The sequence below is a fragment of the Mytilus trossulus genome, chromosome 8 (assembly GCF_036588685.1).
Source record: "Mytilus trossulus isolate FHL-02 chromosome 8, PNRI_Mtr1.1.1.hap1, whole genome shotgun sequence".
NCBI classification, from domain to species: Eukaryota; Metazoa; Mollusca; class Bivalvia; order Mytilida; family Mytilidae; genus Mytilus; species Mytilus trossulus.
The window spans coordinates 45,059,978-45,204,156 of NC_086380.1; the positions used below are offsets into that span (position 1 = coordinate 45,059,978).

A 144,179-nucleotide genomic window follows, 5' to 3' on the forward strand; every position below is an offset into this window, starting at 1 on the left:
AAAGCAGCATTATTTAATTTGCACTTATTATGTAACATGAAGCAGGTCAGTTACCATAAAGGGGGTTATTTTCGCAATTTTCATTAAATAAGATATACGAAATATTTTGGCGGATATTAAACTCATATGAATACCTGTGCATTTTTAAATTGCGGGAATTTATTATGGCGATTTTGTTCTATCAGCGAAAATTAACACAGAGAGACAATAACCTGCTATATGGTATACAGTATATTCATTAAACCTGGTACAGTTTTCTGTCCATACAAAATGTAAACAAGCTTTTATTTAGCAACCATAGTTTACAATATTCATAAGAAGAAAACACACTCATGTTTTTTCGATTAAAATTAAATAAAGAAAGGTTAACGAAAAGTTTAAAAAAATGTTCACTACGGACAATAGAAGATTGACATTAAGACCAATAAATGAAGGCATAAACTCACATGGCAGTTAAGGGTGAGGTGAGCTAAAAACAATATATACAGCTGTATTCTCAACAGAAAAGCTCAAGTAAAATGTAAAATAGATTTGAGTTTTCTGTTATAAATTTCCATTTATTGAATTTTAGTTCTTTGGCCCCTAATACATGTAATAGTAATAATATGGAATTCTGAAATCTATATCAAATGTAAATTGAGAAAATATATTATGATTTCAATTTGACCATTCAGAAAAAAAAATGGAAAACATTTAAGATAATATCAATAAACACATAAGAACAAAAAAACAGCACAATAGCATGTTTCTTTGTCCAATAAATTTATTTGGAATAAGAAAAATGTTAGGAGATCCAAATCAAATTTGGACAAAACGACAATAGAATCATATATGATAGATCATAAAAAAAATAATATAATATTGTGTGACGTGTATAGTGTCTCATAGCATCATAAAGGTCTTCAATGGTTTGTAGAATTACATTCCTGAAAATAAAAAAAAAGGTAAAAATAGTTTGAATTCTTATATACATATAATACATGAGGCTCTCAGAGGGACATCTAAATGAGTAACAAGAAAAGCTAAAACTGTGAAAATTGAACTCCACCTTCATTTACTCACAGGAAACAACATATAGTTATGTGCCGCTTATCAAACATTTTATTTTCTTGGGCCAAAATAAGGCTTAATGCTCCTACTCCTTTTGTATTTACGCCAGACTCTACGTCTACAAAAGACTCATCAATTAATGGGGCAAGAATCCAAAAAAAGTGGCATCGACCCAGTGGTTGTAAATAAACTCGTTGTATGTACCATAAATTTAATTTTGTATTAAACATCAGACGTGCGTTTCGTCTACAAAAGACTCATCAGTGAGGCTCGATGCAAAAAATGCTAAATAAAGTACGAAGTTAAAGAGCATTGAGGACCAAAATTCCTAAAAGATTTGCCAAATATAGCTAAGGTAAAATATTCCTGAGGAAGAAATTCTTAGTATTTAAAAAATCAAAAGTTTTGTAAACAATTAATTTATAAATTTGACCATATCAATGATATTTCATGTCAGCACAGTTGACTGGGCTGGTGATACCCTCAGGGAACTAAAACTCCACCAGCAGTGGCATCGACCCAGTGGTTGTAAATAAACTCACTATAGTTACCAGGGGCCTGTTTATCGAAACTGTCCTAAGATCGGTCCTAAGAATTTCTTAGGACAGAAGTTGGGATAAAGTTAGGACCGACTTACGACACGTCTCAGCATGCACATCGAAGCTATCTTAGGAATATCTTAGCTAGGACGTCCTAACTGATGCCCTAAGTATTAGCGAAAAAGAAAATACAAACCGAATATGAAAAAAAAAGAATTATGATATCATATTTTATCAATAATTTTATTTCAAATATGGTTAATTAGTATCTAATAACTAATATGTAGTTTTGAATTAAAGGTAATAAATATTTTTTGTAAAATAATGGTATATATATATATACATTTAAACTGTATGAAACAAAGCACGACACACAAAAAAATTAACAAACTAACTGTAAAGAAGCTATATAATACCAGAGACATATTATATGTCTCTGATAATACGTAAAAATCACAACATGTTTTTGAGTGAGTTGAATTCGAAGTGTCACATTTTCATTCTTTAACAATGCAAATCTCGTGCATTATTCATATCATTACGGAGAATTCCAACTATTTTTACTGACTGCTTTAAAAATAATACGCATGAAAATGAACAAAAGACGAAATTCGAATGTATCCTAAAGTTAGGATCATCCTAAGACCATCTTAAGACACCTAAATTGGTATCCTAAAGTTGGGACAATTCCTAGAATTTTCCTAAGTTGTGACATGTTTGATAAACACATTTAGGACTAAGATGTGTCCTAAGTTGGTCTTAGGACACGTCCTAATCATAAGAGAGCTTCGATAAACAGGCCCCAGGATTTTTTTTTTTAAAACATCAACGATGGTTTTATTACGTTTTCGAGTTTATAACTAAACTGTTGAACCGATATTGTTTTGAGAAAAAAACGCTCCCGTTGTCCATTGAGTACAAGTCCATATTTAACGATTTATTGTCCCGTTGCATCAAAAAACGAATAGTGGATTACTAAACTAGGAACATATGTATATATATATATCATGGAAAAAAGTATTGCAACACGACGATTTTTTAAATTTTGAAAAATCAGCCTATTATTCTGGATAGATTTTGATAAATATTTCCAAAATAATATTGAAACATAGTTAAAGATAACATTGGCATTAAAACGAATAAAAAAAGGTATGAAAAAAATGTTTTATCTATTCACAATTTTGATAACAAAATGAAGTATTTTTTGTACGAAAAAAATGCATTTTTCAACTTTTACTTAAGTCGAACTTTACTGTTTTTCCTACCATTTCTTGTTTTCAGTCACTCTGGCTTCCGTACTGGACTTACAGTTTTAAGGATTTTTAAAATATATATATACCAGTTTAATTTACAGGGCTCCATTCATTTGAGATGGATGTACAAGTTCGCAGCCACCTTCAATTATGAAATTTTTACTTATTTTCTAATCATTATTAAACCACTATTTATTTCGGAGGCTTAAATACGCAGTATCTGTTGCCGTTGTCAAATTTGATATATTATACGAACTTAGATCGGTTAGGGCGTGTGTTTTTTTACTCGTTCCACGCAGTTGTTGTAACATCTTAACTGTCTTCGCCTTTGGAATTTTAGAGTTGTACCAGTTCATATTGCAAATTATTTTTTTTATTATTATTTTTATTAATTATTTTTATTATTGTCTCTGATGTTCGCTTAAACTGTTTTTTTTTGTGTATAAATTTCAAGATTGTGATAGTTTTATAATTAGAATAAATAGACATGATTCATTTTACATCGTGATCATACTGATGAAGGATATCTGTTATACGAAATATCCAACATTTTTTTATCATTTTATTGTTATTTTCTGGTGATGTTGACTATTTGACTTGTTATATACATTGTATATATATAGTCAAGTCTAGTGTTAGATGAGGGGATAAGGTCTCTGCGCACTTCTGGAAGGTCTTGAAGCTGTCAATCATTTTATTTATATTACAAATTTTATATACCATGTGTCTTACTCATTAACATATTTAAACAAACTCATCCTTCGGATTCGTTGGTTTAAATATGTTAACTCGTAAAAACCATGGTATATATAGTACATATAATGTTCATGACAACAACGGGCTACATTTGAGAAAAATGACTGAACAGATTTTATCAATTTCTACCGACTCCATATTGGAATCGTAATTCCAGTTACGAGTATCATATTAACACCAGTGATACATGTAAATATATCTCACTTTCTAGCCGTCCTTTGAAGTGTACACACCAAAATGGAATTCAAGTTCCAAATATTTTGACGGTAAATCAATTTGACATGATAAACTTAATGAAGTCAATCATTTCCAACGAAACGGGAAGATGCATGTGTAACAGAAACATAATGCAGAAACACTGGTTTCGAAGATATAACCCTTGACTTTACGGTTTGGTCCAAATTTAAGAAAAAAATAGGGAATAAAAACGTAAAGGTGCTGAGCAAAATAAAAGAATTAGACAATTAATTAGACCCAACTATCAAACACCAGACACTCTATGTGTGCAAAGCCAAACAAAGTTATCGGAAGATGAATTTAAAAAACTATAGGCAAACGTTTATTTAGATTGCTGATTCATCCGAGCTCGGATAGCGAGTGTGCACGAATAAGAAACCAATCCACTTGCAAAGGTAATGGACGATGAAAGGAAATTGAAAATAGAGCACAAAGAATGGTGAAGGCTGAAAGACCCAGAAAGCTAGACGAGTCCACCGCTAAGTCCAATGCAAGAAAACAAGGCTGATGTTTCAATAGTGGTATGAAAGGGTACAGCATGGAAAAAGGAATTTCCTGAGTTTAAACAGCAAAGAAAAATGATACGATACTTTAAGAAAGTGTAATTAAGAAGTATGAGAACGCAAAGTGAAAGGTTCCAACCCTACATTGAGATGCATTAGGACAATGGCACTTGAAACTTATAAAATTTCATACTATTTTGGGTCCTTTATTTTAACAAAATTTACTTCGAACTAAACACACTAAATATTCTTTTAGATACAGTATCATTTTGGAAATAACACAAGTAAGAACTACCTCATATGGGAAGAAATCTTTTTTGCTTTGATGCTGCATGCTTCTCTGTGGAATAGTTTACCAGACCATTCCAAGACTGTTAATAGCTTCTCATATTTTAGAAGTCTTAGAGTCTGCAATTCAGTGGTTGTAGTTTGTTAATGCGTTACACATTTGTTTTACGTTAATTCAGTTTTTGTACATATATTAGGCCGTTAGTTTTTCTCGTTTGCATTGTATTACATTTGTCAATTTGGGGCCTTTTATAGCTGACTATGCGGTATGGAATTTTGCTCATTGTTGAAGGCCGTACAGTGACATACAGTTGTTAATTTCTGTGTCATTGTGGTTTCTTGTGGAGAGTCGTCTCATAAGCAATCATACCACATCTTCTTTTTTATATTGTTCAGTCCTGAAGTGTAACAGATTGTTTTTGCTTCGTAATTTGTGATGCACTATTAATGCTTTTTTAATGTTGCATTTACAGCTTGCATTGCAACTGATTTTTTTGTTTTTAAGTTTCAATAATTACAGAGATAAAGTTTTTCAAACTATTCCTGTAAATTTGTGCTTTATATATATGTTTTTGTATATCGTTACGCAAGATACAATTATAGTAAGTGTGGTGCTGTTTTGTTTCTCTTTATTGTGGGAGGATAGGACCTTTATCGGGACTCCGGGATCGGCTGTTTTTAAGCTCGGGATTTCAGGATTGACCCTGGATTTTTTTTTTCACTCACTCACTCACTCTAAGATATCTCTATAAGTTAATAAGATATCTCTATTAATTAATAAGATATCTTATAAAGTATATAAGATATCTTATAAAGTATATAAGATATCTTATAAAGTATATAAGATATCTTATAAAGTATATAAGATATCTTATTTATTAATAGAGATATCTTATTTATTAATAGAGATATATCTTATAAACTAATAGATATGTCTTATAAACTAATAGATATGTCTTATTAACTTATGGAGATATCTTATATATTAAATAAGATATCTTTATAACCAATTAAATAAGATATCTCTATAAGTTAATAAGATATCTCTAAAAGTTTATAAGATATCTCTATAAGTTTATAAGATATCTCTATAAGTTTATAAAACATCTCTATAAGTTAATAAGATATCTCTATAAGTTTATAAGATATCTCTATAAGTTAATAAGATATCTCTATTAATTAACAAGATATCTTATTAAGTATTAAGATATCTTTAATTTTTATAAGATATCTTATTTAATTTGAAAGTAAATAAGATATCTCTATTATTTTTTAAGATATCTTATTAAGTAAATAAGATATCTCTATTATTAACTATATAAAAGATATCTTATATAGTTAATAAGATATCTTATAAATTAACAGAGATATCTTATTTAATAAATCAGATATCTCAATTAATATATAAGATATCTCATTTTGTTATTAAGATATCTCAATTAGTTTTTAAGATATCTTATTTAACTAAATAAGATATCTCGAAATTGCCATACATAACTACTCATCTTACGTGAGACATAGTATTTTAAGTCTTTATGGACTTAGTTCACTGTTATAGTCCCAAACAGCCTAACAGATACACCTCTTTAAAATGACAAAAGTCAAGGCTTAATCGTGTTTCTATACCCGACACAACCATTTAGATTCGACACAACCATTTAGATTGCCTTTTTGGAATTGTGTTTCAAACTAGAAAGCAATAGCACCGTCATTAGTTGTGTAATAAAAATGCTAGTATCAAATTACTTTCTAACCGAATTGTTATATGGATCACTTTTCACAAACGGAAAAAAAATCAATAAAATACTACCAAATAATAAAATTTCCAAATCCTTTATCAATTCGAATATTGAGAGTATTACATAACCTTTTTTTAAAAATCTTGATTAACATTTCGAATGTTTATTAAGTTCATTTAGGTAATAGGTGGATTTAAATTTTTTAATGTTTACTCAAGTTTCGGTCTAGTGAAATTTATTATTATACCCATTGAACAGAATAATGAATTCAACCGGTTCTGAATAATTTATTTTTCATCTACGGTTCAGTATTTTTCATATACAGCAATTGAATGCAAACAAATAACTTGCGATTTAAAAGGGTAGATAGTTTTTTTTTGGTGGTATGGTAGTTTGTATATGTTGATTTCAATAATATAATTAAATGGAAATAAATACACAAGAATGTAAACACAATGTGGTACGCGAAATACTGAAGTGATTTAACAGCGAAAATATGATGGATTCAAAACGCATAATTTCATGAAAACAGTAAACTTTTTTGACGAGATACATATTGACCGCCATTACAGAATAATACGCTTACTTAGTTTGCAATAAGTAAAAGTGAAAACAACATGGAAGAACCTGTTATGGCTTTAGTTAAACGTCGAGTTTTGTATATTGGAACGTCTGTTTCCTTAGAAACATCCGATGGACTGGAAGCAGTCCAGAAACCATTATGTGATCGGTACCCGGTAGGTGAAAATGAACAGCTAGTTGTCCAGGCTATAGAAACAAATCTTATTGTTCTGAATACTGGATTTCAAATTCAGTTTATCGAGGAACCAGATGCAGTTGTCTTTTTTCCGTTTTCTTCATTAACATTTTGCGCGGCGGTCAGACCGGTTACAGAGGTGAATGCCCCTTCAGGGGAGGTAACGACAAAATTTGTATCTTTAAATTCAGAACTGAATGCATCGAATACCAAAAATCCAGCAATTTTCACTGCAATAACAAGGCATGCCAATGGGAAGACATTAGAGTGTCATGGATTTATTTGCTCTTCTGACAAAGATGCATTAGATATTGTCAAGACAACTACAATGGCACACATTAGGATGAGGAGAAATACTACTATGCGTGATAAATAAACTTAGCTGGTTGAACTAAACATCTTCACGCTACTTACCAAGACAAACTCCGACAAATACTTATTGTAGCAGTATTGTTAATCTCTTATCTTAGTACTGTGAAATATTGTGTTATTGTGTTCAGTATATAGTATGTAATCAAGAGGAATTAAACGGTAAAATTATTCAACTGTCCGAATTTGTCTGTTACGCAAATGTGAACAGATTAAAAAAGAAAATTTAAGTAATAGGTACCGACTACTGAGCTTAGTTACTGTGGTCCTTGAGGAAAAGTAATTCCAACAGTAGCGGTTGTCGACCCAGTACCACAGGAAGTCAATTGATGGTGTCAGTCATATAATTGCCTTTGAAAGATTTGATGTTTTACGATCATAAATTGATAAAAAATAGTAACTAAATGGTTTGAAAGTGTTGACATTTTTGTACAATGTGTATTGCATTTTAGTTTATACCAGTTTGTGTCCGTCTATAATAGTTTTCATGTTAACTTAAGGTTTAAAAACGTAAAATAAAATCGAGTAAAAATTCGTCTCACAGGACAATTCTAGAGATGACATGCAAGTTATAATATCATTTTGTTTTATCATGTCCAGCATATAGATCTGTGCGAATATGAATTTTACCTAGTTTTTACTATTCATGGCCAAATCGGTACAAGTTACATAGATTTGTGTAATCTAATACAAGCTCGTTGTAAATCTCCGAAAGTAAAATTATTCAATTATCTAAATGCAGCTCCGAAAATTAGATAAAATACATTGTATATTATCACAACAGTATTATGAAATCTGTACCTACTGTTCTCTGTTGTCTATTGTTTGTCATTTTGTATATATTTTCCTTTGCCATAGCATGTACATGCTTCTTGCAAATAAAGTATTCATTCATTCATTCATTCATTCAATATATTCCATTTTTGCCATGATTGCCATGTTACTGAAATTGGTCATTGACCAATATGAATTTGAACAAACTATTAAAATCGCTCTAGGGATAAATCGTCAAATTTTATGTGGCTATAATCAATACAAAATAATAACTATATAAAACATAATGTCCAGCACACATCTTACTACGTATACGTTGGAGCCTCAGAGTCTGGCAAAACGGCAACTTTACCAACAAACAATTATCTTTAAAGCACTAATCATGCTAATTGTGATTGTGATCAAGTTTGATCCAGATCTACTTGAAGAACATATTAGGAGCATTATGAAGCATTAGTGCATAAGTCAAGTTGAAATCTTTTGTAGTTTAAAACACCCCTGATGTTTGTGTCTGTAGCAACGATGAACAATGTAAAGTTTGCTGACAATTTATGTCAAATAATGGATAACAAAAGATTGCCAATAGTGTCTTTAAAAGTTTATTCATTTCTGCTATAACCTTGACCTTTAACCTAATTTCACTGTACGACCCATTACATATGCACTAAAGAAAGGTCAAGATCTTATAAAAAGCTAAATATATTGTCCCAACACAAAATTCCCTCCAGATCATTGCTCTTATTATAGGTATTTTGACCTGACAGTATCATAAAAGGTCTTTTTTGTATAAGGGGCATCCATGATTCAAGAGATAGCATGCTATTTCAGAACCAAACTATAAGTCTATCAGTTACTCTTACGACTTTGACCAATTGGTTTTACAATAAGTAGTAGTTTTATTTCACTACAAAGCATATTAGCCTACACAAATTGGTAAAGGTTCAGAACTTTGGTTAAAAAATGCTGATGATACATATTTTCTGCAAAGGAGTATGTTCGATAAGGTCCTAAAATGGCCCCCTTTTTTAGCGTAAATTTCAACTTCAGATTTATCGACCAATATCACGATAAATTATAGCTAATATATTGACTAGCTGGGATATAAACCATTTTGTTGATAATTTTACGTTTCTTTGTTTCATTATGACGTCACAAGTTGTATACTCGTATTGATTTTTCACGAAAAATCAATGAAAATGGGTGAATTTCCATAGATTATTGGACAGCAAACATAGAGCGCATACGTCGACAACAAAGTTCTTTTAAAATAATGTTTGTGAAGACATTTCACATGTCTTATTTGAATCTTAAGCTTGTCGTCGCCTGCGCTCTTTGTTTCCTGGTCCTTCATTTGGTTGAAATCTAGCTGATTTTGTCAAATTTCATCAAAATCCCTTATTTTGACCTTTTTTGGATATAAAAATCAACGTGTTAGAATTAAACTTTGACAAAAACAGTTCTGTTTAACTTTCTAACATGTCTTTAAGGCAACTTAAAACATTTATTGTCTTGAAACTATGAACTTTATAATTGGGGCCAAATATGGCACTTACCGAATTTACTCCTTTCCCAAAAAGTATTGTCATTCTGATTTAAGACCATCTGGTCTGATTTACAGCAAAGATATGGTAAAGGCTGGGAATATGACCAAAAGATATCCCTCATTTCTGTCTCTCAAAAGCTATGGACAACTTGACATTGAATTTAATAAAAGAGTTTTTTTCGGTGAGACATTATCAAACACAGTTAGGTAAATGTAAAAAAATACATACAGAAACCAACATTTTAAAACGAATATCAGTACACTAATAGCTACGGTGACCTTGTTTTTTTTTTTAACACAAAATCAATAGAGAGGTCTTGATCATTCTCTGCAAGTTTGGTTAAAGTTTGACATACGTCTCTTAAATCAAAATCCAGAAACCTTGCCAAATCTTTGACCATCAATAACTTGTGTGACCATGACCATTGACCCTACAATAATAAGATCTATCTTATTCTAAAAGGCATTACAAGAGTGCAAACGCTGAAATGTCTTGCCTGTCTAAATAATAATGGAGTTTTAATGCTGAAAGTCAGTAACATGAAGGTTTTACTTCAAATATCATGTAGACTTAACATTATCAATGTTCTATAATAATATAGGGCATGGTCAGATGAACAGACAATAAAGATAAGTACACCTTACAATCACTGCATACACAAAATTCAGATGACGTGTCGCTTATAGTATCTGATAAACTGACAAAACTACAAAAAACTTATAAACCAATGAACCATGAAAATGAGGCCAAGGTCAGATGACTGACATGAACACCTAACAATAAACATAGTTGACCTATTGCCTCTAGTACTTTAAATTAACCAATGAACCAGTGAAAATGAGGTCAAGGTCAGACGTAAACTGTCTGACTGACATGTACCCATTGCAATTAATCTTGTAGAACAGAAATATGAAAAAAATTACACAAGGACCTAAGAGCTAAGGTTCCACAGCTAAATAATGAGCTGTGCCATAAGTTATGATTCACCCATTTGCCCTTGAACCAAGGTGAGCGACACAGACTCTAAGAGCCTCTAGTTTTATTTTTGTTTTGGGAACTGTGCTCACAGTATTTCTAGTTTCATCAAAAACTACCTTGACCAAAAATTTTAACCTGTAACTCCCACTTTTTTGGACCGTGAAATTGGGGGTCAAAAGTCTAATTTGGCTTAAAAAATTAGAAAGATCATATCATAAGCAACAAGTGTACTAAGTTTCAAGTTGATTGGACTTCGGATTCATCAAAGACTACCTTCAACCTGAAGCAGGACTAACAAATGAACGAACAAAGCCACAGACCAGAAAACATAATGCCCTCTTCTATTGAAGGTGTAGGCATACATCAGCAAAAATGAAATGAGCAAACAAACAATTGAAATTAAAAGTTTATCTATAATAATATTCAAGATAATAACCAAAAGCTGCAAATTTTCTTAAAATTACAAATTCTGGGGCAGCAACCGAACAACAAGTTGCATAATTGGTCGGAAAATTTCAAGGCAGATAGATCTTGACCTAATGAACAATTTTATCCCCCTTCAGATTTGCTCTTAATGCTTTGATTTCAGAAATATGAGCCAACAACGGCAATTTACCCTATGTTCTATTTAAGTCATGTCAACCATCTTGGTTCGTGGGCGGGGTCATCAGACACATTTTTTAAACTAGATACTGTAACAATGATTATGAATGTATGATTAAATTTGGCCCAGTAGTTTCAAAGGAGAAGTTTTTTGTAAAATTTAAGACGCCAGGTGATGAGAAAAGCTCACTTGACACTTCAGGCCAGGTGAGCTAAAAAAAAAGACATGAACACAGCGGTACTTATTGACGGTGACTCAAAATGAAGATTTTTCAACAATTTAAATTACACGACTCTGCAATCTCATATTAAAATACAAGAGTGCACACACAGAAATGTCTAGCCTTCTTTACAAATCATTGACCAATGAACCATGAAAATGAAGTCAAGGTCAGATGAACCATGTCAGGTAGGCATGTACAGCTAGCAATTGTTCCATACAACAAATATAGTTGACCTATAGCATACAGTACAAGAAAAAGAAACCAAAACACAAAAACTTACCACTGAGCAATGAACTGTGAAAATGAGGTCAAGGTCAAATAAAACCTGCAGGATTGACATTTAGATCATAAAATATTTCCATGCACCAAATATAGTTGACCTTTTGCAGTGTTAGAAAAAAATACCGAAAACTCAATCTTTACTTTGAACCATGAAAATGAGGTCAAGGTCAGATGACACCAGCTAGACATGCACACCTTGTAAGCATTCCATACACCAAATATGGTAGACCTATTGCATACAGTATAAGAACCAGATGCTCCACAGGGCGCAGCTTTATACGACCGCAGAGGTCGAACCCTGAACGGTTGGGGCTAGTATGGACACAACATTCAAATTGGATACAGCTCTGAATATGGATTGTGATTAAATAGTTGACACAGCATATGTTTCTGACACAGAATGAATGTGGTCTAATGAACTTTAAATGTTTGTTTTTTTTGCTTTGAGCAATTCAGTATGCTGTTGAATATTAATCCTTTGATATTTGAAGAAATTTTCTTTTTCATTTCTGAAATTTTGAAAAAGGAAAATTGAACCCCAACAATTTGTTCACCTCCCCCTTTCCCTTATTCCAAAAAGGATCTCAATTCAAAGGAGTAGGTCCGGTAAGCACTGATTTTGGCCTCAAATTTCATGTTCATCTGACAAAGGATTTTGACCACTTTTTAAACACTTAAGTGTCTATTTCATTTGAATCAATTAGTTTATGTGAAAGATTTGAACTGATTTAGTCATTTAAAACGATCCGATTCAAGCTCAAATATGAAAAATCAAACAAATGTGCCAAAAAATGTCACTTTTCGAATGGTTTTTGTCAAAAGTGAAAGTGGCTGCATCCGTGTTCATCCTCAACCTTTATATATGATATGTATTATCATAAAATACAACGTCCATTTCAATATTAAGGATGAACACGAATGGTCACTTTCGTTTTTCACGAAAACGGTCTAAAATTTAACTAAAATGCTAGAATTTTATAAATTTTTAACAAATTCAGTAATTTAGCATGACTTTAAGGTGCCAGTACCCGATATATGTTCATTGTATAGTAAAAAATAGCCCATATTTATGTAACAGAAGCACTCTACTGTCCAATAAATAACTAGAAGTTTACATTTTATCAATTTTGTAAAACTGCTATATTTTGAGGCCAAAAAGGGCTGTTACTGGACCTACTCCTTTCTAATGGAGTTTTAAACAATAACTACTCATTTAAATACATCATAAAACATAAAATGTCATACAGTCATGATTTAAGTTAATTTAACTACTATTCTGGACATAGAAAGATAACTCCAATGCAACATTTTATATTGGCCTAAAGTTTATACCAAATATCTAATGGAATTTATTAATAATAAAGTTTTTGGCAAATTTCCAATATACATAATTAATGAAAGAGCAGTTTAGGTGAGATATTAAAATGAGTTTCAATTACCAACCTTACACTGCATTTAAATTATGTTTTGTAATTGTCCATTAACCTGGAAACCCCTTTCCTCCTTTTTTGCATCTTTTTCCTTAACAGCCATAACTCACAAAGACAATACTTACCATCCCTATGTGGTAATCCAATATCCAAAATCAAAATACATGGTTAGATTCATCATATCAAAGAACTCAAAGCATTCAATTTTTGATGAAATCAAATTAAGGTCAATTTTGGACCCTTTAGACCTCAATGTGAACCAATTTGATAACCGGTCCTAAATATTAAAAATCTAAATGCATGGTTAGATTCAGCATATTAGAGAAACCGATTAATTGAATTTTTGTTGAAATCAAACAATTTTGGACCCAGATTTGGACCAACTTGAAAACTGGGCCCATAATCAAAAAACTAAATACATGTTTAGATTCAGCATATCAAAGAACCCCAAGAATTCATTTTTTGTTAAAATCAAACTAAGTTTAATTTTGGACCCTTTGGACCATAATGTAGACCAATATGAAAACGGGACCAAAAAATTAAGAATCTAAATACATGGTTAGATTTGGTATATTAGAGAATCCCAATAGTTCAATTTTTGATGAAATCATACAAAGTTTAATTTTGGCCCCTAATTAGTTGGGACCAAAACTCCCGAAATCAATCCCAACCTTCCTGTTATGGTCATAATCCTTGTGTGTGAATTCATAGATTTCTATTTACTTATACTAAAGTTATGGTGCGAAAACCAAGAAAATGCTTATTTGGGCCCCTTTTTCCTTTACTATTGGGACTTCAACTCCCATAATCAATCCCAACCTTCCTTTTCTGTTCATAAACCTTGTTTAAATTTCATTGATTTCAATTGACTTATACAAAAGTTATTGTGCGAAAACCAAGAATAATGCTTATTTGGGCCCTTTTTTGGTCACTTATTCCTAAACTGTTGGGAACAAGACTCTCAAAATCAATCCAAACCTTCCTTTTGTAGTCATAAACCTTGTGTCAAAATTTCATACTTTTCAATTGCCTTAAACTAAAGTTATAGTGTGAAAACCAGGCAATAATGCAGACGTGATACCAATATAAGATGAATTTTTTTTCAATTTTTGCGGTCATATAAAAACAGACGAAAACACAAAAACATAAATTTAACCACTGAACCATGAAAATGAGGTCAAGGTCAGATGAAACCTGCCAGGTGGACATGTACACCTTACAGTCATTCCATACACTGAATTTAAGAGACATATACTTATAGTATCTGAGATATGGACTTGACCATCAAAACTTAACCTTGTTCACTGATCCATGAAATGAGGTCAAGGTCGAGTGAAAACTGTCTAACTGGCATGAGGACCTTGCAAGGTATGCACATACCACTTATAGTTATCCTATTACTTATAATAAGAGAGAATTTAACATTACAAAAATCTTAATTTTTTTCAAGTAGTCACTGAACCAGGAAAATAAGGAAAAGGACATTGGACATGTGACTAACGGAAACTTTGTAACACGATGCATCCATATAAAAAGTATGAAGCATTCAGGTCTTCCAACTTCTAAAATATAAAGCTTTTTTAAATGAAGTTAGCTGCCGCCAAATCACTATCCCTATGTCCAGCAGACTGTGACAAAAGTTGCAGGCTTGACAAAAACCAAAAGGAAACTTACTTCAATTAAAACAATCAACCTAAGTTTCATAAAAACTGCTCATAGGATTTTTGAGTGATAGTCCGTTAAACTAGAAGCCCCCATGTTGTTTTTTTTATAAATAAAACTCCATTATTCAGAAAATTAAAATCTAAATTTTATAAATATCAAAAGGGAGCTTACATCAAACCCAGTGATCAATGTCGATTTTTTTGTTGTAAATGCTGAAAATTCAGGCAGTTATTTTTTTCATTTAAATTGTTTTCCATTTGTCATTTTGGGGCCTTCTATAACTTGCTATGTGGTATTGGATTTGCTCATTGTTGAAGGAGGCTGTGATGTACAGTTGCTAAAGGTCTGCATCATTTTGGTTTCAGGTAATCAAATCATATCTTCTTAATTTTACATTTGTTAACAAATAATGTATGTATATTTAAGGCAAAATAATGTTAATATGTTGTTAAAACCAACAAATTCAAAAATCCTGGCCTTAGTTCTAGACCACTAAAATGCTAGCTCACAATCATAGTCAGCAGGAGGACACATCACTTGACAACACTTTCTAATTTTTATCAGCAGACAAGGTTTATTCCTTCTCCTTTTTTGTGTATCCTTGAAAGACTAGAGAAGCAAGCAAACAATCCTTTGGAAGTCGTTGAATTGATTTAGCCATGTATCAAACAATTGTTCTAGCATTTGAGGTGAGCACCACAACTGAGGAAGTCTTGTGTGATTCATGCAAAACTATAATTTGTTGAAAACAAAATGGCAAGCTAAGCTGTCGAATTTAGAATGCTTTTAATATGCCTTGCAAACAATCTACAGAATTAAATTCCATGTAGTCTAATTCTCATACTTGCATCATAACCATACCTGAAACTGTCACTTTTTGTTGGGGATTTCTCTAAAGGAAATTTTAAAAGAGCAATTTAGGACACAATATTTAACTTTACAATGGCTAAAGGCTTTAAAAAAGTATGAAGAAGCCAAAAAACAACATTAAAATACATTTGAAGGTCAACACAATTTGATTATTTGCAGAAAAAAAGAACTCAAGATATTTTCAGCTTCATGCTTTATTTGTCTATTATAAGCTGTCAATGTTAATCAATTTAGAGCTGTAACAATATATTACATAATTTGAAAACTACAGTTTTATCTGTTATAAATTGTCTATACAGGCCATTACTTTACTACCTTGATAAAGCTACTTTTCTTGAACTTTTCTTTCTATCAATGGATTATTGCACATTCAATAATTTGTTGACAATAGTTAGAAACTCTATCATTATAAAGCACTTTGTACAAGAAGCAATTAACTTTTTCATGTACTGCTGAACATTAAATGTTCATAAACTAACAATAAAAATCAATTCAACAATCAAATAACTTAATTCCATAAAAATGTTAAATATTAACTTATTTATTGCATTTCAGTTGTTTTTATTTATATACAGAGCACTTAATTATGATATGTTGTTCATCTTCTTTCACAGTTTGGCAAACTTTTCCACCACTGCATCTACTGAATCCCTGAAAGATAGATAACATCACATTAAGGAAAAGAACAAAATGAACATTAAAGCATTTGGTATTTCATTCCTTTCTATTTTGTACATTAACAGGAATATATTTTTTAATGAAGATGCAGTACACTACTAAAATGTACAATTGCACTTATCATGACACAGTCCTATTAAAAAATTCAGTTCCATTTTGATTACATTTAACAAATACTTCCTTATACGTAGAAATGATCAAATCAATGTTTTGTTTTGAGGAATATTTAAAGTAAATGTAGTCTGATAAAAAAAAAAACCATAATAAGTGATAAGCTAGATTTGCTCTGATAAATTGTGTCACATTTTAATCTATTTATTAAGGTTAATTATATAAGAAAAATTTTAACATACATCAGCAAAAATGAAATGAAAAAAAAAACCAACTATTGAAATAAATGGCCTTCACTTTTACTTGTCACAGGCAATCAGAATTTTTTTAATGTCTTACAATGTTCCCTGGACAGGATTGGAAGGGGGAAGAAAAGCACTTTTTTTGGTAACCTGCTAAACAACAATTTTAATTTCTTTATTTCTGCTGTTTTCTCTCTTAAACTTCAACAAAGTTTTAAATTCTGGAAGAAAGCCTACTTCAAATTGTTATTCATTTAAATGTAACTAGTGGAAAATTAAAAAAGCTTCATGTCCCAACTTACTGTATTTCTGCCTTGAGAATTTTCTGTCCTGCATACATGATCTCTGCCACTTGTGCTGCCACTGGGTCTGTTCCTAGAGTGGCTACAGCTACAACTTCATCACCTCTGAAATGTTTTATAAATGATATTATAGATTATCCAACATACCCTGTAGGAAATTAGGAATAAGTTAAATTGTACAAATAGATATAAGTCACAATTTATAAAAGTAAACCATTATAGGTCAAAGTAAGGTCTTCAACACCAAGCCTTGACTCACACTGCACAGCAAGCTATAAAGGGTCCCAAGAATTAAGACTTTATAAAAAGATTGTTGTATATCTTATCTCCACATATATTCTTTAGCATTTTTATAAAACCTCTGACAAAAAGTCTTTACTCTTCCATTTTTATTTCTGATAAAAAGTCTCTTTTTTTTTGCTTATGTTTTGTATTGCAACTATTAAGTTGTCTAAATTCTCACTCAGACAATGAAAATTATATCTTCAATATATACTGGTATTAGCTATACACCTACGTTTATAACAAATGTGTTCCTTTGCATGAGGTAATTCATATGGCAAGTTACCATTTGACTTGAACATGACCTTCAATAACTTCTCAATAACTTTGCATAATTTTTGAATTGATAATAAAAATTATGAAAAATTTTAGTCAAAGGGAGATAACTGTAGAAAATATTGTAAGAAATTGTTGAATGACATTAAAGATTTTTGTTATGATAATTGTTTTGAATTGGACAGTTTCATATGAGCGAATACAATTTCATTTTAATCAAATGCATTCAAAATGAAGTTGCTATAAGGTAACATCAGTTTAAAATGTCTTCTGAAATATATAAAAGTACTTTTTAAAATAAGAAAATTTTACTGGAAAGGACAGATTTTATTTTTCAATTATCAAAATTTCTGAGAAAATTCCAGTACCATTGCTAAATGATGCAAACAAAACTAGATATTTCAAGGCAAAAATCAGCATCTCTGTAAAAGTATGTCATTCAGGGTCAGTTTTATATGTACAGCAGTAAAGGGAAGTAATCCAGATATTTTAGAATAACACTAAGAAGTAAGAACAGTTTGGAGGTGGTTGGTTAAATAAAACATTGTCTCACTATTTGCAGTATGCCTAAACACTAAACAGATATTGCAATACGTTTGTTGTCCACTTAACACCAGTTAATTATAAAGTGCTTACTTTGTGTAGAATGCTGTGAAGTTAGGAGCATCCAAATCACCATGGACTACAATGTCATCATAACCAAAACCATATCCTGAAAATACAATGATTTTTATCTTTTAATGCTCTATAAGGAAAGAGACTTATGTGATGAGGTAGCTAAGCTTTAACCTTTGTTATTCAAAAAATGTCAGTGACATTAATTAATAAACTAACAAATAGTTTTTTTGTACATTAATTGAATATATATCTTAGGCTTTTACACCAAATTTGACAAATAGTTATCAAAGGTACCAGCATTATAATTTAGTATGCCAGACGAGCATTTCCTCTACATATGACTCACATAATTTCAAATTTCATATCTTTATCAATTACCTGTGTATCTAATGCTCTTTTTGTACATCATAGTCCAGAAAAATGGCACACTCTTTACATCTTCATTTTTCTCTAGTATTCCCAATGCAGCTGCCTTTCCTATAACAAACAAAAGACAACAATTTGATACGGACTAAAACTTTTTCAATAAATCTTAAAATTGAGAATGGAAATGGGGAATGTGCCAAAGAGACAACAACCCGACCATAAAGCAGACAACAGCAGAAGGTCACAAACAGGTCTTCAATTTCAAACAAAATATAAAATGATGTCATGACTGATTTGAAGACTATCATAATATACAAATAAAAAAGCATTGAATATTTTAAGGTCTTAGACTACCCATTTCATAGTACATAGAGTTCTATGTAGATCTTGTTGTTATGCTATTCCAAATTTAATGTGTCTGTTGAAATAAACAAGAGGTTCTCAAGAGCCTGAATCGCTCACCTTAATTTTTTTGGTTAAATCTCTCATCAATGATTATTTTGGCTTTTCAATCTATTCAAATGTTCTTTGAATCGTCCTATTTTCTTCAAAAGCAAAAAAAAAAAAATCATTTTCTCCTATGTTCTATTTTAGCCATAGGAGCTATGATTCTTGACATACAATGAAATAAAATATAAAATTTATACTAGATACTCTGAAACTCATTTAGCATAAGTTTGATTGAAATTGATACAGCAGTTTCAAAGGAGAAGATTTTTTAAAGTAAGTCAACATGATAAACAAATTGTGAAAAAAAGTCTTTAAAGGGCAATTAACCTGAACAAACGGAAGCACAGACCAGAAAACACAGTAGGTGGGGCATAAAAACTTTACTGTTGTCACATAGAGGAAGTAAAATAATGTTGACCATTTAATGAATCATAAATGTTCATTAATGAGCCAGATTTAATATATATTTTCTCACCATGTGCATGGGCCATCTGCCAATGTTGTACATTAACTTGCTGGTCTCCTGCTGTGAATAAGGGAAATTCAACAATATCTCCTGCTGCGTAGATACCATCAACATTGGTTTTCATGTTCTGAAATAAATTTTCCAATATTTTAAAATATGTAAAACTTTGATTATGACAATTTTTTCTGTAATTTGTATATAGCTTTTGACTAACAAAATTGTTTCATCAACAGAACTTTGAATTTGATACTTCACAGGATACATGTCTCACCCATACAATAACTTTTCTATTCCCTAAAGTTTAAAAAAGGGCAGATAACTGTTTACCTTATCCACTGGAATGAATCCTCTGTTTGTCATAGTAATATCTGAATCTTTCAAAAAGTCGGTGGCTGGTACAACACCTATGTAATAGAAAAACATATTTGAAGTTTTAAAAAGAAAACTGTAATGTATTTAAGGTTTATGAGCCCTTCTGTAGCCATTTTTGTACGAATTTTTCATACTTCAATTGTATCAAAACTACAGATATAATGAATAATAGAGATAGGCCATTTAGTACATATACCCAGGGAAAACTTGATGGAAAGCATAATTTTTAACTGTTTATTTGCATTTAAAAGTAAAAGAGTACTTTGTGGCAAATAAACCAAGATTTTTTTTTAGAAAATACACAGCCTTTAATACAGAGATTTTAGTTATAAAATTTGAAACATAGATTACTCACTTGGTTTTCTATGATGTGCTAGTGTTCATTTTCTACAAAAAGTTCTAACTAACCTGTAAATTCCAAAACACCTCGTGCTGAGTCACTAAAGTTGAGCACACCCTTAAAGGTGTACTTGATTTGGTCAATATTTTTATTTGTTTTAACCAATAACTACATAAGAAAATTTGTTTTTTTGGAAATCAATGCTAGCACTGCATGCAATAATTCTATATATATCAGTCATCAAATTGCCAAATATGAGAGTAAAAGGATAAAGGCTGTGGATTTTATATAAAATTTCCATATGTTTAGCATTGAATCAACACAAGGGTACATAATCCTTAAAGGAAGGTTAATAAATTTGGCTAAGCTTTAAATTATAATAGTTTTATAATGTATACCTGAATGGTTGTGAATTTAAAAACATCCTATAAATCAAATTATTTCACAAAAGATAACATTAGCATCTCCCATTATTATGACCTTGTTTTGCCTGTTTGGATCCATCCAGAGACTATAAAATCAGTATTTGCTGCTTCTCCGCTAAGCATCAGTGGCACTTTTCACAAGACAAGATTACTTATCAGTTTAGCAATGGTGCCTTATATGGCAAGATCACATGACTTATAAGAACACTGGTACCTACCTACACCTAATATGGCAAGATCACATGACTGTTTAGTACATTGGTACCTACCTACACCTAATATGGCAAGATCACATGACTATTAAGAACACTGGTACCTACCTACACCTAATATGGCAAGATCACATGGCAGTTTTGTGTCATCTGACAATACAGCTTCTGTTGCTCTGTTGTCATTTCCAGTAAATTCTTTGATCCCTTTCTCAAAATAAAACTTCACACCTTGGTCCTCATGTAACTAAACAAAAAATATGGTTTTTCAATATACTGTCTTAATCTGTATCAAAGTCTCTATTTATGCAATTATTTATATTTTATACTTTACTTGATCTTAAACTTACAGTAATTAAAATCTATAAATAAATATCTGATACAAAAACTCACTTCATTAAAAAAAATTGCATGACTTAAACAAAGTAAAACTTCAAATTGAAAAACAAACTGGTATACAATTTATATTATTAAGCATATATAGACATTAAAAGCTGTAAATATGTAAAATATACAACAATTGAAACATTTTTATAAAGCATTGATATTACGAGACATTAAAGTATTTAAATAGGTACACACTGATGTTACTGTTTTTTACTTAAATAATACCTTTGTAATCATATTCCCTATTTTTATCCCTAGGATATTTTCAAATGGGGCTTTCCCTCTGACAAGAACAGAGACAGATTTAGCTACAGGTGTCATATATGCTGCAACCTCCATCCCTAATAGGAAGTAAATAACCAACTGTATAATGTTCTTGATTAATTATAAATTATTACTGATTCCTATAAACATCTGCATCTTTCTCCTGATATAGAATTTCACTAGCCCCTATTTTATTAGAATGTACAGTCCAAAATGAATTCAATGGTCACCCTCTAGACCAGAGATTTCACTTCTGGATTATCTAGACAATATGGACAATTTTTCATGGTCAAAATTCTATTTAAGCCTGAAATTAATCTACAGGTATTTTATTTCTTATTGATAAAAGTCTTGCAGAAGCTTTCCATCCAATATATAAATTTTAAAACATAAACATCCCAGTTTCCATTCTTTATTCTATGCTTTAATTTACAAATTCTAATAGAAGAAAGATGCAGATAAAAACGGAACATTTTCAAGATAATATGCTAAAATGTTCAAGTATGCCTTCTCTCTTCTGAGGAAATTATATGTTACTTGAGAAATTAATTTCATAAGAATTCATATAAAATGGCAGTAATATAAAGGTTATCTTTAACAATTCTCCAATGAGTGATTTAGGTGGAGCTTTTGATCAAAAGACGCATAACCCATCTCAAAACCATATTAAATATTTGTCAAACTTCATAAAAAAAATTCAACCCAATATATCAAAAATGGGTGTTGTTTTCTTCATTTTTTTTTTTACAGGTATAGGATGATTATTAATCCCTTTGTATTTACTTAACATGTCTTTGGGATTGTCCCCAAAATAGGGACAAAGAGACATACAAATTATCTGTCAAGTATTATCTTCAATGTCTTAGTAGCATTTTAGCATCTTATCATGAAATGTTCATTAACTTTTGATTGGTATATGTGCAAAGACTGGTAGTTAGGCAACTATTGGTTTGCATGCTTCGCTGAAACAGAACTAATATGGTTAGTATAAATAAAAGATGTTTTAGTAACTGTCCATGGTGTCTTTTAACATGATAAACATAACTTTTTGGAATGGGCAACTACTGATGGGTATCTACACTAAGTTTAAACTGCTGTCTACCAGCATGTGCAAAAAATAAATCTAATGCCGGTGATTTTGTGAGATTTCTAAACTAGCGGCACAAGTTCCAGTAAATTTTAATCTACATGCAATGCTATTATCTTCCGTGGGAAAGACAAGACAATTTCATACATCAATCAGGAAAGAGACAAGACAACATTATGTGTCAATCAGGAATAAGACGAGACAGACAAACATAAATACAAATTGAAATCTTTGGTACATAATTCAGCCCATTTCACCATCCTTTTTAAAATTTTGAACAATTTGTATTGATATTGTTTAACTATAAATTCATAATCAAAATTTGGCAAAACAATTAGTTTTTTTATTTATCTCCCACCAATGAGAAATTAATCAGATGAGGAAGTTAACTTGCCAACCAATTATGTACTAAAGAAGCCAGAAGCAAGCCACCAAGCAATGGTTAAGTGAGGGTAACATTGTACCTTTTGTAAGACTGATCCTACTTTATCACCCAGGACCATTTGGAATGGTACTTTTATAATGTCTACTACAGACACACTCTCTGCTTTGTCAGCCAAAAATGCTGCTACTTCCATACCTTAAATATCAGACACCACAATTTATGCTGCGGTTCCTTTTCAAAATTTCTATTTTCTTCAAAAAAATTACTTACTTAAAAAAAAATATATCCTTTTGTCCAATATAACAATTTCAGTGAAATCAATTTTTGTTTTTTTAAATATGAAAACATGTAGCTCACTTTTCTGTACACAGTAAAAGTCACAATAACACTTAAACACAGGTAAACCAATCAAAACGAAATAATTTACTAATCCAGGTTTGAAAATCAGCCCATTGTAAAAAGGATGCATGTCCAATATATACTATATAAAATTTAAATAAAAATATTGAGAGTTTTCAACTATATTTGAAATGACCAAATTGGGTTGCTGCCATAGTGAATTTTATCATCTTATTTATTTTTTTATTGGAGAGGGATCTTACAGTTTAGGAATAAACTTAGGATACAGATATCCATTTCGATTTTGAAGAGTAATTTTCAAAATTTCTCAGGAAAAATCTTTGACTAACAAAAATCCCTTTCTTTCCCTGATGAAATGACTTTGCCATTTTCACATGAAACAAAGAGAAATTTTAGTGCAGATATAAGCAAACATTCAGTTTGAAGCAGTTCATGCAAATACTACTGTATCAAAAACTTATTGCTAATTCTATAATGATAATTTCTTGTAATCCCTTTTATAAAAAAATCTATTTCTAAAAAATTTGTTTGTCTACAAAGCATGGAATGTGCTCAATTAACTTTATAAAACATGATATAAAAATAACTGGTGCCACATGTGGAGCAGGATCTCCTTGCCCTTCCAGAGCACCTGAGATCACCCCTAATTTTTGTTGGGGTTCATGTTGTTTATTTTTTTTTAGTTTTCTATGTTGTGTCACATGTACTATTGTTTGTCTGCTTGTCCTTTTCATTTTTAGCCATGGCGTTGTCAGTTTACTTTTGATTTAAGAGTTTGACTGTCCCTCTGGTATCTTTCGTCCCTCGTTTATCCAAAAATTAATTCATTCAATAAATTACAATTTAATACTTTCAACAAATATGTAAGTCCTCTGAAGTAGAAATATACATTAAAATGTTAATATGAATATAATAAAGTTAATAACAGTTTAGGATTCTTGGAAACAAATATGTTTTTTTTAGTCATATTTTGGTGTGATTTATTTGTATTAAGATGACTGGTCTCTTCTGATTCTATAAATATTCTTCAAAAAATTTAATATTCAATTTTTTTTCTCAGCTAGTTTAGCTGAATTATATCCATTTGTTTTGCTGATTCTTGTATATTTGATACAATATTTCCATAGTCATGTTAATATTTTCTATACAAAGTTAAATACCTACCAATGAAAGATGAACCAATAATAACCACATTTTTGCCTTTAGCAGCTTCAGCTATTTTATTTGCATCGTCGGGTGTCCTCAATATGCAGACATTCTCAAAATCAGCACCATTAATTGGTAACTGTCTGGGTCTATTAAAAATAACAATTCTGATAAAAATTCTGTAATATCTAAGCTTTAGATTATCTACATTGTCATTGATGCATGCTGAACAAGTGTATTTAGGTCTAAACAGAATGGCTGACCAAATTTTTTTTATTTTGTGTGAAATAATCATGACTTTTGTCTTATGACAATTTTCTTTGTTCGTTAAATTGCTAACCCCCACCTCAAGTCTTGCCATTTTGGTCTCTGGCATTGTTCAAAACACAAATGATGTTGCAATTAAAGAACCTTAGTGAGCACGCTCACATACCCCACGTCCCCACATTGTCATTGGAGAAATAAAATATGTGTAAGAAAAAAAAATTGCATTATAATTTCCTGTCAATATGAACATCTGCATAGTATGTCCTTATTATCTACAAAGTTTCATACAATTATGTTGTGTGGTTTCAGAGGAGTTGAGATGACAAACTGATGCAGTAGTACATTAAAGCAAATAAGTTCATGAAGTTCAAAGGGACGTAACTCCTAGAAAAAAAATTGCATCATAATTTCCCGTCAATATGCACAACTACATAGTATGTCCTTATTATCTGAAAAGGTTTCGTGAAATTCTGTTGTGTGGTTTGAGAGGAGTTGCGATGACAAACTGTTGCAGTAGTACATTAAAGTAAAAAAGTTCAAAGGGGCGTAACTCCTAGAAAAAAAATTGAATCACAATTTCCCGTCGATATGCACAACTACATAGTACGTCCTTATTATCTGAAAAGGATTTGTGAAATTCTGTTAAGTGGTTTGAGAGGAGTTGCGATGACAAACTGTTGCAGTAGTACATTAAAGGAAATAAGTTCAAAGGGGCGTAACTCCTAGAAAAAAAATTGAATCGCAATTTCCCGTCGATATGCACAACTACATAGTATGTTCTTATTAACTGAAAAGGTTTCGTGAAATTCTGTTGTGTGGTTTGAGAGGAGTTGCGATGACAAGAAACAGGACTGACGGACTGACGGACGAACGGACAGACGGACGGGTCAAAAACATTATACCCTCCGCAACCCGTTGCGTGGGGTATAATTAGAAAATGGCTTTGTTTCCAAAGCAAAAGGAGACAGTCATATTAGAATTGACTATATTTACTTACTTTCCTCCAGTGGCGATGACTAGTGATGTATAATTGAGAGATGATTCATCCTCAAACTTGACTATCTTAGCTTGACTGTCAACTGAAGTTGCCTGTAAATACATAATGTACCCAAGTTACACTCAAATATCATTTCAACTGACCGACCATATACATTTGTTTTATCAAAACCCAGAACAAACATATATTTTTTTAGGCCTTACTTGTTTAACAAAACCATTGGCCTTGCATGTTTTCAAATCACATAAATGTGTATGATTTTCGTCCGGATACACATTCCCATAAAAAATGTTGTTTTCTTTGTCCTACTTCAAAAAGTCTATGTTAGAGGCAAAATAACATCAATAGCTCAATGCACTGTCATCATTGCCCTAAAAGTTTAGTAACTGAAACTTGTGATATCAGTCTTCAACTAACAAATCTATCTAAAAACAACCTTGTAAAAGTGTGATGAAAAAGATACAACATATTTACCTTTTTATTATTGAGGATATCTATACCATTTGTTTTGTAGAAGTCAGCATTTCTGAGTGCAATAGCATCTGCTGAAGAATCCATGGCCTGAAAAATAATAATCTTTGGTAAAAATACATCTACTAAAAATTATTCCAAAAAAATAGACAGTTATCTCCCTTAGACTGTGACTGAATCAATTATTCAACCACAACTAATTTTCTAATTTTTTTTCAGAATTCTAACAAAACTATCTGTTGTATTCTTATAAGAATGTCCCAAACAAGGTGTCTAGTCTAGAGTTAATTTCTATTTTTGCTCTGTAGGTATAGAGTAGATTATTGGACTTCTTTTTAAAGGAGCACTAGCTACGATATATATAAAAAAATAAAGTATGATTTTTTTTAGATTAATCATTAACTAAATTGGAATAATGAAATAATAATTTGCTTTTAGCAATCAATTTGCTTTCATTTTGTTGAAATAAGCGATTATACATAATTTTTGACTGATTCACTTGCAAGTAAATACGTCATCATCATTCTAACCGGTATTCATGTGAACTTCAATTTAACCCCCTAGCTAGAGACTGACAACGCATGCATTGTACGTGAACTGGTTATTTAAAGAAAAAAATGTCAACAATGAAAGTGAAACTACGGTAAATCATTTGATTACTAATTCGATCCACATAAATCATTCTTATACGGTTGAAAACAATGAGAAACTTATATTTTAAATCTAAAAATTCAAATCAAACAGACCTATAAAGATCCAATTGCACGTGCTGGTTTAACCTATTCATATCTGTATTTGTGTTTACATCGCTTATATGGTCATCTGAGGTCAAATCGATAGTTAATTAGATGGCATCTGGATTTAAATACACACGAAACGAACCTAAATATCATCTACCCCATGCTCTGTAAACTGTTTATTTTAAACGTTTGATAGATTGGATAAATGTTTTACATTGTTATTAATCAAATATGAGAATTTGAGTCAAATTGGTGACCATGAATTTGACAGCTAGTGCCCCTTTAAGAGTCGACTGTCTCATCAAGAAAATCATTCAAATGGTTTTTATTAATATCAAAAATAAATTAGATTGGACCTTTTGGTACCAAAATTATACTTGATGTGTGCATACTAAAATTTAACCTGGACCACATAACCTGCAGTGGAGTATGATTTTTTTTCTATAGATGCTTTATTCCAGATTTGACATGGATAATAGCAAGTTAACACATTTTTCCTTATTGTTCTTAAGCATTTGTGAAGAAATGCCCACTGCCAATTATAAGAATTTACTAGTACATATTGATAAGTTTACTTCAATATCTATTTATTCAAATGAAAAATTTCCTTTACAACTAATAACAGCAATAATGTACAAACTTTGCTTAGTTTAATTCTGTCATATGGTAAATGTCTTTCTTGTGTTGCTATGGTTATTTTACCAGTAAATCCTTCTTTCCTTAATGTTTCAGCACACATGACAGATGCTGGGCCTACAATCATACATCATTGAAAAGTTTGATCAACTTATATACCTGAAACTTTAAATATCCTCCATATAATTGAAAGAACTAAAGCACTAAAGTTTCTTCTTCTAATTTTAATTTTCTTACTAAGAAATGAAATATAATATTAATACTCTTCATATGACGGTAAATAAACATTCTATCTATATAGAAGTCTGATCTGACCCTGAGATCAGGGTTGCAATCAATATCGTAGCAGCTAAATAATGCTACGTAGTGCTACATAGATTTATGACTATTGAATGTGTAGCCTTACTGCTACATAGATATTGATAGCAGCTAGGCTAGCTACATGTTCAATAGTCATAAATCTACGTAGCACTATATAGCATAATTTAGCTGCTACGATATTGAACGCAACCCTGTTAACCTCTTTATTGTCTTACCAATAAGATCACAAATGTGATAATGTTGAAATATATGAGTCTGTCATGAAGAGAAGAGAAGGACACATCTCATTGTAAGTAGATATCTTATTGTAATCTAAGAATGTGCCGTTCTACTGATATTTTCATCAGTATCTATATGATTTGTTATATTACTAACCTCCACCAATTATTACAACTGATTTCTGGTTGTCTGCTGAATGTTTGCACATTGACTTTTGAACTTTGCTTGAGGTCAGAAGTGCCTTGTCACCTTTAACCTTTACTTTGCCATCAGCAACTGTTACCTAAAACAAAAAATAAATCATTTCAATTTTATTCCATAAATCATTTTTTTTTGCAGTCAAAATTTAACACTATTCAAAGTAAAGTACATTGAAGCAAAGATTTTTTTAAAAGAGTTTTAACAACCACCATTAAGGTTACAGGCAATGACATTACAATTTTACTAATATTATTTTTCCATTTGTGTCTAAAATTGCCCTTATGTATTAGATATATAAGAATTTGTTTTTATTTTTGGGCGAGAATGGTATCTCATTGGAAATTTTCAACCAAATCTTTCCATTTTCTTTATTCTACACATCTATTTATTAATATATAGATTTCACCACTGCAACAAGTGTGTTACAATATTTCTCCACTCGAGAAAACTTAATTTTAATATTTAAAGAACGAGACTTGGTTTAAAAAATTCAAATTTAACTGTTGACAGTGGGGAAATATCTTAATACAGGAATTATAGGGGTTGAATCTGTTTCTCTGATGATTTTTATCATTCCTTTTCAAAGAAGTTGAGTTTTTTATGTGTGACATCATCAGGCATGTTCACCTTCTTTCATGATGTTACAATAGGAAAATTCAGAAGAAACCAAGAAAATTTGACATTATAATTAAATTTTGACCAATCATTTGCAGAGAACAAATGTTTCAATTTTAAGGAGCAATATTTTTCTCACACAGATCAAGAAATGTGAAAATAGCACAAAAATTAGAGAAAAAGAAATTCCTACTCATGGAGACTACTGTAAATTCATTAACACATTAGAAATTATTATCCTGGTACCTTTGATAACTATATAGAAACCTATTATTTTTTGGTGGGATTTTGCAGTTAGGTATAGGTTGATCAAAATTTAAAGTTCAACAAAGTGAGCATTTTCTATCAACTTATGTGCAATCTTTGGCATAATCACAAAATCAAATGTCCATGAAAAAATTTGTTATTTCTCAATAATATATGAAAATTGATACCCATGAAAGTAAAAGAGTCCACAGCTTATGAATATGAAACTGTGAATGACAAGAAAAAGTTAGAATATGAAGCTTACATCAAATTTTGGAAGACTGTCTAATCCTGGGAAATCTTCAATATCACCAGTCTTTACATTAAAACAAGCACCATGCCAAGGGCATCGAACTCTTCCATTGCTTAAAGCACCTGAAATATATAGTTATCATCTTTAATTACAAATTTTAAACTTTTGCTTTGAGCAAAACAATAGAGATGTAGATCTGACATGTAACAAATTTTTGCATTCATTTATCATTGCAATGGTTGAAAACTGTCAATGGATAAAAAAATAACTATTGCAATTTCCAGAAATGCTGCTAACTGAGATTTTGTTTCAAGCTAAAATAGGATAACCGATATATTGATATTCACTTGCATAAGGGTGATTTCTATCCGACGGATCCCAAATAATGCTATCAAAACGTAAAACACAAGTTTATTTTTGTGAAATTATTTCTTAAATCACTGATACGGCAAAAAATTAAATATCCAGCCTAAAGAACCATAAAACTGGCCATCCATTCTCTTTTCTCTTATTGATACAAACCTTTAGCTAGTGGAGCACCATAGTGAGTACATTTATTGCCTATAGCATAGAATTGACCATTCTCTTTAACCAGTAAAGCTTTTCCCTCTCCAACATCTACTTCTCTCATTCTGTAAAATAAGTATATAGAAAAATTAACATTTACATGTACATTGCAAAACTAACCTTGTGTCCAAGTAAAGTGAGAAAGACATCAAATTGAAGTCTTTGAGATTTTTACCTGCATTAGACACTACCCCTATATCATGTATAGATCCTGTTTTACAGTCTTTACTCATATTTACTCGTAGTTTGTTGACTGTTTTTTGTTTTTTTGTCTTTAAATTTTCTTATTTTCATTTTGACTTTTGTGTTAATTGTTTTTATTCAACTTATGATTTATTGTTCCTTATAATTGTAACTTTAACCTCTGTTTCGAGGTCATGCAGTAAGTATTTGAAATTTTAAACATTTGTAACTTTTGGGCCTTGTAAAGCTGATTATGTGGTATAGGCTTTGTTCATTGTTGAAGGTCATACAGCGATCAAAGTTGTTAATTTCTGTCATTTGGTCTCTTCAGGATAGTTGTCTCATACCACATCTTCTTATTTTATATTTAACATGTTTCTACCTCTTTTAAAAGGTCTTAACCCTAAGTCTAGTCTCATTTTGTTCAGATATGGATTTTGTGTTCATTGTGGTTTCTCAAAAACATGTGTTTGTTGCAATAAAATGCTGACTATGTCATATAATTTGATAAGTTTTCTTTCTGCAAAAAAAGGCAAATTAAAAGATAAAAAAAACCAATATAGTTTTAAACAGAAGAATCTTAGACAATAATATTCTTTTATCAGTTAATTCTTTTAAAACTAAAATGTTTGTTTTAACACAGAACATGACAAATATGTTAAATACTAGTTTGTACTTGACAACTAAGAATTCTTCAGGAAGTTTTAGCTATGTTTTTGTTTCTAAATGTCTCTTAATTTGTGTAATGTATTAAATCATCTGAGTAATTCTAAATAAATCAAGAAATTACTTATGTTTGTACATAGATGTTTGTTTAGGTAAAAAAGTGAAACAAAAAGAGCTGAGGTGCATATAGGCCAAATAAAAAAAATATGTGTATTTTCCTCTTGTCCAAAATTTTCCTTAATATTTCAAAATGTTATAGGGGGACAGAGATATAGATCAATGATTAGCACTGTATAAGCCTAGTTTACTGTTAAAATAAAAAACAATGCATGTGCAGTACGCATTAGAGAGCATGTCATATGCCTTAACAAAAATAAAGACATCTTGAGGTCAACATATGTTCATCACATATAGACAGGAAGTGTCTCAAAAATATGCAAAGATCTTAAGCCTCAAGTCTAAAACAAGTTGTTCATAAATCTAATAGAGATAAAATAAAAATAAAAATTTGCATATTAAAATTAAGTTGAGAGTATAGAAAAAAATCATTAAAAACCCACCATTTATTCCTTATATAAACCTATTGCCATAGAAAACATGTGTGGCCTATAAATAATGTTATGCTCATTTAAAAGTTTATTAGGTTTATTTGTTATATTTGTGTCTTTTTTTCAACTCCAGTCCTATGTATTCTGACAATGAAAAATCCTGGGTGAAGAAAGTTTGTAACCCGGATTTGTTTTTTTCACAATTGATTTATGAATTTTGCACAGTGGTATACTACTGTTGCCTTTATTTGGGATCATATTCATTATGAAATTCAGGAAATAATAAGTGAAAACTTAAAAACTTGAGAGACGATTAATCATCTTGATGGATAGTAAACAATAAAATCTTCTTATTTAAGAGATTTTTCATTTTTCCTCTAGCGAAAGTTATTATTCATTCACATATATGGTAATTAATGTATGGAATACCATTACTGAAATCTGAAACTGGAAAAATCCTCCACTTTTATACACAACAAATCAGCCAGTAAAACAAGGGAAATAAATTGGTATTTAAATTTCTCACAATTCTTTTCTTTTGAAATGTTGTCACAATTAGATGAATTAGGTGAAAATTAATTAAAGAGGTCATAAATCAACAAGGAAATATAAGGTTATATTTTTTCCCCCATATTTGTATAACTTTTACATATCTTGTTATATATCATCATTCTTGAACTAAAAAAAATCAGGACTTAGTCACCTTGTGTAACCACAATTATGTCCAAATTGAAACAATCACAAAGGAATCATTTTGTATAATATAAAAAAGACAATGTGGTATGATTGTCAATGAAACAACTCTCCACAAAAGACCAAAATGACACAGATGTGTCCATAATAAAATTGAGAATGGAAATTGGGAATGTGTCAAAGAGACAACAACCCAACCATAGAGAAGACAACAGTTTATTTGAAATTTGCATAAAAAGCTGACATTTGTTTATTTATATTGTTATTGTATTTATACCACTTTAAAACAAAGTCCAAAATTTAAAAAGCCCCCATTATTTGTTTCCTACCCACAATGCACTGTAACTTACTCTCCATCCTTGAGGTCATCCACCCCACATACAACAGCTTCAACAGATGACATGTCTATATCAGCTTCAGACGAGACTTGGACTACTATCTCCGACGACACTAATGATGCAGACTCGGGTAACGTGGGTTCCTCTACCGGAACAGCAGGGTCTGCAGGGGGTACAATATCCACTTGGGGTTCTATAAAATCTACTGCTCCCTCTCTTGTGTCTGCCTCCTGAGGGGATCTGTCAGATCCTGGTGGTGTGGTTTCTAGGCTGATAACAGTGTTAAACTGAATTGTTTCTGATTCTATGACAGGCTTATCCTCTGTGTTCTCAGATGTATCCTGACTAGTCTATAGAAAAATATCCATATTAAGACTTGCAATGCATGACAATTTTTACAAGAAGTATTCTTCTATTCATAAAGTACTGACTGATCTTTTTTGTACATAAACATCAATATTTGTGAACCCACTTAAATAAGCACCAGGATTTGAATGTTATTTCACAATTTATAATCAATTTATTTGAACCTGTTCCTATATATATTCAGTAAAATCTTTTAAACAAATGTCAACATTATTGATTTTTAAACAGTCTGATTAATTCTAAAAGGTTGTGTAACTAGATTGATAAGTTATAAATGTAAGCATGGTAAGAGGGAAAACTACACATGCAAAAATAATCTTTTTAATGCATGTACATATTAGCTTCAACTAAACTCCTCTTCTTATTTACATGTACATGTCTATAAAAAGTTCAACTTATAACATGACTAAAATTTTATCTATACTCCATGTTGCAATTTCCATTTCAAAACTTATATGATCAGCTGATTTTTGTGTATATTTAGATACAAATTTAAAATTGAAGCAGTATCATTATATGCAGTTTTTGTATTTTATATATATCTGAAATCTTGTTTGACAAAATACATTGTACAATCATGTCAATGTTTCACTTTAAGCAACATGAAAATTATATTAATATTATTTTTTTGTTGTGAGATAGGTCTGGTTATATCATGTTGTTTTATGTTTGGTTATTGCCATTTTTCCTAATACAATGTGCAATGTATACTGGCAACTATAAAATAAAAATATGTGTAAATCAATCTTATAAAACATTCATAATACCTACAGACTATACATTAATGTTTTTTTTCTCATTGTTGAAGGCAGTTTTGCTTACTTCCACTTCATTTAAACTCTGGTGCATATTCTCTTTGTCAATTTTTATATTATAGTGCAACTCTTTTTATTGTGTATCTCAAAAAGAAAGAATTATAAATGTCTTGAGTGTCAACAAACATTCTGAATTGTTTTACCTCAGTTTCAGTTTCTTGTTTCTCCTCTTCTTCCTCAACAGTTTCCTTCACCTCACTTTCCACTTGTTGATCTGTAGTAACAACAACTGTATGTACCTCCTCCTGAAATTCAGCCTCAGTTTGAATTATGTCTTCAGTCTCAGTTTTAATTACCTCTTCCTCCTGAAATTCAGTCTCAGTTTTAACTATGTCTTCCTCCTTATCACTATCCTCTCTAACTTCCGACTTAGTTTCACTATCTTCCTTTTGCTCCGCCTCTCTAATCTGATTATCCTCTTTTGATTCGGTATCCTCTTTCAGAACCTCCTCCTTTGATTCACTGAATTCTACTGTCACAGTTTGCACACTCTCCTCGACTACCTCCTCCTTTACATCAGATTCCTCTCTAATAATATCCTCCTTTTCCTTAATTTCTTCCCCTTTTTGTGCCTCAATATAGTCCTCTAAGGCTTTATCAATTTGATCACTTTCCTCTTTAGGATTATAGCTGTTAGACTCAGAGCTGTCTTTAGCACTATCAACTTTAACCTCCTCTGAAAGTTCTACCTTGGAATCTAAAGTTTCTACTTCCTTTTTACCATTTTCAATCACAACAGGAGGTTCTGGATCTTTTTGTTTTTCGTGAGATTCTAAATTTGAATTGTTGTCTGCTATTCCATTAATGCCAGATTTTTTATTTTCCACTGAATTATCTCCCCTATTATCTGGTTTGTGCTCAGTTGGTGATTTCTCTCCGTTTGGTTGGTTATTAAGCTGAGTATTATCCTCGATATTTGTACTATTCCTTGACAGAAGCAGTGACTCGCGCTGGTTTGAGGACTTTGGTCTTTTGTGAGAGGCCTTCTGTGGATTGGTACCTATATAAAATAAAACATGTAACAATTAGTAACTTAATTACATTTAAATTCAAAAATTTGTTTCTCCAATTTCTAAAAAAAATGTACAAAATCTTTTTACATTCAGTAAAATCACAGTATAAACCTTTTTCTAACCTTAAAGGATGATCTTTTAATACAATCACTCAAAAAAAGACAGAACTTTTAAAATACCTATTACACTTAGCAATACATCATTCTGTTTATAGGCTAAAAGCTGTGATAAAAAGCAAATTATATTTGAAATAAAATCAAAACTTTAAAATGTTTTGGTATAAAATACATGTACATACACACCTCAAATATATCTAAATAATGTTAGTGATAGAGATATCATTATGAATATTGACAACCATCCATAATGTTTATTACACTTTAACAAGACAACTGTCTGGAGGTGATCATTACATAATAAACTGTTGAAACAGAGATATGTCTTGCCTGTCGACAGAAAATTCTCAAAAGGACAATCTGATGAACAATCAATTTAAAGTTGGTGGACCTAACTCAAACTAGCATTTAAATTTATATGACCAACCAGGTAATAATAATGCAACTTTATAGAAAATAGCATTGACCTATCTAGATGATACTGATCTTAGTATAACAAGTTATTCCTATCAAAATGATTTGAGAAGAATACTTGACAATTTTTTACACATCCTGCATCATTGCCAGAAAAGCAACACCTATATCTATCTTGCTTTCTTCGCAGTAGAGACAAAAATTATAAGGCCAAACTTGAAAATATTTTTGTTTGTCCAAACCCTACAAAACCTATTTTCTGCAACAAAAATAATGTTAACAAATTTTGTTTGCATGTCTGTTCACAGTTGCATGGTGTATGTCTATATCTACATAATGAAATATATAATCAGATCTTAGTACCATTTTAAAGCCTTTTTTAAAAACAATGGCAGACAGACCACAAACACTCATGACATATATTTCGTTATCTGTCACTCACTAGAACTGTTTATACATGTATCAGGTTTAAATGTTCTACTCTCTTTTTAGAATTTTTACATTTTAATGCTGTTCAAAATAATTTATTTTGACCGTCTAAATTTTTATTAGTATGCAACTATTGAACCTTTAATATGCAGATGATTGAAAATTAACAACATTGAAATTTTTAATTATATAAACAAGATAAATTCTATTTCAACATTTTTGTCAATCTCAAGTTTCATTCCTCCTGGTTGAAAACATAACCTTGGAACATGTAATACAACCTTCCATTGTTGGGAGTCTGCTCTTTTTGTAATTTATTCATTTAAATATATGTCTTTTAACAGAAGCAAAACTTACAAAGGTGACCTTTAAGACAGAGTATATATATATATTATCTAATAAATAATACTATAATATATAAAAACATAAATATCAGCCTGTCAATATACATCAATGACTTATAACTGTCAATCATATGCATAAAGTATTCAAAATGTTTCTTATCAAGTATGGTATGTACATCACAAGGCCTATGGGTATGAATTAAGGTTTCTTAACCTTACTGCCCTTGAGATAATATATGGATGTTCTTCGACTGATCAAGGTCGTTGAATTTATTAGAAAAAAATAAAGACTTAAGACTTTAAGAAGTTACTAAAATGATAAAAAAATTGTAAGAGTAAAAGAAAATTCACCAGATTTTTAACTGATGTAAATTTCACCAAATCAATATGGTAAAGACATATAATCTGCAAAAATGGATAAAGTTTTCTTTTAAATTATTTTATAAATTGTTATAATTTGCAATATTGTGGATTCATTTGTATTCCTGAAACCTACTTTGACAAAATTTATGTCATGGGTTCAGGTATACCACAAATTTTAATTTTCTATAGGCTGATAAAGATTTTGACAAAACCAAAAAAATAAATACCCACAAAAAATGCAAATTTCTGTTAGCTTGCTTTTTAATGTTAAGATCAGTTTTCATAAATAATTGCTTACTAAAATAAGACAATTTTGAAACACAATATTCTAATCAAAGTCACAAATGGATTGCATGTTTCAAATCAGACTAAAAGCTAAAATACTAAGGAATAGCAACAATTAAAGTGATAAACAATAAAACTTTAATAAGAGTCAATTTAAACTGCTTAAATTCAATGGAAGAAAACAAATAATATATTTGGAACACAATCCATTGTAGGTTACATAAAGTGAGTCTAACTATATTTTTCCTATACAAGAAATGGGGAATGTTGGATTATTTTGCATTTATTCCAGGAAGAACCTGGAACCTTTTTTCGCTTTAAGCTTCAGGAATCAGAATTTCAATCTGTTTTTTTTTTCAAAAGTATCAAGAACTTGTAAAATCTGCAATATAAACTATAAGGCAAACCCTTTTGAGAAAGGGTATGGAGGGAATTTCAAAGTGAAAAAAAAACTCAAAAAAACAAATGAACTTGATGTAACCTTTACTTACCATATATACTGATTTCTTAAAGTCCTGTAAAAGACATCCACATAACTCAAGAGTTTTGTCAATTTAGAGATCAAAATCTGTTCTATATATATATACATATATAGCTCAAGTATTTTCATAAATACATCATCAATGTTTATGAAGAATTGAACAATACCTCTTCAAACCTGACAAATTTAAATAGCAATGTACACAACTTTCAATATTCGGACAGGTTCAACATAGTGATTCTTCAGTGAGGATTTATAGATAAATAAATAGGCCCAAGTACAAATGTGATTTCACAGCAAAGAACCTCTTTTTTAGGTCAATAGCCTAGGATTCTAAATCTCTTTTTTTGGTTTTGGTCGAAGAGTCAGGTCTGAAGCTCTTTTCCCACAAAATCTTACGAAATAAATCTTTTCCCAAGTTCTACTAAAATGTGCATTGGAATTGTGAAAAAAGTGTCTGTCCATCACTGCAAATATTGAACAATGCACACAATAAAAGTGAGATTAATTCTTACTCATTTTTGACACTTGGCATACAATTTCTACAGTGCTTTCAAAATTTAAAATTGAACATATTATTTTTGTAAAACTTAATTCACAATATTTTGCAGTTTTTTACATGCAGTAGGTTTTTCAGTATATATCAATAACAGTGACTCAAACAGTTTACCAAATTGCAGTTTGAATTCTTCTCGCACACACTGATAAACTGAGAAAATATTTTCAGTTTGAAAGAAGAATTCAAACAGCAATTTGGTAAACTGTTTGAGCCATTACAATTTTGATACCTCAAAAAGCACAGTAAACAAGAATGTGTCCAAAGTACAAGGATGCCTCACTCGCACTATCCTTTTCCATGTTCCATGGACCGTGAAATTAGGTTATAATCTAATTTAGCATTAAAATAAGAAAGATTATACTATAGGGAACATATGAACTAAGTTTCAAGTTGATTGGACTTCAATTTTATCAAAAACTACCTTAACCAAAAACTTTAACCTATCTGAAACTCTGACTTTCATTTTCTATGTTCAGTGGACCGTGAAATTGGGGTCAAAAGTCTAAATCAGAAAGATCATACCATAAGCAACAAGTGTACTATGTTTCAAGTTGAGTAAACTTCAGTTTCATCAAAAACTACCTTGACCAAGGACTTTAACCTGAATGGACGCACAGACGGACGAACGAACGGAGCCACAGACCAGAAAACATAATGCTCTTCTACTTTCGTAGGTGGGGCATAAAAATCAACTCAATTTCTGAATTTACAGTACAATACAACTAGCTCCAACTATTAGTTGAAAAAATGAATAGATTTTCTAATAAATTATACAATAAACTGTTATCACAGAGATATGTGTCGCCTTTTTGTAATTTTGATTATGAAAATGTTGAAATCAAAATAGCAATACCTTAACATCTTACACAAGTAACAAGTTATGCAAATATTCAAAGTCAATGAACCATGACTGAGTTACATGGTTAAACAATCTCCATGTAAATCAGATGTGTCAATGCTAATACAACTGCATACCACAAACCATTGACTTATTATAAAAATCACAAAGTAGTACATGTAAAGTAAGGAAACTATTCAAAGTCAATAGACCATGACTGAGGGGGCTGAGACAAAAAATCTCCATGGCAATGAGATGTGGCAATGGTAATACATCTGCATACCAATTATCATTGACATACCACTAGTGGTTCCCCATAAAACTGAGCTAATCACAAACTAATACATTGTTGACCCCGTCACCGACGCCGGAAACAGCATACCTATGTCTCGCTTTTTGACTCCGTCAAGGCGAGACAAAAACAGACAGTTTCAAATTCAATTCATATATTACACTCTCAAATCTTTTGGCTTGAATATATAAAATAATGAAATTGACAAAAGTTCTAAATTAGTTACATAAAAACACTTAAATTCAACATTTTTCTCATTTACTGACCATATTATTAAAAATATTTTTTGAAAATTAGAAAACTTACAAACTGCTCCCATTACAGTGGCTTCAAACTTTCCAGAGGAATATGTTATGAATTTTAATAAATTTATTATCTAGTTTTCCATGGTAAATATAAAGTTGTAAATGTTATATTTGGGGAGATAGTATTTACATATATATGTACAAGATTCTGGAGATAAACTACCATATTTTAGGGTACAATAAATAGAGTTGGATGGCTTTGTGCTGATAAGACAACTTTAAATCACTCATTAACAAGTATTGTTCCTTCCACTTTTGTTTACTTAATTATTGGACACTATTTTATCTTCATATTTTAAAATAAATACAGCTAGGGTATTTTAAATATGTTTGACCTAAACACCATGAATACCACTTAATGTACTTAATATATTTTTTGCATTAAGACTTTTGAAACAGGCTAGGTTGTCTCATGATAGCCTGCTCTCCTCAAATGCAGGAGGTTTAGGGTTCTATCACTGACGAGTTTAACTGAAGACTTTAAAAAAATTGGTAAGTGTTGCTTCTCTTCTAACCTTATGATGATATTAAACAGTAAGAGGAAAGACAGAACTGAGGTGGACCTAGGCAACAAAAATAAAAAAAAAATAGGGTGACATGTCTTCCTGCAGACTGTTATTTTATGAACAAGTAAGTTAAACATTCCTATCAACCTGTTGGTCTTAGTACAAAACAGGGTTCATATTCATATCAAATCAACATGTTCCCATTTCCATTTAATTTGCCACAGGATGTTAAACATCCATCCATCTTTGTTTAATAAGTTGGGTCATTTGGAATATTAAGTTTGACAGTTTAAAAGGAAGGTAAGTGATCTGGTCACTTTAGCAATTAAAGAGGTATTGCTCATTTTCATGCCATATGTATGCTTATAACATTCAGTATTTTTAATTTTAATAGTAAAACATGGAAGTCAAAATGTAAAAGTAAACACAAATCTTGCAATAAAATGTTACACATTGTTCAACATTTGAACAAGCAAATTCAATTTAAACTACTAGTATTCAATTTTACATTAATAACATGAAATTGAAGGATTTACAAGGAAGAAAGCAATTTACCTGATAAATTTACACCTTTACATACAAATAAACATAATGTAAAATGGGGATATTTGTTAAGTACTGTAATCAGTAGATTAACAACTCAGCTATTTAGAGAGGTCACTTGTAATCATATCATAGTATTTAAATGACTTTAATGATTATTATCTATAATAATCAGATTATGTCAACACGAATGTGACTTACTAACAAAAAGATACAATCACATGTATTATCTTGGTCATGTGAAACATCCCGGTTATCAGAAAACCAAATATGATTATATCTTCAATTATTTATATTTTTTCTTGTTTTGCATAAGAAATATATATTGTATAAGGAAGTTCAACAGACACCTATTTTTAAATTTTCATTATGATAAAATTTGACAATGACATTTAAACTTGGTAGGTATGAGTTATTAACCGACTATGTCTCCTTAACAAAAAAGAAGTAAAAGAAGACACTTGTAAGGTACATATCGGAAGACCTTGACTTCATAAGGAAATATTTGTGAAGTATTTGATTTGTTAAACTGTTTGTTTGGTATATGGTGCTGTCCCTCACATACTGACTGATATTTGATATCATTTCATTGTAAATTCAAATGTTATATAATTATATGACTGGACAACTTTTACATCAATCAAATTTTTCAAAAGGTTAAGCAAAATTATTTTGGATAAAACAGATATATAACAAAAATCGGTAGCTACAGAGAATTTCTTCTTCAAATCTGATTTGATTAAGAACCCCATGAGTTGACAAGAATAACAAAGTATGGCCATAATTTGACTCCATTCAAACCCTGGGGTGTCCAATTGGTTGTGTAGTCACTGATTAGAAAGTGGGCTTCAGTCCTATGCCTATGTATGGACAGTGTCAAGCTCTCTGCAAATTTAAGAAGCCTTAAGCTATACAGCCACTGGAAGTTGAGCAACCAACAATCAACCAATCAATTAAGCTTTACAGCAAATTAAATCCTTGAGGGGCCATTTCCCTTTTTTCTTCTTAACCTGTTTCAATACACATTTCCCTTTTCCTTTTCAGGATATGAATTCATGTACATGTATAAAACATAGAGTTGTCTTTCTTAGAACTGTCTCTGGTGAAGGTCTGTTATGGACAGTAACTGGTCAGGCTATGAAACATCCCCAGGTGCTGTTATGTGTTTTGGCATATAAACTATATTTTTAAACAGTTATATTTAAAAACTTCCGTGTTCATATTCTATACCTTACAGCATCATAATGGTTCAGAAAAATAAATCCCCCTAAAAAAGCAGGTCACATTAAGTTTGATATTCAATTACAATACATGAAATTTAGTTATGTCTGGAGGTATATCAAATGGTTCTTTGTTGCATCAGGATAAATATGAGTCTGCATTATTAAATTTTCTTATTTTATAGTCATATATAAAATATGTTGATAGTGATCTCGACTTTTTAAAATATATCTGATTCTTTTTTAAAACAAGTTTAGGAAGGTCATATATAACTTAAAGACACATTTTAAACCAGAAAACAGGTTTTACACTTTAGGAATATTTCAACCTTACTGTATCTGTATCATACACAACAATTATAAGCTATGGTTTTACCTGTACCATTAGATTTCATCAGTTCTTTTCAAATAAACAGTTTACACAGACATATGTCTTGTCTGTAATTTTGAAAGTGCAAATCTGAATTTACATATCTAAATGAAAAAAAAAGTCTGTTGCAGGATCAATGCCATAGGTAAAGACAAAATAAAATAACATTTACAGATTTCCTAGAACTGCTACCCATTTTGAATTTCAGATTGGCATAAAAACAAGAGGCTCCCAAGAGCCTGAATCGCTCACCTTAATTCTTTTGGTTAAATCTCTCATCAATGATTATTTTGGCTTTTCAATTTATCTAAATGTTCTTTGGATCCTCCTATTTTCTTCAAAAGCAAAAAAAACCATTTTCTCCTATGTTCTATTTTAGCAATAGGAGCTATGTTTCTTTACATACAAGGAAATAAAATTTATACTAGATACTCTGAAACTCATTTAGCCTAAGTTTAGCTGCAGTTTCAAAGGAGAAGATTTTTTAAAGTAAGTCAACATGATGAACAAATTGTGAAAAAAGTCTTTAAAGGGCAATAACTCCTTAAGGGGTCAATTGACAATTTTGGTCAAATTGACTTATTTGTAGATCTTACTTTGCTGAACATTATTGCTGTTTACAGTTTATCTCTATCAATAATAATATTCAAGATAATAACCAAAAACAGCAAAATTTCCTTAAAATTATCAATTCAGGGGCAGCAACCCAACAACAGAATGTCTGATTCATCTGAAAATTTCAGGGCAGATAGAATTTGACCTGATAAACAATATTACCCCTTGTCAGATTTGCTCTAAATGCTTTGGTTTTTGAGTTATAAGCCAAAAACTGCATTTGACCCCTATGTTCTATTTTTAGCAATGGCGACCATGTTTGTTGATAGATCAAAATTTCGGATACAATTTATAAACTAGATACCCTAAGAAACATTCAGTTAAAGTTTGGAAGTATTTGGCCCAGTAGTTATAGAGGAGAAGATTTTTGTAAAAGATTACTAAGATTTACGAAAAATGGTTAAAAATTGACTACAAAGGGCAATAACTACTAAAGGGGTCAACTGACCCTTTCGGTCACATTGACATATTTGTAAATCTTACTTTGCGAAACATTATTGCAGTTTACAGTTTATCTCTATCTATAATAATATTCATGATAATAACCAAAAACAGCAAAATTTCCTTAAAATTACCAATTCAGGGGCAGCAACCCAACAACAAAATGTCTGATTCATCTGAAAATTTCAGGGCAGATAGAATTTGACCTGATAAACAATAATAACCCTTGTCAGATTTGCTCTAAATGCTTTGGTTTTTGAGTTATAAGCCAAAAACTGCATTTGACCCTTATGTTCTATTTTTAGCAATGGCGGCCATGTTTGTTGATAGATCAAAACTTCGGATACAATTTATAAACTAGATACCCTAAGGAACATTCAGTTAAAGTTTGGAAGTATTTGGCCCAGTAGTTTCAGAGGAGAAGATTTTTGTAAAAGATTACTAAGATTTACGAAAAATGGTTAAAAATTGACTATAAAGGGCAATAACTCCTAAAGGGGTCAACTGACCATTTCGGTCAAGTTGACTTATTTGTAAATCTTACTTTGCTAAACATTATTGCTGTTTACAGTTTATCTCTATCTATAATAATATTCAAGATAATAACCAAAAACAGCAAAATTTCCTTAAAATTACCAATTCAGGGGCAGCAACCCAACAACGGGTTGTCTGATTCATCTGAAAATTTCAGGGCAGATAGATCTTGACCTAATAAACAATATTACCCCCTGTCAGATTTGCTCTAAATGCTTTGGTTTTTGTGTTATAAGCCAAAAACTGCATTTGACCCCTATGTTCTATTTTTAGCAATGGCGGCCATGTTTGTTGATAGATCAAAACTTCGGATACAACTTATAAACTAGATACCCTAAGGAACATTCAGATAAAGTTTTGAAGTATTTGGCCCAGTAGTTTCAGAGGAGAAGATTCTTGAAATAGTTAACGACGACAGACGACGGACGACGACGGACGCCAAGTGATGGCATAAGCTCACTTGGCCCTTCGGGCCAGGTGAGCTAAAAATCTGAAGCCATTCAAGCAGTTTACATTTTTGGGGTCTTTATAGACAAAGTATATTCTAATAATTTGTCATTATGGGCATAAGAATAAGACCACAAAATAATATTTACATCCATCTCGTCACATAATCTAACAAGACCAGCAACATAAATCTCATTGGTTTACGGTGGAGGACCTAACATATAGCAAATCTTTCATGTGATTGACAAACATGTTATTTTCATAAACAGTAATAATAAATACTATTTTGTCCATGTATATTTTTTTGGGTCTGCCCACAAATTTAAGACAAAACTATGACAAACTCTGTGACACATTATGCATTTATGTATTACAATGTAGGATGACTATAATTGATATATTCCCACAAATTAATGAGAAAAAATAGTAAGTGCAAAAATAGCAATAAACAATATTTCTTCTTTCACATGATAAACAATACAGACAAAATAATATGTACATAAAGATTTTTTTTCTTTCTAATAAAATCCAAACATTTTATCATGTGCTTGACTCATCCATCACATGTCGTAATTAAACCTGTTCTTCTGTAAACAATTGATTTATAAACAGTTTACTAATCACTTCAATGAATATTTAAATGAAAGATGATTGGATATTGCTCATTAGATAATGCAAATTGATTTTATATAAGTAAATTCTGGAACCCAGAATACCATTATTCAGAAGATAGAGAGAGATGCTCACACCTTTTCTTTATCATTTATATATATAATAGTTAAGTCTCATTCTAATATTTGTTCAATAGGTCTCATCGGCAATCATACATCTTCTTAATTTTATATTACAGGTTGCTCACATTTACTGTTTTAAGTGCATTGAACTTCGCAAACTCAAATGACTTTTGGAAAAAAATCTACTTAGACTGAAGTTCTCAAAAATTGGTTACACTGGTAGTTATGACCACAAAACTCTTTGCAACAGTAACACACAATGTTGGTATTTTGCAATAGTATATAAGAAATAATAGTGAAGACAAGCAGATAGAAATTATATTTTTCGAAACCTTGGAATTCTTCAACTTAGATTAAAGAATTGCAAATATAAGTCAAATACCTTAAATATATTTTCAATTTATTTTCAATTTTCTTATAAAACCATGCAATGGGTGTAATCTAGGTCTTATACAGACTCCCCCTAAAAAAAGGAGTTTTCACTATTCCTTTTAAAACATAATGAAAGTTTAACTGTGAAATTTATAATACTGTATAATATAACAGTAATACACATAAATAACCTGGAAAACATCCAGTAACTTTCAGCCTGTGGGTGAATTTTTTATTTCACAGAGACATTTACATAACAGATTAGTTCTTCCACATCTGCTACCAAACCATATCCCCTGGCAAACTTATCCATCAAAAATCATATTTTAATTTCTCAATATGTTTAATGCTCTATTTATTGTATGCAATTCAAAATGGAATCTGATTGCATCAGTTATTGTTAAATCTCAAAACAAAGTTCCTGATAATAATCAGGTTATTGAAGAAGCAGTTGTGAAATAATAATTATCCAGGTGAAAGTCATTTTGATATTATGAAATAATATGGAAAACATCCTATATATGTCACTTTAACTGATATATATATATTTCAGGTCTTAATGGTTACAAATTTTCACTGTCCTGCTGCTGAACAAACATGAAGTCATTCTGTTGAATAGTTTCTGATTAAAATTTGAATAAAGAATGAACAGAGTTCCAATGTTCCTCTCGTCTCACATATTGTACATTTCAAACTTAAAAATAGTCAAACATCCACCATTATCATTTATAGAATTTGCCCAAGATATTGCTGATATTAACCTATAGTATAAGCTTAATAAAAACCTGGCAAAGATTGTACCCATGAGAGGTTTAAGAGGTCATTTTTATGGAATTAAATTTTTCAAAGGGGCATCACTCTTTTAAAACAAGATTGTGTTCATAGAACATGGATGCCCCATTCCACTTATTATTAAAAGTTAGGGTACAAACCCTAATTTTGCATTGAAATTAGAAAGATCATATCATGGAGAACTTGTGTACTCAAGTTTAAAGTTAATTGGACTTCAACTTCATCAAAAACTACCTTGACCAAAAACATAAACCTGAAGCAGGACAGACAGACGGATAGACTGACAAACAGAAGAATAGACCAAAAAAACTCATGCCCATTGGTGGGGCATAAAAAAATTATCATCAACCATTATAAAATTTGTACAAGATATTGCTGATATTAACATATATATATATATAGGGTAAGTTTTATATAATCTGGCAAGAATTGTACTCATGAGAGCGCTATCAAGGCCATTTTCTTTTTACTGTAATATATTATTTCCACTGGGCATAACTCATTTCTTAAAACTGTAAATTGGCCACCACAAAAGATCCTGTCCAAAATATTAATGATATTAACTTTAGTATAAGTTTTTTTTTTTTAAATATGGCAAGAATCATACATGTGAAAGCGCTAGAACAAGATAGGAAATAATTTGATGAACAGACAAAAATTATGACTGCAAAATCACCTCCTACAGGCTAGGGGAGGTATGAATCAAGAGTCTCATAGAGAACATCTTCTCTGCCTATCAGATCCATTTAATTTATTTTGTACCAAGGTCAAGGTTGGGGAGAGAGGAATTCTAACATCTTTTTAGCCATTAAAACTCAATTTTAACTTCTATTTAGTCACTTGACAGATATAATACATCATAAAAAGAAGAGTTTGTTATTTTCATAATAAAAATTGTCTCCTAACTTTTCTTTTAAATAACCTAGCTATTTATAAAATAAAAGGTTTCCTCTTAAATATTCTATCTACTTATAAAATATGGTCTCCTCTTAAATAACCTTGCTATATATCTAAAGGACTGTTTCATCTTACATGTCTTAACAAGATGGTTATAAGTGATCACCAATTACAAAATGTATATATTTTTCTATAAGCTAAAAATGATATTTGGCATGTAATACAATAATTTAAAATAATATTGCTGTTTTTTAATTCGACATGTAACATGATTATATTAGTGGTAAATTCAGAACTACAGTAGTCCCTAAAACCTTTTTGTTGAATTCAACAGCATCGTGAGACTTTTTTTACTGCCTGTTGGACATGAAGCGTACTTACTAATATCATATGACTTCGACTGTCCTTTCCCCATGATGCTTCTTGTATAAGTTCTCTCCCTTGTATACAACTATTGTAACATCCTTTTCCAATTACAATAATACCTTGTGGTCATGAGACATATCCTGAAAAACAGATCGGTAAAATTCACTAATAATGAAGTTTCACTGTTCGTAACATAACTACCACTAACAATACTTGTAATGACCTTGCGAAAAGTATAATTTATGGGTTACATGTACATTAAAATGAATATACATAATTACCGAGTGATGTAATCAAAGACCTGTGGGACAATTTCCTTGTTATGAGTGTAAAACCTAATTGATCCTTTAAGTAGGCCTACCTCAGGTAAACAGATGTACAAATTATGAGAAACATATCACTTAAATCTTATATTTAATGTACAACCAGATACAGTGCTGAATTTGTAAACTTTACATATTCAGGTCATTTTTTAAAAAGAAACATGATGCTAATTACAGTAATTTGAATTTCTGTTTTTTTTTTGTGCAGACATTCAACACATGTACATGTATACAGGAGCTGAACATAATGTTGCATTATGGTCAGCTGCTTAAAAAGAAAAAAAGTAGATCTAGAATGTTGACAATATTTTTTACTTTGTCAAAAAGTATACATGAGAAAACATTTTTAATTATCACTCATATACATGTTGGTGCTGTAATACCTTAATTGAGTTTCTAATTTCAAGAAATCAGATTTGAGTGATAAAAAGCACTAGTTTCTTAACATTTTGTGAGCTATTTGTTGCTGTGCATGTTATAATTTTATGTCATGGATGGATAACCCATAACCTATGTTTTTCCATTACAAATTCTAAACTGAATTTACAAAATTTGCAGAACAAATTGCTTGAGGAAGTAAAATATTACATGAAAACATTTTTCACAACAATTCATATATAGACATGAAAGGTGAGAATGTCACAGAACACAATACATACAAACTTGTCAAATTATTGACAAACTCCAAACAATATCAACTGCATCTGTATTATTCTCAGCCATGATATCTACTTATTGAAATATCCCTGTTCATTTTAGTGTTAATTTTAACTTAAGTCCTAGAGAAAAAGATTTTGAAGTACACTCACTCCTGATGTTTCAAGATTGCCAACAAATTAAATTCAGGCTCAATATAGAAGCCAACAAAATTAATTCAATTTCAAAAGATTGGGTTTTTTTTCTTTCGCCAGAACAGAAAGCCTGATGTAGAAGTCAAAAATTGTTGCAGTCAAAGTTGAAACTTTTTCTAAACATAAACCTTGAACAGTCCATAATCCTTCAACCTCAAGCACTGCTGCATTCTAACTTCTTTAATGACTAAGCTTACAAAAATAGCAACATTATTTCCAAAATCCTTTCATCTATGCTCCAAAAGTGAACTATAACTAAATTTTCCATACCATCAATCAACAATAAACTTTAAATAGAATATAATTATGTAATAATAACTTTTTTTCTTGACTTTCATAGAACACCTGTAATCTACTTAATTAAGAATCACTATAAAAGACTGAATTAATCATTAAACTCATCAATTCATTATTTAAGCTTCAAAGTTAAATGCATTTCCCTTGAGATAAACATTTCAAAAGTTTTCATTTATGTGTGATTGAAATACATGTACTGCATGTACTTAATGGTAGATAACGTTCGATCATGATGTGCATGAAACCATGTAATAATTACATCAAACTGTAGGATGCATAGGTAAATTACAATGATTTTTTACCACACCTCTTCTCCTTTTTATTCTAAATTTGCAGACTACCCAGGGTCCCTTGCTCAAATCTGACATATATGTGATAGAAATGGGCTCAAGGCTAATCATGTACAGGAAATTACAAAAGATTGAATATAAGTACCACTCTCAATTTGATTTAACCAGCTGCCTTTCACAAGCTTAAGACTAAGGCCACTATATTGTTTGGGAAATTAACTCTTCATCAATAATTACAAATTCACATTTACTGTCATGGGTATACTTCTGCTTTAACATGTTTAAAATGCTTTTTTCTAAATACTTATCATTAAGGTCATATACAATGTAACCATATTAAGCAGATCAAAAGTAGACGTTTTTTTATATTGTCTTCAAGTGGATTCAGTGTTCCCAAAGGAAAATATACATGTATTTCAAAAAGAGACAAGACTGAATTTGACAGGAAAAGAAACAGAACCTGTTGACACAGAATTGTGTTTCATAGAATGCAATTTTGATATTATAATTGTCAGTGTAAATGTGTTCTGTCTAACAAAAATTGTCCTGAAAACTTTGTTATAAACAATACCTAAATATCTGTTTCTATTGAAACAAATATTCTTTACTCTGAAAGGAACATATATGGTTTTATTTGTTTGAGTTGAAAAAAAATTTTTGGAATATTTCATCCATTCATTTTATATGTTGAAACTCACATGGCCACACTTAAACATGCAGGAACTTTTGTTTATATGTTGAAACTCACATGGCCACACTTAAACATGCAGGTACACAAAAGTCAATGGACCATCCCAAGGGGACAGGACCAAACAATCTTCATACTAAAATGAGATGTGTCGATACTACTACTGCATACCAAATATAATTGACTAACCATTAATGGTTCTTGAACCTTAAACTGGCCTGAACAAAATCTTTTGACATGTAAACTTAACAATGCATAAGTTTGAATCTACGGATATTGACTGAGGGGGCAGGATCTATTAATCTCAATATCGAAATGAGATGTGTCAAGGCTACAACTGCATACCAAATATCATTGAACTACCATAGAAAACATATTAAAATTAAAATAAAGTGACAAAAAAACTTTTTAAGTAGTTCATTATTGTGGATTAAATTTTAAAATATTTACCAACTGACCTTATGACACCCAAATAACTTTCTGTAAAAGTTGTTAACACAATGAGGAAACAAACATTTCATTTCCGTCTTTGAAAGATTAAATTCACAATGTGGCATTTAAAAAAAGTTCAAACAAAACCTGTTTTTGTTCATTTGAAAATGACTTCAGTGTTGACTAATGCTCATAAATAGAAGCATTTCATTTCATTTATCCTTTTTAAAAGGATCACTTAATGAATTGAAAGAAGTGAAATGGACCCCACAATGTATTAATGCCTGATTGAAGTAACCTTCCCACCCAAAACTGACATAATTGATTCATGATCTATCTGCTAAATCTTTCCCTCAAGCAGATTCAAATATGAAAATTAAAAACTTATAATTCTAATCACTTAAACAACTATTTTAACTTTCGATTCTTTAGAATTTTACAAGTCCTTACCTTTGTACTGAAAAAATATGTGATCACAATGCGCTAAATTCTAAAATTAATAAAATATTTTCACATTTGAACCATATGACTGATTTTGAATAAAACCTCTATCCTTTTTATCGTTTTCTTTTCATGCAGACTTCCTTGTTATTAAGTATATACCATTATGTACACACGGTAGCAATATCATACAGCTTGAAGGGAAATCTACTGTATTGAATTTTCATCATGATGTAATACACACTGAAAATTCTGATTTCTTTTTTTTTACAACACAGCAACTTAACAGCGCTTACTTTTACTTCCTACATTGATGATCATCTTTTCTTAAATGTTTGCCCTCATTAATAAGTTAAGACTTTATAAAAAAAAAAATTCCTATGTCCTCAAAACTGTACCATTAAATTCGGTCACATTAACTCAGCCCATGATCTTAGTGCTTTAGCGGTTTTTTAATGGACATTCATGCTTTTTATCAATGGACAATTTAGCTTATAATTCTAAAGGAGCTTCAAAACATAAAATGTTATCATAGTCATGATAGTTAAAAGTTTCAAAATCATCTAATATCTCAAACACAGACAATTCATATATATATATCTATCATACACATGTATTTATATACAGCTTAAAGCTGTCTTTCTTCTTTTTTACTGCTAATGTTGCTATGTTAGAAATTTATTTCAATAAATCTATGAGAAATTTGAAAATAACAAGTTATTCAGAAAGGGACAAGAAAAAGTGGCAGACTGTACAACTACACAAACAAAAATCAGGATACAACTGCTAGTCAAAAGAGATTAATTTGAAGTACAAAGATAAAATATTTTTCTTTTTAATAGAGATAAATGGTAATGTAATTCCATATATTGACACCTACAAAGTCTGAATTACTATACATGTATATATTTCACCAACAAGCTTTTATCATATGAATATGACAACACTTTAAGAGGGCGGATTGAATAAAAATTTTGCAATTTTGTGGTAGGTGTAGATTAACTTTAAAGAGATTTGTGAATATCATCCATTGACTTATAAATTCCATCAATAAGGTGGAATCAAAAGTTTTATATGTCCTGTTTTGGCCCTAACTTACAACAAATATGTTACAAAAACATTAATTTGGTCCCTTACTTGTTTAAGATATCAATTTATAATTTTGTGTAAAAACTGGTCCTATCACTCACTCTTACTTTAACATTTAAATATCTTAAATGAATTATGCATGTACAACCTATCCTAACATATATAAAACAAAAAGGTTTAGTGAACTGTTCAACAGTTTCACAGGTACTGTCTCAATGTTAATTTATTGAAGTAAGATTTTTTTTATTGTCAAGTTTTATATTTATGTCATGAAATCTAAGCAGTTCATTTCAATAAAACACACATAAAATTGATTTTTTAAAGGCAATTTACAGAATAATGCAAAGTTGTAAATTTTTAAAACGCTTTTTGCTTTTATAGGTTTCTTAAACAAATTTTGATAAATTACAGGAAGCTGAAACAACAGGCAAATTTGACTAGTTTTTAGTAACAGCTTTAACTAGAACATTCAGCAAGTTGTCATATAGTAAAAATGGTGTATGACAAATTATTAATTTTATTAGAGTTTATTTAGTCATGTTGCCATGACAATTAAAATAAACAGCTGCGCCATGAGCGCATGATACGCCCGACGTCTTGTGTAGAAGTTTTATGCAATAATCAATAAATAGTTTCATGTACAACCTATCCTAACATATATAAAACAAAAAGGTTTAGTGAACTGTTCAACAGTTTCACAGGTACTGTCTCAATGTTAATTTATTGAAGTAAAAGATTTTTTTTATTGTCAAGTTTTATATTTATGACATGAAATCTAAGCAGTTCATTTCAATAAAACAGACATAAAATTGATTTTTTAATACTATCCCTTTTACTTTCCTTTCTAAAGGCAATTTACAGAATAAGGCAAAGTTGTAAATGTTTAACACGCTTTTTGCTTTAGGTTTCTTAAACAAATTTTGATAAATTACAGGAAGCTGAAACAACAGGCAAATTTGACTAGTTTTTAGTAACAGCTTTAACTAGAACTTTCAGCCATTTATCTTAGTATAAATGGTCTATGACAAATTATTAATTTTATTAGAGTTTACTTAGTCATGTTGCCATGACAATAAAAAAAAAAGAGCAATATTTCAAAAGTCCATGAGTCACAAAGCAAATTACCTTTGATATTTTAATATGTAAGAATTGAATGCTTCTTTTTGTACTTCATTGGTGGTAAAAGCATTGACCAAAGTACATTTTGTATGAAGCGCTTTTTCAAATGTGCGCTCGGTCAACGCTTTTACAAACCTATGAAGTTACGAAAAGAAGCATTCAATACTTAATTATAATCATATTTTTCAGCTAGGATTATGCAAACAGGAATTTTATCATTTTTTTTTTTATCTAATTCACCTGTGCACTTTAATGTCTTTATTGTGGGACCTCATGTTATCATGAATGATAAGTTTTTTATTGTGTAATGCAATTGCTTAAGGAATAACATGTGATGTGCATTTAGCCAATCAGAATAACGTATTATAATGAAACATACATTTAATGTAATTATGAATGTATGGCCATATGGTTATAGTTTCAGTGTTCAAAACCAAAGTTTTTGAATAACCTTTATAATCTAAAGTGGGATCATAATGATGGAGACCAAAAGTTTACTAAGTTTACTAAGTCAAAATATGTTATTAATCAATACATGTAAAATGTATAAAGGCAAATATTTTAAAAATTGGGAAGAAGCAAATTACATCAGCTTTTTTCTCCCATGATCAGCTTTTATCGTGTACCTCTGGTAAAACTCAACACAATGAAACCAGCATGATAATGTCAGAACTTAAGTTTCTGTTCAACTGTTATAACTGAGCCAAACATTTTCAAGGCAACTAAGCCAGTTTAAGGATTTTTTTGTGTGTGGAACTTGCTTATAAATGATAGCTTATTAAAATCAGACTTCTCACTTGCTTTTTGTTTATTGATTTGCTACACATGCATTTGACATAGAAACAATTTTTCATCTAGCATAAGCTGTATTAAAGTGTTGTATTTTTTTCAGGCTAGATGATAAAACAAGGTTTTTTGGCTGACATTGTAGTTAATCAGAAATTCAGAATTCAAAAGTTCTAAGTTTCCTTACCATTCTATGCAACATTACTTTTCATAATAAAGAAAAAGTGAAACATTTCTGGTGACTAACTAGTTTTATCAGTTTTTTAAAGTTTTCCCCCCTAACACTGTCAACAAGATTTTTTGATACCATGTAAGTATGTAATGAACCATTGTTAGGATTGACAATATCCCTACTACAATCCTATAACATTAGAAATATGTTAACATCACTAGGACACGAAAACATTTTCAGACAAGAGCCAACAATTACCTTCTGATTAGATTGTTTATAAAACATGCTAGTGTATTACCAACAAACGCTTGTGACTTATCTTCTCTAAAGTACACCTTGTCAAGAAGTCTGTTACAGAAATCTCAATCCAATTCTAAATATGTGCATATCAGGTTTTATCTTGTCATGTTATTATAATGAATACTTATGTACAAAAAATAATCTTCATTTCAAAATTTCTTCCTGAGGCTATTTGAACAAACTGCATAAAGTTATCTACATGTAACTTGTTTTGCAAAATATTTCAAAATTACATCTTTTTTTCTCAACACTTGAGTGCATTTCATGATTTGAAAAGAGTTGCTTACAAACGGAAGTTAACTTTATCACAGATCAAGGATAAATATTAAAGATGAGTTCTTTTCAAATCTTCTATTCAACTTTAAAGCTTTAGACACAGATTTTTAAAAAAGGAATTATACTGTGACATAATAAGCTTTATAAGAGATACATATGAATACATAAAACTATAAAAGATTAGACTACTGTAAAGTCAGAAATCATTGCATGCATTTATTATTGCAATTTTAAGAAAAACTACAAATAGATCTATATCTGTATTTGATATCAGAATGTGAGTTCTTACTATTGTGCTACTCAAGTAGATGCATTGTTTGAATTAATAAAAATCTTACAATAACTTCTGAATTTGGTTAGTTTCTAGATTTCTATGTTGTGATTTGTGTACTATTGTTTGTCTTTTTATTTTTTAGCCATGGTGTGGTCAGTCTATTTCTGAATCTATGACTTTAAAATTAAATGTCCCTCTGGTATTTCCCCCCTTTTTTATCTATTGATGTAACTATAAGTCTTGAAATTCTGGTATAAATACCATGTTTTACAGAACAAAAAAATCACAAAATAATAAATTACACATAAAGCAACATTTATAAAAAACTAAGCTGGTGCATTCAAAAATTCAGGCTTTAAATAAAAAGGACACTTTGAAATCTATATAAATGTGTTAGTTAATAGGTCTATGCATTAAAATCCTTTAACCATTAAGTTTACATACTGTTATGTAACATGTTTCACACTTGTTAAATATAATTTGGAAAGCATGTAGTCCAAGTAATAACTAAAATAATAGAAAATGATGTTAAATGAGCCTTTGAAGGTCAATATTGAAAAAAGGTGCCTTCATATTCAGGTAAACAAAGGTAATAAGCATGATAATATATGTTATTTAGGATCTTCAAAAGGGAAATATAAGCTCATACCCCCCCCTTTTAATAATGTTAATGTTTTATCTCCTTAACTGTTAGGCAAATAGGATACAGAGCACTGACAGATATTATTAGCCGATGTTCCCTGTGAAGATCCAGAATTACAATTGTGATTGAGTGTCCCTCACTAAATACAAACCAGCAAGATTGTCTTAAGATCGATGACCCTTCTGTTGAAGATGTACAACAATTCACATACCTTGGAAGTTTTGTCAGTACATCAGGAGGCACAGACGAAGACATATCAGCAAGAAAAAAGAAAGCACAACAGGTATTTTCCATGCTTAAACTTGTTTGGAGAATAAATGCTTTAAGAACTAGCACAAAGTTAAGGATATTTACCACCAATGTCAAATCTGTACTCTTATACGAATCAAAAACCTTGAGAGAAACAGCAGCATCTATCAAATCTATCCAAAATTTTGTCAATAAGTGTTTGAGGAATATCCTCAACATCAGATGGCCCGACAAAATATCCAACAACGAGTTATGGAGAAGAACTAAACAAAAGCCAACAACCCAGACAAAAGAGCAAGAAATGGAAGTGGATCGGGCATACAGGGTACCCTCAGAAAAAACACACACATAACCAAGCAAGCCCTAGAATGGAACCCCCAAGGACAGCAAAAAAGGGGGAGGCCAAAAAACACCTGGCACAGGGGACTAACAACAGAGCTGAGTAAAATTGGGAAGACCTGGAAAGAAACAAAAAGAACAGCTACGGACAGGAAGAAATGGAGAGAAACTGTAGTCACCCAATGTCCCCCTTGGGTCGAAGTGGATAAAGTCAAGTAAGTCAAGTTGAGTGTCTTGATTTAACATTCTTTACCATTCTTATCTTTCATTGTTCACAGCCATGGGACTGTCAAGAAGTCATCAAAAACTTATAACACTGAGCATTTTAGATAAAGCATTTCACTTAAACCTTCTTGCTTCCATGGTCCTCTTCCATAATTTTTCAAAATCAACATATTGTCTTAAAACTACTACTTTGCCATGAATTGATATATTAATTACAGCTGGCAATGGTATATTTTTAAAGCATAAACATTATCATATTTTTTTATTGTCTGCTTACATCAATTTTCAAAGTTCTAAGGACATTAGTGCAAATGACCATTTCCTATCTAATATCTAATTGAAGTTCTATATTTTATCAATCAAATGAGATGTATTCTGGTGGTTTTTTTTGTATAGAAAAGTGCTTCATAACCAATTATCGTTTAAAAGTATCAGTGAGTAAAATCCTGCTGTATAGTATACATAGTACAATGTATACATGTTCATATCTAGAACTCCATCATTATAACATCCTTTAATTAATGCCCAAGAAATCTTTTATCGGATTACAAACGTTTGACATCAAAGACAAAATTTTAATGACTTCCTTTAGATTCAATTAATCATTCTATCCACTTATCAAAATAATGCAATTTTGCAATGCATAGGTTTTTTTCTTTCTAATCATTCCTTCAAAAAACTAATTTCAAACATGGCAAAACATTATTAAATATTGAAAAAATTGAAAAAAAAACGGAAAACAATTTTTCTTATTGTTTTTAACATGATTTAAAAAGGCTCACCTGTAGTATTTTGTCTTGTTTTTGAGATAAAATTCCAGGTGAACCGATAATTTAATCACGACTGAATACACAGAAGATGTACAAGATAATGATTCAGGTTTCAGCCCACATCTAATTGTCAGATTTTTGTGGTCGGACAATTATGACAACTTGTACCAATACATGTAAAACAAAATAGCTTGATTACAGTCATTTAACTGTCTGACTGACATTTAATTGACAATTTTAGCACTGTTTGATAGGACTCGATGTGTAATATACATTTAAATTACTACTTTTTGTTCACAATTGAAAGTGTTTAGGATTATATTACCTATCAAGTTTTAGCTTGAATTTAATTTGCAAGATTTATTTTTGATATGGTGCAATCAAGGTCATCTACGTACAATAAAATTGGTATATAAATTCAAAAGAGTGTCCTTTAAAACTTTAAAGATTAAGCTTCAGTGACATTTGAATCGTCCTCTTTTTTGCACCTTTTATTTAATGTTTTCAGGGATAAAGTAACTAGAGTGATTAAATTATGAAGATCGCTGAGTCTACACAATAAGCAACTTGTCCGATGCCCCAGATTAGTAACATTTTTTTCTGACTAGACTAGTAACTATTTCCAAATATTTGTTTAGAGAGGTATTAAAATTGTGAAATATTAGTCTGTGGACTAGTCGATGGAAAAGATTTTGGTGCAGACTGAGACCTATAAAAAAATAATTCTATTCCTTTCTCAAGAATTAAAATGTATCCATTCTGACTGTAAGGAGGAGTTGAGCTTTCAAATTATGCACACAGACAGATGATTACAAATATAACCCCTAAAAAAGTTTAAAACGAGAACAAAATTTGTGTGTTCTTGAAATTTTTCAAAAAGTTTCAGATACATTTAGACATTACAAAAGAGGGACGGATGATATCAAAGGGACAGTCAAACTAATAAATCTAAAACAAACTGACAACGCCATGGCTATAATCTGCTTTCTGAACCTAACACTAACTTTTTACTCTTGATTTTTCATATTAATAATTACAAAATTTAAGTGAAAACATTACAATATGAGGGGTCTATAAGAAATTAAAACACTGAATCACCAGCATGTCAAAACTGAGGTTGAGATTTTGAAACCTGCATGTGGCTGGTGCGGTCAACTCCAATCTTAATTGACTAGGATTGTCAGTATTCCTCCCTGAGGGTGACCAGGTTCTCTCTGAACAAAGATCTCACAAAGCACATTATACATGAATATATACTTTTTTTTATATACACCAGTCATATATATATATATATGTAGGTGTAAAAAATAATTTTCACATGTGCAGATATATATATATATATATATGCATTAAATAAAATAGTAAAATAAGTAAAAAGTTAACAGTTCCTGCCTTATAAATCATGTACTGTAGTACAACGCCAGATTAAAACTGATGTGGAAAGGTAACACCCGGCCACCGAAAGCTTCATTTTTATGAAGCCCAGGTGATTATGTGGTCTAGCGGGACGATAATTCAGTAGCATGGGTTCAAATCCCTGCGAGGGAAGAAAACAAATTTTCAGATCTAACATTGTTGGGGTGATGTTAAGACAAATTGTATATATATTTAGCGGGACGGCTATAGCTACAGTGCAGCCAATTTGGTGTCACAATATCCCAGTAGCATGGGTTCGAACCACATTATTCATTTGCATGTCCCAAGTCGGTTTGCCTGTAGTTCTGTGTTTGTCATCAGGTTTGTTAAAGTCTTTTAAATTTGTTTTTCATAGTAAGTTTTACTATAAATAATTGTGCTTGTAGTTTTCTCTATTGAATTGTTTCACATAATTTTTCGTTCGATTATATTGGGAATCACTGAATAGATATAGGAAGATGTGGTGTGAGTGCCAATGAGACAACTCTCCATCCAAATAACAATTTAAAAATTAAACCATTATAGGTTAAAGTACGGCCTTCAACACGGAGCCTTGGCTCACACGAACAACAAGCTATAAAGGGCCCCAAAATTACTAGTGTAAAACCATTCAAACGGGAAAACCAACGGTCTAATCTAAAGAAACAAAACGAGAAACGAGAAACACGTATAAATTACATAAACAAACGACAACTACTGTACATCAGATTCCTGACTTAGGACAGGTGCAAACATTTGAAGCATGACTGGAGAGCCCTCCCCTTTCCAAATCCCCTCAAGAAAATTTCTGGATGCGCCACTGGTTGAATTCCAGCAGTTGCAAAACTGGATCTAGACACATCTTTCAAAAATTTTGCAAATGTGTGAAAAATACACTTTACTTTCACTTGTCAAAACAGATAAAAACTGTTCATCTTTTTATTTTGTTAATATGTTTGAGCCTAGATTTACGTTAAACACTATTTTAGCATATCTATCTATTCAGAAATGTCCTGAAATGATTTAATAACTAGTAAACAGAACTGAAGATTAATGCCCTGTACATGGTGTTTCACTTCAGAAGAATATTGCCAGGTCAACTTCAGGTCATATCTCAAAATAAGACTAAAAAACAAAAGCATTGGTCGTTATGACACTACATTCTTATTTCTAATGCTATTTTTGGTCAAAAACACATTAAGTGTCATAATTAATTGCAGGTAGACAGCAAGTGATATATTGACATGTTTACAGGTGAAAAAATCCTCAGTTAACAAGTGACAACATAGGGTGGAGCAAAACGTCAAAATATAATTACATTGCTAAAATCATGAACATGGAATTCAGGTGTAAAAAAACATTAGTTTTACTTTGCTTTGACTAAAAATAAAGTATTGCTCTCTATAATCTGGTATTTTATCCAAAACAGAGGAAGGATGATAAGATAAAGGGCCAGATTTTGTGTCCATGAAATTGCTTATATATATATAAAAAAAAATGCCACAAAAAATTACATGTATTTCCGCCTGCCTACCCTTATATTTAGTGCCTACACCAACGCTTTTTATGCCATTATTGACAGAACTGTTAAAGTCAGACCTACCTACCTATCCTATTTTTTTGCATTAATTTTTTTGGCCAAATCAAATAAAAATTGTGTTTCAAGTGATAAATAAAATGTTGACAAATTTGCATTTTGTTGTGTAATTGCCCTGTAGTTCTTAAGGCTTTCCCCAGCCTGTCCAGGGTACTGAAGTGATTTTTTTTAGCGTGACATGTGAAAGTCAAATTATTGTGTCATGAAAATGGGAAATGAAGTCTAGCAGGACAGTTAGCGGGATCCTGGATCAGAACCCCCCCCCCCCCCAATGACACAATGATAACAGTTGGGTACTTTTAGCTTTTACTTTAAGTACATCCCTCTCACTGTGACACGAGCAATACACCTTATCGCTATTTGTCCGCCATTACTAGACATCACACAAGTTCCCGTAAAATTTTGACGTCATAAAAGAAAATATCTGACGCCACAATGGAAAAGAGATTGTTGCATGACGTCAAAAGTTCAAGCGGGACAGATTCTCGGGTCAAGCGGGAATAGCGATAAGGTGTATTAAGACACAAGTTTGTATGAGCCCCAGGGGTAACCATTATAGTGCCCAGTGAGACAGACCAAATAGCACTTTATTTTCTTTTATAATTACTCCATGTTGGGAATAGTATCTCATTTGGTGGGTAGCCCAACCTGTTGGACGTCAGAGAAATCCCAGACTTACTAAACCAGTCTTGCAGATTTGTCTGCCAAAAAAATTTGGTTTATCTTTTTCAATTTTGTGTAGGATCAATGCATTTCTATTTTCTTTTTTAAATACGTATATAATCTGTCATGCCTTATGCCTGGGGATGTACTTTTCTAGACTTGTGGGCTATTCTATTCTATTTGTTCTGTTTTTCTGTTGTTACTCTACTTTGTATTCAATCTTCATCTGTCTTTAATTAAAAAGGCGCGGAACTGATTATTTCCCCTTGTACACAAATCGCACTAATAAAAAATATTATCTCCCTTAGACTGCATAAGGGAAAATAAAGAACTTGTAAAAAAGAAAGTTTGTTTCAGATATGGGAACAGAATATCTAAGCAGGAACATATATATTAACGTCCCCATATCTAAGTTAATATATATTTTCCTTTTCAGATATACATTGTATACGAGAAATTAACTTCAATAACATATTTAGATATTTTTAAAGTTTAGGAAAAAATAAACATTGGTTAGATATTCGGGGCCTTCAACCTCATAGACCTCATAGGGGGTTAATCAATAAACTTAAAATTAGTTTTAACAGGGACTTTTGATAGTAAATTATACTATACTAGTCAGTACAGAAAGTCCCACAGGCCTGGTTTTAAATAATATTTCAAATTCAAGTAGAACATGATGAGCTTGGATTTTTATATATCTGTAACTATATATTTTGTGCAATGTTTCTCAAAAAGAAAACGAAACTATGGCAAGCCGTTGTGGAATTTATTCCCTATTTATTAATATTAATAAATCATTTATTAATATTATTTTTTAATATTAATAAATCGAATTTTTAATATTAATAAATATTTTTTAATATTAAAAAATCGTCATTTTTTAATTTTAATAAATAGGTTTTATTTTTTAATATTTAGAAATCATTTTTTTAATATTAAATCAGAGACATATAATATATAATATAATATAATGTATTATATGTCTCTGATTTAATTAAACACCTTATTTCATCTATTTTGTTTCAATTATTCACAATTTTATTGAAAAGTGAGACATGCGGTTTCTGTCCAAATATCGGCGCCATCAGCAATTCAGTCTATAAAGGCAAATTTCTCCTATTTCGATTTAGTATTGACACACTAAACATACTTTTAATGTTAATTTGTCAGTAGGCGCAGGCCGCTGTGATCATCGGGTCAAGTTCTCATATCGCGCCGGTTACTCGCCATTATTCCGACAGCCCATTAGTCCGACAGCCCATTGATCCGACAAGCCATTAGTCCGACAACCCAATAGTCCGACAACCCATTGCTCCGACAACCCAATACTCCGACAACCCATTAGTCCGACACTTATCAAGTCAAGTATCAGTGTATCAGGGTAACTAAAATAAAATGTGTCTGTCTGTATTATTACGTTTAGATATGTAATAACATATTTTAAGAAATAACTCCGTACATAAGGCTAAGGTAGTTCGAATACTTTTTATATACTCAATTCGAAATCTGTATATAGAATATAACAGAAAAGAATATTTCATTTTCCAAATTAAAGATCTTTTTAAAGAGCATATGAATCAAGAAAAACCATTGATGGTACGAGCTACTGATGATACCCCCGCCCAAACATTTCGGTAGACAGGAAGTTTTTGAGTTGTGAATCTGAAAAAGCATCGCACAGTATAACTGACTTATTCAAACTTTGAAACCAAATTTCGGAAATCATTGTATAGTTCCTGAGAAAAATGTGACGAAAATTTTCAACTTGGCGGTCATGTAATGAGTGATGATTTTGAAAACGCATCACACGATATAGCCGACTTCAATCAACCTTTCAAAAATCCTTGTAATGTAGTTCATGAAAATGATGCAACGAAAATATTTATGGGACGGACGGACGTATGGACAGACAGAGGTAAAACAGTATACCCCCACTTTTTCGATGCGGCGCTCTAATGATTGGGTCAACATTAAGACATTACAATACTAATATGATATAATTATCTTTATTGCACTATAAGCCTCAGTCACAATCGGAGCCAAAACAAAATAGAAAAAAAACAACTAACAAATTGATATCAAATAACAGTCAGTATCAAGACATGTACTACATAATTTAAAAGAACTAACAAATAAATGTAAATAAATTATCATTCCCCCCCCCCATAATAGTAAAGTTTTCTTGTGTTAACATAGAAAAATTATCATATTTACAATGTATCTAACTTTTTAAAGTTCTTGCATGTGCTAGAAATATGGTGAAAGAGTTTCTCCCTCAAATTATTATGAAGTGAGCATTCGATTGAAAAATGACGCTCATCCTCATGTTTATCAGCTGTACAATACGATGTTTTGAGTATCTAGCATTTTCAATTCTTAATGTAATGGAAGAGCACTGATTCTGAATTAACATATGAACTACCTTTCTTAAAATCATTGATATCTAAATATTTTTTTTCTTCTTGAAAACAAACTTTGAATGAAAAATAAGTGTCAAGTTTCCAACAAAACACATAAATTAATGTACTAAGTTTTTAAAATTAAAAAAAATTGACAAAGACACAAGCGGGACAATAATGTGACACATTGTCTTATTAGATTTTTTACTAGTTTGTTATTGGCTTTTATACTGCACTCGTTCAATTTGAGCAGTACAAATGCGTTGACTGTATATTTCTATGACACATACAGTCACTGACCCGATATCACTTTTCCTTATGCATATTTAGATAGAAGTTGCCGAAATATTAATGTCCGTCATATTTGTTTTTCGTAATAAGTTTTGTTGTAAATCATCATTCCTGCATCTCCACCAACCATAATAAAAGAGACATATTTTTCTAGATTTTAAAATAAGCTCAGGATATAAAATCGGTATCCCTACAAACATATTGAGTTTCATCTCTCAGACTATGTCTGATCGATCGCTATTGGAAGTGCTGTGTACTGTCTCCGTATTTCGTGGATTCACATTCCCGAACATGATACCGTGTTCATAATTGGAATTGCTCATCTTTTCTGAGCACATATTTTGTCATATTTGTCTTCTTATTTTTAAGGATCTGGGTATGTATTTCATTTTGTCTCTTTGTTTTTCTCATGTTGACTGACGCTGCATTAGCCCATAATTTCTGCAACAACATTTAAATAAAACTCAGATGAGGATACAAGTAAGAGAGTGTTGCGACCAAAGAGGGCGGGTAGTGTTATCCAACTCCGATATATTTATTTATGTAGTTAATAGTGGGAAAACCTCACTCCCCTGATACACGAAAAGGGGGAACCGAAGATCTAGTGAAAGAAGGTAGAGCAAGACACACATGCAAAAAATAGCGAACTAGAACAGCACAGACTGATAGTGGACACTCAAACAACGCAATATAAAGATAAATCAAGTACCTAGACACGTAAAACGAAAGTGGAACGAGGGTAAGGACTGAGCAGTTGCTATAAGCATGTGTATCAACTCCAATATACTGAGAGAAATATCCCACATGGAAAGAATAATTGTAATCAAAACGGACAACCACAAATATCATAGAGAACGGAAATGGTCTTTTTAGAGAAAATTTACCCATACACATAAGAAAAACGCATTGTCGGAATAATGGGCTGTCGGAGTAATGGGTTGTCGGAATAATGGGCTGTCGGAGAAATGGGCTGTCGGAATAATGGTTGTCGGACTAATGGGATGTCACCATCGCACGTCAGGGCTAAATGAATCTTGAAATCGCCCCGAACTCTTTACAAATCATCTGCTTTTCTTTCGTATGTCTCTTTACTTGGTGGTGCTAATGGGATTGAAGTCAGTCTATTTGGATGTTTTGAATCTGCAGCTTTCTTTCCATTTCTTCTCTTTCCTTGTGGTATCTCGGCCAATTTAGTAGACTGAAGTGTTCTGTTATTTCCTGTTTTCTTTATTCCATGTTTACTATTTAAAAAAGTCTTTTTTTTTTTTTTTATCTTTTTTAAAGTCGCATGGTCTTTAACTAAATTTTTGACAAATTGACTTTGGAAAATATCATTGGAATTTGTAAACACCGGGTAAACGTTTATTCTTATGATAATAATTTTTGCTTTTACTCATTTCATTCTAATATAGAAATAAGAAGATGCATGTGGTATGAGTGCCATTTTAACAACTTTCCATCCAAGTCCCAACGTGTAAAAGCCTTGGGTAAGCAATTATAGGTCAAAGTACTGTCTTCAATACGGAACTGCATGCACTGTTAGTGTAGTAGAATGTCAGAAAGGACTAGTGTAAAACAATTCGAACAGGAAAACCAACGAACTAATTTATATATATAAAACGAGAAAAGAGAAACACTTATAAACCATATCAACAAATGACAATCACAAAACATCATGTTCCTGTCCGACTTATGGATCATAGTAATGCAGCTGGTATAAACGTTTTAACAGGCACCAACCTTCACCCTAACCTGATATAGTAGTGTAACATTTCAACATATATAGAAAGAAACACTATAAAATATCAATTGACAATTAAACAAATATAAGGCAACTGGAAGCTAAATTGAAAGGAACTTCATTCCAACTTTCACCTTAACGAATACTAGTATTTCAAATAAAAATGTCTGTAAACTTAATATTTTCTTCATTATTTTTATTAATATAAACTTTATTCATATAAGTTAACCATATAGTGTCGTAAATCCCGTCTTTTTCTTACGCTAGCTATAAAATATGCTACTCATCGGTACACATGTGTTCTGACTATGTCGAGCAGTGTTTGCTCAGCATCTTTAATTTGCCTGCTTGGTGGAGAGCATTGGCTGTAATTAAGACAGACAAATGTTCCTCGTTTTGTTTAGGTGGAAAGAATAACAGACACACCAGAAAAGCCACTTTGTTTGCATGTCGAAACCTTTCCATATACCTCAATTGACTTTCACTTAAAAGTATTTCTTCTGGTGTACGTTTCATTCCCGAGTGTATCTCCACCAGCCCAGTAGTCAGCACTTCGATGTTGACATGAATATCAATTATATGGTCATTTTTATAAATTTCCTGTTTACAAAATTATGAATTTTTCGAAATACTAAAGATTTTCTTATCCTAGGCATTAATAAACTTAGCCGTATTTGGCATCACTTTTTTGGAATTTTGTGTCCTTAATGCTCTTCAACTTTGTACTTGTTTGGTTTTATACCTATTTTGATCTGAACGTCACTGATGAGTTTTGTGTAGACGAAACGTGCGTCAAGCGCATTAGATTACTAGCCTGGTACCTTTGATAACTATTTAAATCACTGGCTGGATGCCACTGTTGGTGGACGTTTCGTCCCCGATGGTATCACCAGCCCAGTAGTCAGCACTTCGGTGTTGACATGAATATCAATTATATGGTCATTTTTATAAATTTCCTGTTTACAAAATTATGATTTTCTTGAAGTACTAAGGATTTTTTTTTATCCCAGGCATTAATAACCTTAGCCGTTTTTGGCATCACTTTTTGGAATTTTGTGTTCTTAATGCTCTTCAACTTTGTACTTGTTTGGTTTTATACCTATTTTGATCTGAACGTCACTGATGAGTCTTATGTAGACACTTCGGTGTTGACATGAATATCAATTATATGGTCATTTTTATAAATTTCCTGTTTACAAAATTAAGATTTTTTCGAAATACTAAGGATTTTCTTATCCCAGGCATTAATAACCTTAGCCTTAGTTGGCATCACTTTTTGGAATTTTGTGTTCTTAATGCTCTTCAACTTTGTACTTGTTTGGTTTTATACCTATTTTGATCTGAACGTCACTGATGAGTCTTATGTAGACGAAATGTGCGCCAAGCGCATTAGATTATAAGCCTGGTACCTTTGATAACTATTTACATCACTGGTTGGTGGACGTTTCGTCCCCGATGGTATCATCAGCCCAGTAGTCAGCACTTCGGTGTAGACATGAATATCAATTATATGATCATTTTTATAAATTTCCTGTTTATGAAATTATGAATTTTTCGAAATACTAAGGATTTTCTTGTGAGGCATAGATACCTTAGCATATTTGGCATATTTTTGTTGGATTTTTTGGTCCTCAATGCTCCTCAACTTTAATTGTACTTGTTCTTTTTACTGCTGAGTCTTATGTAGACGAGACGCGCGTCTGGCGAATTACATAATATAAGCCTGATACCTTTGATAACTATATTATATGTCATGAAATCTGGAGTACAAGGAGACGTAGAACTATTTCAAATTCACATGACTTTCTTCATAAGTACAGAGATTAAAACTGTGTGAGATATCATATCTGAAGAAACATATTGATAATCATCAGTAGAAAGTAGGTCAGAACAATATTCCAAACCATGTTAGTACCACTGCTTTTATTCTCATTAGGTATTTTAGTTTCAAATGGGTTTCTTTTGGACAATGGTCATTCAACAGGAAACAGAGGGACACAAAGGGATATCAATGCGCTGTTAACGGAGGAGAGACAATCTAGACAACGCTTAGAAAGCTATGTTACAGAACTGTACCATGAATTATCAATGACGAAGCAAATGGTATCGAATCTTACAAAAGAGTATCAGACTTTAAAGAAAGCTTTACAGACCGGTAAACATATTTATTATAAATGAAATTGAAATGTTTTAATGAAAAATTGACGCCATATACCATTGTAATGTTCTTAATAATAACATGATATAGAATGACTTTAGACAATATAACTAAAACTAAATCCGTGAATTGCTCCCGTTCTGATATGCACGATAATAATTCTATTTCGATTGCAATGGACTATAGCCAACTTTGTACAATTTCATGATCTCTATACATTTTTGAAACAATCATAATGATTATAAGAATAATGCTGGGATATATAAGAACAATCATGCATTTATTTTACAAAATAGATTCTATAACTTTGAATGCCATACTCTTGAATTTGTTTCAAGATCTTTTTGTGATCGTTCGAATCTTTTTTACTCTCAGATTGGAAAAATATGTCAAGGTGCAATTCGGCTAAATTGACCGCCGAGAGTAGTGCTGACGAATGCTGTATTGAAACACAATATCTAATAAATAATGTATTAACGATTCAAGACAATATTGATGGATTGTTGCGCCAATCAATTACAGGTAAGATTTATGACTATTAATGTCTATTAACAAGAGTAGATCAACATCCGAGCAATGTCAGATAGAAATCGACCTCATGCAAGTGCACGTATTCTTGTACATGTGTAAGACTTAGATGACTGATTTTGAACATTTTGATACGAAGTAAAAGATTAGTTTTTGGTCTGTTTCGTAGGGTTTTCATATATCAACGCAATCTACAAACAGTTACAGACTTTTTCTAAAGTTTTTTCAACCTGAATAAGTTAACAGATGTACGGATATTCATATGCATAAGTGCAATAGTTTAAACATCCGCAATACATCACATACGCGCGCCTCTCGCCGGGTCCAATGTTTGTATACGTCAAGGGTTGTCATTAGCTACATATGTTATTGTTTTTTGTCAAAGAATACGGCGCTGATAACTTTTGAGTAAAATTCTCTTATTCAATTATTTTTTATGATGTATAAGTACAATTGTGTTTTTAGAAACTCTTTATGACCGATTCAAGGGTCATTCATACCATAGGCAATTTACAATTATATAAGCAACTTCTCACTGTTCATCATGTTAGTTACCCAGACCATAAATTTATAGTACATAGGAGTATAAACGCATGGTCCAAATACTCATATGGGCCTGCACATATTGATTTCAGATCTTCAGTTACACATGTACAGTTTTCGAAGAATTGAATGACATTTTACTACTCAGTATTGATAGAAACATGCTAAACAATGAGATCAACATAGCTTTAGTATAAGACAATTACTTTTTATCCTCATTCAATCTGCTTTTCAGATATGGAAGACACAAAATGCCAAATTAGTTCTTCAAGTAAGTGAAATTTTCTAAGTCTCATAGCTAATTGATCGATCATATAAGGTAACCAGATTCAAAAGGAACGATATTATACAAAGGACAATGGAAATAGGCAGAGTTGATCTAAAGAGGTTAGTTGAAAAAAATAACATTTTTATTACAGGATTGAACTGCATAATAAATACTTTTAACAATAAGTATTCACGCTTTTTTTTCTAGTCAGAATTATGAATATCAAGTGATTTATATTAAGACTCGTTTTTTTTAGAATTAGTCAAAAGCAAAACAGTGAAAAATTATTTTAATTGAATAAAGACACCGGCCAAAGAAAAACAATGACGAACAGTCACAAGACTTGTCAAAACTTTTAGGAATATTTGGTCATCAATGCTCTTCAACTTCTTATTTATTTGGCCCGACTTGTTACAAAAGAAAAAATGAATTAAAGCTTTTGTAATACTGTATTTTGTATACAAAGCAAATAAACACTGATATACCCTCGGGGAATAAAAAATTTTGAGTGCACGTGCTACTCGAATAAAAAAAGTTAAAAAAGGCAAAATTTTCCTGAAAGTTTTGCCTTATGTATACATCTTAAGTAAATCTATTCCTGAGGTAGGAAAGCCTTCGTATTTCAAAAATTTAAAGTTTCGTAAACGTAATTTATAATTTTGACCATATCAATGATAATTCATGCCAACACTGATATACCCTCGGGGAATAAAAACTCCGCCAGCAGTAGCATCTATCCAGTGGTTGTATATAAACTCATCATAGATACTAGGATTGAAATTTTGTAAATGCGACAGGAGCGCGTTTCGTCCAAAAAAGACTCTTCAGTGACATTCGAATAAGAAAAGTTATAAGACCAAATGAAGAACGAAGTTAATGATCATTTAGAACAATTTCTAAAATATTAACCAAGTACAGTTTAAGGTTCTCTATTTATAACGTAGAAAAGTCTTAGTATTACAAAAAATCAAAGGTTTGTAAACTTTTAATGTAATTTATAAGTATGATTATATTAATGATATTTCTTCTGTGCTGACAACTGAGCTGGTTATGACCTCTGGGAATAAAATCTCCATAAGCAGTGGCATCAACCCTGTGGTTATAAAAAAAAACCTCATCATAGATACCAGGATGCGAATTTGTATTTGCATCAGACGCGCATTTCGTGTAGGAAATACTCATCACTGCGACGTTCGAATAATACATAACAAAAATTATTAAAGGTTTACCAAATACAGCTATTTTAGAGGTAGAAAAGCCTAAGTATTTCAAAAAATCAAAGTTTTGTTAACAGTTTAAGTATAAGAGGTAAAACCACGAAGACCGATAGAAAGGCATATCAGTTGCAATAACAACCAACGCATATGTGTTTCATATCATATAATATTCTCCGGAATCTTTGTTATAACAAAGCCATAATAGCGGTTCCTTTCTGTTCTGAAATATGTGTCCATTGGAAAACAAATATTATCAATTTTCCCGTTTTGAACTTATTTTATGAAAGAGATTATATATCTAGACAGCAATAATGTCTACACATTTTATTGGTGGTTTTGTTTTATTCCAGCATGGACAACAGTCTTTCTTGCCTGTGCAAATAATGGTCAGGCTGTAAAAGATTCATGGAATGCATCGTCTTCCACATCAACAACAATCAATGGTGCTGTTACATCGGATGCATCAGCTTGTAAACTGAAGCACGTCAGGAGCTCGCTCATAGATAACTGGAGCAAGCATAATATTGACCAAGTACCTAATATAACTCAGAAGTCATAAGACGCCATGCCGGCCATTATTATTTCCAAACAAAAAAATCCAAAATAAATCAATGAATACTTTATGTCCTAGATACATCTTCTCTAACCAAGGATTGAACGGTTACGTTCTACTCATCCTGTATTGTGACCCTTGACTTAACGTAAACGTCTTTACAAGTCTTGAACTATATTTTCTAATAGAAAAAAAACTAGGCACTGCTTTTCCCTTGGACAATTGTTATGAATCGGTATCAGGAAAAGCTTTAACCGAAGAGCACGTAGGTCATCCTCATTATAATCTTCACACTCAGACGTCTCATTTTTAAAAGCAATTATCCCTTTTAAGACAAGGTGGCAATTCAAAATGAATAATAACTGAATAGATAAAAGCGCGAGGCCACGAATCAAGGGAAAAAACTTACGAAAACGGTGGAAGCTGGGATGCGTCGATACAGTAAGGGGATAACCGCTATATTTTGAGAGACGTAGAGCGGTTTGCTTTCACATTTGATTTCATTTAATTAACACTTGCAACTTCAAAACTTGTTTGTATTAACAGTGCCTACGTCATGGGAGCAATTTGAAGGTTCAAGTTAATTCATTATTTTATGTCCAGCTTAAGCAGTTCTTAGCCATGTGCCTCAAAATGTTGTAAAGGAACTTGCCCATCAAATTGTGCTGTACAATACATTTTTGAAAAAAAACCCACTGCAATATGTATATAACAGCAGAAGGTCATTCTAATTGACAAACCTCCTAAAATATTTATTCAATATGTTTTTTTAATTGATTTTGATCACTTCATATGCATATGTTAGCGGCCGTAAGTGAAATTAGGCATAACACTTAAATCCTAGGCAATAAGCTAACGCATAGGCAGTAAGTCTATTGTCTAAATGATGTTAGAAATAAGTCTTAAATCCTAGAATTTAAGCTTAAATCCTGAAAAATGTGTGCAGGCATTAAGTTTAATGCCTAAAATATAAGTGCGAGTAGATAAAAGAACTGGGGCCTTTTTATCGAAACTATCCTTAGATCGGTCCTACAAGATATTCTAAGGACATAAATTAGCATAAAGTTGGGACTGACTTACGACAGGTCCCTCAGCATGCACACCGAGAAGCATAAGAGGAGACATATTTTGCCAGGATGTCCTAACTGCTGTCATAAGTATTGACGTAAAAGAAAATAGAAAATGAAAAAGTGAAATATTGTATCCAACTTAACCAACAACTTTAATTCAAAAATGGATTCATTTTTAGAAAATAATAATAAGTTTTAAATTTAAGGGTAATAAATAATTTCAATATAATTATATTTGTACATTTAAACTCTTTGAAACGAAAAAATAGTCAAAAAAATATACTAACTTTTTTTTATATTAGAATTGAACAAGCTAATCGTAAATAGTTAAAATTAAATATATAATCATGCATCTTTCACATAAATACTGAGTACTTCAAATATTTTATTTTATTACTGCAATTAACATACGTTTGAATATGAGCAAAAGAAAAAAAATCTAGTTTTACTGATACAAAACTACAGGGCCTAGTGTCATCCTAAATATATATAAAAAGAAGATGTGGTACGAATGCCAATGAGACAACTGTCTACAGGAGACCGGAAGAAATCACTAATAGTTCATGTTATTTATATTAAAACGCATCAATTGATATTTAAAAAATATGAAAACTTGATAGAAATTTTGTTCAAATCATTTTGTTATTACAAGTTTTGGAACTGTTATCAAAGAAAATTTACTTATCCAAAATGGTGTAAGCTGCAAATCATATCTTAATTTTGTCTACTTTTGACCAGCTCAAACCAGCTCGACTAGTAATAAGAAAAAAATTTCAAATTAATATTATAATTATTCTATAGAATCTCCCCCATATTACTTTTTGAAATACCTCAAAAACATGAAAAAAGTATGAGTTAATTCAGTTTTTTAACTGGGTCTTTTAAAATAACTAATTAAACTTACTTTTGAAGATCTGTCAAGTGAATATATATATTTATACATGCTTTATTAGAAATATAATCAAGAAACCACTTTAAATCAAGTATAAGCTAATAAACATGCATAAATTCCATAGTTTACTTATTGCCTAAAATTGTGTTCGACAATAATCATCATCAGATTTCAGGAAATAACCTTAATGTCTGAAAATTTCAGGCAATAATTTAATGCCTAGGCGTTAGCTTATTGTCTAAGATTTAAGCTTAATGCCTTGTTACACTTAATGCCACTAACATATATATCGATTATACATGTTATATGAAATTAAGGTAATACATAGATATTACTCGACCATGGCTGTTAGACTGTCGAACATTTTTGGCGAACTCTGACTCTATACGAACTAACAATACTTTTCGTATGTTAGAAAAATACATGTATCTCTTTATTTAAAGTTTATGTACCAGAAGTGCTTTTTATAGTATTGTCCATTTGTTTGATGTATTTGAGCTTTTTATTTTGCCATTTGATTGTGGACTTTCCGTTTTGAATTTTCCTCGGAATACAGTATTTCAGTGATTTTACTTTTTACTTGATATAACTATCGTATGTACATTTGGTAAATGTTGAACATTTTTAATACTTTGATGCAAAGTAGATGTTCATTCTGCCAAGTTTTTATGTATTCCTGAAATCTGCCAGCCCCGTCAGAATCAAATTATCGTCAGTTATTACTGCCTTCTTCATCTGAGGTTAAATCTACAATAAATAATGTCAGCTAAAAAAGTGACAAGCATCTTTTAATTAACAATCTTTGTTTGTTTACTGCAACAGGTTAAAGTTGAAATCTACAAGAATGGATCTGTCATTGCTGCGTTTTACTTTAATGGTCTTGGTACGAACCACCTTAACTGGTTCTCGAAGGTCAACTTGTTAGGAACAACTTACACTGATTTGACACGAAGTTCAACGGTTAACTATTTTTCAGTTGAAGGGTTAGTATTTTATTATGTATTTAATGTTTCTTCAGATAAAATTTCGTTTAGAAATGTCAGTTTATGATTTTATACACACTTATGTACACACTGATTTTCTTGTATAGTTCTTATAAATTTGGCATAGCTTTTGGTATAGCATTGCATTCTTCTTTAACAGTATAGAGGAGCGCCATTTCTATATAAATGCACATTTTGGAGGATGTCCTGCTGATGAAGGATGGTTATTAGTTCGTGATGTAGCAGGACAGATTGCGCCGTGTCATTTTGATCATTTGACCAAACCACCATATTTCATTGTTAGTCCTGGAAACAAGAAAGGCCGATTTGAAAGTGGTAAGTACCTTATAATGTGGTTCTTACCAAATGACACATTTTGGGTCATGGAGGCTTTTGTTGTTTAAAAACAATGACACTGCGGAAGAAGTAAATATGATTATATTATTAGATTATTGTTCTCTATTCGTTCATATTCCCAATTTTATCGTTAGCCATTTTTGTAATTCCTTAGCACGATTATTTCTTGATTATGAATTAATTACATTCGATTTGTTTGAATTATTGACTTAAAACAGAAAATTCGCCCTTTCAAAACATTAAATGTTTCCAAAACAATACGTTACTACAAAGTAAAATCATTTCTCCAAACAATGCAATTTGTTTTTATTTCGATTGGTATAAAAGTATTGTCATAAAGTGCGTTGAAATGAACAGTGGTATAGCAAACATCGAATTCCCTCACCAAAATTTTGTTAGGCACTATAATTTAAATGTGTAAGTTCTAGTTGTATGCTATGTTAATAAGAAAGTAAATGAAGATGGCGGAAGAGATTTTACATCTAAAATATATAATAGGTAAAAGTGATTTTATTTTCTGCTGCCCTTTAACGTGTTTTGTGCTGGTATTCATACCTATAGTTGTTGAAAAATATTACCTTTTTATAATGAAAACGCAAAACGCGAACGCAAAGCTTACAATCAAATATTTTCTGTAAAGTTTTAATTTAAAGTGAATAGCATTCAAGTCATTTATTTTCATTTCAGGGCAGTATATTTTGGCTGATGCTATGGAGATTTCTGTGCATACCAATACATGTAAATGTCCATCACCAATCTCAAAGGGAACTGAACAGATAATTGGATGATTGATAAATGTATAGATCATATTAAAAATACACATATTAGATGGAACTTTTGTTTATTATTTTATGTACGAAAATGAGTCCAATATCATATTCTTATGACCTCGACAATAATGAAATCTAATTCATTACTTTTTTTTAACATACCAAAAATATTTCATAACTTTTTTATCACTGAGTATACCGATTACCCTTGGAATAAAGTAAAACACACAGTATATATAGTGCAATATAAATTGCCAGTGATGGTAAGTCGAGCACTAAACTGAATTTTTCCAAATATAATCTTAATTTCAAGTAGTAAAATAGCGTATGCGGAGTTATAAAAATGATGTAAAATGGTTGTCTGAAGATATTAGCAACTTTCTGTGTTTACTCAACGCCCAAAATCGTCATTGAAAAAAAATTGATAGTTGACGATAACTCATTCTGGACTAGTACGTTATTTTATACACAAAGGCAAAATGCATTGACCGTATTGTGAAATCAGATCAATAAGTACTAAAATCTGAACATACCCGGTAATTCAAATGCAGAGGCACTGAAATTTCCATTCAGGTATCCTGATTTATTTTTAATAAGTTTATAATAACGTTGTTCAAACAGATAGTTTACGTAGACATTTGTCCATTATCGTAGACTGTTTTATACACACTAAACGGATTTGTTTGTTATTTGCTTGCTGCCACAAGGACAGAATTATTTTGTTCAAGACTATATCTGGCGTTTTGGATAATTGTTTGCACTGATTACGTGAAACGGATATTCCATTACGGCCAACCAACTCGTGAAATTTACAAAGCGATGATTTCAACTTCACCATTTCGAATTATCTTTACATTTGGTATGTAGACTGGTGGCCTATAAGTGTTCAAGTCTTCAATACTGTTAGCATTAAGAAAAAACGCCGTGGTGTAGTGGTTAGTGCATCGGACTACTAACACAAAGGTTCCTGGTTCGATTCCCGTTTGGGATGAAAATTTCAGGAACTCAATTTTCGGCTCTCCCTTGACACCATTTGCGATTATGGTCTTGAGGAAACGATGATAGTCCGTCGGACGGGGACGATAAATGGCTGACCCGTGTTAAGAGAGAGCCACATCTCTTGCACGTTAAAGACACCCTTGTAGATTTCGAAAAAGAGTAGGCTTATGCCGCTACAAGGCAGCACTCGCTTCCGAAAAGTGGAGAGGGATTAATATAAGTTGCAAAACTTGTTTCCCAATCCACTATAAATAAATATGTTTAAACTAAAAAACGTCCATTGGTCTATACAAAAACAAATGCCAACAATAACAACTTGCTACTTTTGGATAATGTGTTTTATGAATTTATTTCCGTCGTATATCCTCAATTATATCGTCTCTTTAAAACATTTAATGTGTATCATCAACATTGTGCTGTTTTAATGAAGGGAAATAACACCACTACTAACCGTGTACTGAAATGAGCCCCGCCTACAACCTAATATGGAATATACACGGTCTACACGTGGGTGCTTTTAATAAACCATATTCCTACACATGTATATGAGGTAATATAAAAATAATTATAAGAAGATGTGGTATGAGTTTCAATGAGACAACTCTCAACCCAAGTCAAAACTTGTAAAAGTTAACCATTATAGGTCAAAGTAACATCAAGCTATAAAACTATTCAAACAGAAAAACCAACAGTCAGTTAATCTATATAAAAACAAGAAAAACTGAGTAACACGATCCTAAAAATGTTAAAAAGGATTTTATATGTTGTAAATATTTTTATGATGGCACTCTATACGATATACAATAATCAAGTATTCATACAGTTTTGAGGAGTCAGATCTTCATCAAGGTCGTCTGATTTAATTAAAAAAACCCAGAACAAAACAAAAAGCAATTATATGACATTTTGTAAAATGTGGGATATACCGTCGTGGACGAAATGCAACTGAAATATCGACTAATATTATATCAAAACGACAATTTTGAGGCAAGGCTACTTTCGTTCAGTGAATGTATTTTTAATTTTGTTGGTTTAAACATATTTTATCGTTCAAATAGGACAATTGGATTAAACACAGATTTTTTTCTATTTTGTTACAACTTCCTTTTTATAAAAGAGACATGCTTGAAAAATATCTTACAACAATTCTTCGATGAATCAGAAAAATATGATATTTGAATCAAGTGGACAATGATATTCTTATCTTTTTAAAAACAACTTAAATCCTTTTTAAATAATTTTGAGATCGTGTTACTCAGTCAATAATTTTGCAGCGATTTTTATCTTTGTTTCTTTTTGTGGTTTTCGTTTTTGCAACGATGTTTGTTATCTGAAATTCCTCAATTTGTGATTTTGATTTTCCTTCTGATATATGCTGGTAAATAGACAGTTATTAAGTATTCAGACAGTTTTGAGGAGTCATATCTTCATCAAAGTAGAAGAAGATATGACTCCCAAAACTAAGGATTTTCTTATCCAAGTAATGGATTACTTTAGCCGTATTTGTTACCACTTTTTTGGAATTTTAGGTCCTCAATGCTCTTCAAGTTTGTAATTGTTTGGCTTTATAACTATTGTTGTGAGCGTCACCGATGAGTCTTATGTAGAAGAAACATGCGTCTGGATTTAATTTTAATCCTCGTACCTTTGATAACTGTATTGTGACTCCAAGCAAGCATTTCATCGACTTTACATTATTGATGGATGTAAAATGATTAAACCACCATTTTCATTGGTAACTAATTTGCATATATATATATAATCCGTTCATTCGTTTGTCCGACAAATATTTCCTTCACTGTTTTATCCCATGTTTCATTTTTCTCGCGATTTACTGACCAGAATAAGTTTATGGTTAGTCAGTAGCTAAAAAGTGCATTTGTGAGTACATTTTGGAGACACATACAATCTGTTGTCTGATACTTTGAGTTACAAATGGGTTGTGCTAAGGATAGCAACGCGTACATTTGTTTCATCATTTAAGTTTATTAAAACACAAACTCTTGGATAATTTTGTTAAAAAATAATGTTTCTTAAAATCATCTGTAGGTATAATTAGCAACGGCTAAATAAATGAGAATCTGTCTACTGTTCTTCCTATTCAACCAATGATTTCTCCACTGTCAACCATGCTTCTAAAACAAAAAATACAAATATCTTATTATTCTTACATAGTCATAGTACTTAAGAACATAGACGTTTATTTTATCCAATATAGGAGTTTTCAGATTTGAATCCAATCTGTGAATGTTAACTATTTATTCATCATTTTAAAAATTATTGCAGTTCTACCTTCAATAAAGATGTTATTCCGACTATGACTTTTTATCATAATGTTAAAATATTTTGTGAAAATCGGCATTTCACAAGTCTGATTAAATTGTTAAAATTAGGTCAGGATGAAATTAAAACACAACTGAATATAACTAACCTGAATAAACGATGCATCTAACACGAATAAGTGAACGCAGGCTTTATAAAATAGTTAAATCTGTTTTTATTAAAATGTTGACGAACGGACGTTTACACCATATAACATGTATAGCGCTCATTCATGATAGAAGTATAAAAAGAATACAAAACTTACCCCTTCTCACAAATAAAATACAAACTAGTATCTTTGCAAAAGTAATCGCCCCAATCGAACTGAAAAGGAGTCCATAAAACCCCACAATTTTGATGAGTATGACCCTCCGGTTGTCCTGGATACCAGCTTACATATGTTGCAGTCTTATCTGATGAAACCCATCTGAAATCATCTGGTACTTCTATATCATTCAATCCCATCCAATATCCACTCGGTGGACTAGAATCTAAAGATAGAAATGATATTAAATACAAATTTGACATATTCTCTTGCACGATATGGAGCATAAGAAAATGTAAGCAGTGTTTTGGAGGGAAAAATCGTCTGGAAGATAATATAAGAAGAACAGAAACGGGAGATATTGAAATGCAACTACTCGTTTAGGAGTAAATTCGGATCTAAAAGAAAGGCAAAAGACACCAAAGGTATTATTATGTCTGAACGGTCAACCAAGTCATGGTTGCGTCCGTAAAATTCAAATTTATAAGTAGAAAGTAAACTGACAACGCTATGGCTAATAAAGAAGAGAACAACAGACAAACAAGACTACAAAAGACACAACATAGAAAACTAAAAACTGAGAAACACAAACCCAACCAGAAACAAAGGTGATATCAGTTTCCCCGGAAGAGTAAAAAGATCATGCTCTTTATATATCACCCATCATAATGCTCATGTTAGTACAAACCCGGATATAAGTCAAATGTTGGTAGATTTGATTTGAGGAAAAGGGAACGGAGTTGTAGTTACAACATTTGGAGCATATTCGCTAGCATCTGTGTTTCGGATACATATATTCCATAACGGTCACCCACTACAAGTAAAATTAACGAAAGGATGACTTCAACTTAATCATATTCAACTGTTGGTTTAATAGCTTCCTTGTGATCAGTAACCCTCTATCTAGTAAATTATGGTAGGAAATACAAGCCCTGGAATATTGAAACTACATTGAGATATAATCCGTATGCAGGCGATGCTGGAATAGTGCTACATAGAATGGAAAGTTCAAAATTGAGAAGCTTAAACCTTTTCTATTGTCCTAAAATTTTGTATTCAACCAACCCTCATTGTTACTTTCTAGGTGTTATTCGATGGGATTGATTGACTGATCAAAGATACAAGTATTGAAATATAATTGCACCAGACGCGCGTTACGTCTACAAAAACTCATCAGTGACGCTTGAATAAGAAAATGTTAAAAAGGACAAATAAAAGTATAGTATTGTTACGGTTTAAGGGGTAAGCTGACGGTTTTGTACGTATAACTTTTTGGGCTACTCAGTAATCCATCACTTCTATTTTTGCGTTCGTGGTTTACTATTAGCCAACGCGTATGCAAGGACATAATGATATAGAGCTCGTCTTCACTGTTTGATCAGGGTGTTTTCTGACTGCCCGATTGTTCCCACCTCGGTTTACCCTTATTTCACATGTTCCCGCTTTATAACCTTGTTATTTTATTATTGGAGGGTCTGGATATTGTAACCGGGCCCAATAAATACTGAGAGTAAGCTTAGTTAATAAAGTCCCGTTTGGTCATTTCCCGACTTGACATAATGTCAACATTCCGATCGCCGACATTTGCATCGATTTGTTTATTGACGTCGGTGGCATACTGACGTTACGATCAGCATCCAACTAGCATTACGTAGTATGTCAACCATCTCCATAGGGGCACGATACGTTGGTGGGATAGATGTATAAAAGCAAGTGCACAACTAACTCGAATAACAGTCTTCCAGGAGACTGCGGCCCGCTACCAGGACGTTCACTCCTGATACCAAAGAAATTACCAGAGCAAAAAACAAATTAGCTGCAGTCAATGGAACCCGCAAACGACATGTTACATGTATGCATCCCCGTTGGATTAATGGACCAAGCCACGATAGACCTAGATGTTTCACTACGTTTACTACGATGTTGACAAACGATTAATGTATCAAAAGGGGGGATGTCTCTGAATAGTTTACGCTAAAGTTCTCTGGTGGGTTTTAAGTGATTTATACTTATAAAAGTCTTGAAATTGGTGTATATAATACATTGTAAAGCTTCAATGCATATTGTTATCTACTGAGCATGTTATAAGTAAGTAAGTGCGTTTCTGAGCTACTATATTTAGACTAGTACCGTAGCTATTTCGCCTGCTACACTACATAGTGCCTTGATGATTGTGCCAGCTACGCTACCAGTATTTACATAGTTTGTAACTAGACACCAGAGTTGACAGATCTATATTAGTATCGACCCATAACCTAGTCACCAGTGTATAGTTAACCTTGTAGAATACTTTTATTAGGGGACACTCCTATCCCGTAACAGTATGAAGTTAAAGAGCATTTAGGACCAAAAATTCCGAAAAGTTTTGCCAAATACAGCTAAGGTAATCTGTTCTTGGAGTAGAAAAGCCTTAATATTCATAACTTCAAAGTTTTTTAAACTGTTAATTTATAATTATGACGATATCAAATGATAAGGAATTTCTTATCCTAGCTTTAGATTACGTTAGCCGGATTTAGCACAACTTTTTTGAATTTTGGATCCTCAGTGCTCTTTACTCATTAATTTTTTACTTGTTTGGCTTTATACTTATTTTGATATGAGCGTCACTGATGAGTCTTGTGTAGACGAAACGCGCGTCTGGCGTACTAATTTATGATCCTGGTACCTTTGATAATTATTAATGGACATATGCCTATAAAACATTATAATTTAGGTGAAGTTATTCATTTATTTTGTAAACTCATTATTATGAAACTGTATAAAAGAAAAGACAAGATGTACAGAAATGAAGAGAAAACAAAATAACCGTTAAAAAACACCAAAAACTGGCTTGAGTAACACAAACCCTATAAATAAAACAATAAGGGTGAACTTATATATATATAGATATATATAAGCTGAAAAATCAGACTGTTCTTTGTTAAATAAGTGGTTATAGACGCAATCGATAGTAGACATTAATGACGAGATACCATTTGCAAAATGTTACCGCGATATAAGTTATTAGTTCATGTCTAATGTCTAATTGAAATAGCTTTTGTTCTCAAGCATAACATATATATTATTTTTTTTTGTTTTTTTAACTTAACAAAATTAAGTTAACTAACCATGGTCATGAAGGCTTCGAAGATGATTTTTGATAAACGTGTCTTCATGTGCTGTTTCTATTTCTAATAGTTGTGACTTGAAAGCTGCACATATTGCCTGTAATGAATATTGGTGATATGTTAATAGAAAGTGGCGCAAATTACCTGTAATAAATAAAGTGTATATGTAACATGAAAGCTGTACAAATTGCATGTACTGAACTTTGTAATAGTGTAACATGACATCTGTACATATAACCTACTATGAATGTTTTATATACAGGTATGTTACATGAAAGAGAGACGACAGGTATTAAAATGCATATTCGAACTTACAAGTGGACAAAACAAACTTACAACGCCGTAACAAAAAGCTGAACCAACAAATAAACAACACAAGAGATAAAATTTTTAACTGTGCAATGCGACCTCACCCCAAACACCCCAACCAAACTGGGGGTGATTACATGTGCTCCAAAGGGATTGAAAGATACAGTTCCGTCTGTGGCACCGATCATGTTGCTCATGGAAGAAACAATGCGGTGATAAGCCTTTTCGGTAGGTGACATTTGAGGAAAAGATGCCGGAATTGTAGAAATACGTTTTGAACATATCATTCGTCAGCTTTTAATAAGATCGTCCATACCGGTAAAACAAATCGTTAAGGCGTCAGTATGATTTGCGAAAGGAAGGGTTCAACTTCAATACTTGGAAATCTGGATAAAATAGTTTCTTTTGAAGCAAGAACCGTCAATCATGTAAATCATGATATGAAAAAAGTAAAATCACAAAAATACTGAACTTAGGAAAATCTAATCGGAAAGTCCATAATCAAATGGCAAAATCAAATAACAAAACACATAAAAAACGAGTGGACAAGAACTGTCATACTCCTGACTTGGTACAGGCATTTTCAAATGTAGAATATGGTGGATTAAACCTGGTTTTATAGCGCTACCCCTTTCACTTTGATTACAGTCTCATCAAATTCCGTTATATTTACACTGATGCTTGAATTAAACAGCCTTAATTTATTCGTTCATAGTGTATTAATTTACGTTTTTTTTTATTGAGTTAAGCCTGCCAATTGATATTTTATCGTGTGGTTTCTATGTTGTGATGTTATGCTATTGTTTCAGAAAAGGAAGAAGGGTTTGATCCATTAAACCATTTAATCCGGCTGCCCCTTTGGTATCGTTAGTTCCTCTTTTAAAAAGTTCGCTACGATTTATATAACATTAATTTTTCTACTCGCGAAAGTGACGAAAATAAATCGCTCGCGAAAATTAGTTGGTTAAAGTATACTTCATATGAATGTGCTCCTGAAATTTTGCAAAATTGAAATGAAAGTTTGTAACTGGTAAGCTGTGTATTTGACCTGAAATTAATATTATATATACATGTATGTCACTAGAAAGATGCACATATTACTTATAATAGTAATCAAAAGTACCAGGATTATAATTTTATACGCCAGACGCGCGTTTCGTCTACATAAGACTCATCAGTGACGCTCAGATCAAAATAGTTAAAAAGCCAAATAAATACAAAGTTGAAGAGCATTGAGGATCCAAAATTCCAAAAAGTTGTGCCAAATACGGCTAAGGTAATCTACTCCTGTGGTAAGAAAATCCGTAGTTTTTCGAAAAAATCAAAGTTTTGTAAACAGAAAATTTATGAAAATGACCATATAACTTATACTCAAGTCAACACCGAAGTGCTTGTGATCTTCAACAATGAGTAAAACCCATACTATATATCAAGGTAATAAAGGTCACGAAATAGCAAATAAAAAACAATATGTCTAGATAAAATAAGTACGATTTGAGACTGAAAAATATACGAGCTCTGTTTTGCTCTCTCTCACGTCACTTGAACTTTAAACTTACAAGTGCATCAGCCCAATCTACTGGCGTTTTACTAAAAAGATAGCAAGATTCGTTATATCTGAGCCATCCATTACGACAGACGTCAGCGCCGTAAACAACTGAAAAAGATAAAGCATGGTAAATATATAAAATTGAGAATGGAAATGAGAAATGTGTAAAAGAGACAACAACCCGACTATATGCATACTTTTGAAATGACAACAACGATTCAGGAACTCAATTTTCGGCTCTCCCTTGACACCATTTGAGAGAATGGTCTTAAGGAAACGATGATAGTCCGTCGGAAGGGGACGATAAATGGCTTACCCGTGTTAAGAGAGAGCCATATCTCTTGCACGTTAAAGACACCCTTGTAGATTTCGGAAAAGAGTAGACTAATGCCGCTACAAGGCAGCACTCGCACCCACAAAGTGGAAAGGGATTAATATAAGTTGCAAAACTTGTTTCCAAATCCACTTTAAATAAATATGTTTAAACTAAACTAACGATTTAAAAATACACTTGCTATGAAAAACCAAGTATGTCAAAGTTGATTAAATACAAAAATGAAAAACGTCGATACTTTGCTGTCACATTCAAGTTTATTGAATACGAATTTCTTATCAATTTGTAAAGAAATAAGACATGACTGTCCAATACATGATGAATCAACTTTATCCTTTCCCGGCGTACTCCCAAATTTGAAGAAATAATGTCCATGTCAACATTTTATAAAAACTGACAAACATTAATTATTGACAGTAATATGAATTTACAATAGTTATGACTGTGCTTACCAGAAAAAAGGAATACAAAATAAAATGTTCCAAGTAAATTCATTACTCAATGCCTGTTAAACTTTATCTATAAAGATAATATTAGTGACGTATGCACCTAATTACTTCTTGTGATCATTTTACTTTATTTCTGTTCGTTTAGAAAATTACGAAAACAAACATTAGCGAAATTTACTTAAAAGTGGTTTCGACTCTATTGTATGTTAGGGTTGTCCATAAGCACAATATGTAGAATATAGAACCATGTATAATATATATTGTTGAAAACGGAAAACCGTGAAATTATGAAAGAGTTGTTTTAAGAAAGGCTTAACCTTTTTAATTGTTTGGCTTTATAAATATTTTGATATGAGCGTCACTGATGAGTCTTATGTAGACGAAAAGCGCGTCTGGCGTACTGAATTATAGTCCTGGTACCTTTGATAACTATTAAATTAGTCCAAAGATTTTCGAGATTTTCATCAGGACAATACGCTACAACTTTCATATGCAAGTTTTTGTGATATTACTTCAAGAACTAAAAACTTCTTTTTTGCATCTTAAATTAAGAATACGAAGTTTTTGTCCCCTATGGTGCAGTATTTGAGTTGGCACAGTTACCAATAATTAATACAGAGTTGAGCATGATTTAGTGTTGCAGTATTCCACAATTCAGATTTCTTTCGTGTGTCTTGGGAATCAATTTAAATATTGTTGGTAGACATAAATTTTTAGTTCGTAGCTATAGGTTGTTGCCAAACCTCGGAACAATGCACAAAATCATTGTATTTTAACAAGATCGTCAAAATGAGCAGTCTTTCAAGAGCAATTAGTATAATGAAAATATATATGTTTTTTTTTACTAAGCTTAACTTCAGACTTTTGAAATAGATCAATTTTAGATTTTTTTTCTCTTATTTCTTGACAAAGTTGAAATTTGGGGCAATATTTTGCCATAAGTGAACCCTGCGATATAATGAAGACTCCCTGTCAGGTTCATTGAATTTTTAATCTTAATTATCGTTAGTGCAATTTTGCAATTTTATTTATTTCTTACTGTATTTCAAGGTTTTTGTTAATCCCATATCTTCACCGGATGTACAACAAATGCAGTATGCTATGTTATATAATACCTTATTACCGAGTATCACCACAGAAAAATAACCATAACTAGATAAAGCATAAATATTTTGCTAAGAATCCTGAACCAAAATAAATCAAAATGGCAAGATTAGCAAAGCTCTACAGTTAAATTACGGATTTTAGTGAAACATTCATGTTATGGTATTTTGGGGAACTTTGATAGTGTGTACAGCAGAACTTTATCTGCAGTTCCGATTTCTATTGGAAAACAATGAATTTTGATACCGCATTTATCAGATTTTGTTTTTATTACTTATTACACCTGTCTCCCATATTGCCGGTAAAATTATTATCACATGTTACAATAAGTGTAAGACTCGGACCCGACTTCTAATACGAATAAGAAAAAAAATGGAAAATAAATGGATGTGATCATAAAATAATATAAACATGGCACATTTATTATTAGTTTTTGTATCTAATTTTTTGATATTCAACAATGATGAAACAAACGTCAGCTGTCTTTCAGTCTGTAACATAAATGACTTGCAATTATTACTATGACTGTAGGGTATTCAAGTTTTATTAATGCAAATGAACTCAGTATCACACTGATATTCTCCGGAAGTATCACCAGCCCATTAGGCAGTGCTTCGGTACTGTCACAGTTTTTTTTAAATTCACTCGTGCAAAGCTCTGATTCCTTGGCCAGTTTTGGCTATAATTTTTGGTTCTAGTTTGTTTATAGCTCTTCATAATTCAATCAGAGAAGCTTTGGATTTCCGAATATTTTGGCCTCGAGCATCATTGAAGAGAAATTAATTGGCAAAATGCGCAGCTGGGGCAGAAAAACTGTAAATAACTAAAAATTTTGAAAGCTATGTATGTTCACAGTTTTATGAATTCTTAAACAATAAAAAATGTACTATATCGCTCAGTCAGATTTCATACAAGGTCATTTGTGTCAAACAGCGATGACTTAACTTATTGATAAATGGTTAAAATATTTAGATAATGGAGAAATAGTTGGTGTTTTTAGATTTCAGTAAGACTTTTGACCTTATTAACCATGTCATACTTTTAGAAAAGATTTTTTTTATCATATCAGAGAACACATGAAAGATTGGATAAAAGCATATTTGTCCGAAAGACACCAAGAATTTCAATACGCTAACATGAAATCTGATAAATCGTTTGTAAAATATGGAGTGCCTCAAATATTCTATTTTAGGTCCTCTGTTAATCGTATATATGTGTTTTGTTTGGTGTTTGTCTTTTCCTTTTCGGCCATTCTATTGTCGGTATCTTGTATTATTTTTTACACTTTTGTTTCTCATCCTTTTGTTCTATGTCATAAGTTCAAATCTTTATTCCCTGCTTGTGTGTAATGTATCTATAATATCTTAGTTGATTCCACACAATTTCATTAATTAAATACCTTAAGATTTGTATTACCCCTAGTTGAAAAAGAAATGTACTGGTCTATTTACATTGCTGCAGGTTTTCCTATTATCTAACTATGAAGTCCGTCTTAGTCAAGAATGCTAAATGTCTTCTTGTTGTATATTGTCATTTAACTGTCACTGACAACGATTTTCTCAATGTAAAGACTAAATTGCACGCATATACAATTTTAATATTTTTATGTACAAAAGTGAACAATTCGTTTTTTTTTCATTTCAGGACAGTACATTTAGGCTGGTGCTATGAAGATTTCTATGCATACCAATACATGTAAATGTCAATCACCAATCTTAAAGGGAACTGAACAGATAGTAGGATGATTGATAAATGTATAGATCATGTTTGAAATACACGTATGTTGAATTCGTGTTATATCTTCAAAGTATGAAAATATGACAAAATTTTACGAAAACCTCATTTGACTATTACCCCGAAAATAATGTTATCAATTAATATAGATAAAGATATATTTTTGATTTTATCTTTAATAAAATGAAACAATATGTTACATACATTTCAGGACTGATTATATCGGTTACCTCTGGAAGAAGGGTATATATAAAATCACACACTATATCAAGTAGGATAAGTATTGACAGTGTTGCTAAGTCAAGTACTTCACTTTTTTTCTTCCATTAAAAACTTGATTTTCAAAATATCAACATTCCAACTGCATCGTCATATGAGGTAAAAATCTCAGATCTGATACTGTATTCTAGGATTTGCCTTTCTTATCTGAATATCATTGAAACAGGGCGACTACAAGAATGAATGTTTTAACATAGGAGATGCAGTATGATTGCCAATGAGACTACTGTAAACCAACTTATAATCGCGGTTAATTGTTTTGCAGGTTAAACCCTTTTAGCCAACATTACGAATGAGTTTTTTCTAACTTTCTTTGTGTATTTATTTACGGGTACTGTTTTGTATTTGTGGAATTCGAGTTGTCTTACTACCCAAGGCAGTCGCGAAAACTAGTTGGTTTGCAGTAACCCCTTTACAAAATCATGTAAATTCAAGCATCATAATGTCATCACACAGCCTTCATCAATGCATATATCTAATAATCAGCTTTAAAAGGTCCTGACAAGAGAAAATGTAGGATTTCAAACAAATAAACAAAAGGCATGTTTTTTGACATTTAACCTTTTTATTTTTAAAATTGAAGTGATCCGTATTCAAAGTTTGACTTTCTACAATACTAATGTCACATATAACGAGATGAACACATGATGACACATATTGATATAATTTAGACTTCTATTTCCGTTATAATTGTCGATTTCCCAATTGTATTAAGTAACATATTCTCCATCCCATTGCATAGAGTTTACCAAGCAATCAAATAAATTCAATTTTCGGAAAAATATTCCTCTTATGACATCACCGAATTAAACTTACCACCGAGTGTGCTTGCTTGTCGATTAACACGGCATATGGAACATGTATAGCAGGATTTTTCTTTCCTTCAACACCGCCTATCCATCTGGTTTTTGATTGTTTTCATGTTTCTCGGTCTTTAGCTTTATATGTTGTGTTGTTTATACGGTTGTTTGTCTTTTGGTGGTGTTCCTTTTTCGTCATTGAGTTTGTTTACGACTTAAAAGTTTGAATATTCCTTTGGTATCTTTCGCGCCTCATTTTTTTTTATTTATTTAGAAAATATTCAGTGTTATTTCATCTTGTTTGGTTTAAACCCACTTGATGGCTATATTAGTCCTTAAAACTACATGTTCAAACTACAAACTTAATATTTCTGTCTGTGCGGCGGACTAGTTTTTCGGGTCTATGACTTTTTAAGCTCTGAATTGTTTATTGGATCATGTAATTGTCTAGTTTTGTTTTACATTGATTTATATGTTTTGAATGAATTTATAGAAATTGAACAGCGGTAAAGTTTTGTTGACATCACAGATAACAACTTGTCATGGGCAACCCATCCTGTTCTTTTAATTGGTTCTTCATAGCCCTCTGGGTGCTCTGGATAGGACATTCGTTTTCATTCTTTAAGTTTATTCAACACGTTTAAAGATATTTTGTTTAATCTCGGGCGGTAAAAGTGTGACTTGTCGACATATGGTTTTTGTTTGCCTTCTTGGTACATTATTCCTGCTTTCAGGAAATAATAATGCGTACATAGATCGTTTTGAGTGAAAAACACCCCGTTTATAGTACATGATGTTGTTTTGCAAAGGGTTACCTTGAAACATAATAGGTAAACAATCCCTGAAGGTTTTTTTTATACTTTTTCAAACACTGGTACTAATAAAGAGAGAAGAAAAAAAAATATTATGAGCTGAACATATAATTTAAGATAAATAGGTTAAAAAAGGATAATAATTGAATTGAGAATAGAGACGGGAATGCCTATATAAAAGGACATATCATTGGATACTTTATTGAAGAGAAATAATAATGGAAAAGAAATATAAGTTATAAGGATGTGATACGAAATATAAGCTATGCCAATTCTTATAACGAACAGATGATCAAAACAATATAACCAAGGATAATAAGGCACTGTTTTATTTCCATCAGTCCTGGTTTAACCAATTAATTTACCACCGTCAACAACACTTCTGAAACAAAAACATGCAAATTCATTTCCAGAAAATCAAAGACACACAGATAGTTCAGCAACTTTGTACGATGCATCATAAAATTAACTCCTTCCATACATGCCATACAACTATCAGTTTAAACATATTTATGCACTTTAACCTTTTTGTTTATTAATGTTTATTTGTGTAATTTGTGTTAGCTAGTACATTTTGAAATGATTAACTTTTTTCAGTTTTTACAAATGTTTCTTTTCATTCAAAATTCTCTGTTATCTTCGCTCTTGCTGGTTTGATCACAGTTAATTACTTGTATCCTTTTCATAATTCGTAAAACTGCTGAATATATATGCAAACATTATCAAATTAAAGTGTTTTCTTATAAATAAATGATTAATTTAAAAGAGTTTCGGTGCTTGCGAATATCTTTAATGCATTCGACACAGACTTAAAAACATCGATATTTTTCGACATTTCAGACAACTCTTTACAATTCTTGTGTTTTTGGTGGGATTCTTTACTCACACATTTAGATTTCTTTGTTGTGTTTTATAAATTGTTGTTTGTCTATTGGTCTTTTACTCTTTTCCATGGCGTTGTAGGTATAGTATTGACTTATGAGTTTGAATGTTCTTTGATATGTTTTGAATCTCTGTTTTTAAAACTTAATACTCTTAGGATGATTGTGGAGAAGTTTGGTTACACTTTGATTACAAAAATTTAAGAAAAATTGGTAAAATTGACTATAAAGGGCAATAACTCATGAAGGCGTCAACTGACCATTTTGTTCATTTGACTTAATATTCAAGATAATAACCCAAATCGGCAAAATTTCCTTAAAATGACCAATTTAGGGGCAGCAATCCAACAACAGGTTATCTGATTCCTCTGAAAATTTCAGAGCAGATAGATAAACACTTTTACGCCTGTCAGATTTACTCTAAATGCTTTTGTTTCAGAGATATTAGCCAAAATCTACAATGTACCCCTATGTTCTCTTTTTTTGCCATTGCGGCCATTTTGGTTGGTTGGCCGAGTCACCAGACCCATTTTTTAAACTAGATACCCCAATGATGATTGTGGCCAAGTTTAGTTTAATTTGGCCCAGTAATTTCAGAGGAGAAGATTTTTGTAAAAGTTAACGACGGACGACGATGACGACGATGACGATGACGGACGACGAACACAAAGTGATGAGAAAGGCTCACTTAGCCCTTCTGACCAGGTGAGCTAAAAAAATTAATCGAAACACTTACCCTTTTTCGCAGATAAAAAATAAATTTGCATCTTTACAGACATCATCGCCCCATTCAAATTGAAAAGCAGCCCATAATCCGCAACAGTTTTGAGTAGGGTGACCATTCGGCTGTCCCGGATACCAACTTGTATATGTTGCAGTCTTATCTGAAGAAACCCATCTGAAATCATCTGGTACTTCTATATCATTCAATCCCATCAAATATCCTCTAGGTGGACTAGAATCTGAAGACAAAAAATGGTATTTGATAAAATATGACATATATTCTGCAGCAATAGGTAGAATAAGAAAACATATATAAAGCAGTGTTTAGCCGGGGACAAATCATCTAGAAAATAATCAAGAGAAGAACAGAAACAGGCGATACACAAATGCTACTATTCGAATACACATTTTTAAAGAAATGAAGAAAAAAAAACACGCTAAGACTATTCTATATCCTGCTTTTGAAAGCACCCACAATTACATATTAAAAAAAAACAAAGTTGCGAAAAATTTCATTCAATGATCTGATAATCAACCTTATAGTTTCATATAAAAATTAGTTTAGAGAAAGGTTTGATACTAGCTCTTGAACAGGTCTTTATGGCTGTTATTTGTTCTTAATGAACGTTTGGTAAAAAATTTATTAAAATTTACATTTGTCAGATGTCGGATTGTTTTCTACGAAACCAAACTTAAATTCACCACATTGACTGTCTATGATTTTTGTTATTCAAAATTGCATAAGAGACAATTCAAACTAAGACCTCAAACATTATTATACTTAAAAACAAGTTGGTAATATTTGTTATCGCTATTTTGTGCATTTTTCTTTTGATCTTTTTTTGTGATAATTTTTCATATACTTCTACTCGCTTGAGATGGAAATTTATCGCTCGAAACTTAGCAGGCACGTGACGTTACTAATGAAATTAACATGAAATTGCCAACGTCGTCATATGTAAAATAGCGATAAACAGATTATCATTGGTCATCTCAACTCGATTGCCTTTCTCACTATCGCCGTCCCGGCTCAAGTGAGAATATCAATCTCGTTGAGATGATCAACTATAATCTATAATTCTCTTTTCCAAAAAAAACTGTTTGATGAAATTTCTAATGGACTTTTTATATCGACCATGTTCTATGGGTTTTTTCTCATTTAAAAAGCCGTACATTTACCCATAATTGCCATAATTGTCCACTTTATTTGAACTTTTGTGTATAGTTGTTCCAGTGGCAATCAAATCACATCTTCTTTGTTATACTTAGATATGTAAATACTCATATGGCATTATTCCTTACACGAAGTAATTGATTTGTTTTGTGAATTTGTTCTTCAAAAAATCAGTCATAAACTTTTTTTTCATTCATATTCCAAAAACTAGAAAGCATACAAGCACCAATTACAAAACAGCGTTTGTAAAATTTTACTATGCATCTGTTATCCGTTTATGGCTACAAGAAGTTTGTGGTTAAAGTCTTAATATTACATTAATCGTTTTGCAATGCATTTTCAAATTATGAACCCTAAAAGTAATATGTATGAAATATTTCAAAAGCGGGAAATCACATTAAAGTGTTTGGTGTACTCATCCTCTTTCTTCAGTATGTGTTTTGAAGCAGACAGGTTTAATAACATCGACTTACTTATCGCCATGATGCTTGATGCCAATCTATATATCTTTACACAAACGTTAATGAACTGATTATTAAAAGACATTAAGTATAGCCACATTTGGACAAGGAATCATAGCTTTGTATGAGGGAGATAAACATGTATGTTTTAACCATTAGTAATTTCCAAAATTTTACTAAAATCAATAGCAAATCCTGATACCTTTGATAACTATATACACTAACCATGGGCATGAATGCCTCGAAGATGATTTTTGATAAACATATCTTCCTGCGCTGTTTCTATTTCCAGAAGTTTTGATTTGAAAGCTGAACATATTGCCTGAAATGAATTTTGTATTTACATTACGTGAATGCTGCGTACTTTATTTGTAATGAATATTTCTTATTTTGTACGTTACATAAAAGCTGTCTATATAACATGTGACACATATAGTGTATATGTTACAATAAAGATGCGCATATTGCCTGTAATTAATCTCATGTATCTGGTTCTAGAAGAATGCACAATTTGTCTGAAATGAAATTTATGTATATGTTACCTGAAATCTGCTCAATTGCCGCTCCTGTATCTGGTTCAAGAAAATATACATATTGCCTGTCATGAATGTTTCATATACGTTACTTGAAAGCAGCACACTTTGCCTCCGATGACTGTTATATGTAGTACGATAGCTGTACATATCGCTCTTGACGAGTGAAGTACACTGCGCATACTTAACGGATCTTGTATATACATGTTACATAAAAAGTAAAATCACAAAAATACTAAATTCAGAGGAAAATTAAATTGGAAAGTCCCTAATCACATGGCAAAATCAAGTAACAAAACACGTAAAAAAACCAATGGACAACAACTGTCAGCTGTATTATTGCCCCTTTATGAATGTTGCGTATATGTGACATGGATGCTACTTACATTTAAATATATGCTACATGGAAGCTGTTCATAGTTTACATATGTCACATAGAAGCTCGTTAGATTTAGATTGGAATGTATGTAACTTAGAAGCATCATATTTTTTGAATAAATGTTTCTTGAAAATTGCAATCTTGGTATCTATGATGAGTTTTTTTTTGCATATGCAACCTGTAGGTAATGATATATATTAATTATGCAAATTTGTCCATTATCAATAAAATATACATATATTAGTTTTTTGGGTATACATTTTCGCATATTTAGACTTAGTTCTATCTATATTTGATGGAAACATGATTTCGCTGTTTTGACAGTTTTATCAGACAAGTCGACAATAAATATAGTGTATTAAACACTTAATTTCTTGGATCACGTATACCCAATTAAACTTGGACAATAAGTTTTCAACTTCATTATGATCAATCCACAGTGTAAAAAATGTTACATGACAGAAATTTAATTGGACGGAAAACACCAAAAGATAAATATACTAGAAAATCACAAATTTCACAATGCAGTGCAATGTATATGAAACAAAAGGGAAAAAAACTGCTAAACACTAACATTGATTTATTTCATGTTTTTTTTTTCTAATATGTTTTGATGAGATAATGTACCTATGGCAGACATAATAAAAAAACGGAACACTGAACACTTTGAGGAGTCGAAATAACCGATACATGTTTTTAGATAATGTCATATAAAAATCAGAAGATATGGTATGACTGTTTGAATGAGAAAACTCTCAAGTGAGACCAAAAGACGTAAAAGCTTAGCAGCTATACGTCACCTGTTACCTTTATCAATGAGCAAAACAAATACCGCATAACAAGCTATCAAAGACTACCCTGAAATAAATACGATTTCAGATTGAAAACCATTACCATTTTGCTATCTTCTCCAATCGCATGAACTTTAAACTTACAAGTGCATCAGCCTAATCTACTGGAGTAGTGCTGAAGAGGTAACAGGATTCGTTATATCTGATCCATCCATTACGACAGGCGTCATAACCGTTAACAACTAAAAATACAAAGCATAATAATGCTTGCGTAATATTGAAATGAAACAAGCAATTTAAAAATACTGTTGCTTGATTAAATGCAAATATGAAAAACGTTGCTACTTTTTGTGTCACATTGGTGTTTATTGAAAAAGGGGTTCTAATGAATTTTATGTATCATTGTCATTTTGGTTAGTTTCTTTTGTTACCTATTCTGACAACGCACTGGAACTTTTTTTTATTTTCTATTCGTGTACAAAGTATGAAGTATTCTAAATACTAATGATTTTCTTATCCTAGGCAGATAACCATAGCCGTAATTTGCACATTTCTTTTGGAATTTTGGGTCATCAATGATTTCCATCTTTGTTTTAATTTCTCTACTGTTTTGACCATAGCGTCACTGATGAGTCTTATGTAGACTAAACACGCGTCTAGTGTATTATATTATACACCTTGTACATTAAATAACTATTAGCATGTCGTAATGTTCTATTGTATTGTTAATTTGCGTATTTGTCTGTCCTGAATATTCTGCCATTATTTGTATTGTAGTCCTGTCATGCAATGTTGTCATTTTAGTGTTATATTTGATATTGCCATAAAAGCTTTAGGTTCAACCCACTATTTTTTTTTTAAAACGTCCTGAACAAAGTCAGGAAAATGGCGAATGTTATCTTATAGTTTGTTTCTGAGTGTGTTGCATTGTCGTTTTTTTTGTGCGCACTTTAGTGTTTCTGTTGTTTCGTTGTTTCATTTGTAGTTCATTTATATGCTTTGGATTTTAGTATGACGTCCATTTTCCCTTAACTACTTCACACTTTTTTTGGGGGGAAGCCGAGCCTTGAAGACGCATAGGTGGCCTTTAGCTGTTGTCTGCTCTTTGGTGTTTTTTTTTGTCTCTTTTACATTATACCCCCAATTCAATTCTCAATTTAAAGTAGAAAAAAGAGATGTTTGTCTCATATAAATTGTATAACGAATCAACTTTATCATTGACCGGTGGCAATTCTTTTTAGAACAAACTTTGAATAGATAGTGTCTAGGTCAACATTTGTTGTAACACATTTTTTTTACTGACAGTAACATGTATTTAAAAGAAAGTAAGAAAAAAAGAGAAAAAAAGTACCGAACTCGAAGAAGGAAAATTCTAAACAAAAAGCCCTTATCAATATTTTTTTCCTATGCTTACCAGAAAAAAGGAATACAAAACAACATGCTCCAAGTAAATGCATTACTCAATGCAGTTAAACCTTATCTATACAGATATTATCAGTGACGTATTCATCTCAATACTTCTGAAGATCAATCTGGTGTATAACTGTTCCCTTTGAAAACAACTACATTAGTATTTATCATTGTGACCAGAAGTACTGATGTGTTTGTGTGAAAAGTGGAATAGAAATAAGTGAAGTATGGGTTATAAAAAAACCAAAATGGTATATAAATGCCAATGAGGCAACTGTTAGTTTGAAGGGAATGTAAGCAATCATTATTACATTATCAAAAATTTCTGATTCAATAATGAGAAAAACTTTATAGTCCTTTATAAGGATCATAAAAGGCAGCACATGAAAAATGTGAAACAGTTAAAGCAGAAAACTAATGTCCTCATTTATCATAAAATAAAAAAGACAGACGATAGCCACTGACCTACATGCTTCTAACTTAGGGACAGGCACGTACAGAATGTGGCTGGGTTGAAGATGTTTGTGAACACTCCCCTAACATGCGACAGTGTATTGATTTTATTTTACAAGACAGGATTTGTAACACGACACATCTATCTCCGCCATCCTTCTTAATATTTTATTTTTTTAGTTATATATACATATATATATATAAACTGTTTTTACACCCTTCTACAACGAAATTGGTTGTACATGCACACGTATAAAAATTGCGGTTTTTATCCAACGCAATCATAATTTGAACGTAGTTTTCAATTTAGACTCGTTTATATATAAAAATGAGAATGAAAATGGGGAATGTGTCAAAGAGACAACAACCCGACCAAATAAAAAACACAACAGCAGAAGGTCAATGTAGCGAGAAATTCCCGCACCCGGAGGCGTCCTTCAGCTGACCCCTTAACAAATATATACTAGTTCAGTGATACTAATTTCCAAATTGTACACACGAAACTTAAATTAAAATAATACAAGACTAACAAAGACCAGAGGGTCCTGACTTGGGACAGGCGCAAAAATGCGGCGGGGTTAAACATGTCTGTGAGATCTCAACCCTCCCCCTATACCTCTAACCAATGTAGAAAAGTAAACGCATAACAATACGCACATTAAAATTCAGTTCAAGAGAAGTCGGAGTCTGATGTCAGAAGATGTAACCAAAGAAAATAAACAAAATGACAATATATATATATATATAAAAGAATTTTAGTTATGATGTTGTTCTATACTGATTAGCTCATTACTTAATGAAGAAGTTTCATTCCAGCTATACGTGTGGTTATTTATCGAGACATGCTTCTATATAAATGATACATCTATATGGGAATATGATACCTTGTTATAATCCCAAGCTATATACAGTCATTTTTTTTTCAATGTGCCATTTTCCCTAATTAATAAGGAAATATGTGTTGATTTAAAGTTCAATGACATAATAATCAGGTATATATTGGCACATGTAATATTACACAAACAGTCATCGTTTTTATTGAACTTCCATAAGGAAGCGGAAATTCATTTCTTCCATAAACAAGTAAGACGAAAATATTTAGCCGATTTTGTATTTCTTATCAGTGTTTTCATGATTATGCTTCTAACTGGGGTTTTATTCATGACTTCATCAGCATTAATCATAGTTTAAAGCATACTAAACCATGCGCAGTTTTGGTTATTCGCAACTAGAATAGTTAGGGGTAGTTCCATATGTAGTAACATGTGACCTAAAACTATTTAAACAAGCAACGGTATTTATTTATTGGGTAGACCTAAAACCATAATAGTTATGACACAGTAAAAATGACAAATACGGAATTAAAGAATGTTTGTTAACTCAAGGGTATATCTTAATAAATAAAAATAAAAATATCTAAATTAAGTTGAAAGAAATCCACAGAAAATGTATAAATAGTCCGAAAAAGGTGTTACAATATTATATGATATCCGAGAAGTATGGCAGTATTTTACAAGTGCATTCTAATATTGTTATCAATATTCCTATTAACAAATGCGAAGAAACGATGTGCAAATGTAAATGATTCAATAAAGAAGTTTCACAGATATACACAGATGGCATCAGATCTAACAACGTATACTGAGAACAACTTCGTCTCATCTAGATCATGTTTTGACAATGTGAATAACTACAATAAATCAATATTTACATCGCACTATTATGGAGAAAAGAGATGTGATGTCGTTGCAAAAGAAGATTCAAGTCATGTTAGTTCTAGCACAATTTGTCCCTGGTACTACGATATAACATTTGATCGTAACAGAAATCCAGCTATTATGCTAGACGCCAAATGCCGCTGTCCAAGAAAACCGAAATTTCTTAAAGATGAAGACGATTTCTGTAACTGTGAAAGACTTAAAATTGCGTATCCAGTATTAAGACGTCGTGATTCAACTTCAAATGAATGGAAGCCAGTCAAGGAAAATATTGGAGTCGGGTGTGTATGTAAAAAACCTATAAAGACATAAAACAACGCGACGAAAGGTTCGATTGAACTTAATCCATGGATCGAGAAACTATCTATGGAGAAACTTCTTAATTAAACCATGTTAACATTAATACTATAGGGACGTTCGAATGTTTTGTATTTGGAGCACGTTAAATGTTTTATATTGATATTTTGTTAATTTTGTAACAGGGGCATTACATTATTGTTTTACACAAAAAGTTCTAGTCAATCGTTTATTCATTTCCCGTTTAAGGGAAACAGTAAAACATATAGCAATAGCTGATTTTCTACATAGTTTCCTGTTTTAAATATGATAACATGTATCTAAATAGACATAGTTTTCGTTCATTGATACAGCTGGTTTTATGTAATGCTTGTTTGAATATAAACCATCCAGATTGATTTAAAAAAAGATAATAAATGCTATTGTAAAGCATAATTTGTATTGACAATCTTGGATAGAAAAGTAATCGAATGATTTTTTAGAAATAAGGACAATTTTAGATATGAATACAATCTTTTGAATAGAAGTACTCATCTTTAATTTAGTTTTTGGAAATTACATTCTCAACAATACAGATAAACCATTAAGATAAGTAACAAAAAAATAATCACATATGAACGGTAGATTTGATTTAATTCAAAAATAGTTGAACTGTAAAATGTTGCTGTCGAAAAGCAATGAACAATTTCTAAGACAAAAGTCTTTTAAAAAATGTAAAGCTGTAAAAAGACTTATTTTTAAACGCTTAATAAAAAAGGAAGATAGTTTTTGTTCAAGAATATAGAAAAAAATTAGTTATAAACACAACAGGCAACTTGGATTAAAACATCGCAGATTTCAAATTATTTGCGATTTGATATATGATTCAAACGGTCAGTCGCTCCATTTTATCATTAAGGTTCCACTAAAGTCAAAATATAGGACACTTCATATACATCTAAACTTTGCCTGTATTTTTCAACCTATAAGGAATAAAGTCATAAACTATGAGAACATATGTTCATTTAAACATACTTTACATATACACACTGTATAAATTGTAAATAAACTTGAAATTGTTATGTTGTGGCCAAACCGGTTCTTGGGGTGAACAATACATTTTCAAAAAAATCTGGAGGCCTGCAAGACGACTTTATTTGCTTAAAATTGGTATGAACGAATACTATTACATTTAATACAGGGTAAGCGCATGTTAATTTTTTATAAAATGTATTGATTTTCGAGTTTCAGTTAATTTCATGTATCTAAGTAAACGAATATCGAAGGTACAATACAGAAATTAGACAAATATGCCATTAAAACATATGTATGTGACAAATCAGCATCCGCTTGCCCTGCATTACATGTAACAGTATTCGTCCATACCAATTTTAAGCAAATTAAGTCGTCTTGCAGGCCTGCAGATTTTTTTGAAAATTTAGTGTTCACCCCAAGAACCGGTTTGGTCACAACATAACAATTTCAAGTTTATTTACAATTTACACAATGTGTATATATAAAGTATGTTTAAATGAACATATGTTCTCATAGTTTATGACTTTATTCATTATAGGTTGAAAAATACAGGCAAAGTTTAGATGTTTATGAAGTGTCCTATATTTTGACTTTAGTGGAACCTTAACATAGTTCATATAACATGTAAATAGCTATCATTATTATTTTTGAAAATGTACATCACATTGACAATAAAACTACACTTACCAGTTAGGTAATGATAATCATTGTACCACATATTGTGGATTTATCATTTTTATGTTTTTTTATACTTAATAAAATTGTTATTCTGTAATCAATGTTTTTTATTATTTCAAGAAGTACAATTGTGATCACTTCTTTTCAATATTTTGAAATGTTTCGACAAATTCCAGTTAAAAATGGAAGTCATAGTACCTGGGATATCATCAACAATTTTCACATTTTCAATTTTGTCAAATGACCAGAAACAGTTACAGAGGTCCTCTTTTCATCTAGCTTTGTGTATTTGATACCCTTTTGGTTATATAGATATCTTTGCATTAATTCCTCTTTGATTGTCTAAATTAATTCCGAAATAGGTATTAGCAATGTTATTTCAACTGATCGGACGGAGCTTACGTTTTAATTTGCATAAGGACAGTCTATGTGCAGACGTGTGTGATAAGGATGATTACCGTTATAATTATAACTGATTTCTAATCACCTATCAGTGTCATCAAAGGAATTTACAAAACAATGAATGGACACTTCATTTTTGAGTTTATCCTTAAACCCCTAACTATAGATGGACTGGTTTATTATGAGCGAACCGGTTAAACTCCGCCCAGTCAAGTGAAATAAATAGAGTAATATCAAAACAACAAGAGGCTTATGATTTATAGATATATTTGGTTCAAGGTAAGAAGATTCATTGAAGCGTATCTTGATTTGCACATCCGTCACTAATTAAGGTGCATCGCGCAATTGGACAACAACGAGCATGCGAACGGTTAAATAGGGGGATAGGAAGAAGGTTCACTGAATACAATATAACATGTGTCATATGACTGTCAATGAAACAACTATCCACAGGAAACCAAATGACGTAGCAATAGTTTTTTAAACCACAAAATAATATAAGTGCCTGCCCCAAGTCAGGAGAGTTTGCCTCTTGGTTATCGTTGGTTGCAGACTTTCAACGTTTTTGGTTCATTGTTTTGTCATTAATCAAGATGTTAATCTTACGTTTGAATTATTTAAAATTTTGTCATATCGGGGCCTCTTATAGCTGATTTTTGAACAGTTGATTTTGCTCTAGGTTGAAGACGTACTATTGGCTTTAGCTGCTCTATTCCATGCCACTTGGACATTTGGGGATACTTTTTACATAGATATAGAAAGATGTGGTGTGAGTGCCAATGAGACAACTCTCCATTAAAATAACAATTTGAAAAGTAAACCATTATGTACAGTAATAAAAAAATCTCCTTATTTTATGTACATGTACCGGTGAAACGTCTGTTTTTACAAATTCCGTTCTAAGCAGGTTTTGAAACATTCGAATAAACTTAAAAAGCAAATGTGTTAAAATGCAACAATATTGAAATATAGTTTTGTATTTTCATTTTCATTATATTACATGATAAATCTAGTTTGAGTACCAATAGAATAATAGAAAAATATTGTACAGAATATAAGAATGCTCCCGGTTACAGAGTTAAACAAACGTGAGATTTTAAATGCTAAAACTTTCAACATAGGACTTTTTATCAAAATAATGTGTGATCCACTTGAATAAATTTTAATCAAAACAATGTATTTAACATCCGTTTTCTTACTAAATAGCTCGATTGCCCGTAGTTAATGAAATGAATTATTACCGGAAGAAGTAAACTCAAACTGTTAATCTAGTGTAGCTTAGTTGTTAAAACATAGTACTAGTAATACAAATAAAGTTGTAATATTGTAATAAAAAAAAAACTAACGAACATTTATCATGTTTATGACACATCTTCTATTAGTTGAAATCAGCTGCATTAACTTTAATGCTATTACAAAAATAGACAAATATTTGTATATGTGATTCATGAAAGAAAATAGCATTTTTTTAAAGCATACGAAGAACAATGCATACATTAACAACTATACATTATTGCATGTCAGGATAGAGATAAAACATGTATGTGATCCTAAATTAATTATAATATTTCAATGCACTACCGATTTCCGGTTTTAAATGAAAAAAATAAAAGTCAGAAATCTTATTTTGAATCTTTTTACTAGCGCAATAGTTAGTTTAACAGGCTCGCGATATTGTTGCTCTTTCCATAAGATCTTTATCTTAATGGGAAAAGCTCTTCTAGCTCTAAAGTCTAATTCGGTAGGTCACATTTGTGTTAAGGGAACGGGATTGTATATAAACATATTCGCTATCATCTGTGAAACGGATATTCAATAACGGTTAACCAACTCGTGATAGCGTCCGTAAAATTAGATGATGGGATGATTTCAACTTCACCATTTGGAACTCTTGTTTAGATAGCTTCCTTGTGAGCAACAACTCTCTATCAAAGAAATCATGATATAAAATACAAGCCTGGGAATATCGTATCAATTTGGAGATATATACGGCTATAAATGTAAAGTTCACGATTGAGAATCTGGAATTATCTCTTTTGTCGTTTTATTTTCAACCGACCCTCATTGTCAATTTCTATTTGTAAATCATGATATGAGGCAGAATTATCTATTGTGTCATTATCTCTAGTTCGAAAGGATTATATGTGTTCAATATAGCCGCCCAATTTTGAATTATTAAGTAAGAAAACGTCATCTATATACCGGGAGGGAAAATTAAACAATACTGCTAACTTCTTTTCTTTCTTCTTAAGAAGTTCATGTATGAAGTGAGCCTTAATAAATAAAAAAAGATACAAGTCGTCAAGACGAGGGGCACAGTTGGTTATCATGAACATGACGACATTTTGTTGAAATACACGTTCTCCAAACAAATATGTTGTCGATTAAGAAATCTTTCATCTTGATAAAGTCAGTTTCAGAGAATTTTTTGTATGAATTAGAGTGGTTTTGTACATAGTAGGATTTATCCCTCCCTTAGACAAGATACGTGTATCTACGTTGGCCAATTTTTTTTTTATGGAAAAAAGTAATACCAACTCTTTTAATATGTCTTTTACTTGTGTAAAAGGTAGAAAGTTAAATTGTTTTTAATACTTTGGCAAGATGAAAGAGAGTTAGATTATTTGAACTCTTAAAGATCTTTGAAATATTTTAATATCGTTATCTGAATCACGCCATCTGTAGAATAGGCAGTTACACGATACACGAAGACCTATTTATCTTATCATTTATACCTGTGATCTGATCGAAATACTGACCAAGACTGAATATGACAGTTGCTTGTATACCCCTTGTTGATTGTAATAAACCAGTATGGGAAAAAACCATAACCATTAATTGCCTATAGTTAAAAGGGTGTTTCAACCCTGGATGAGTCCCCGGAAGATCTGTCTACAAGTTTACTAAATTACCAGTTATTTGCATAGTCTTAGATATTCATAAGCCCCTGAATGACAAAGGAGGGGCAAAAGATACCAGAGGAACAGTCAAGCTCATAAATCGAAAATAAACTGACAATGCCATGGCAAAAAATGAAAAAGACAAACAGACAGATAATAGTACACAAGACACAACATAGTAAACGTAAAACTGAGCAACACGAACCCCACCAAAGACTGTGGGTGATCTCAGGTGATAAGCAAGAAGATCCTGCTCCACATCTGGCAGCCGTTAGGTTGCTCATGTTATTACAAAGCAGGCAAATAGTCTTATTCGGTAGGTCACATTCATGACAAGGGAGGAGATTATAAGGTATAATATAGCCCAAAGATGAATTTATTAAAGTTTTTCCAAAACCCATGTATGAATTGCATGGAACATTTTACTAACTCCATTGTTATAATTTCAATAATAAATACTGTTGAAACTAAACTAATGGCCCCGTGCTTTATAATGCATTATCTTCCCAAACAAATTCGTCACATAACCCTTCTGTAGAAACCTAAATCACGCATTTTTTGTTGTGGGGTTTGTGTCGCTTAGTTTCGTGTTTTCTATGTTGTTTTTTTCGTATATGTTTTTTTTCTAATGATTAGTTTTCCGCTTTCCGCTTTGGTGGTTCGTTTTCGACTCTCTTTGATATCTTCTGCCTCTATCTACTCCCTTACAAATTACCTAAGCTGTATTTAGCAAATTCTATTGTATTTTAAGTCTCCAATACTCTTCAACTGCGTACTATATTTGGCCTCTTTAACTTTTTGATTAAGCGTCACTGATGAGTCTTTTGTAGACAAAACGTCGTGACGATATATTAACCTGTATGAGGAGGTTATTTGTACGAAGTGATTTGAAGTTTTCCATAATTTGGATTTTTTGTAGATTTTGTGCTACAAATAGTTTTTGCTCAAGACATTATATAAAGCACTAGTAAAATTGAACAATATAATATAGGTTTCACAAGACGATTTTCGATATTTTTACTTATTTTCCTCTTCTCATCTTATTGCAATAAACAATGTTACTGAGGAGCAATACATCATAGATAGGGTCGTATAACTAGATCAGTTCTAATGATAGATATTTTCATGCTGATATTGTTTACTTAAAAGTTCCTTACTAGCTTTAATTATTTTTACGATTATGGGCAAACCAAAAATGAATGAAAATCATCATTTAAAGGAAATTTCTGCTACAAGGTGTCGACTGATGATTTCCGAAATGATTGAATTAATTGAAGATCTTGATTTTCATTCATTAATTTTATTTTAAATCTGTCTCTATATGTAATTGTTATCAATGTGGTAGCTAAAATCATCACAAAAACACTTTTATCCCTATGAGAGTAACCTGAGTGGGATTTTCAAAATTACGAGTTCTTGCGTTTTACTATTTTAAAAGAATCTTCCAAGCACTCCTTTGCTATTTGAAATGCAAAAAGAAATTAATAGATGAGAGAAATACGTAGCAACAAATTGTTGAAAGAGAAATATGTGTATAAAAATTCTAAAATATGGATTTAAAGATTGACAAGAAAGAGAGATACAAATGTGCATTCACATATTAAGGGTATAATAAAGCAGACAACAATATAGCAACACTTAATAAAAAGGCAAAAGGAAAAAAATCGAATATGTTAAATTTGCATGATGTATTTAAGATAATTATTTTGTTATCTGTTTGCAAGAAAACATTTGGAAAATTATTTTTCTAGGGACGTATAAGTATTGGATATCCGGTTTACTGTGTTTTGATGTTATAAAACTAAAGTCTTTGTATGAGGGAAGTCGATACAAGGTTATATCGACATAAGAGAAACATATTTACGATTGACGAAGTCGATGTGCTTCTATAGGTCGATATAATATAGGCTGCACAAACAATGCAAAATTAGAGAGTTCTAGAATATATTTCTATTTGAATATCATGCTGTGTATGGCCCGAGCAAAATGCTGGTTTTGACCTCAGAAACACTAACCACAACAGTATTGGCTTGCCAAAGAAGTAAATACAAATTTACATGTGATCAAATTTTATATAAAGTAGTCTCTAGAAATATTCGAGTATTAATACAGTACAAAATAAGCCGCAATCCACAATCTGAACCTTTTTGACGAGTGCGTCAAGAAAATTGGGATTTGACAGGGGCGTAACACTCTCTGACAAAATTAAGAATATATCTCGTCTTTACATAACATATTATCTTAATGTGAAGCAAGCAAGAAATTGACGACAACATGTCAGACGAAAAGATACGTCATAATGTTTGAGGAGACGTAATCAATCTTACGTGCGTTAATCGTAAACTGTCCAATGGAGTTGTTTATGTTTAGACATATAGATATCGTTATATATCAGTCGATCGACACAAGGTTAAAATCTTTTAATTTTGTTAATACGGAGTAGATTTGATATCATAATTTTATTGATTTTCAAGGATAAATATATATTTTACTTATTTTCATATATATATTGTCGAAACAATATTGTCGATGTAAGAAATTACTATGTGCATTTGGATTGTAGATATATAAAGAAGCATTTTGAGTGTCGCTGATAAAGTCTGATCATGACTCAAATCCGATGTTTTAAATACAGCTTTCACTCATGTTTGAATTTCATTTACATTTCACAAGTTTGTGGAAGGCGGCTGATACTTTGTGATTTCCGTAATTAGAAACCATAAATTGTGTACATCCATTTACGTAAATTTGGACGTAAATATAATTGATAGCAGTATTCTCGTTGAAATCTAAATTTAAAACAGGTGATTTCTTTTATTGCCATGACCTTAATACAATAAAAAAATCTAAATATTCACATTGAGAGTTATATTTAAAACAGGTGATACCTTTTATAGCCATGTCCATGATATAATGACTATTTAAAAAAACCTTTATGTAGTACAATTTAAAAGCCAATTGTAAACATAGAATATTTATGAATACCAAATTTTGTCGCATTGACTTTTAAAAATGGTTTATAATGAATTTTAAACCCCTCTTGTTTTTATATCAAATTACATTGTAAATTAACAGGAAATGATTAATGTGTATCATTATATTCAATTGATTTTTTTTTTCAAATCACTTCCACAGTTAATATATTAATCATCACATGTCTTTAATTTTCACAAGGAAACGGAACCCGTTTTAGTTGTCTAAAGTATAATATGTGAAAATAAAATAATTCAATCATATTTCTTTCTTTTATTAACAATTTTTTTCAGAACATAATTTTGTGGACGGCCTAATGGGTTTTTGGTTCTTTTCTATTGGTCTCTTTATCAAAGGTCAAATATGAAATGAAAACTTCAAAATTTAGGGCCTTCTGAATACATTACAAAGTATTGGACGATCAAAGCATAGAAAGCAATACAAATGTTATGTAAATATGTTTCTAAAAACGCTGAACATTTCAATCCAAAAGTTTTGCACAGAATAGCACAATGTTAAAAGTGTGTTTCAAATTTATAAAAAAAATATCAAACGTATAGGAAAACATATAAAATGAATTTCTTGGTTAGTTGAAAGTCACAAAGAGAGTTGATATCAAAACAACCATGACATTAGTTTACGTACTCATATTTCAATTTATCTTTATTTCTACTTATGGTTCAAAACGATGTTTCAATGTTAAAGATTCAATCAGTACTTTTCACCAAAATACCAAAATGGCATTCGATCTAGCAACATATTCTCGGACTGGTTACGACTCAGAATGCATTGCCAATAAAGAGAATTACGAAAAATCTACGCTTCGTTCTCGTTACTTTGGTGAAAACAGATGTAATAGAACACTGAAGCGTAAATTACATCACGTAAACGAGAATGCATTATGTCCATGGTATTATGACGTAACGTACGATGCAAATAGAAATCCATCAGTGATGCTAGATGCCAAATGCCGTTGCCCTAGACAGAAGAAAACTTATGAAAAATCAACATATACCTGTGAGAGACTTACAATTGCATTTCCAGTCTTGAGACGCCATAAAAAAAACTCAATCAAATGGAAGGCTGTGAAAGAAAATATTGGAATAGCATGCGTTTGCAAGAAACCAATTTCCAGTTAAACAACAAGATTTTGAAAATCGCAAGAATCTCAAAAACCATACGTATTGATGTCACATAAACGTTTTTTGTATTAATTAATTTATTATGTAAAAGAATCAAGATTTATGTGTGCAAAAGGTATTTGTTTTTACTTTAGATGATTATTAAAAAATAATGTTTAAAAAATGTTACAAAAAAAGTTGACATTAAATTAGTGATAATATTTCATGTTATTGCTAGTTCACTACAATATCATCATTAGAACTAATGATGTTTTGTTTGAATCCAAATATGTTATTTGCTATATCAAAGAAAAACTAATGAGATAGACCAAACTCACACCAATGAATTCTTCACTATATAGCATATAATATCAACTATAAATGAAAAAAGAAACAAACAAAAAAAGAATCAAATCATATTTTTTGCGATGATGACTGAGGTTTGTATGACGATGATCGGCCGTGTTAGTATCAATAACTCTTTACGAAGGTACTAGAATATCTCATTTTATTAAGATCTTTATCGTATTTGAAAATGAAGAGATTTAGCTTCTTTTGTAAGTTTAAATTCTCCAAATCTTAGACAAGTGAACCAATTAAGATTGTTCAGTACATTTTACAAGCCTAAAAGTGTAATTTGGGCAAACGAAGAATAAAATCATATAAAAAAGAAGATGTGGTATTATTACCAATAAGACAACTATCCATAAAAGATCAAAATGACACAAACATTAACAACTATAGGTAACCTTACGGCCTTCAACAATGAGCAAAGCCCATACCGCATAGTCAGCTTTAAAAGGCCCCGATAGGACAATGTAAAACAATTCAAACGAGAAAACTAACGGCCTTATTTATGTAAAACAAATGAACGAAAAACAAATATTTAACACATAAACAAACGACAACCACTGAATTACAGGCTCCTGAATTGGGACAGGCACATATATAAATAATATGGCGGGGTTAAACATGTTTGCGGGATCTCAACCCTCCCCTAACCTGGGACAGTGGTATAACAGTACAACATAAGAACGAACTATAAAAATCAGTTGAAAAAGGCTCAACTCATCAGATAGACAAAAAATACAAGTGGACGTCGTCAGGATCAGACCCAAACTGACGGAAGGATCCAGTATAATTTAAGTCTGAAAAGGTCATAGGTTAGAAACGAAACGGAACCACGCAAATGAAAAAAAAAAATATTTTGGTTCCATCAATACCATACTAGATTGCTATTGTTGTTCAGCCTTGTGCCTTTCTGCTTTTGATGCATCCGGACTTTTTTATGTTTTGGAATCCATATGGATCTATACGTCCCAAACTAACCTGATCAAAATATTAATAGTCTATTCATAGGGACAATTTGAATTTCAGGCATTTATAACAATGTGATTGAAAAATCTATGTTGCTGTTTTTCCAAACATGTAGTAAAAAATAAGACCAAAATTGAGACGCGTACAAATTATTTAAATTCATATTTTTTTATATGGAATGTCTGGACTGGTAAGCTTACGAAAATATCCATTTTGTTATATGTAAAGTTTTTCCACTTGTGGCCATTTGATTATTAAGTTTTTTTTTCTCATTTATTTATATGGATCCAATATGTTACTTTTTAAAATAAATCATAAAGAGTTCTTCAGCAAATTGGCTAAGTCCTTTCTTTTTTCTTTTTTTTTTAAATGAAAATGAATTATATTGTCTTAAAAAAGATATAAAAAAAATATATTATGATTATAAAGGCATTACGCAAGTGTTTGAAGTTTTGTTTTCTTTTTTCCAAGGTGCAAGATGACTACTGAAGCATTAAATCGACCAATAATTTAAATAACTTGATAGATTGATACTTCAACATTCTCAAAACAGAAATTTAATGCTTTATTACTGGACTAATAAAAATAATAATTTATGATTTAATTAAATGGGGTCAAAAAGTAAAACTCCCCACAAAACTGACTTATAATAACTATTTGCCATTCTGATATAAAGGTTACTAGAATGTCTTTTCGACAAGTACTATTTCTTCAAGACACATATACAATTCATGTGGGAGTTGTCAACTTTTTATAAATTTATGTATTTTGATTGCCTATTTTGTTTTTCCAGTATCTGCTTTTTGGTAGTACATATGGTATTTTTCCGAATATTTGTTTTTCGAAACTTTTTAACTGCGTATTTGATTTGAAGTCTGTTTTACTTTTTAATGAACTTTGCTTTCTTGTTAACCATTCGTCTGCTGTGTTTGAGCTTTAAATTTTGCGATTTGATTAAGGATTTTCCGTTTTGAATTTTCCTTGGAGTTCAGTATTTTTGTGATTTTACTTTTTACAGGCTTTAGTGGTCAATTATGGTGGAAAATTTAATTTTTGTAATTTTTTGTTATAAATATGGAATTTGTAATTATTAATATCAGATGATGTGTATTAAAGAAACAAATATTAACGAATCATAAACAAGCTAATTCCAGTTTAAGAGCACCGAGTTTCCATCTTCATATCATTTACTTTAACTTCAGATTCCCCGATATAGATATTATCCCTTCAGTTATTTTGACGATAAATTTATCCATTAACTTCGAACAGAGATGCTACAGATGCATCTAATACATACCGAGTACATTATGGTACATCTACAAATTGACATTGAGTTTCGGTTACACATGTAAGAACTTAAAATAAAGACAAAAATGAGAAATTATTTACTTTGCATATTTGTGTTATAAAGGGGCTTGTATAACTATTGTTTTCAATTTTCTATGCAGTTTCCGTTGTTTTCTTTTGCCATTGTGATTGTTTTTATTTCACTTATAACTTTGATTTCCATACAGTGGTTAATACAGTGTTTATTATAACACTTAAAAATCCTGAAACACATTTCATATTTACCCTTTTTTAAAATGATCGGTATTCCTGGTAAATACAATGTTGATTGTTTAATTCTAAATGTTGAAAACAAATTTATTCATTACATAAATTGTAATTTGATTGCTTTCATTGGAAAAAAAGTAATTCACAAAAATACTGAACATCGAGGAAAATTCAAAAAGTAAAGTCCCTTATGAAATGGCAAAATTGAAATCTTTAACACATGAAATGAATTGATAACAACTGTTATTTTCCTGACTTGGTATAGACATTTTCTTATAACAGATAATATATAACCTAAAGACTCATGTATGACATTATGTGGACAACGATGTGTGAACAAAACAAACAGAAATGATACGTTCAGTAGTCAACATTGTGTCATAATCTTAATTGCTATAAAACAAACAAATGTGTAACAAAAAAGCACAAAATTCCATATTAACCAAGCATTTAAGCAAATATCAACTACCAAAATGCATAAATTTACCATGGAAAATCATAGTACAATAACACTATGACGGGATGTATAAGTAAAGAGCCACGTCATATATGCATCAAAGAAACATAAAAGTCATAAATACAATGCACTTTAAAACTACAAAAATGTTTAACAATAGCACAATTACGAGATGCATAAGTGCAGAGGCAAGTTATATGTATCAAAGAAACACCAAAAAAGGCAAATAGACTAAGCACATGAGCAAAAAATGAAAGACAAGAATACGAGAATTATCATAGAACAAAAACACAATGACGGGATATATAAGTACCGTGCCACTTCCAATTGATATCAATAAAACAGACTAAAAAGTAACAGTAATACTCATAAAGACAAACAAAAGAATAATTAAGCACGTTGATAAGATGGTGAACAACATTAGAATCCAAAATCTATATTACAAGACTAGCATGTATTTTTTTAAGTTAATACGGAATGTTTATCCACAAGGTCTTGGTACCATAACATAAGCTTCCGATGAATTTTTTTTACATTTCTGCTCAGACATTGATTAAGGTGTGCGAAATTGATTGGTTTTGATTAAGATACCGAGTAGTATCAGACTTTAATTGATATAACATCAAATGTAATGCCACATATGAAAAAGTTGCTTAAAAATCTTGAAACAAATTGAACCAGATTTAATATTCAAACAAAGAGCTAACTATGCTTTGCGGTTTTCCCAGTGATTTTTTTTTATAGACATTATAGTAATGAAGGATAACGATGTATTTTGTACAACGTAATTGATAAGGATAATTAATAACACGAAAACATGATAATAAGAAAATATATTAACCTCTATTTTTTAATTGCTTTTTTGATATGCATGGATTGGAAAAAGCACGTGCACATAATCAACAAGGATTTTATGTCGAAGGAAAATCTCGCTTAAATGTTTATATATATTAAAAAATATTGCATAGAATGGCATATGTCAGAGGAAAATCATAGATGAATTTCTCATTCATCATTTGTATAGGAAACAAACTGACTTTAATACAAATATTTTATTGGCACAAACACAATTACAATAATTGGCAAAGGCCCATATTACAGTGCATTACAACAATGAATATAGCATACAGTTACTAGTAGTTAAATATGTTATAATTAAGAAGCTAAAATCTCGTTTCTATACATAAGACATTTATATATATAAGAACTAGTCACTTTCAGGACTTTTAAAGAATTACTATTAATACAACTATTGATATTTAGCTGACTTTTACTACAACATGTAGGAAGTATATTTAATATCTTAATATGTTGCCAAAATTAACTATTTGATAATAAATAAAGATTATAGACGTGCTGTGTGCTTTCTAAAACAGCAGTATATCAACGTATATAGAAACAATATTTCATCCCGTCAGTATACTTCAAAGATGACGAGCTCGATACGACAGCTTTGTCCATGGTTTCTGCTGACTTTTCTTGATTTTACTACATGTGCTATATCCATACAAAATAAGACACAAAAAACAATCGGACAACGTATAACTGCTATAGAAAATTCTATGCAGATCTTTGAAAGTAGGATTCAGGATATCAACGATTCGACTTACAACCATATGTAGACTTTAGTACAATTAAAGCAATGTCATTTTGAATATTTGGTCCGGGACAAAAAGTTCGTTATTTGCGTTATAAGTAAGAATAAAATTCAAATGACGTGTTTCCTTGTCAAACACAATTATATAACGATTTCAAAACAGTTTAGTTATAAAACGAAAAGAACCTTAAATGCCCAATTATTAAAACGCTTGGTCATTTACCATGAGTAAAAATTCCTAGAGGCGACCTATCACTACATACACTAGACATAAGTTAGGCTTGAGTTTTTTTCTGAGACATCAATTTAACTCCGCCAAGGAAGTTATATTTGACGCTTGGATAACAAATTGAACGTGAATTACACACTCCATATACAGGTGAATTTATAATACTATTCAGAAAAGAAAAGAAAAAAGAATTATGGAATAAATTGTTACTTGGATGGAGAGTTGTCACATTGGCAATCATACCACATCTTCCTATATCTATCAAACCTTCGTTACTATGTAATCCCTTGCAATCTCAATAATCATAGATATATGAATTAATAACACGTTTTAATATTTTGTGTTTCGTTGCAGATTCTTTTGAGTCTAAACCGGTAATGTTCCATGCTACAACAAAATCTAAAAGCCATTTATTTAACTGTGGATCAATGAGTGCATTATATAAGATGGACAAAGACGACTATGCATGGATACTCATAACTGATTATGTTTCTGTTCCAAAACGCACAATTTCTACACAAACAATGATGCCACTTGTAACACGTTTCTTTGAATATTGGTGTTTGGAGATTAGCAGTACTTGAAATTTAATAAACTTTGTCGCTAGAATTCACATTGGAATCAGACACGGACTGACGGTTCTTAATAAATATAGTTTATACATTCAGTGAAAGTGCATGGATGCATTTGGTTAGTGAACTATAGTTTGAGCACAGCAATAATGAATCAAGTGGCTTGCTTGGTGAGCGTATTCGACAATGTCATTATGTCTACAGAATTTCAACATGTTGAAGGAATAATAGTCGTATTGAGATTTATTTGTAATTGTAATCTTTAGGAATTGAATACATAACTAAACAGTACATTTATAAGAATCCTCTTACAGAAGGTCGAGTCAATCTACGTGTACTCGCAGCTACTGAAAGGGAGGGGGCGCGAAAAATACCAGAAGGACAGTCAAACTCGTAAATTGAAAATAAACTGATAACGCCATGGTTAAAACGAAAAAGACAAACAGACAAATAATAGTACATAAATAAAGGCAACAGTAGTATACCGCTGTTCAAAACTCATAAATCCATGGACAAAGAACAAAATCGGGGCAACAAACCAAAACCGAGGGAAACGCATTAAATATAAGAGGAGAACAACGACACAACACCGAAACGCAACAGCACACAGAAACGGACCAAGCAACAGACAATACACCACGAGAATAACAAATATAACACCAAAACCAAATACATGAATATGGTATAGACAAGTACCGTGCCACGTCTTATCTCAAAAATAAGAGAAAACAGAAACGACTCAACGTTAAAATGCAACACACACACAGAAACGAACAATATTATAACAATGGCCATCTTCCTGACTTGGTACAGGACACTTTTTTAAGGGGAATAAAAGTGGTGGATTGAACCTGGTTTTAAGGCATGCCAAACCTCGCACTTTAATGGCACAGTTAAATATAACATTGAAATGAAAACAAAATATTACAGGACTACAATACAAATAAAAAGCAGAACATATTAGAAAAAGAAAAGCATGATAAATAGATAACAAAAAGCATCAGGTTTAAAATTCAATACGCCAAAAACGCGTCTAGTCCACACGAGACTAGTTTAAATATAGCAATAAGAAGATGTGATATGATTGCCAATGTTACAACTCTCTTTAAGAGACCAAATGACATTGAAATAAACAGCCAAATATCATCTCACGGTCTTAAACAATAATGTAAACCCATACCACATAGTCAGCTATAAAATGTCCCGGAATGACAATTGTAAAACACTTCAAACGAGAAAAATATCGCTCTGATTTATGCACACAACACTGGACAAAAAACGAATACGATGTTCAGCAACAAATGGTATTATATAGTCTCGTGACTTAAGACAGGCACATTTCGTCTACAAAATACCCATCAGTGGTGCTAGAATCAAAATAGTTAAAAAGGCATCGACTCAGTGGTGTAAATAGTTATCAAAGGTATCAGGATTAAAATTTAATAGCCAGACGCGCGTTTCGTCTACATAAGACTCATCAGTGACGCTCATATCAAATTAAAATATTTTTCAAGCCAAACAAGTACGAAGTTGAAGAGCATTGAGGATTCAAAATTCCCAAAAGTTATGCCAAATACGAGTTCAAATCATATATATCGTCAGATTAAAACAAATTTTTAAAAGCGTTCTTTATCTATACCAGTAACTAATTTAAAAATAAGATCCATGCGTTTATTTGTTTACCATGTATACCATGTATACCATCCTTACTTGGATTCGTCAACAATAGTGTTAAATAGAGAAGGTTAAAAAAATCTTGTTTCGGGTTTAAAAATCTAAAAACGAATTATAAATTTTGATATTACTTACTTCCGCCAAAGGAAATAAAAAGTTAACAACTCTCAGTGTGCCAATATTCAGTGTTAAGTTTACAAACCAATTATTTGCATACAGTGATTAACATTTCAATTTTAACAAGAATGAATACAATCAAAATACAATTGTAAACCCGCAGGTTTGATTTTCCCTTTATTTACTGATGGAAATTTTAAAAGGAACACCTTGCTGGGAAAATGTTTTTCTTGGGGAACAGTTTATCCTTAATATCTACTAGATCTGTGTACCTACATTTTATTTATATTAATAATCCTTTTTTTTATTATGTCATATATACGTAACTTAAATAGTCTCAACATGAGATATCGTACTAACAAAAAGTAAAATCACAAAAATAATGAACTTAGGGAAAAATCAATACGGAAAGTCCTTAATCACATGGCAAAATCAAATTAAAAAACGCATAAAAAACGAATGGACAAAAACTGTCATATTCCTGACTTGGTACAGGTATTTTCAAATGTAGACAATGGTGGATTAAACCTGGTTCTATAGCGCTAACCCTCTCACTTTAATGACAGTCTCATCAAATTCCGTCATATTTACATTGATGCGATAAATAAACAGAAACAATACATAAAATAGTCAAAATATGGGTACATCAGTCATCATCATCGTATATCAATTTTAAAAGGGACAATTTAACAGAACACAAAAACATCTACTTTCTACGAACCCATTCATTGATTAGTGTGTCTGACGTCAGAAATATTTTTACAAAGATATATGACGAAGTCAGAGACAAAAACTTATCAATAAACACCAAAACACATGATCATATTTTTTGTAAAGCAACCAAGTGTTTGTAAATACCTGTATCAAAGAAATAGATCAGCTTATTTATAACTGGTTTTCTTAGTTTTGGTTGTTCTGATAGCTCCTTTTTGTCATATAGCTGCTCAACTGTTTCGGTTCTTAAACATCCTTTGTTGTCGATGAAGGTAAATCTAGAAAAGCGCTGCAAACAAATTAAATTTAAATGTTGTTTCCATATTTTTCAGCTCTAGGTCGATGCCTCTGCTGGTGGACTATCATTCCCCGAGGGTATCATCAGAGTAGCATTTAATACTTTGGTAATAACATGATTTATTTCAAACCTATCTAACATTGTCCGTCTGTATTTGGAAATTATTTAGAAACTTTGGTTTTCAATCCCTTAGGAGAAATTTGCTGGTTAGTCCTTTTTATAAATTAGCTCTCTCTCTCTCTCTCTCTATATATATATATATACGTGCACACGTATAAAAATTGCGGTTTTTATCCAACGCAGTCATAGGTTTGAACGTAGTTTTCAATTTAGACTCGTATATATATATATATATATATATAAAACGTCTGAATAATAGTCAACGATTTTTCCCACGAGGGCGCTGGATCGTTACAAGTAACGATACATGTACACAATACAATAAATTATATAAACGCCTAAAAAGTGTACATAACAACACCAATAACACAAAAAGGAACTATAAATGTAATTATTTATAAATATTTCGGATAACAGATATCCTTCGTCAGTCAGATTCTGATGTTAAATGAATCATCTTTAAGTCTTCTTAGATTATAAACTTTTACTAAATCTTGAAATTTATACAATAAAAAAGGCAAACCGAACATCAGTTAAGACGCTTGCATCATTGCAAAAATATGTTGAATATGAAATAGGTTATATGACTAATTACATCAGAGAGTTCAAATAAATGTTTTAAATAAAAATAATAATGTGCGATATGAACTAGCACAATTCTAAAGCTTTAACAGTGTCGATAATTATGATGTTACAAGAAAGATTGCGTCAATAAGAATTCCAAATAAACAGCATTGAACGGTCTTATTTCTAAATAAACAGCACTGAACGGTCTAAATTTCTAAATATTTCAGATTTAACAACTGTAGTGTAGTAACATTAGAGTCTGCGATGTTTAAAACAAACGGCCGTTTAAAAAAATAACAAATTTTGACTAAAGTAAAATAGTTGGACGTGGCTTGGTACTTATGCATCCCTCAAAAAATTAAGCAATTTAGATTGTTATATTCAACAGATATATTTTAGAAATGATTAAGGATAGAAATAAAAACGGGGACTGTAATAATAAGTAATATAACCCAGATGTGAAGCACTGCATGGTGTCGAATTACATCTTTTCATTTATCCCATTTGGTGCCAAAGTTGTTAATTTTCTTATCCAAAATCTTTCCCGAGTAAGTCTATCCTCCCTAGACCAAGCAGAGTTGTGGTCAATAATAGTAATGGTCAGTCGATTGAGATCTGCCTTAGTGTGGCCAGGGGATCTCAAATGACGACTAAGAGGGAGGTCTGGCTTGCATTGGTAGTCGCTACGATGACCGTTCATTCGTTTGTGAAACGGCTGTTCTGACTCGCCAACATACTGTTTACCACATTTACACTGTAGGAGATACACAACATTTGTAGTCTTGCAATTAACATTGCAAAATATGGTGTATTCTGTACCAGTGGAGTGACTGTTAAAAGTCTGGGTATCCAGTATTTGTTTGCAAGTCAGACATCGTTTGTTTCCACAACCCTTGCAAGAGCCCACTGACGAAGAGCCTGCTTGAGAGCATAACTCAGCTCTCACCAGCAAGTCTTTAAGGCTTTTGGGCCTGCGGAAAGCCAGTACAGGTCGCTCGGGAAAGATCTTGGATAGTTTAGGATGTTTTTCGATATCTTTCCAACTTTCGCGGATAAGGTGAGACAAGTTGTCAAATTTTGGATGGTAATTCAACACAAAAGGCACCCTCCTGTTGACCTTTTTGACTTTATATTGTAAAAGTTCATCTCGGCTGATGTTGCTAGCACGAGAAAACCCTTTATCAATGTCTTTCCTTTTGTAGCCCCGATGTTTTAGGTGACCGCGAAGTTCTTGTAGTCGTTTTTTGGCAACATCGTTGGTGGAGCAAATCCTTTTTATTCGTATGGCCTGGCTGTAGGGAATGCTCTTGGTGCAATGTTTAGGGTGACAACTTGAAGGAGACAGATATTGATGTTTGTCTGTGGGCTTGCAATACAGATCTGTAAATATGTTTCCATCCCTCAATTGCGTTGTAGTGTCAAGAAATGTGATCTTAGAGTCAGAGATTTCATATGTGAATTTTATTGAGGGATGGGCATCGTTGGCATGTTGAATAAACAAATCTAGTTCTTGTTTAGTATTATCCCACTTCATGTCAATATCGTCAATAAATCGGAACCAAGAGAGGGGTTGATAAAGAAAAGAATTGAGAATTCTCTGTTCTAATTTCCCCATAAAAATATTGGCATAAGACGGGGCCATCTTTGTTCCCATTGCTGTTCCATTAACTTGGAGAAAGTGCTCACCATTGAATGTGAAGTTATTGCATTTTAATACCAAAGTAAGAAGCTGGATGAGACATTCAGTTGGTGGATGTAAGGTGTTACGAGAGTTCCAGACTTCCCTACAGGCTTCTATACCATCGTCATGGGGGATATTAGTATAGAGGGAGGTAACATCAAGCGAGACAAGGATCGTTTCAGGTGGGAGAGGGTTCAAAGATTCCATTTTTTTAAGATAATGTGTTGTGTCTTGAATATATGATGGTAAATTTTCTACGTGTGTTCGGAGATGAAAGTCAATAAATTCTGATATTTTTTCTGTAGGGTGGTCATTGGCGGAAACAATTGGTCTACCTGGATTATTGACTTTATGTATTTTGGGCAGTAGATAGAAACGCCCCGGCTTTGATTTTTCCGGTTTTAGATATTTAAATGTGGTTTCATCAATGTGTCCCTGTTCACACATGTTTTTCAGGTTTGTGGTGATCTCTGTGTTAAATTGAGGGGTGGGGTCAGAGTCTAATTTCTTATAGAATCTCTCATCAGAGAGTTGACGTTCCGCCTCTTGAATGTAGTCACATCTGTCCATGACGACAACAGCGCTACCTTTATCTGCTGGTTTAATTATAATGTCGTCTCTGTTTTTAAGTAACCGCACAGCTTCGTTTTCTTCAGAAGATAAATTTTTGAATGTTTGGGAAGTAGCAGTGGACAGATTTGTTACGTCGGATTTAATTTTGTCAATAATATGTTCTAAAGTAGCACATTTACTGGGTTTAGGAATCCATGAACTTTTTATCCTGAATCTGGGAATATCGACATCTTCTTGGTCGTCATCTGAGTCGAGATCACTTGTGTCACTATCAGTGGAACTTTTTGTGGTGTCTTTAGAAAAATATTCCTTAATTCTGAGGGATCTTGCTAACTTGTCTAGGTCATCTTCCAAAAGTATAGAATCTATTTTGCCCGGCGTGGGACAAAAATTAAGACCTTTTGACAGTACCTTTGTTTCAGTCTCCGACAAAGCTACTGAAGACAAATTGACTACAGTGTTTGTAGAGTTGATGCAGCCTTGTTTTTTTCTCCTGAATCGGCGATTCCGGGATTTTTTTCCGGTTATGATGGTACGATTGAGAGTTAAGGTTGTCTGCTCTCTTACTACAGGGTCTACATGTACGCCGTCTCTTTTAAATTTATTAACTTGTTTTTTGTGTAGTTTCCGGGATTCAATGCGCAAGATGTCATGGAGGCGCTAGTTGATGGTGAGCAATTCAGGACCGGAAAGTTCTTGGCATGATTTATTGTAAAGATGGTTATAACTAGTTTGTAAATTTAAGTGTTTATGAGACGCCTCAGCGTGTAATAGATCCATTAATTTCACGGAATCCTAAACCCAGTAAATGTGCTACTTTAGAACATATTATTGACAAAATTAAATCCGACGTAACAAATCTGTCCACTGCTACTTCCCAAACATTCAAAAATTTATCTTCTGAAGAAAACGAAGCTGTGCGGTTACTTAAAAACAGAGACGACATTATAATTAAACCAGCAGATAAAGGTAGCGCTGTTGTCGTCATGGACAGATGTGACTACATTCAAGAGGCGGAACGTCAACTCTCTGATGAGAGATTCTATAAGAAATTAGACTCTGACCCCACCCCTCAATTTAACACAGAGATCACCACAAACCTGAAAAACATGTGTGAACAGGGACACATTGATGAAACCACATTTAAATATCTAAAACCGGAAAAATCAAAGCCGGGGCGTTTCTATCTACTGCCCAAAATACATAAAGTCAATAATCCAGGTAGACCAATTGTTTCCGCCAATGACCACCCTACAGAAAAAATATCAGAATTTATTGACTTTCATCTCCGAACACACGTAGAAAATTTACCATCATATATTCAAGACACAACACATTATCTTAAAAAAATGGAATCTTTGAACCCTCTCCCACCTGAAACGATCCTTGTCTCGCTTGATGTTACCTCCCTCTATACTAATATCCCCCATGACGATGGTATAGAAGCCTGTAGGGAAGTCTGGAACTCTCGTAACACCTTACATCCACCAACTGAATGTCTCATCCAGCTTCTTACTTTGGTATTAAAATGCAATAACTTCACATTCAATGGTGAGCACTTTCTCCAAGTTAATGGAACAGCAATGGGAACAAAGATGGCCCCGTCTTATGCCAATATTTTTATGGGGAAATTAGAACAGAGAATTCTCAATTCTTTTCTTTATCAACCCCTCTCTTGGTTCCGATTTATTGACGATATTGACATGAAGTGGGATAATACTAAACAAGAACTAGATTTGTTTATTCAACATGCCAACGATGCCCATCCCTCAATAAAATTCACATATGAAATCTCTGACTCTAAGATCACATTTCTTGACACTACAACGCAATTGAGGGATGGAAACATATTTACAGATCTGTATTGCAAGCCCACAGACAAACATCAATATCTGTCTCCTTCAAGTTGTCACCCTAAACATTGCACCAAGAGCATTCCCTACAGCCAGGCCATACGAATAAAAAGGATTTGCTCCACCAACGATGTTGCCAAAAAACGACTACAAGAACTTCGCGGTCACCTAAAACATCGGGGCTACAAAAGGAAAGACATTGATAAAGGGTTTTCTCGTGCTAGCAACATCAGCCGAGATGAACTTTTACAATATAAAGTCAAAAAGGTCAACAGGAGGGTGCCTTTTGTGTTGAATTACCATCCAAAATTTGACAACTTGTCTCACCTTATCCGCGAAAGTTGGAAAGATATCGAAAAACATCCTAAACTATCCAAGATCTTTCCCGAGCGACCTGTACTGGCTTTCCGCAGGCCCAAAAGCCTTAAAGACTTGCTGGTGAGAGCTGAGTTATGCTCTCAAGCAGGCTCTTCGTCAGTGGGCTCTTGCAAGGGTTGTGGAAACAAACGATGTCTGACTTGCAAACAAATACTGGATACCCAGACTTTTAACAGTCACTCCACTGGTACAGAATACACCATATTTTGCAATGTTAATTGCAAGACTACAAATGTTGTGTATCTCCTACAGTGTAAATGTGGTAAACAGTATGTTGGCGAGTCAGAACAGCCGTTTCACAAACGAATGAACGGTCATCGTAGCGACTACCAATGCAAGCCAGACCTCCCTCTTAGTCGTCATTTGAGATCCCCTGGCCACACTAAGGCAGATCTCAATCGACTGACCATTACTATTATTGACCACAACTCTGCTTGGTCTAGGGAGGATAGACTTACTCGGGAAAGATTTTGGATAAGAAAATTAACAACTTTGGCACCAAATGGGATAAATGAAAAGATGTAATTCGACACCATGCAGTGCTTCACATCTGGGTTATATTACTTATTATTACAGTCCCCGTTTTTATTTCTATCCTTAATCATTTCTAAAATATATCTGTTGAATATAACAATCTAAATTGCTTAATTTTTTGAGGGATGCATAAGTACCAAGCCACGTCCAACTATTTTACTTTAGTCAAAATTTGTTATTTTTTTAAACGGCCGTTTGTTTTAAACATCGCAGACTCTAATGTTACTACACTACAGTTGTTAAATCTGAAATATTTAGAAATTTAGACCGTTCAGTGCTGTTTATTTAGAAATAAGACCGTTCAATGCTGTTTATTTGGAATTCTTATTGACGCAATCTTTCTTGTAACATCATAATTATCGACACTGTTAAAGCTTTAGAATTGTGCTAGTTCATATCGCACATTATTATTTTTATTTAAAACATTTATTTGAACTCTCTGATGTAATTAGTCATATAACCTATTTCATATTCAACATATTTTTGCAATGATGCAAGCGTCTTAACTGATGTTCGGTTTGCCTTTTTTATTGTATAAATTTCAAGATTTAGTAAAAGTTTATAATCTAAGAAGACTTAAAGATGATTCATTTAACATCAGAATCTGACTGACGAAGGATATCTGTTATCCGAAATATTTATAAATAATTACATTTATAGTTCCTTTTTGTGTTATTGGTGTTGTTATGTACACTTTTTAGGCGTTTATATATATATATATAAACATCAGACAAACAATGTTAGATCTGTAAATTTGCTTTCGCAAATTGTTTGTTCTTACCTTGTCGGTATTCGAACTATTTCTTCTGAGACACCAAATCGACTGCACTGTATCCGGCCAGCTAGACCACTCGACCACCCTGGCTTCAAAAATAAAGCTTTCGGTTGCCGGGCTTTACCTGTCCTCGTCAGTTTGAATCTAGCGTCGTAATACAGTACATGCCATATAAGGCATGAAGATGGTATTGTTATAGATCAGCTGAATTATCTATAGTAAAGGATCCTACAAATTAATCAAAGATCACCATCACTGCTGGTGATCCGATGGATACATCTATTGTTGAGTTATCACTGGTTCTTATAAATATAATTGTTTCTGTGACTGTATCTTACATTTAGGAGATAACTGTATTGTATTTTAAGCTCCGACGGCATCAATTGGGGATTTGATGGTCGCAAATTTAGTTTACTGACGACACGTTAGCGGAGACAGTAAACGGGTATTTGCGACCATCAAATCCCCAATTGATGCCGTCGGAGCTTAAAATACAATATTGTTATCTCCATTCTAATGAAACTGACAGAAAACAACGTTAAAACATGTATTTAAAATCTGGCATATGCCTTCTGCGCTTGCGCGTACGTCCCAAATCATCAATTGTCAATTGATGCCATGTAAATAAGTGACGTTATCCAATCAAAATGAACGTTACAAACGTTGTTGCATTAGAATAATTTGTAGGATCCTTTACTATAGATAAGTCAGCTGATATAAGTACGTCTGAACCAGTGACAATTCTACAACAGATTGATCCATCGGATCACCAACAGTGATATATAAATGATAAGGAGCAATAATCAAAAAAATATGTTTAAGTCTAGGAAAACAAGTTAGAAACCGGTAATTTTTAGCCATGGCGTTGTCAGTTTGTTTCTTTGTTTCAGATTTATGAGTTTGACTTTCCCTTTGGTATCTTTCGTCCCTCTTTTAATGGTTGTCGGTGGCGCATGTTTGTCATATATTTTTTATATTGATTGCTTTAAATACGGGCGTCAGTTTTCTCGTTTTGTTGGTTCACACTTCGTCATATCAAACTTAATCTTATTATACGAAACATGTTTGCTCATCGTTGAAGACCGTACGGTGACATATAGTTGCTAACATCTTCGTCATTTGGACTCTGATTGATAGTTGTCTGATGGTTTGTACACAGGTGCAATCATACCACATTTCATCATTTTGATATTAAGAATGCGCGTAATCTTATCAGATGTTTTGAAATCGAAAGTGTTATTTATAACTTGGTACATGCAAATTGTATTTTTAAACCTAACAAACCTGACAAATTGTACTTCCGTAAGATTTAAATCACCAAATAACATGAATAATAGAGGATATTGATTCTGTTCTCTATAATGTCAAGGTCATTTTACAATGTATAACTGTACACGAAGTATATCTTTTCATTATTAAGATTCTAAATAAAATTTAAATCGTTCAACACAACCCACACTAGTTTGTTGGAAAATATTTTCCAACTTTGTTCCCTTAATTTGAAAATTTGTACATAAGAAAATAAATGAGGAAAAGCGCGTTATTAGTGGAATAAAAATTATAAATGAAATAGGATGATATGAAGAGTGTTATGTCTTTAATAGGCAATCAACCTTCTCTATAATGTCAAGAACTGTGATTTATATTACAGTAAGTATATAACCAATTAGGCGATACATGTGATCTTTTAATATAAGAGTAGATATATTTTTGTTCAGCATCAAAAATTTATGTGTCAAAAGTCCATTCGTAAATTTATGCCGTTGTAGCCGAAGTAAAACTTATTGCTCTCTTATTGTCGGTATAAAATGTTGATTTGGAAATCAGCAGGTACTCGAATGCTGTGAAGTATGTTTTATGAATCTTCTTATCTTAATGTCTATCCAATACAAAAATATCTATAAATACCATTGGACCATTATGTTGCTTTTCTGAGCATTTTTTTTAAAAGGTGTTTATGGCAAATGAATAGTTGTTCATGTCATATAGTTCGTCAAATGTTCCGGTTCTGCAACATCCACGACTGTAACAATTTTTAAGCTTTGAGGGTTCTCGATGAAGGTCATTCAGACGGTTAAAATTTATTGCGTGTTGTTTTCATATTTATATAGCACTAAATCGATGCCTCTTCAGGGAGACTATCAGTCCCCAAGAGTATCAACAGCTCAGTAGTCAATACTTTGTTCTGCCATGATTTATAACAAACCTTTCTAAAAAAAATTGTTTATAAAGGAGTAGGTCCGATAAGAGCCCTTTTTGGCCCCAAAATATAGCAGTTTTACAAAATTGTTAAAATGTAAACTTTTAATTATTTATTAGATAGCAGAATGGTTCTGCTACATAAATATTGGCTGTTTTTGGCCATACAATGCACATATATTGAGTACTAGCACCATTAAATCATGCTAAATTACTGAAATCATCAAAATTCAAGCATTTTAGTTAAATTTTAGACGGTTTCCGTGTAAAACGAAAGTGGCCGCATTCGTGTTCATTCAAAATATTAAAATGAAAGTTGTATTTGATGATAATACATAACATATATAAAGATTGAGGATGAACACGGATGCGGCCACTTTCATTTTTGACAAAAAACATCTGAAAAGTTACATTTTTTCGCATATTTGGTAGATTTTTCATATTTTAGCTTGAATCAGATCGTTTTTTTATGACTAAATGAGTTAAAATCTTTCACAAAAACATTTGAATCAAATGAAATAGACACTTAAGTGTTTAAAAAGTGGTCAAAATCTTTCGTCAGATGAAACTGAAATTTGAGGCCAAAATCGGTCCTTACCGGACCTACTCCTTTTGTAAAATATAAAAAAAATCTGTTAACACTCTCTCGTGATTTGTTGACCGTAAATCGATTTAAGTTTTTGTTTTTTGTTATTTCGGGAAATATAGCATTTGAAATTTTTGTTGTTCTTGTGTTATTTGCATAATCGTGTTGGTTGTTCAAACATTGATGCATTCAAGCTATATATGTATGCATATAGAGTGTTCGTTGTTAAAATCTTTGCTAGTGTTTAAAACATTAATAGCTGAAATCTATTTTTAAAATATAGCTGACAAATTGCACTTCCGTAAAATTTAAATCTCCAAATAATAGAGGATATTGATTCCATTCTATAAAATTGTCAAGGTCATTCTACAATGTATAACTGAACGCAAAATATACCATCATACCTATCATTCCTTTTAAAATGTGAATCTATCAAAACAACCGACAATAGTAATGCATTAGTGGAAAAATATTTTCCAAAATTGTTCCCTAATTTTTCTTACATTAGATGTATTTTAGCACTTTTATGTTGTTCTTTTTGGTCTTATTTCATTTCAACTTTTCGGTTCTTATACATCATTTGTCTTTCAAATCTTTTGTTTGGAATGGGTTTCATATTTTTTTTTTATCTGAGTTGCAATTCATCTGTCGTTTGGATACGTAATACAGTAACTGATATCTAATTGAAACAAATCATTCAATTCTTGGAAATATCTTGTCGTGTGAATTGTTTCACGTTTTGTCATATAGAACATTATACTCCACACTTTGGTTCATCATTTAGAACCGAATATTGTTGTTACATCTACATCATTTGGACTTTGACAGGTAGTTATATGAATGGTAATTATACATGTTCAATCATACCGCATCCTTTATTTTTTATATTAAAAATGTTTTGAAATCGATACATAATCGTGTTTGTTGTTTTGCTGACCTGACAAATTGTACTTCCGTAAGATTTAAATCATCAAATAATAGAGGATATTGATTCTCTTCTTTATAATGTCAAGGTCATTCTACAATGTATAACTGAACGCGAAGTATACCATTATATTTTTTATCATTCCCTATAAAATTTAAATCTAACAAAAATAACCCAACAGGAATGCGATACTGGGAAAACATTTTCCAACATTGTTTAATAAAAAAAAAAAAAAAATCACTAAAAAATTAATGAAGAAAATGCGCTAAAAGTTAAACAGAAACTATAAATAAAATGGATGATATGAAGATATGATATGATATGACTCTATTACGTAATACACCGTTGCTATAATATCAGGAACTGTGATTCATTTTACAGTAAGTAAAGAACCAATTAGGCGATTTACTTTAGTTTTTATGGATAATTTAGCTGATCTGTAAAAATAACATCCCCATGCCTTATATATCATGTACTGTGGTACGAAGCTAGATTAAACTGACGTGGAAAGGTAACACCCGGCCACTGAAAGCTTATATTAATGAAGCCCAAGTGGTCGTGTTGTCTAGCGGGACGGCTGCAGTGCAGGCGATTTCGTGTCACGATATCTCAGTAGCATGGGTTCGAATCCCGGCGAGGGAAGAACAAAAAATTTGCGAAAGCAAATTTACAGATCTATATATACAACTCGTCTAAACATCAAGCCAACAATGTTAGATCTGTAAATTTGCTTTTGAAAATTTGATGTTCTTCCCTTCGGGATTCGAACCCATGCTACTGAGATATCGGTTATTGAATATTTCATCAATTTTCATTATTTCATTTCAAGAAAAACATCTGAAAGGCGAAATGTGTATCAAATTTTATCGGCGTAATAAACAAGATTCAATGATTTCATATATTTTTATCTTTGAAATATTTACTTGTTCGTAATACACTATATTTATATATTACCACTGTTCATCTCGTCATGAGCATACTAGAACTTGTAAAGCTTTTTTTTCAATTATGTAAGTAATAACAATTTTGTTTTGTTTTTTATTAAAGCATACCTGTCTCGATATTAGACTAAGCTTTATTTTATGATTCCTTAATGGTAACCGTTCTCACTACACTAAAGTTTTTATTTTTCTCTTTCGGAAATCTGTACATATTGAAGGTTCGTGAATGCCGAAATTCCATATTCATCTCCTCTATATTTACTATTAAAAAGCAATCTGTTGACAAAATTATCAAAGTTTCGCTTTTTTTGAGGTGTCATGTTTTACCTACAATTATAAAAAGCTATCGGTTGGCTTGTTACCATTGCAGGTTTTCTTATGAAAGATACTGCAAAAATATTATATACACGACACGATTTTTGGTGATCTGAATGTTTTTGATTGGAGATAGGTTTTTCTTCTCGAACTTAAACTTTCTAAACGGCTTTTCTTGAAACAACATTAGACCATTATATGATTGACTGTTGAAAACAAATTGCACTACATTCCAGACTTCCATAAGGGTATCAGCTTGCCATTTGTCATCTTTGTTGTTGTGACATGAAACTATTGAAACGCTCGTATTTCAGTTGACTTACTGATTACAAAAAGTACTGTTAAATTTTTTCAGACAAATGTAATGAATATTCAACAATTATATGGCATCGAGAATCAAGAAGTATATGTGTATGGTAGTCATGAAATGTGCTAACAGTTCCGAATCGTTCAATAAATTTGCTACTCGATTGACGAGGTGAATCAAGTTATATAGTCCCTTTCAGTATGGTATTATAATGTATGCGTGTATGACTGAATTGAACTGGTTCTATACAAGAAAATCAGAAAAACCTAGAATAGTTAAAGAAAAAAAATGAAATGTCAAATGAATATAAAACTCATATCCAATATTCAATTTTCAACCAACTTAATACTTCGATATAACTTGGTTTGTCCTATTCTTTCAGTTTCATTTCGTAAAACATAGTAAAGCAGGACTTTGTCAAAAAACGGATTGATTGAATAATTTATATAGCGCATTCTAGTGTATGTTGATACGGGAATTGCTTTAAAAATACACACAGGAAAATAAAAAAAAATATGTAGAAAAAAGTGAACAAAACACTGTCACACAAAAACGCTAAACTATAGTCTGCTCTTAGTTAATCTTTTATATCTATATTTTTTATATGCATAGATCATCCACAAAAGAAAACGAAAAAAAATACCAACCGTGAGAAAGAAAATGTATCATCTATACGAGAAGTGTTGTTATGTTGTAATAGCTTCGCTAAATATTTACAAGAAATCCTAAACGTTACCTAATGCTTACATGTATGATATATATAATAATAAAAGGTGATTGAATGATTTTTATCTTTGTTTGAAAATTCAGTCGTGATAAGGTTGTCAAGAAGTGACTGCTAAGAAAAACAACTAGTGGTACCGCCAGGTTGAACAGAAACTTGCAAAACTCGTTCCAAAAGAATGTCGTCACGAACACATCAATTAGAGCGCCTGCTTTTTCCAACCATTACTTTATTTGAATTGATCACGACTGTGTATCGTTGTCGAAAAAAATAGGATGCCATATATTTACTACCCGTGTTCATGATTTGTAATTTTGCCTCATTATATTTTATCATTAGTGTGATTGTTGCGATGCTTTCATTCATTAGATGATTATAGATATATATCATGAACTATGTTTTAATGTAATGTCTTCGTTTTAATAAAATAATTACAGGAAAAGATTAACTGACAGCTTCCAAAAATATTTATTCGAAACAATATTGTTCTACACAGTTATATTTATATTTTCTCTTGTTTCAACCATTACTTTTAATAAATACAAATCATGCATGTCCGTTCTTCCGTAGAATTAGTTTTGATCCAGTTCAATTCCCAAATATGATGGCTTATCAAAAACATTTCCGCATATGAATAATAACCAGAAATTACCTAAAAGTATGTTCAGGTCGAACACTTCATACCTTATATAATCTGTGTACTTTGATTTAATGTACTACTTTTAGTTTTAATAAATGGAAAACAGATACCGAGTTTATTTATTGAGTTAAATATTTATGACAAATTTTCAAATCTTCCGCTTTCTAAAACATACGACTTTGTCTTCTTGAATGACATCATTACAACAAGATTTCTACACGTTGGCAATGGAAAACGTGAATCATAAATATTAACGCGGTATAGTTAAGACCGTCATAATGTAATTTATGTGCAATATAAGTTCCTTAAGTTGCATAGTTCTACTCACCTTAAAATCGAAATATAATGTTTATCTTTAGTTTCGAGTGGCAGAAATTACATATCTCATGGTAATTCGTATTTTGAAGAAACGCGAATATAGTTGTGAAGGGATTTGGTAGGTTTATACTTATGCTACTATATAGAAACAATACACAGCCAAAATAAAACAAAAATGCTTAAATTAAGGAGAAGGAACATAATAACATTTTATATAATATGTTAGTACCAAAAGGAAATATAAAAATGTCCTTTTCGTTTTAAAGGGAACAGTGTTTCAATAATTGAAACAAGAAAAGTGAATTTAGTGGAATGAGTTACAAGACTTGTCTGATGGACGCAATATTGTTTTGGTCGCATTGGATTAGATTTAGTAAAAACACAAATGCGAATCAACAACTTTTTAAATTCTGTTAAAACGAAATAATCGAATGGATAGAAGAAACCGAAAGTCATTATTTGTTAACTTAATTTAAAATTCGTGTTAATGCGAAATTGAGAATGTACAACTTCTACAATATATTAAAAATGTTTTGTTTTTTTGTCTTTTTTTATATATATATATTGATATTGAATTAAATTAAGTCACTCAAACGATCCAATAGCCATATAAAGAAAGGTTCTGTAAATCATCGAAAAAGTGAGAAACCAATAAAATAAAACTCAAGTTGCATTTTGATTTTTTATACTTTGTTGAGTTACAAATTCAAGAATTTTTTCATTGTTATTAAAATGCTAGTCCTAAGGAAAATTGCTTTTGCAAAAATTAGTACATTTGTTACCCAGGTTGGTAAACCAAATTAAGGCGTTTGTTTTAACGTAATTGAAAAATCGTTGAATGCACTTTGTTTTCATATATGGATATGGCACTCACACCACATCTTCCTATATCTTTAACTGAAGATAAAAAGAACCTGGCATGTCTCGAAATAAAGATAATTACAACATATCTATAGATATTGGTTATTCGTATACATGTATATATTTTCGTATAAGAAATGTTGATTGCAATACTTACGTAGTCGTTATTTTACGCTTCCGGTACTAAATATCTATAGCCTGCTTTCGTAGACGAATCTCGGGTTTGGCGTAGTAACTCGGAGTAGTTTTTTCTCAATCGATTTATGAACCTTGAACAGCGGTAAACTACTGTTGCCTTTACTCATTAAATTACAACCTTTGTACGTTTAATAACTATTTGTTCTTAAAATTGACGTCAGTAACAAAATACTGATACGTACATAAATACGAATTCTGTTCCCAATCTTTTCATTATTTCATTATGAAACATAACGATTAAATGACTATTAGTTCCAAATTTCAAATTATATCTTGAAATAAAAGTCATCGTTCAATCTTATCTAACTGATTCCCTTGGATTTCGTTTTTTCTTCTGTCAGGTATTTCACGAATGTGATGTGATATTTTTTTTTATATCAAAAACATATGTCTATGGCATAGGAAGCAGTCATATAACAAAGTATAATACATTTTAAAAGATCACAACAAGTATCCTTTCTATAGAGAATAATACATGGCAAAATCCGTATCATATGTCGTATCATCCCGAGACATCAATATCAGCCCGAGGGCCTTTAGGCCCGAGGGATGATATTGGTCGAGGGTGATACGGCATGTGATACGGATTTTGCCATGTATTATACGCTTTATCATATATTTCAACAGAAGAGTTTTATATTATATGAACTGTTTTCTGATCCATAGCACTGGGTTACCTTCAGTTCTGCTTTTGTCTTGTTTCAAAGCTTTAAAATAACTGCGCAATTATTTATACGAAGCACCTAGGTTACCTTACAATCTGTTGTTTTGAAAATATTTTGTTTATTATTGTATTATTGAGTGTTTTGTAATTTTTATAGTTGCATTTAGTGTGCCAAAAAAATTGTTGTAAAAACTTGATGTTCGTGACGTTACATACCAAACAATGACGTCATTCAAAAAATTGACCTATTTTTAGAGAAAAAAAAAAGATTTTTTTTTTTTTTAATTTTTTTTATATTTTTTTTTTTTTTTTTTTTAATAGAAAAAAAATTCTTAAGCAAAAAAAAACCTAAAAAACTGACTTAAGTTTAAAAAAAAAAAAAAAAAAAGGTATGCGATACGGGTTTTACCATGCGATACGGGGTATGCGATACGGGTTTAGCCATGCGATACGGGGTATGCGATACAGGGTAGGTGATACAGACTGGAAAAAAGAACCTTTATTAGATATACAAAATAGCTGTATTTTGTACTAAATATATGATAAACTATAATAACTACTAGTATTATTATTGGTTAAATATGATTGTCTCTGTGATAATCTTTTTATATATGATATACTATTAGTTTGAATTCAATGTCGATTTTGTCCTGATAAACCATATGAAGAATAATTGTTGCCTGAAGCATTGTTTCCTTTTATTCAAGGAAAAACTATAAAAAACTTAAAATAAGAAGGGAAGATTAAGGTGAATACAAACAACATACAATTTTCAAATTACATGGTTTGTTGAATACATGAATTTGATTTACCAGTGATCGATTTATTTTGATTATGTTCTCATGTGTTGCAGATGTAACCCTTAATGCATCTAAGATATAGAAGAAAACAAATAAACAAACCAAGTCTTTTATTGAATTGGTAAATATCTGGATGACGCAAAATTTAAATGATGTCAATTCAGTTCGTTGACACTAGTTATAAAACCAATTGTTTCCTGTAACATGTTTTTCATAATAAGGTAACTATTATTCACTTCCGAATGAAATTTAATACCAAGTTTGAAAGATACATCTGTATTGACCAAACGGAACGGTTTCAGGATTCCACTGTATTGACCAAACGGAACGGTTTCAGGATTCCATTTTGAAATTATAACGATACAAACAGTTAAATACACCACATACATTTACGATCTGCTTGATTGAAATGTTCCACTTAAGACTAGAAATACCTTCCATATTTCGATTGATTCAATAGTCTTTTAGAAGTCAATTAATAATGAAGTACCTAGTTAACTGCTGCGTAGTCTATTTAGTAAGTGTTTATACTTTTTTAGTTTGTAACTAGACGTTATGATGAAATAAAAATAAAAACTATAAAACATTCAGGTAGCAGTGATGGTTATTTGAAAATATCAAGATGTTGATATATATGTAACAAAAAATATGTTGACATCTTAGTTTTTCCGGCTTTATACTCTGAGTAAATGTGTAAATAGGACATAAAAGACTAGGAAATCAAAACGAAACACATTACCAAAAGAAAAAATATAGAGGTTAACAACACCAGGAAAATGTATCAATGTATTTTTGATATGTACTGTGACACAAAGATTTTAATTAACATGTACTATAGGTTACTAAAAGGAGATTTAAAAAACAAAGAAAATAAAATAAAATCCCTGCAACAAAAATAATAAATAGAAAGAAAATAAAACATCGGTTATTTTAAATATATATATATGCATGAAAAATAAGAAAATAGATATTATTAATATACATGTTTTTCTGGAAATGAAACATGCTAACCATTTTGATTGGTGTACTATTATTGTTTTGATAATGGTTATTTGAAATCTTTATCACTTATTAAATTTGTCTATTACACAGCTACGACTTTGTTCAACACTGAATTCTGTTAATTAGAAATGATAAACAATTTTTTATTACCCTTATTGTTTTTGCAGATATGTTTGTTTGCTAAATATAAATGAATACATTAGCAGTAACATCCTGATTTTTTTTTGCAATATTTATATACCTTTGTTTGTATAGCAACACGTTTAATAAAAATACGATATGATACAGGAAATGAGTTTAATATATACACATAAAAGTAAACACAGGTCGCATGAAACATTATACAGAATTTAAAATTTGGTCAAATGTAATTCAGTTTGTTAACTTACATCTATCGTATATGTATAGTTATACAGAAAACAAGGAAGTCTATACCGAATCTCTATATGTTTCAGATTTTAATTATTGCAAACAATCAATCTGAAGAGGTTTGAGGGAAAATAAATATTTCCTGCTTCACATAATCAGTCACATGATCATCAATTCTTACTTCCGAAATGAATTTTAATTCAGATTTTGAGTCAGCCTACTTCTGATTGACCTATGCATAAAAGTGTTTAATTTAACATTTTAGCAACTATTGCAGAATACTTTAAAATACGACCTGATTATACAAACTGTCCAAATCTTTAATTGTTTTAAAAATATATATAAAAAAAAACCGAATGAATTAGGAAACATAGGTAAACATTGTAGTGAAAAAAAAAATGAATCAAAATAAAGAGATCCAAAATTTCTTGACAACGTAAAGAATGGACTTTATTATATCCCACGTGCATTACTTGTAGGCATAATATATATATAATATATATATCAAGCTCAGTATAGATGTCTGAATTATACTTTTATACACAAAACACACGTTTTGTCTTCAAAAGACTCACCTGGACGCTTGAGTCCAAATAGTAAAAAAAGGCCAAATAATGTTCGATTTGAAGAGCATTTATGATCCAAAATCTTACAAGCTTTTGAAAAATATTTCTTAAATTAGAGACTCCTTGTGTAGAAAATCCTTAGCACTTCGAACACTTTTGACCATACTCAATGATTATTCATGTCAACCAAAAAATGCTGATTATCTTAATAGGCGATAAACTCGGAGAGGAAACCCCCTACCAGTAGTGGCATCGACCAAGTGGTTGAAAAATAACTCATCAAATGTACATGATTCATGAATTAAAAAACGTTGCACGCCAGAAGCGCGTTTCATTTGCTAAAGACCCACCAGTGACAGTCCACTCTACTATTGTTCTATTAAAGTGAGAACTTTTATCATAATAATACATAAGTCAGATGCAACAATTGTTTACCAAGGTTCGTAAATACACAATATACAACCATGTAAATAAGCTTGTAATAATATAGCAGCATTGTTACAACAAAAGCTGATTAAAGTTGTCAGTATCAACGTTTAACTGTTGTATATTTGCAAATTCTCAAAATTATCTATGCAAATAACCATGAAGCGTAGTATTCAAATCCCAACTTTATGTTTGAATCATCAGAGGTTATTTCTGACTTTAAACATACAAATATACGGAGAAGAATTTCCTCATAAAATACATTGTTATATATTCACAAGACAAGGCAGCATAAAGTAAAAAAAATCTAATGCACCAATTGGTAAAATTGCAGAAAAAACGAAAACATTCATTAGTCAAGAAATGAATATCAAGATTATTACTCATTGTATGTGTGATACATGTAATAAACTTTTGTTGGTCCCAATTAAATATGCAAGACTTTAGATATCATTTTCATTTGTTAAAATCTTATCTAGTAAGTTATACAATAGAATTGTAGTAATGCATTTTGTATAAAATACTAAATCAGGTTTATTTATTAAAGGAAATAAGATCAAATGACCTATCTCTCAAATATTATAATGATCTATTTAAAGGACAAAATATTACCTTTAATTTTTTGTATGTCAACAGGTAACTAGTGTTTACTTCCGAAATACTTATACATGAATTTTACCGCTCGTAAGCTTAACTAACCTATCGCAAATATTAAGCTATTATCATGATTTCCATAGAAACCATAAGAACCCAAAAGTTGAAACGTTCCAATTTTTAATATGATATCTTAAAGAACTTGGTATTCTCTTCATTTTTAAGGAAGTTCATGAAAATGAAGCATCTACTTAATATATACTCCTCATTTATTGTAAGTAAAATGATTAAAATTCTGATTCCTCAGTATATTTTTTTTATAGAAAAGAACATCAAAATAGAGTAAATGGTATAGTCTAGAAAATATAGTTTTTGATTTAAAACTATGTATTGATGTATTATATTTATAACTTCCATCGTGTGGAAAAAAGAAGGAATAAATAACCAAACACTTCGGAATTAATGTATATGTAACTGGTAAATCCATGTGTTAAAATTACAGATTTGGTGTTGTAAAAAATTGCTGTTACAAAAACTGTGCATCTGGTGTAGATAAGCTGGTACAGTTAATGTTAAATTATCCTTTTATGCTATCAATCTCTAATTTAATTGTTACATCGATTAATCTGGACTTCCCTATTTCCCTGTTATTGTGTATATAAAGTCCGTTTGTATTTCCTATTTCAACTCTAGAAAATTTCTGTTTACGATGGCTTCAATGAACTGAATTAAAAGGTTAAATTTCACAAAACGTTTTTTCCATCTTGATGTTCATTCCAAAAGAATAATGTCCTGAAAAAATAAGTGATCATTTGTCAAATATAATTTTATATAATACTAAAACGAATGAATGTTATATATATTAAGTATGTACAGAATCATTATACACAATACATAGGTTTGGAATGACATGATCAGACATGTACTAGACGAAAACGTGACTTAAAACATTGAAATTCAATCTCAAACTTAATGATGAAATGAGTTGCAATAATTAAAAAAAACGAAAAAGAGAAAAATAGAACAACAATATATCTAGGCAAACAAACAAGCAAACAGTCAAACAAAATAAACCAAACAATATTACATCCCCCCCCCCAAAAAAAAAAGAAGACAGAAGTAGAAACAAAATTAAGATTTTGAAACAAATTATGATAGAAGTTGTAAGGTACTGTAAGTAGCATCTATGTATAGTGCATAAATAAGTTTTCTATGCTAATTCACTCGCTTTGATAATTAAGTTAGAATTTGTTACCTTAAAGTGTAACTTAACGATATATATTATTTCTTTCAGGTAAACTATTTACTGGTATGCGGTCTAATACAAATTACCATAGCAGATATTAAAACAGAAAACTGTCAAGAACCATCAAATTTAAACGAACTTGTTTCGGCGTTATATGAAAACAACAATAATTTTCACAATTCGTATTATCTAATGGATCCACTAAGAAATGCAACACTGAGACAGCAAAGAAAGTACAAAAGACTTATAGAACGAAATGAACAGTCTTTCAATATGAATTTACAAGGCACAATCGAATGCCCAACAAACTTACAACCATCTACGGAGAGAATGATATCAACGTGTCCCGTTTATTGGGAGCTCAACTATGATGTTTCTAGGGTACCAAAAACCTTCATTCAAGCACGCTGCTCGTGCACAAATTGTATACTTAGAAAAACAGAAAATAATCTTAAAGATCGTATGAGAGAATACCTTTGTCGTCCTGTACATTTTTATGAACGAGTTTTGAGAAGAATTGGTTGTGAAAATAACGTTTTTGTTTACAAAACCGTGATTGAACCAATAAAAGTTGGATGCACGTGTGCTGTACCTATACAATCATGAAAAAAATACGAGAATGTAATATGAGATTAATGAGAGACAAGATTATTCCATCAATATCTATCATATTGGATACAGAAGTGGACAAATCAACTTGACAAAGGGATTGCTGTCATTACATTAATTATGTCTTGAGATGGTTGTGATTTTGACACTTAATTGTGACTTGATTGTTATTTGATAAATGTCTTGCTTAATTCATGTTGTCTTGATGAAAGAAAATGTTCGGTGGTACGGGTCAATTTTTGTAATAAACATTAAACAGAATGTTTGTTGTTGTTTACTTTTCAAAAATGTTCTCTTATGAAAGCACTTGAACTCTGTACAACATACCAATGGTTTTTAAACGAATTTCGATTTTATGATTTGGCACAACGTTTTGAAATTTTTTATTCTCAATGCTTTGCAACTTTGTACTTTTTTGGCTTTAAAAGTATTTTGATCAGAGCGTCACTGATGAGTCTTATGAAGACGAAACGCGCGTCTGGCGTATTAAATTATGGATCTGATACCTTAGATAACTATTTACACCAATGAGTCGTTGACACTGCTGTTGGACTTTTCGTTCCCGAGGGTATCACCAGCCAAGTAGTCAGCACTTCGGTGTTGACACGAATATCAATTATATGGTCATTTCTATAATTTCCCGTTTACCAAAGTATGAATTTTTCAAAATACTAAAGATTACTTTAGTCGTATTTGGCACATTTTTTTTGAATTTTTGATCCGCAATGCTCTTCAAATTTGTACTGTTTTGGTTTTAGAACTAGTGTAATCTGAGCATTACCTTTTGAGTCTTAAGAAGACTAAACGCGGGTCTGGCGTATTTAATCATGGCCCTTTTACCTTTGAAATCTATTATTATTGTAAAACACAATGAGAAATTCTGCTGCACTCGATGCAGACATGTAATCCAATCTATATTTTGCTCACTATGGTCTCTATTTTACGCACTCATACATATATACCAACTATAATTGTGACCACGAAAGAACCATTATTTGGTAAGCTCACATACAACCCCTCTCCCATAGGACACTAATTAAGTGGAACTAATAAATTATGAGATTTCAATTTTAGAATTTTGATATTGTATTACAGTCAACAAGCATTACAAGATACACATTTTTCCAGTCCTTGAATACATTTAATTGTTTCTGATTTCTAATGAGGTTTTGTTGAGTAGACACTTTCATTCAAAGCTTAAGAGATTGTAATAAAAACGAACCAGTCTGGAGACAATAGCTCATATGGGACATTTTTGCTACTTTCCCTTTCAAGAAGTTACCATCAGTTTAAGTTGTTTCTTGTTATCGAACCTAACCGGATTTTTTAATTAAGTTGTATGTTTCTTCTTTGAATAGAATTTGAATAAGATCCAATAAAAAAGAAAGGCACAATACCGGCGACAACAATGCAATGGCGTACAATAACTGATCATGAATATCAGCACAGTATAATTTGATAGAATATATTAGATAATAGACATGTCGTTTGTTTATGTAATTTATACGTGTTTCTCGCTTCTCTTTTTTTATATAGATTAGACCATTGGTTTTCCCATTTGAATGGTTTTAAACTTTACAGTTATTTTGGGGGCCCTTTATAACTTGTTGTTCGGTGTGAGCCAAGGCTCCGTGCTGAAGGCCGTACATTGACCTATAATGGTTTACTTTTTTTTAAATTATTATTTGGATGGAGAGTTGTCTCATTGGCACCCACACCACATCTTCCTTTATCTATGGCTGCAATGAACAAACTTTATACAACTTACTCATTAGTTAAAAAGAAAGGGGTTTATTCAAAGCGCATATGAAATACTATCCAATACAGCAAATACTTTTACCTAAATACGTTTCAAATGATATACTGAAAGGTTCCAGTTTTAAACGTATTTTGAATTGTCGTTCAATATATATTGTTTTAAAGCAACTCCAATTAAACTGTAGCTGCATCATAGGTTCGCAAAGAAAGCTACATCCAATTTCATAATCGGATATAAATTGTACCATCTTTAACTTCACTGAGTGTTTAGTTATTATGTGTTCGTACACAATAAAACTAATAATTTTATCGTATGTTTAAACAGATGGGCAAAGGGGAGGTAAGTACTCACAAAAACTGGTTAAACCTCAATACAATTTATGTTTGTACCAAGTACAGACTAGTTGTACATGTACAAAGTGTTGTTCGTTATTTGTATGTTGTTATATGCTCATCTGTTGAATCAAAGGAGTTGGAAGTTGACAGTTAATACGCAGTACTTTACTTCCCTTCTTTGCGTTTTGACCATCACATCTTTCGTTTTCGTAAAGCATTTTCCCGGAAAAGATTTTTTATTTCATTGTATCATTAAAAATTTGGAGGATTTCCGTTGTTAAGGAAGTCACTAATGGTATTGTATTACTTAGTAAAACCAAACTGCAGCAGAAATTGGTAACTTAGTAATTTGAATAATATAATTTAACGTTATCATTTACCTAAGCTGTATTTTGCAAAAGCGTTATAGTTGTTTTATCAATGGTGATCAACTTAATTTGAATTTTAACTTTTTTTATTCAATCGTCCCTGATGAGTTTTTTTGTAGACGAAACGCGTGTCTTGTGTTCAAAGTTATACGCCTTGTATCTTCACTGTCGTTAGCCAAGGGTTACGATCCAGTCCCGTCCTCTCCACCCTTGGCAGATTAAGCCAACATTTATGATTACAATGCTGTTAAGTCAAAGGGATGTTAAAAGTCACTTCCATTCCAACTACAAAATTCTTGTCCAATGGCAGAAAACTCTCTTCAGTTTTGGGGTGTTAAAACGGTTGTGTCTAGTGTTTAGATTTAGAAGCAGGAACAGCAATTATACGTTGACATTCCAACATTTCCACTTATCCCAGGAATTTCAATTAGTGGATGAAAAACTTTTAAATTGTCATGAAATATTGTCCAATGTTTTGGGGGTAAGACTTGATACTTAATCAGCACGAGGCAACTGTTTATTCACATTTTCCTCATTTTCACGTGATCATCTTAAGTGTGCTGTGTGATTGAATGCAGCCAATTACTACAATCATTATCTCGTGGATCTAAAATTATATCTTAATCTTCCAATGTTGTAGAGAAGGAGATTGAATCGTAACCCCTTGTGTTATTGCATATGCCAATAAAAAAATCAGGCCAAAACGTCAAAAACCTGTTATAAAGCACTAAGAATAACTTTTTTTCATAAACACTCCCTTTAGTAATTCAAACTATGTCATGTTATTTAAAAAACACTTAAAGTACGTATTTATCAAATGTTATCAACAGGGGCAGATGGAAGCATAAAAAATAAAAGACCAACGATTTAGTAATACAAGCCCGCCACATTTTAAATCTTTGGTTGTTGTTGTGTCCATTGATATTTTGGTAATTGAGACTGCACGATAGAAAAAGCATTGATATCCATGTGAAATATGTTTTTCATTTACCCTCTGTTGGAAACATATAAATACGGAAGCAAGTTTTTGACATCCCAAAGCTATAAAATGAAATCAATATCCCTAATTTAAGTCCCAGTCACAAAAAACAAAACTTTGTAATAACTTATTCTACAGATTTTGTTATCAGTACTTTAATATCAAGTTTTGGGTGGGGATCGTGTTGATTAGTCTTTAGTTTCTATGTTTACTTAAGTTTTGTGTACTTAGTCTTTTGTGTTGTTTTAGCCATGTCAGTATATTTTTGATTTATGTGTTTGAATGTCCCTTTGGTATCTTTCACCGCACTTTTTCATGATAACGATTTTATTCCGTGCTCATGCTACTAGTCCTAAATTGGCTGATGTAAAATTAATGAATATTTCGTTATCTCAAAAGTGAAATTAAAAATATAGATTTACATGTTTAAATGTGAAAATAAACTTTATGAAATGTATCATTATAAAAAATGTTTGGAGCAATTTGGTATCTTAGTTTTTATTAAATTTTTTATTAGGTTTTCGTTCAATGGATATAAGGAAAACTGCAATTCACACATTTCAATATTATTCAGAACCAGTTTTTACGATCTAAGAATCGATAGTCATTTTTCAATTATTCAGGAATATTGAGCGCATATGTTTTTCTTTTTTCCTGTGAATGCATGCAAACTTGTAATAAAATGGTAACGGGAACTCAATGCTCCGAGGGGCCAGTATTGCTGTCCTAACAATTATGTATATTGTTGTCTTTATATGAGTACCAGTAATATAAAACAATATTATCCAGGGACGGGATGAAACTTAAACTGACACTGTATTGATTAATTAAAACCAGACTTACTGTTGGTGCCATAACGCTGAAGTTATCAGAGGTAATTCTTAAAAGACCATTTTGAAAAATGTTTTATTTTTTTCAATACGATTTTCTTCTTGTCAATACAGAAACAGTTATACGTGTTCGTGTGCTTATAAACATAATTAGAGCTCTTATGGCGAAGTTTTACCACACGTTCGCAATGTTTTAGGTCAGGATTTAATAATCAATTATTATTTTGTATCCCTATACGCAATTCAATAAAGAAACACGGCCATGTTAGATCGTCGGGTTCATTGAACTAAACTTAAAAATTTGGAACCCAAACATAACAAAAATAAAGTTTGTTAGAAATTGCGCTGTGTTTACAGGAGAGAAGATTTAAAAAAATGTTTGAGGTAGACATAAGACAGACAACAGGCGCAATGGGAAAAACTAACACATATTCTTATTTGTCAAGATGAGATTTATAAATTAAATTTCGTGTAAACGTCAATCAGATGACATAAATTATCAAGTATAATAAATAGAAATAGTAAAAGTACCCCCAAAACAACTAAGCAATTCATGTAGAAACATGTATAACAACGTTTATCAAAAAATCATACCGGTATTTCAAAGACCCATCTTTAAAATTGAATGAAGATTGATTAATTGATTGATTTGGTTTTAATGCCACTTTTTAAACACTATTTTGCAATTTCGTAGCGATTATTTTTTTATCGGTGGAGGAGGCCACAGTGCTTAATAGAGAGAAACACCGACATCTGTATGAAAACTGACAATTCTAGTCAATAAAGATTGGAGTCGAGCGCATGAATGTCACGGGCATTAGAACGAAGAGAAAGGTCTGGTATTCGTCAATGAGATAGCAACCCAACAGTTCAAAAACACAAACAATAATGTAAACTGAACTTTAAAATTAGGTACAAACGAATCTCAGGAACGGTTTGACCAAAATATTCCCGTCGGATCTGTCAGACGATTATGTCGCTTGATTTCTCATACTTTAATTACATACGGATGAGGGTAATTATGATGGTACAAATCGGGAAATATATATCACTGCTTTTTTTTCTTCTATCGCCTACATGTGTAGAAACTAACTGACAACTGGTTTTACACTCGTCTTACTTTAAATAAGCCACTATTTCAAAATGCTTTCTTCGTCAGTGCATTGCATAAGTTAAAAAAACCCACGCACATCAAATCTACAATGGCTGCAAAGGAGAAACTCAGACACAGGAAGAAAATGAATTATGCAAGTTAACAAAGGGGTAGCAACCAACAAATTATATTTATGTTCCTTTGTTTCTTCAGATTGATAAGATATTAGTATGCCACGGGTTTTAATGCATGGAACACAACAAAACTTAAGTTGCATTCCTTAAAACAGATATACGAAAAAAAAAATGTTTTGTATCACAGAACACGAAGTTTTCCTTTTACGTACAAGTTTAATTTATAGTATATTCTCCAGAAACAAATTGAGTAAAATAATTAAAGAAAATATGAAAAGAATATTGAATATGACGAGTTTCAAGGTTCATTTGAAATTTTAGCTTCGGTTCTTTTCAGGCAATTTCACAATTTGCAAAACAACGAATAGATATGAGAAGTTTGGATATGATTGTCAATGAGACAACTAACAATTATTAAAACGAAAAACCATCATACTATTAGGTCAAAATACTTCCTTCAACATACGGCCTTTGTTTCGCACCGAGCTACAACCTATAACAATTAAGGACTCAAAACATTACTCGTGTAAATAATTCAAATAGGAAAAACAAACGGTCTAAATTAAATCTATATGAAAAAAGAAAAACGAGAAACACTTTAATATGAGCCACATAATCGAACAACCAAAAAATGAACAACAGACTAAGTACTAAGGACACTCTGGTGAACACAAATGTCGTCGCTATTTAAGACCGTATGACATAACTAGCGGATTCCAGACCGTATGACATAACTAGCGGAATCAAAATAAAAAGAAGGCTTTAATGTGTAATGAAATAAAACATTGACAGAGGGTTGAACAAAAATTCGCATTTTATACAAAATGCACTTCGGTCATAGTTTTTACACCTCAATAAAATTACAAAAAAGAAGCAGTCAGATCATGATTACAATTAATGGGACATATATCAAAAGACAAGTGTTACGGAAAAGTTGTGACGTAACAATGCGTTGTCAACACACCCATTTTTATTAAATATTGCATTTTATAACTGATTATACGCTATGGATTTTACTAGTCGTTACAGCCATACCGTGACTTACACAGGCTAAAACCCACGTTATGTGGACTCTTTAAGATAGTCGACGCATTGACATTTATTCAACATCTTCTTATCTTACGTGACTGTATAAGACGCATGATGTATGTTGATCAATTGCATTTTCATTTAAAAAAACTTCAGTAAATATAAATTCATTACTCATTTTAAAACGAAAATTTGTAGATTTTATTTTATTGACACTTGATAAAACTTATTAATTATATTTCATCAAGTAAATCATATAAGGTTTCAAGCAACATCATTCTTTAAAGACTTGAAGTAAGATTAAAAATTAAGAATTAACCTTTCGAAGAATGTCATCTCGTATCTTATTCTTCATTTATCTTTAACCTTTCCTTGAAAAATGACATGAACAAAATATAATAGTAAAAACTTACGTTTGTTAGTTTTTGTAGCATCTTAGTTTTCCCCATATATTATCAATCATAATGTGATGATAATTCAAAAGATGGTAAATTCCTATAGACCATATACCTGGACACACAAACAAGGATATCCTGGTAATCAGGTCATGGACGCATGATTTGCGTTTCAAGACCGGTGTTTCAAGCCGGTTAAAACACAAAATTAAACTACTAAACCCAACTACACTACCCACCAATACACAGTTTAAGTTTTGAAAAAGGATCAGATAAATGCATGGTAGGTACGCATCTAGCTGTAGTCTAAAGATAAATTCTGAATGTGCTTGAGAAGAAATAAACTATCCTCAATATTCAGAATAAACAAAGAACTTAACAAGTTATTGACTTATCACGCCACCTCTTTTGTAAAACTCATCAAGGAAGAGGGGTTATATGACATAAATTTATTAATTGAACCTCTATCACTGTTAAAGTGATAAAGATTTAATTAACAAATGATAATAGATGTATACCCTCTCTTCCTTATTGAATTTGTAATTTTGTGTTATATATTCACTAATGGCAAGCTACTATAATTATAGGTACATTGTATTCGGCTTTGAGTGGTCAAGCCAATATGACCTTTTAAAGTCACCGGGTAAACTTTTGACACATTACAAAAAAATAGGGGAAAAGTTCCAATTTCCGTTCAAACAGTATATAAGTATACATTTGTGTTCATCTTTCACAAACATCTTACGAACTGTTTACAAAGACAGATACATCGCTAATAATGAAGATAAACATCGTATGTAATGTTATGGTCAGTACAACAAATAACCCTATTAATGAATGTTTTGACCATTATGAATACTCAGTATTGTGTAATACCAAAACTAACAGGATAAATGGTATGTCCGAGTTCCTATCTTAATGTAATAAGTTGCATGGAATGCCAGTTCCTTTCTTCTGTGTCTTTGTTATAGTATTTTTATTTGGGTCGTTGTCTGATTATTAGACAGCAAACAACATTGGGACTTGCATTACTAAAGATTTATAAGCTTCAACGGGAAAAATATTTTCCATGATGGAATTTCTGTTCTAAATGCTTTGAGATATGCACTTTTTCTGGATGTGTCTATCGATAATGGGCACTGTCCATGCTTATTTTGTGTGTGATAGCTGTTTCTGAAGAAGGCTAAAAAAGAGTTTATTCACATAAAGAATGCTTAGTACTGTAATTATATTATACAAAAAGTTATAAAAATATTAATCCGCGCTGTAATTCCAAATGCAAAAGATTTAACTACAATTTCTCCTTATATTTTGGATATGCACTGCTTGAAACAGCATAACCTTGAAATTCGTTTCATCTTTTGTTTTTAATCTGTACGGGTCGTTGCACTTTCAAATTATATACTTATTTTATTAAAGATGGTAATAAATCACATTTCACATCTCGAATGAAGCAAACCCGATATCAATGAATTGAGATGTTGGGTATATTTTTATCTATTATGATTTTTAAGACAACAAACTAACGACATAGAAAACAAAAAGACATAAAATGTCAACTTACATTCCTAAACAATACACAGACTTCTTTACAATATGTCTAGAGTTAGACAATTTTTAAAGTTTGTGAATACATTTGAACTTCTATCAATACTTAATTCCTTAAGTCAAAGAAATAAATTCTGGAATGACGATACGTTTAAAAAATGTACTAATTTAATATAATTTATGTACTTATATTTCAGATAGTTTTACTGTCGATACTTCAAACTGCTTTCTTGGCCGTACCTTGTAGAGAACCTTCACCATTTAACTTGCCTCAACAACAATTTACTACAAATAATATTACAACGACGACCAAATTCATTTTACCACGTGGTTCAGACATCCTCCCTGGATATGGTACATTGTATAAAGTTCCCGAACATTTAATCAACATCAAATAC

General features: G+C 31.4%; 5 protein-coding genes across 11 annotated transcripts; 2 read left to right on the forward strand and 3 right to left on the reverse strand.

The window, feature by feature from the left end:
* Positions 1-16,039: 16,039 nt before the first annotated feature.
* Positions 16,040-60,526, reverse strand: LOC134681012 (apoptosis-inducing factor 3-like). Of its 7 annotated transcripts, none has more exons than XM_063540359.1 (19): positions 60,395-60,526; positions 47,061-47,185; positions 33,913-34,769; positions 32,601-32,938; positions 30,116-30,225; positions 29,606-29,715; positions 28,435-28,561; positions 27,743-27,855; positions 26,366-26,452; positions 25,892-25,983; positions 24,646-24,776; positions 23,201-23,316; positions 21,110-21,245; positions 19,980-20,056; positions 19,662-19,779; positions 18,749-18,847; positions 18,389-18,464; positions 17,195-17,299; positions 16,040-16,512 (listed from the first exon to the last, which is right to left on the reverse strand). In XM_063540359.1, exons 2-19 carry the CDS (start codon positions 47,092-47,094, stop codon positions 16,470-16,472), a joined length of 2,769 nt encoding a protein of 922 aa, XP_063396429.1. In that variant the 5' UTR covers positions 47,095-47,185; positions 60,395-60,526; the 3' UTR covers positions 16,040-16,469. The 7 variants fall into 7 exon arrangements, with proteins under 7 accessions (XP_063396429.1, XP_063396428.1, XP_063396427.1 ...); XM_063540358.1 differs by lacking the exons at positions 23,201-23,316; positions 60,395-60,526 and adding exons at positions 21,611-21,726; positions 56,622-56,843; XM_063540357.1 differs by lacking the exon at positions 60,395-60,526 and adding an exon at positions 56,622-56,843.
* Positions 60,527-66,539: 6,013 nt separating this feature from the next.
* LOC134681939 (uncharacterized) lies at positions 66,540-74,091 on the forward strand. The gene is made up of 7 exons (XM_063541563.1): positions 66,540-66,853; positions 67,232-67,378; positions 68,163-68,198; positions 69,763-69,944; positions 72,750-72,910; positions 73,071-73,246; positions 73,955-74,091. The coding sequence occupies exons 1-7, from the start codon at positions 66,604-66,606 to the stop codon at positions 74,053-74,055; spliced, it is 1,053 nt and encodes a 350-aa protein (XP_063397633.1). The 5' UTR covers positions 66,540-66,603; the 3' UTR covers positions 74,056-74,091.
* A 2,689-nt stretch (positions 74,092-76,780) lies between these two features.
* On the reverse strand, positions 76,781-83,439 carry LOC134681940 (perlucin-like protein). The gene is made up of 5 exons (XM_063541564.1): positions 83,378-83,439; positions 82,602-82,699; positions 80,734-80,830; positions 77,624-77,849; positions 76,781-77,171 (listed from the first exon to the last, which is right to left on the reverse strand). The coding sequence occupies exons 1-5, from the start codon at positions 83,418-83,420 to the stop codon at positions 77,138-77,140; spliced, it is 498 nt and encodes a 165-aa protein (XP_063397634.1). The 5' UTR covers positions 83,421-83,439; the 3' UTR covers positions 76,781-77,137.
* Positions 83,440-105,627: 22,188 nt separating this feature from the next.
* LOC134727704 (interleukin-17F-like) lies at positions 105,628-106,029 on the forward strand. Its single transcript, XM_063592087.1, has one exon. The coding sequence runs from the start codon at positions 105,628-105,630 to the stop codon at positions 106,027-106,029; it is 402 nt and encodes a 133-aa protein (XP_063448157.1).
* An 8,459-nt stretch (positions 106,030-114,488) lies between these two features.
* On the reverse strand, positions 114,489-118,427 carry LOC134727705 (uncharacterized). The gene is made up of 3 exons (XM_063592088.1): positions 118,409-118,427; positions 115,797-117,915; positions 114,489-114,531 (listed from the first exon to the last, which is right to left on the reverse strand). The coding sequence occupies exons 1-3, from the start codon at positions 118,425-118,427 to the stop codon at positions 114,489-114,491; spliced, it is 2,181 nt and encodes a 726-aa protein (XP_063448158.1).
* Between the last annotated feature and the right edge of the window lie 25,752 nt (positions 118,428-144,179).

Bases quoted from the DNA above. Each gene is read 5' to 3' on its own strand.
- LOC134681012 (XM_063540359.1), bottom strand. From the start codon at position 47,094: ATGGGGAAAGGACAGTCGAAGTCATATGATATTA. The intron at 28,562-29,605 runs GTAAGCTTCATA...TTTTTGTTTTAG, and splicing joins ACAGTCTTCCAAAATTTGAT to GTAACAGTTGCTGATGGCAA. The intron at 25,984-26,365 runs GTAAATATGTTG...ATGTATTTACAG, and splicing joins ATATCCTCAATAATAAAAAG to GCAACTTCAGTTGACAGTCA.
- LOC134681939 (XM_063541563.1), top strand. From the start codon at position 66,604: ATGTTAGTACCACTGCTTTTATTCTCATTAGGTATTTTAGTTTCAAAT. The intron at 72,911-73,070 runs GTTAGTATTTTA...CTTCTTTAACAG, and splicing joins AACTATTTTTCAGTTGAAGG to TATAGAGGAGCGCCATTTCT. The intron at 73,247-73,954 runs GTAAGTACCTTA...TTTTCATTTCAG, and splicing joins GAAAGGCCGATTTGAAAGTG to GGCAGTATATTTTGGCTGAT.
- LOC134681940 (XM_063541564.1), bottom strand. From the start codon at position 83,420: ATGAATTTACTTGGAACATTTTATTTTGTATTCCTTTTTTCTG. The intron at 82,700-83,377 runs GTAAGCACAGTC...TATCTTTTTCAG, and splicing joins TTTTGTATTCCTTTTTTCTG to TTGTTTACGGCGCTGACGTC. The intron at 77,172-77,623 runs GTAAGTTTTGTA...TTTTTGTTTTAG, and splicing joins TATTTTATTTGTGAGAAGGG to AAGCATGGTTGACAGTGGAG.
- LOC134727704 (XM_063592087.1), top strand. From the start codon at position 105,628: ATGGCATTCGATCTAGCAACATATTCTCGGACTGGTTACGACTCAGAA.
- LOC134727705 (XM_063592088.1), bottom strand. The intron at 114,532-115,796 runs GTCTAGGGAGGA...ATTTGTTTGCAG, and splicing joins ATTGACCACAACTCTGCTTG to CGCTTTTCTAGATTTACCTT.